Here is a 144,179-nt window from a genome sequence, read left to right as displayed (position 1 = left end):
TTTGATGAAAATAAAGGCATAAATATCAAGGAAAAATTATCTTTACAGATAGACCATGATGCAACAATATCAGTGTCTTTTCAAACTGGCCAAAACACTGCTGCAAAACAATTCATCATAGTTACTAACCGTTGATGGACCTCTCCTGCTCTGGGTCCTTAGCCTCTCTTTACTCAGTTTCAGAGTAAAGCAAAATAATTTTAGGATGCACATGAAAATGGGCCTTTTAAAGGTTTATCTAAAGCATTGTCTCCAGCCTCTCAAAAAAGTAGTTTAAATCTTTGGTCAAAAATTTTCCATGTTTTTTCCTCCTCATATCAGGATATATATTTAAAATAACTTTTAGTTACTAAACTGTATCTTAGCAACAGTGACACAGCACAAGAGTGTGTTATCTAAAGCAAACCAATTCTGGCCATAAACTATTGAAGCAAAGCAACCAAATGTGATTGGTTTGGCTCTCCTGTGATACCCAAGAGGCTGAGGTGTTACATGAGATTAAAGGCATATTTTTCAGATCCGAAATGATCCATTATTCATGTTAAACCCAAGGGATGGGCAACACTCTTTATTTCTAATTACAGAATCATAAAATGTTTGTGCCAAAAGGGGTATTGGAGGCTACCTAGTCCAGTCCTGTGACATTATAATGGGAGGAAAAAAAAAATGAAGGAAAAGAAAGATAACTCGATTTCTTCAAAGCACACAGCTGCTTGGTAGCAGAGCTGGTTTAAGAAATTAGGTTTCCTGACTTTTAGTCCAGTAACTCCAGTACCTTTGTATGAGAAGAGCTATCTGGTCTTTATTTCACATGGATCCATTTAAGTTTTCACTTCTAAAATAGGCTTCAGAATGAATTCATTCAAATATATGAATATAGATTTTTTGTGCAAAAAATAAAGAGATGGTAATTTCATTTTACATAATTCACAGCCCACAATTATTACCTTGGCAGAGAACATCACATATTAGTAAAAATCTAAGTGATTACTTGTGATCAACAGCAAAGTCTATTTGCACCTGCACATCCAAATTAAGAGAGACTTACCCATTTAGTGAAATGTTACAAGTGTGTATAGAGTTGGACTCCTTCAGTACGAATCCCAGCTCTGCTTTCTAACAACTAAATTTACCTTGGGAAAGTTGCTTGATGTCTCTGTGCATCAGTGTCCAACTAAAAAATTGGAGATAAATTCATATTTATAGGGGTTTTAAGATCAATCAGGTAGTTTATTCAAAGTGCTTATAATAGTTCCTGGCAAATAGCACATAAATATCTGTTAGCTATTTTAATTAGTAATGGTAAGGAAGTTATTAGGAGGACAAAACTTTAAGTTCTGACCACAACTTTCTGCTTTGGTCTGAGAACCTATATTCAAATTTAAGATCACCTTCCTCCCCACAAATACATCAAAACTACATCTACACGTGGAACAACTCCTACAGAACACCTACTGAACCCTGGCAGAAGACCTCAGACTTCCCAAAAGGCAAGAAACTCCCCACGTACCAGGCCTTGTGGTTGACAGGGTCTTGGTGCTCTGACCATGTGTGAGGCCTGAGCCTCTGCAGTGGGAGAGCCAAGTTCAGGACATTTTCCACCAGAGACCTCCCAGCTCCATGTAATATCAAACAGTGAAAGTTCTCCCAGAGATCTCCATCTCAACGCTAAGACCCAGCTCCACTCAACGACCAGCAAGCTACAGTGCTGGACACCCTATGCCAAACAACTAGCAAGACAGGAACACAACCCCACACATTAGCAGAGAGGCTGCCTAAAATCATAATAAGTTCACAGACACCCCAAAACACACAGAGGACATGGTCCTTCCCACCAGAAAGGCAAGATCCAGCCTCATCCACCAGAACAAAGGCACAAGTCCCCTCCACCAGGAAGTCTACACAACCCACTGAACAAATGTTACCCACAGAGAGCAGACACCAAAAACAACTAGAACTATAAACCTGCAGTCTGCGACAAGGAGACCCCAAACACCATAAATTAAGCAAAATGAGAAGACAGAGAAATACACAGCAGATGAAGGAGCAATGTATCAACCCATCAGATGAAACAAATGAAGAGGAAATAGGCAGTCTACCTGAAAAAGAATTCATAGTAATGATAGTAAAGATGATCCTAAATCTTGGAAATAGAATGGAGAAAATACAAGGAAAGTTTAACAAGGACCTAGAAGAACTAAAGAGCAAACAATGATGAACAGCACAATAAATGAAATTAAAAATTCTCTAGAAGGAATCAATAGCAGAATAACTGAGACAGAAGAACGGATAAGTGACCTGGAAGATAAAATAGTGGAAATAACTAATGCACAGCAGAACAAAGAAAACAGAATGAAAAGAATTGAGGACAATCTCAGAGACTTCTGGAACAACATTAATGCACCAACATTAGAATAATAGGGGTCCCAGAAAAAGAAGAGAAAAAAAAAAGACAGAGAAAATATTTGAAGAGACTATAGTTGAAAAATTCCCTAATATAGGTAAGGAAATAGACAATCAAGCCCAGGAAGCACAGAGAGTCCCATACAGGGTAAATCCAAGGAGGAACACGCCAAGACACATATTAATCAAACTATCAAAAATTAAATAAAAAGATAACATATTAAAAGCAGCAAAGGAAAAGCAACAAATAACATACAAGGGAATCCCCATACGGTTAACAGCTGATCTTTCAGCAGAAACTCTGCAAGCCAAAAGGCAGTGACAAGACATATTTAAAGAGATGAAAGGGAAAAACCTACAACCAAGATTACATTACCCAGCAAAGATCTCAGTCCGATTCAACGGAGAAATTAAATTCTTTACAGACAAGCAACAGCTAAGAGAATTCAGCACCACAAAACCAGCTCTACAACAAATGCTAAAGGAACTTCTCTAGGCAGGAAACACAAAAGAAGGAAAAGAGCTACAATAACAAACCTGAAACAATTAAGAAAATAGTAATAGGAACATACATACCAATAACTACCTTAAATGTAAATGGATTAAATGCTCCAACCAAAAGACATAGACTGGCTGAATGGATACAACATCAAGACCCGTACACATGCTGTCTACAAGAGACCCACTTCAGACTTAGGGAAATATACAGACTGAAAATGAGGGGATGGAAAATGATATTCCATGCAAATGGAAATCAAAAGAAAGCTGGAGGAGCAATTCTCACATCAGACAAAATAGATATTAAAATAAAGACTATTACAAGAGACAAAGAAGGACACTATATAATGATCAAGGGATAATTCCAAGAAGAAGATATAACAATTATAAATATATATGCACCCAACATAGGAGCACCTCAATACATAAGGCAAACGCTAAGAGCCATAAAGGGGAAATCGACAGTAAAAGAATAATATTAGGGGACTTTAACCCCCCACTTTCAGCAATGGACAGATCATCCAAAAGGAAAATAAATAAGGAAACACAAGCATTAAATGAAACATTTAAAAAGATGGATTTAATTGATATTTATAGGACATTCTATAAAAAAGCAGCAGATTATACTTTCTTCTCAAGTGCTTATGGAACATTCTCCAGGATAGATTATATCTTGGGTCACAAATCAATCCTTGGTGAATTTAAGAAAATTGAAATCATATCAAGTATCTTTTCTGAGCACAACGTTGTGAGACTAGATATCAATTACAGGAAAAAATCTGTAAAAAATGCAAACACATGGAGACTACACCATACACTACGAAATAACCAAGAGATCACGGAAGAAATCAAAGAGAAATGAAAAAATACCTAGAAACAAAAGACAATGAAAACATGACGACCCAAAACCTATGGGGTTCAGGAAAAGCAGTCTAAGAGGGAAGTTTATAGCAATACAATCCTACCTCAAGAAACAAGAAACATCTCAAATAAACAATCTAAACTTACACTTAATGCAAATAGAGAAAGAAGAACAAAAAACCCTAAAGTTAGCAGAGGGAAAGAAATCATAAGGATCAGATTAGAAATAAATGAAAACAAAATGAAAGAAATGATAGCAAAGATCAATAAAACTAAAAGCTGGTTCTTTGAGAAGATAAACAAAATTGATAAACCATTAGCCAGACTCATCAAGAAAAAAAGGAAGAAGACTCAATCAATAGAATTAGAAATGAAAAAGGAGAAGTAACAACTGACACTGCAGAAATACAAAGGATCATGAGAGATTACTATAAGCAACTATATGCCAATAAAATGGACAACCTAGAAGAAATGGACAAATTCATAGAAAAGCACAACCTTCCGAGACTGAACCAGGAAGAAATAGAAAATATAAACAGGCCAATCACAAGCACTGAAATTGAGACTGTGATTAAAAATCTTCCAACAAACAAAAGCCTAGGACCCGATGGCTATCTTCTATCAAACATTTGCAGAAGAGCTAACACCTATCCTTCTCAAACTCTTCCAAAATATAGCAGAGGGAGGAACACTCCCAAACTCATTTTACGAGACCACGATCAGCCTGATATCAAAACCAAAGATGTCACAAAAAAAGAAAACTACAAGCCAATATCAGTGATGAACATAGATGCAAAAATCCTCAACAAAATACTAGCAAACAGAATCCAACAGCACATTAAAAGGATCATACACCATGATCAACTGGGATTTATCGCAGGAATGCAAGGATTCTTCAGTATATACAAATCAATCAATGTGATAAACCATATTAACAAATTGAAGGAGAAAAACCGTATGACCATCTCAATAGATGCAGTAAAAGCTTACAACAAAATTCAACACCAATTTATGATAACCCCCCCCTCCAGAAAGTAGGCATAGAAGGAAGTTACCTCAACATAATAAAAGCCATATATGACAAAGTCACAGCCAACATCGTTCTCAATGGTGAAAAACTGAAACCATTTCCAGTAAGATCAGGAACAAGACAAGGTCGCTCACTCTCACCACTTTCGTTCAACAAAATTTTGGAAGTTTTAGCCACAGCAATCAGAGAAGAAAAAGAAATGAAAGGAATCTAAATTGGAAAAGAAGTAAAACTCACTATTTGCGGATGACATGGTACTATATATAGAGAATCCTAAAGATGCTACCAGAAAACTACTAGAGCTAAACAGTGAATTTGGTAAAGTAGCAGGATACAAAATTAATGCACAGAAATCTCTTGCATTCCTATACACTAATGATGAAATATCTGAAATAGATATTAAGGAAACACACCCATTTACCATTGAAACAAAAAGAATAATATAACTAGGAATAAACCTACCGAAGGAGATGAAAGACCTGTATGCAGAAAACTATAAGACACTGATGAAAGAAATTAAAGATGATACAAACAGATGGAGAGATATACCATGTTCTTGGATTGGAAGAATCAACATTGTAAAAAATGACTCTACTACCCAAAGCAATCTACAGATTAAATGCAATCCATATCAAACTACCAATGGCATTTTTCACAGAATTAGAACAAAAAATTTCACAATTTGTATGGAAACACAAAAGACCCCGAATAGCCAAAGCAATCTTGAGAAAGAAAAAAGGAGTTGGAAGAATCAGGCTCCTTGACTTCAGATTATACTACAAAGCTACAGTAATCTAGACAGTATGGTACTGGCACAAAAACAGAAATATAGATCAATGGAACAGATAGAAAGCCCAGAGAAAAACCCACGCACATCTGGTCACCTTATCTTTGATAAAGGAGGCAAGAATATACAATGGAGTAAAGACAGCACCTTCAATAAGTGGTGCTGGAAAAACTGGACAGCTACATGTAGAAGAATGAAATTCAAACACTCCCTAACACCATACCCCAAAATAAACTCAAAATGGATTAAAGACCTACATGTATGGCCAGACACTTTAAATCTCTTAGAGGAAAACATAGGCAGAACGTTCCATGACATAAATCACAGCAAGATCCTTTTTGACCCACGTCGTAGAGAAATGGATAAAAACAAAAATAAACAAATAGCAACTAATGAAACTTAAAAGCTTTTGCACAGCAAAGGAAACCATAAACAAGATGAAAAGGCAACCCTCAGAATGGGAGAAAGTATTTGCAAACCAATCAGCTGACAAAGGATTAATCTCCAAAATGTATAAACAGCTCATGCAGCTCAATATCAAAAAAGCAAACAAATCAATCCAAAAATGGGCAGAAGACCTAAACAGACATTTCTCCAAAGAAGATATACAGATTGCCAACAAACGCATGAAAGGATGCTCAACATCACTAATCATTAGAGAAATGCAGATCAAAACTACAATGAGGTATCACCTCATACCAGTCAGAATGGCCATCATCAAAAAATCTACAAGCAATAAATGCTGCAGAGGGTGTGGAGAAAAAGGATCCCTCTTGCACTCTTGGTGGGAACTACCATACAACCCAGCAATCCCACTATTGGGCATATACCCTGAGAAATCCATAATTCAAAAAGAGTCATGTACCACAATATTCATTGCAGCACCATTTACAATAGCCAGGACATGGAAGCAACCCAAGTGTCTATCGACAGATGAATGGATAGAGAAGATATGGCACATATATACAATGGAATATTACTCAGCCATAAAAAGAAATGAAATTGAGTTATTTGTAGTGAGATGGATGGACCTAGAGATTGTCATACAGAGTGAAGTAAGTCAGAAAGGGAAAAACAAATACCAATATGTTAACACATATATATGGAATCTAAAAAAAAAAAAAAGATTCTGAAGAACCTAGGGGCAGGACAGGAATAAAGTCGTAGACGTAGAGAATGGCCTTGAGGACACAGGGAGGGGGAAGGGTAAGCTGGGACGTAGTCAGAAAGGGCATGGGCATATATACACTACCAAATGTAAAATAGATAGCTAGTGGGAAGGAGTCTCATAGCGCAGGGAGATCCGCTCAGTGCTTTGTGTCCACCTAGAGAGGTGGGATAGGGAAGTTGGGAGGGAGATTCAAGAGGGAGGAGATATGGGGATATATGTATATGTATAGCTGATTCACTGTGTTATATAGTAGAAACTAACACAACATTGTAAAGCAATGTTAAAAAAATAAATAAAATTTTTTTAAAAGGGTAAAAAGAAATGATATTATTTTTTAAAAAAACAAATTTATGTGTTAGCTGGTATCCATTATTACTGCATATTCTCTAATCAGGGTCAGATTCTTGATTTTATCAGTCTGTAACGTGTGCATAGTTTACAATCATAAAACTTACATTCAAGCACAGGGAACTGTATTCAATATCTTGTGATAAATCATAATGGAAAATAATATGAAAAAGAATGCATATATATATGTATAGCTGAATCACTTAGCTGTACAGCAGAAATTAATACAACATTGTAAATCAAATATACTTCAATTAAAAAAAATATTTCCACTCCAGTTGCATGGAGTGTAAGCATTTAAAAAGTAATTTTAGCTTAATTACTTATGTACTTAGAAGGAGGGTTCATAATATTACACTCTTTAATGAAAAATGCAAGTGAAAGACAAATTAGAAAACTGCCTGGAAGAAGCACATCTAGTCAGTGATGGAGCTAAAGTAGGATTCCAGGTCTCCTCAATCCCAGACCAAGTGTTTTACAAACAATTGTGATGTCAGTCTTACCAAGTGTGCCCAGTTTCCTCCTCGTCACCCCAAATTACCCTTCAGAACGCCATGCTTCTGGTTAGAATACCTCAAATTCCTGCAATCACTGTTGCTATTTTTTCAAGGTACAAACAAAAACTACCTTCAAAAGCGTCACTGAGGATTTTTGCTAAAAATGGTTTTCTGGACCACACCCTGGACCTGCTGAATGAGAAGTGTTAGGGGTTGGACATTTTAACAAAATCCCCAGGTGACTCTGACACACTGAAGAGAACCACTAGCCAGCGGGTTGAAGACCAACTCCTTAGCTTCAAACGAAAGCCCCTCTATGTTTGGCCTACATCTCAAACTTCCCTGAATTGCAATTCTTTCCATTGGACTTTGTGCTCCAGCAAAATCTTTCTAGTCAGAGCTCTCTGACCACACCTGTCCTTTCACCTCTCTGGGCCTTTGTATTCATCCCCTCTGTCTGGAAAATCTCTTTCCCCACCCATCTCTACATCTCCACCTACATGGCAAACTAATCATTCTTGAAACTAGGTCAGGCTGCTCCTATTTTCCCAGACTTTCCTCTATACTTAGAAGCAAAATCAATCACTTCTGCTACGATGTCTTCTAAGAGCATGTGGATATATGTGTTTGTTTGCATTGTGTGCAACTTGGTGCCCTCAGTTCTAGATACAAAGGAAACAATAAACGTTTGACGAAAGAATAACAAAGTTTGCAGGATGTGTTAGCTGTCACAACACTTCTGCAAATCACTTGTGTTGTAATCACATGTGGACTGTTCAGTTATAGAGCACCATTATTTCCAGATGATACTGTTGGCATCAAAATATAAAACCATTACCTATGATATTCATGAAGATAGAATAAAAACATCTTCCAAAACTCCCTTTAGTCAATATCTATGCCAATTGGAAAAATATAAGAAGTCTTCCTTCCTTCCTTCCTCCCTCCCTCTTCCTTCCTTCCTTCCTTCCTTCCTTCCTTCCTTCCTTCCTTCCTTCTTTCTTTCTTTCTTTCTTTCTTTCTTTCTTTCTTTCTTTCTTTCTTTCTTTCTTTCTTTCTTTCTTTCTTTCTTTCTTTCTTTTCTTTCTTTCTTTCTTTCTTTCTTTCTTTCCTTTCTTTCTGTCTCAGCACAGCCTCTCAGGGTTATAGACTGTTGCCTGTAATATGAAAAAGCAGCTTCTATGGTTTCACTAACATTATACAGGGATGAGACTATGTGGAAATATTGACTTCCCTTAAAGTATTCATTTTTCTTTCTTTCTTTTGCTCTTACAGATCAGATAATTATTTGCTGGGTAGGACTGTTTGAGTTTCCAATTTTGTTCTTTTAGAATCTGATATTAGTTTTACAGTTGCTGCACTTCTAGGAGACTGTCTATGAAATTCCAGTAGACATTCAATGCTTTATTTTGTATATTCTTCTTTAGCCAAGGGAAATTTTACACCTCAGGACTCCTAATTTTGAATTTTGAATGTAATATATGTGCAAAGAATTATCACATAATGGCCCCCAGAATCATTTATTCCAAATGCATATTTGTTGGGTACTATAGCCAGGTAAGTTAAATGGAGAACAAAGAAAATGACAATGAAAATCAAGTCCTGAGAAATATCCTTAGCTCGATGAGCATGAAGATGTCCAAGGGTATCATCACAGAGAAGACATTGGTTACTTTTGTAAGAGTAGATTTCTTATAATATGGTAGAGTTAAGACAGAATGAAATAAACATCATAATAGAAACATATGCAAAGTGTTGTAGGAACACTGTGGAGAACGGGATAATCCTGATTGGGGAAATTTGGGAAGACTACAAGGAGGAAGTATTTAGGTTGAGTATTTATTGATTTATTTATTAATTAGAATATAGTTGATTTACAGTGTTTCAGGTGTACAGCAAAGTGATTCAGTTATACATATATTGATATATATTAATAAATGTATTCTTTTTCAGATTCTTCTCCATTATAGATTATTACAAGATATTGAATATAGTTCTCTGTGCTATACAGTGAATCCTTATTGTTTATCTATTTTATATACAGTAATGTGTATCTGTTAATCCCAAACTCCTAATGTATCCCTCCCTCCTTTCCCCTTTGGTAACTATAAGTTTGTTTTCTATATCTGTGAGTCTATTTATGTTTAGTGAATAATTTCATTTGTAACAGTATAATTTTTTGAGATTCCATGTATAAGCAATACCATATGATGTTTGTCTTTCTCTATCTGGCTTACTTCACTTAGTATGATAATCTCTAGGTCCATCCAAGTTGTTGCAAATGGCATTTTTCATTTTTTTATGGATGAGTAATAATCCACTGTGTATATAAATACATCTTCTTTATCCATTCATTTGTCAATGGACATTTAGGTGGCTTCCTCATTTCGACTATTGTAAATAGTACTGCTATTGGGGTGCATGTATCTTTTAGAATTAGAGGTTTTGTCTTTTCCAGAGATATGCCCAGGAGTGGGATTGCTGGATGGGTTGAGTATTTAAATAGGAACACGAATATAGGGAAGAATGGAGACGAGGGGAAGAGTCAAAGTTTAGGAATTTTATTTGGGGGCCATATTTTGCCAGTATTGTTTCATTTTGTTAAAAGCTGGAGATTTAGTTTGTAGGATAAACTGCCTTAGAGTGGCCTGGGATATTTGTAAAGCAAATTGACTACTCCATCTCTAACTTTCCACAGAGTGGCAGACGTTACGATGAGCCTAAGTTGATAAATATCATAAAATGTGAATCTAAGAATGGTCAGGGTAGAAGGTTATTGTTCCATTCAGCAATCCAACTAAATTACACACTGCTCACTTCCCCTACTTTCTTCAAAGACAAATAAGAGGAAGAAAAACCTTGGCTTTGATTTTTCTCAGGAAAATAAACTATTATTGACTAGGCAGAAATAAAAATGAATATGTATATAATTTATCCATTTCTTTATCCATTGCTTATCCATTGCTTTATCCATTGCTTTTTTTTTTTTAATCTAGAAATAACCCTGCTGATTGAAATTGCTGCCCTGTGGGAACAAAGATGTCCTGGATGGGCCAGCATATTTCCCCCTCATAGTGCAGACGCTGAGGCCCTATTTTGTGCATGTTCTTGCTCTTTGCAGCTGTGACCCTTCTCCCTGTAGAGAGCATCTGCTCTTTTCTGCACTAAGCACGTCCCAGACTGCTGCATGTTCTGACTGGTTCTTCCACACCAGTCATCAGTACTGTTGCTTCAGGTTGGTTTTTTCCTCCATGGGTGAAATTAAACTCCATCAATCACCCAAGTATTTCCAGTGTTTGTGAATTAGCTTTAGGAATGAGAACCTGGAGGAATTCTTTGTAAGCAAAAAAGAACAAAATTTTAGGAAAAAGTGTAAGGGAAATTTAGGAAGCATGGATTGCAACAAAACTCACGTCATCCTACTCCTCTTAAGTGACTGTTTGCAGTTTAGTAACATCCTGTAGACTGAAAAAGCATGGGTGATATTTATAAGCAAAACAATTCAATTAAAAAGATATAAGGTCTGCTAGTCTATAAATAAAATATGTTGAGGAAATGCCATTAAACAGTAAACTCAAAATAAATTTATAAAGGAAGATGACACAGCACATTCAGAAGCATTCTGTTTCTGAGCTACAACAAACAAGCCATTATTAGGTTTAGCCCTAGCACCAGAGGGCACGTGACTTCTGGAGCCAAGGTCATCTAACGTGAGTAGGAATCTGGGCACTGTCTTGGCTGAAGTTTCAGTGAAACTTCAATTTTTTTTTTTTTTTTTTTTTTTCGGTACGCGGGCCTCTCACTGTTGTGGCCTCTCCCGCTGCGGAGCACAGGCTCCAGACGCGCAGGCTCAGCAGCCATGGCTCACGGGCCCAGCCGCTCCGCGACACGAGGGATCTTCCCAGACCAGGGCACAAACCCGTGTCCCCTGCATCGGCAGGCGGACTCTCAACCACTGTGCCACGAGGGAAGCCCGAAACTTCAACTTTTAATAAGTACAATATTTTCTTTTGAAGGCTCTCTTTATTAATTCATTCATGGTTTTCTGCCAGTTTTTCATGATCTGAGACTGAAATAGTCATTCACTAGAAAATATCACTGCAACTGATTAACAGATACTTCAGAAGCTGTGATTTATCTCTTTGCTAATTCCCAAGGGATTTACTTTTAATAAGATAGAACTGAGTTAAATTTTGTGTATCATAATTTTCATATTCAATTTTATATTTAAAAAATAAAACTTTCAATCCAAGAACATGGTATATCTTTCCATCAGTTTGTGTTGTCTTCAACTTCTTTCATCAGTTTCTTATAGTTTTCAGAGTACAGGTCTTTCACCTCCTTAGGTAGGTTTATTCCTAGGTATTTTGTTCTTTTTGATTCAATGGTTAATAGGATTGTTTCCTTAATTTCTCTTTATGATCTTTCATTGTTGGTAAATAGAAATGCAAACCAGGGGGTTGAGGGAGCAAAGAACTGGGAATTTGGGGTTAGTAGATGCAAACTATTACATATAGAATGGATAACCAACAAGGTCCTACTGTATAGCACAAGGAACTATATTTAATATCCTGGCATAAACCATAATGGAAAAGAACATAAAAAAGAATGTATATATGTGTATAACTGAGTTACTTTGCTGTTCAGCAGAAATTAACACAACATTGTAAATCAGCTATACATCAATAAAACTAAATTTTACAGAAAGGAATGCAAAAGACTTCTGTATATTAATTTTGTACCCTGAAACTTTAACAAATTCATTTATGAGTCCTAGTAGTTTTCTGGGAGAGTCTTTAGGATTTTCTGTGTATAGTATCATGTCATCTGAAAACAGTGACAGTTTTACTTCTTCCTTTCCAATTTGGATTCCTTTTATTTATTTTCCTTCTCTGTTTGTTATGGCTAGGACTTCCAAAACTATGTTGAATAAAAGTGGCAAGAGTGGGCATCTTTGTTCTTGGACTGGAAGAATGAATATTTTAAAAATAACCATACTACCCAAGGCAATCTACAGATTTAATGCAATCCCTATCGAAATACCAATGACATTTTTCACAGAACTGGAGCAAATAATTTTAAAATTTGCATGGAAACACAAAAGAACCCAAATAGCCAAAACAACCTTGAGAAAGAAGAATGAATCTGGAAGATCATGCTAACTGACTTCAGACTATACTACAAAGCTAAAGTCATCAAAACAGTATGGTACTGGCACAAAAACAGACACATAGATTAGTGGAACAGGATAGAAAGCCCAGAAATAAACCGATGCACTTATGGTCAGTTAATCTACAAGAATATACAATGGAGAAAAAACAGTCTCTTCAATAAGTGGTGCTGGGAAAATTGGACAGCTACTTATAAAAGAATGAAATTAGAACATTCTCTAACACCATATACAAAAATAAACTCAAAATGGATGAAACACCTAAATGTAATACCAGATACTATAAAATTCTAGAGGAAAACATAGGCAGAACACTCTTTGATGTAAATCACAGCAATATTTTTTTTGGATCTGTCTCCTAGAGTAATGGAAATGAAAGCAAAAATAAATGAGTGGAACCTAATTAAGCTTAAAAGCTTTTGCACAGCAAAGGAAACCATAAACAAAATAAAAAGACAACCTATGGACTGGGTGAAAATATTTGTGAATGATGCAACCATCAGGCAACTAATTTCCAAAATATACAAATAGTTCATACAGCTCATATCATAAAAACAAACTCAATCAAAAAATGGGCAGAGGACCTAAATACACATTTCTTCAAAGAAAACATACTGATAGCCAATAGGTACATGAAAAGATGTTCAACGTTGCTAATTATTAGAGAAATGCAAATCAAGACTACAATGAGGTATCACCTCACACCAGTCAAAATAACAATCAAAAAATCTACAAACAATAAATCCTGGAGAGGGTGTGGAGAAAAGGGAACCTTCCTACATTGTTGGTGGGAATATAAATTGGTGCAGCCACTATGGAGGTTCCTTAAAAAACTAAAAATAAAGCTACCATATGATCCAGCCATCCCACTCCTGGGCATATATCTGGAAAAGATGAAAACTCTAATTCAAAAAGATGCATGCACCCCAATGTTCATTGCCACACTATTTACAATAGTGAGGACATGGAAGCAACCTAAATGTCTATGAAGAGATGACTGGATAAAGAATATGTGGCATATATATATATATATATATATATATATATATATATATAAAATGGAATATTACTCATCCATAAAAAAAAACAAAATAATTCCATTTGCAGCAACATGGATGGACCTAGAGATTGTCATACTAAATGAAGTAAGTCAGACAGAGAAAGACAAATATCATATGATATCCCTTAGAGTGGAATCTAGAAAAATGATACAAATGAACTTATTTACAAAAGAGAAGTAGACTCACAGACATAGAAAACAAACTTATGGTTACCAAAGGGGATAGTGGGGTGGTGAGGGAATAAATTAGGAGTTTGGGATTAACAAATACACACTACTATATATAAAAGTGATGAACAACAGGAACCTACTCTATAGCACAGGAAATTATATTCAAAATCTTGTAATAACCTATAACGGAAAAGAATCTGAAAAAGTGTATATATATATATATATATATATATATATATATATATATATATATATATGTATTTATATTTAGCTGAATCGTTTTGCTGTACACCTGAAACATTGTAAATCAACTATACTGTAAATCTCCTACAAATGAACCTTCAAGTTGTGAACTTTCAAAGATGCGAGTGTGCGTTCACATGTCAAATCATGCAACTTAGTTCACATGTCTGGCGTACATTGTCACATGCATGTATCCTCCACAAGTGGTTGTGCTTCTGTGTACTTTACTGTACAGTACTGTCTAGAGTACAGATTCTTTATTTCAAGCCCAGGATGTCTGGAAGCAAGCATAAAAGCAGCGGTATATAGCTGGTTGTGTTAGTTGGGTACCTAGGCTAAATTTGTTGGACTTATGAACAAAGTGGACTTACAAACATGCTCTCAGAATGGAGCTTGTTCATATGCAGGGGACTTACTGTACTTCAATAAAAAATTGGGGGAAAAAATAAAATTTTTAAATGGTTTCAAAAACTTGTAATATGGAAGTTGATGGATGTGTTAATTTTATTATGGTAATCATTTCACAATATATATCAAATCATCATATTGTAAACCTTAAACTTATATGTCAATTATATTTCAATAAAGCTGGGGGGAAAGAAATGGTCTCAGAAGTAAGGTACATTCCATTGAACAAAAATTCTCAATCATTTCACAGCTGCAATTTAAATTTTATTTAAGAATGCATAATTGAAAGAATACAAAGTTTGACATAGCATGCTCCAAGTTTTTCCTTTATAATACACTTAAGTTTTTTTTTCCATTCAGAAGATGGACTGCAATATGTGTGATGTAGAAGGATTTAAGAGAAAATACAGAAGATGTAATGAACCATAACTTAAAAAAAATTCCTTAAATAATGAAAAGTTACAGACCCTGGAATTTACTCTAAAAACAGATGCTGGGGGTTGGAAAGGAAGATGGGGAGGCTTTAATAACCTTCCAAATAAAATAAGACAACCATTCTGTACCAGCTGGAATTGGAGGAGATAAAAACCACAAAAACCACCATCCCTACAGTGGTCCTTAATGTGGAAATAATAAAATATGAAAACATTTTTTTCACAGTGTTCAGTACAGCTGGTCACATATTACGTGTCTTTGAATAGCTTTGATGGTGTCAAAGTCATGGGGATAGGGGAAAGAAAGGTGACTTAGAGGATACTTTACAGCTTTTTTTCCTTCCTTTTCTTTTCTTTTCTTTCCTCCATCCCTCCCTCCTTTCCTTCCTTCTTCCTTCCTTTCCCAATGAGTTTCACCTAGTGCTGTGGGTCTTCTGAGCAGAGTTAGATCTTCAGACACATAGGAGCACGTCTTATGCCTTAGAAGGAGCTCTCCCAGTAAAGAGATATGACTGGCTGTCAGTTGAACTCTGAAAATTTTAAATCACGTTATTAGCTATGAACACATTTGACAAAATTAGTTTTCCTTTTGTTTAACCAAACATGTTTAGAAATGGATTTGATACAATGTTATGACGTTTAAATATATTGTCAACTATTGTTTGTTAAATGCTATGTAATTAGTGATACAGCTTGATTTTTTAAAACATCTTAAGAAATTTATACTTTCTGATTTTATGTCTCTCAGATTAAATGCCTTGTTAGAGCCTGTGTGACATAATAAGATAAGCATTTAGAAAGTTTTTAATCCCTAATAAGTAATACTTTAAAGGCTTCCTTGCTATTTCACTGTTATTCTTGGGCTGGTCACTGATTTCCAAATGTAATGTTTCATTGCTATTTATTTCTTGTTTCTACCAAGACTTTCTAATACTATTTGTGCCTGCTGGAAAAATGCTCTGAAATACTGTTCAGTTCTTCACTAAGAAAAAACATTTTTTTCTTTACTTATGGCTCCATAAACTCAGCTTATTTTAGTGAAGTTCTGTGACTCAAGTTTCAATATTTAGCAGATTTTTGTTATATTTTATCATCGTATCTAGTATGGTACTTTTAACGACGTCTGGCTTTTTGCAAGGTGTCTGATTTTTCCCTTTTGCTGGTATTTCAAAAATTATTTATTATCAAGCAAGACTTCCATAAGAGATTAAAAATATCATCTGGTATTAAATAACTTAGATTACTAAAATCCATTTAATAACATTGCCTGACAAAATATACATTCCATGAGGGCAGGGATCTTTGCTTTGTTCATCTATATAACTTAAATGCCTAGAATAGTGTTTGGCACAGAGGAGAGGCGCAATAAATATTGGTTGAATAAATTGTACGCATTCTTTTAAAAATAGTACAAGAAGTCCTCTACATACATATGAGTTCCATTGTGAGAGCACATTTATAAGTCCAGTTTGTTTGTAAGTCCAACAAATTTAGCCTAGGTACCCAACTAACACAATTGGCTATGTAATACTGTACTCTAATAGGTTTATAATACTTTTCACACAAATAACACATAAGAAACAAACACAAAAAATAAAGAAAACATTTTTAATCTTAAAGTACAGTACCTTGAAAAGTACAGTAGTACAGTACAACAGCTGGCATACAGGGGCTGGCATCAAGTGAACAGGCAAGAAGAGTTACTGACTGGAGGGGGGAGTGGAGGTGGGAGTGATGGAGCAATCCAGTGATGTCTGTGTAGTAGCTCTGTTTTTCTTGTCACAGATGACACGGTAGCACTGGATTGCATTCTGAACGGCAGCTACAACCTTCGTGTACCGTTCTACGTTTGGGTCCTGTGCCTCAAAAACAATGTTTCCATCATTATAACTTGGCGCTTCTTAGCAGTACCAGCTACATCACCACTGCTTTTATGTTTGCTTCCAGACATCCTGGGCTTGAAATAAAGATACTATACTACTGTACTCTCAGTACTGTAGAATAAAGTACACAAAAGCACGACCACTTGTAGCAAGTGCATGCACGTGATAATGTACGCCAGACACGTGAACTAACTTACGTGATTGGACATGTGAACGCATGATTGTATCTTTGAAAGTTCGCAACTTGAAGGTTTTTATGTAGGGGACTTACTGTGTGTTCAGAAATTGTTTTCTCTTTGCTGTGGTCTGAATTGTGTCCCCACAAAATTCATATTTTGGAGACCTAGTCTCTAATGTAATTGTATTTGGAAGTAGTGTTTTTAGGATATAATTAAGGTTAAACGAGGTTCATAAAGGTTGGATCCAAATCCAATAGGATTGGTGGCCTTACAAGGATAGGAAGGGAGATCTCTCTCTCTCTCCAGGTGTGTGTACTGAGGAAAGGTCACGTGAAGACACGAGAGGGGCCATCTGCAGCCCATAGAGAGTCCTCACCAGACCCTGACTCTGCTGGCACTATGACTTTGTACTTTCTTAATTTCTGTTATTTAAGCCACCCAGTCTATGGCATTTTGTTATGGCAGCCTGAGCTAACATACTTAGGAAGTAGAAGGGACACAATAAACTGAATAATAATTGTGAATTATAATGGTGAGGGAGAAACTTCAAAATTTTAAATTCTGAATTTTTTATAGGTATTTTAACTCTTCAAAAGAATGAAACAATTATTCAAAAATAAAATCTGAGAATTTCATTGTCAGAAGGTTTGATTTGTCTGTTTGAGAATGTGAGCTGCTTAAGCTTAATCTGGACACCATCCCAACACCAGGAGTCTGTCTAAGATATGTTAGGACACCAGGTGTCATACTGGGCCATTGTTAGGGGACAACGTTCAAAATGGAAGTTCTCTGATGACAAGTTCCATGACATTTAAGAATGTGTAAAGGGCCTAGAAAAAAATCAGCATTCCATTAGAAGCCTGCAAATTATAAAATGATGTGAATTTCAAGACATTCAGTTTAGTGGCTAGAGCCAGGAAATGGAGATAACAAGTTTCCATAGATAAAAGAGGTTCTTGCCTACTCTGACTGTAATATGTAAACCAATCCAACACTCTCTCCATCTTTTGATGTATATTTTTCTCTCTCCATCTTTTGATGTATATTTTTCTTTAGCTCTTATGACCAACTACCATTTTAAATGTTGTCTTATTTATTTCTGCTTCTTGTCACTAGACTATAAATTCAATGAGCTTTTTCACTTATGTATCTCCAGCACTTAGAATAGTCTGACATGTAAAAGGTACACAATATCTTTTGACTGATTGAATGGATGATTGCTGAATTGGATGTTAAGGGGTGTGTGGTCTTTTATGGGTGTCAGAGACCTGCCAAAAATGATTAAACCCATTTATTCATTTGTTCAACAAATATTTACTAACTGCATGTTATGTCTCAGACATTGTAGTCAGTTTGGATGTGCAATGTTGAACCAGATATGTCCCCTGCTCTCAATAGACAGATTTTGAAATGACCCTAAAATAAGAATGTCTTCAGTCCTGCATAGTCACTGTCTCACCCCTGGGATTTTGGGCTACAAGTGGCAGGCCTGTAACCTGCCCATACCTGAGGCACAGGTGTTTCAACTCATGCAGTTCGTAAGGAAATATTTTGCTACCATGTTTCATGAACTGCACGACAGGCTCATACAATGTACAGTGTGGGTACCTGTTTCTGGACAGTCAATTAAAATGCAAACAAAATCTTTGATGCTTTAAAAACAAGGGTTATCCAAAAGTAGAATGATAAAGACTTTAACTGGCTCTGGATCATTACATTTAGTTCTAAGATGTTTTCAAAACTGTCAGTGAAGCTGTTGGTGATTTAATCAGACCCTCGGGTTTCTCCTAGAATGTCCAAGCTTTTTGAATCCAATGAAGAAAACACACATATGTAAATCAGTGTGGAGTAAAATAGCTGTGGTCCTGGAATCAGAAGATTTCATGTCAGATGTGTGCTATTCCTATTATTCGCTATGTGACCTCACATCTAATTCCTGGTTATGCACTTATAAAATAGCCATAATGCCTTGCTGTATCTACATCATGGGGTTCTTTTGAGAACCAAGTAAAATAATATTTTTAACGACACTTGTTAGACTTCAAAATCTATGTGAAATATAAGGAGTAAATAAAGTGGCCTGTGCAATGATGATCTACTTTATGCTCAAGGGAAGATAAGATGCAATTTTCTCTTTTCTCATCCTGTGTAAATTCACAGAATTCTGGAATTAGACTCTTTACACAATTAAAACAATTTCTACTCTCTTCTATGCAATTACCAGTTAAAATTTATCACTGGACTTTCTTTTTTTTCCATTCCAGGATTGTAGTACATAAAACAAGCTCCCCAAGCCCTATGTGACTTTCTTTTTTTCTAAAATATTCATATCAATGATCCATGCAATTAACCAAATGTGTTTGTTGAAGTAGAGACAGAACATTTTGCCAGAGACAATGCTCCCACATATCTTTCCTCTTTTATCAAAAAAACATGCTCTAAATAAACAACTGGACAAAAACAAAGATTCTTAGCAATTTGTGCTAAGAAATTTCAGGCTGGTTTCTATAGCCCTTAACATAATAATTTTGGATAATTGTGCCTCAAATATATCTTTCTTTCATGTCTCTATGAAACGTTAAATTTTCTTCCAAGCACCCAGGTGAAATACAATTTTATTATTTTTTAATAATAATAATATACATTAATATTATATAAAAACAATATTATTTTTTTTTAATTTACTCTGTTACAATCCTGATCCTGCACAGTGGAAGGTAGTTATATATCTGAAGGAAAGGGGAAATTAACACTTGTTTTAAATAAGGGTAAGTTCATTATTAACATGGAGACTTTGTCTTTAGCATTCATGGAATTTTGGTTATATTGTTGGTAGAATTTCTTTCGTTTGTTTCATCATGTAAAATAGTAAGAGTTAAGGTCACAAAGTGATAAAAGGTAATTGAATTAACATTAGCTCATTGCTGGGAAGAAGGGAAATCAAGCCTACAGCATCTTATTTGTTTCAGTGCAAGGATGAGTAGGCAATGTTTACTGGAAGTTCCTGGTTTATAGCAAAGCAATTTGTTTAGTACAAGACCTCACTTTTTTTTAGAATATAGTCAGGATGTGCTTTTTTTTTTTTTTTTTTTTTTTTTTTTCTGCGGTACGCGGACCTCCCACTGCTGTGGCCTCTCCCGCCGCGAAGCACAGGCTCCGGACGCGCAGGCTCAGCGGCCATGGCTCACGGGCCCAGCCGCTCCGCGGCACGTGGGATCCTCCCAGACCGGGGCACGAACCCGCGTCCCCTGCATCGGCAGGCGGACTCTCAACCACTGCGCCACAAGGGAAGCCCAGGATGTGCTTTTTAAAAGTGACCTCATTTCTCCGGTCATCTTACCTGCCTGCTCAGGTGTTTTGAGAAGTTCAAGTTCCACGTTGGAACTTCATCTCTCTAGCGTTTCTGCAATGAAACACTTGTGGGCCTATGACCCTATCCACTCCTCCAACCTCCTAGAAACAAAACCAGAAGATTCTCAGCCCCATTCTTCAGCTCAGTGAGTGCATGATCGTCCACCAGCTACACATCAGAAAAGCCAGAACCCTTGTACACAACCTGTGTCTTTGTATTTACTTGACTGAGTTAAGAAGATTTATACAGCATCTACCATGTGCCAGGCACTCCTAAGCACTTCACAAAAATTTCATTTCATGGTCATAAGAGCAGGTCAAAAACTAAGCCATAGAGGTATTAAATATAAGTTGTTCGAGGTTGCCAACCTAGTACCGGGCAAGGTTGGCTGCTTCTCACTAGTTATCTATTTTACACTTGGTAGTATATATATGTCCATGCCACTCTCTCACTTCGTCCAAGCTTACCATTCCCCATCTCCGAGTCCTCAAGTCCATTCTCTATGTCTGCGTATTTATTCCTGTCCTGCCCTATGTTCTTTAGAACCTTTTTTTTTTTTTTAGATTCCATATATATATATATGTATTAGCATACGGTATTTGTTTTTCTCTTTCTGACTTATTTCACTCTGTATGACAGACTCTAGGTCCATCCACCTCACTACACATAACTCAATTTCATTTCATTTTATGGCTGAGCAATATTCCATTGTATATATGTGCCACATCTTCTTTATCCATTCATCTGTTGATGGACACCTTGGTTTCTTCCATGTCCTCGATATTGTAAATAGAGCTGCAATGAACATTGTGGTGCATGACTCTTTGAGAATTATGGTTTTCTCAGGGTATATACCCAGTAGTGGGATTGCTGGGTCATACGGTAGTTCTATTTTTAGTTTTTTAAGGAACCTCCATACTGTCCTCCATAGTAGCTGTATCAATTTACATTCCCACGAACAGTGCAAGAGGGTTCCCTTTTATCCACACCCTCCCCAGCATTTACTGTTTGTAGATATTTTGATGATGGCCATTCTGGCCAGTGTGGGGTGGTACATCACTGTAGTTTTGATTTGCATTTCTCCAATGATTAGTGATGTTGAGCATTCTTTCATGTGTTTGTTGGGAATCTATATATCTTCTTTGGAGAAATGTCTCTTTAGGTCTTCTGCCCATTTTTGGATTGAGTTGCTTTGTTATTTTCATACTGAGCTGCATGAGCTGCTTGTAAATTTTAGAGATTAATCCTTTGTCAGTTGCTTCATTTGCAAATATTTTCTCCCATTCTGAGTGTTGTCTTTCGTCTTGTTTATGGTTTCCTTTGCTGTGCAAAAGCTTTTAAGTTTCATTCTGTCCCAGTTGTTTATTTTTGTTTTTATTTCCATTTCTCTAGGAGGTGGGTCAGAAATGATCTTGCTGTGATTTATGTCATAGAGTGTTCTGCCTACGTTTTCCTCTAAGAGTTTTATAGTGTCTGGTCTTACATTTAGGTCTTTAATACATTTTGAGTTTATTTTTGTGAATGGTGTTAGGGAGTGTTCTAATTTCATTCTTTGACATGTAGCTGTCCAGTTTTCCCAGCACCATTTCTTGAAGATGCTGTCTTTTCTACATTGTATATTCTTGCCTCCTTTATCAAAGATAAGGTGACCATATGTGCATGGGTTTATCTCTGGGCTTTCTATCTGTTCCATTGATCTATATTTCTGTTTTTGTGCTAGTACCATATTGTCTTGATTACTGTAGCTTTGTAGTATAGTCTGAAGTCAGGGAGCATGATTCCTCCAGCTCCTTTTACCCCTCTCAAGATTGCTTTGGCTTTCTGGGGTCTTTTGTGTTTCCATACAAATTGTGCATGTTTTGTTCTAGTCCTGTGAAAAATGCCATTGGTAGATTGATAGGGATTGCATTGAATCTGTAGATTGCTTTGGGTAGTATAGTCATTTTCGCAGTGTTGATTCTTCCAATCCAAGAACATGGTATATCTCTCCATCTGTTTGTATCATCTTTAATTTCTTTCACCAGTGTCTTATAGTTTTCTGCATACAGGTCTTTTGTCCTTAGGTAGGTTTATCTCTAGGTATTTTTTTCTTTTTTCTGCAATGGTAAATGGGAGTGTTTCCTTAATTTCTCTTGCAGATTATTCGTGTTAGTGTATAGGAATGCAAGAGATTTCATGCATTAACTTTGTATCCTGCTACTTTATCAAATTCATTGATTACCTCTAGTAGTTTTTTGGTAGCGTCTTTAGGATTCTCTATGTATAGTATCATGTCATCTGCAAACTGTGACAGTTTTACTTCTTCTTTTCTGATTTGGATTCTTTTTATTCCTTTTTTTTTCCCTCTGATTGCCTTGGCTAAAACTTCCAAAACTATGTTGAATAATAGTGGTGAGAGTGGGCAACCTTGTCTTGTTCCTGATCTTAGTGGAAATGGTTTTAGTTTTTCACCATTGAGAATGATGTTGGCTGTGGGTTTTTCATATATGGCTTTTATTATGTTTGAGTAACTTTCCTCTATGCCTACTTTCTGGAGGGTTTTTTAAATAAATGGGTGTTGAATCTTGTTGTAAGCTTTTTCTGCATCTATTGAGATGATCATATGGTTTTTCTCCTTCAATTTGTTAATATGATGTGTCACATTGATTGATTTGCGTATATTAAAGAATCCTTGCACTCCTGGGATACACCCCACTGATCATGTTGTGTGATCATTTTAATGTGCTCCTGGATTCTGTTTGCTGGTATTTCATTGAGGATTTTTGCCTCTGTGTTCATCAGTGATATTGACTTGTAATTTTCTTTTTTTGTAACATCTTTGTCTGGTTTTGGTGTCAGGGTGATGGTGGCCTCATAGAATGAGTTTGGGAGTGTTCCTCCCTCTGCTATATTTTGGAAGAGTTTGAGAAAGATAAGTGTTAGCTCTTCTGTAAATGTTTGATAGAATTCGCCTGTGAAGCCATCTGCTCCTGGGCTTTTGTTTGTTGGAAGATTTTTAATCACAGTTTCAATTTCAGTGCTTGTGATTGGTCTGTTTATATTTTCTATTTCTTCCTGTTTCAGTCTCAGAAGGTTGTGCTTTTCTAAGAATTTGTCTGTTTCTTCCAGGTTGTCCATTTTATTGGCATATAGTTGCTTGTAGTAATCTCTCATGATCCTTTGCATTTCTGCAGTGTCAGTTGTTACTTCTCCTTTTTCATTTCTAATTCTGTTGATTTGAGTCTTCTCCCTATTTTTCTTGGTGAGACTGGCTAATGGTTTATCAATTCTGTTTACCTTCTCAAAGAACCAGCTTTTAGTTTTATTGATCTTTGCTGTCATTTCCTTCATTTCATTTTCATTTATTTCTGATCTGATTTTTATGATTTCTTTCCTTCTGCTAACTTGGGGTTTTTTGTTCTTTTTTCTCTAATTGCGTTATGTGTAATGTTACGTTGTTTATTTGAGATATTTCTTGTTTCTTGAGGTAGGATTATATTGCTATAAACTTCCCTCTTTGAACCGCTTTTGCTGTGTCCCATAGATTTTGGGTCATCGTGTTTTCATTGTCATTTGTTTCTAGGTATCTTTGATTTCCCCCTTGATTTCTTCAGTGAACTCTTCATTATTTAGTAGTGTATTGTTTAGCCTCCATGAGTTTGTATTTTTTACAGAATCCTTCCTGTAATTGATATTTAGTTTCATAGCGTTCTGGTCGGAAAAGATACTTGATATGATTTCAATTTCCTTAAATTTACCAAGGCTTGTTTTGTGACCCAAGATATGATCTATCCTGGAGAATGTTTCATGAGCACTTGAGAAGAAAGTGTATTCTCTTGGTTTTGGATGGAATGTCCTATGAATATCAATTAAGTTATCTTGTTTAATATATCATTTGAAGCGTGTGTTTCCTTATTTACTTTCTTTTTGGATGAGCTGACAATTGCGGAAACCAGGGTGTTAAAGTCCCCTACTATGATTGTGTTACTGTCGATTTCCCGTCTTATGGCTGTTAGCATTTGCATTATGTATTGAGGTGCTCCTATGTTGGGTGCATAAATATTTACATTTCTTATATCTTCTTCTTGGATTGATCCCTTGATCATTATGTAGTGTCCTTATTTGTCTCTCGTAATAGTTTTTATTTTAAAGTCTATTTGTCTTATATAAGAATTAGTACTCCAGCTTTCTTTTGATTTCCATTTGCATGGAATATCTTTTTCCATCCCCTTGCTTTCATTCTGTTTGTGTCCGTAGGTCTGAAGTGGATCTCTTGTAGACAGCATATATACAGGTCTTGTTTTTGTGTCCATTCACCCAGTCTATGTCTTTTGGTTGGAGCACTTTTTAATCCATTTACATTTAAGGTGATTATCGATATGCATGTTCCTGTTACCACTTTCTTAATTGTTTGGGTTTGTAATTGTAGGTCTTTTCCTTCTCCTGTGTTTCCTGCCTAGAGAAGTTCCTTTAGCATTTGTTGTATAGCTGGTATGGTGGTACTGAATTCTCTTATGTTTTGCTTGTCTATAAAGGTTTTAGTTTCTCCATTGAATCTGAATGATATTCCTGCTGGGTAGAGTAATCTTGGTTGTAGGTTTTTCCCTTTCATCACTTTAAATATGTCCTGCCACTCCCCTCTGGCTTGCAGAGTTTCTGCTGTACAATTAGCTGTTAATATTATGGGGTGTCCCTTATATGTTATTTGTTGCTTTACCCTTGTTGCTTTTAATATTTTTTCTTTGTTTTTAATTTTTGATAGCTTAATATGTGTCTTGGCGTGTTTCTCCTTAGGTTTATCCTGAATGGAACTCTCTGAACTCCTGGACTTGATTGACTATTTCCTTACCCATATTAGGGAAGTTTTCAACTATAATCTCTTCTAATATTTTCTCAGTCCTTTCTTTTCCTCTTCTTCTCTGGGACCCCTATAATTCGAATGTTGTTGCGTTATTGTGTCCCAGAGTTCTCTGAGATTGTCCTGAATTCTTTTCATTCTTTTTTCTTTATTCTGCTGTGCATTAGTTATTTCCACTATTTTATCTTCCAGGTCACTTCTCCATTCTTCTGCCTCAGTTATTCTGCTATTGGTTCCTTCTTGAGAATTTTAAATTTCATTTATTGTGTTGTTTATCATTGTTTGTTTGCTCTTTAGTTCTTCTAGGTCCTTGTTAAACATTTCTTGTATTTTCTCCATTCTATTTCCAAGATTTTACTATCATTCTGAATTATTTTTCTGTTAGACTATTTCCTCTTCATTTTTTTGGTCTGGTGGGTTGTTACCTTGCTCCTTCATCTGCTGTGTATTTCTGTGTCTTCTCATTTTGCTTAACTTACTGTGTTTGGGGTCTCCTTTTCACAGACTGCATGTTTGTAGTTCCCATTGATTTTGGTGTCTGACCCCAGTGAGTAAGGTTGGTTCAGTGGGTTGTGTAGGCTTCGTGGTGCAGGGGACTGGTGCCTGTGGTCTGGTGGATGAGGCTGGATCTTGTCTTTCTGCTGGGCAGGACCACTTCCAGTGGTGTGTTTTGGGTGTCTGTGAACTTATTATGATTTTAGGCAGCCTCTCTGCTAATGGGTGGGGTTGTGTTCCTGTCTTGCTAGTTGTTTGGCATAGTGTGTCCAGCACTGGAGCTTGCTGGTCATTGAGTGGAGCTGGGTCTTAACGTTGAGATGGAGATCTCTGTGAGAGCTGTTGCCTTTTGATATTGAGTGGGGCAGGGAGGTCTCTGGTGGACCAATGTCCTGAACTCAGCTCTCCCACTTCAGAGGCTCAGGCTTGACACACAGCCAGAGCACCAAGACAATGTCAGCCACACTTCTCAGAAGAAAAGGGAGCAAAAAAAAGAAAGAAAGAAAAATAAAATAAAATAAAGTTACTAAAATAAAAGTAAATAATTTTTATTAAAAATAAATTAATAATCATTAAATTATTAAATTTTTAAAATAAAAATATTAAAATAAATATTTAAAATTGTTAAAAACAAATTTAATAAATTATTAAAAATGCAAAGAAGCATACACAAACACTCACAAAAAGAGAAAAAGGAAAAAAAATTATAAAGGAAGAGAGCAACCAAATCAATAAACAAATCTACCAATGATAATAAGCTCTGAATACTAAACTAAGATAAACATAAAACAAGATACAAATTAGATGCAGAAAGCAAACCCCAAGTGTACAGTTGCCCCCAAAGCCCACGGCCTCAATTTTGGGCTGATTCGTTGCCTATTCAGGTATTCCACAGATGCAGCGTACGTCAAGTTGATTGTGGGGATTTAATCCGCTGCTCCTGAGGCTGCTGGGAGCGATTTCCCTTTCTCTTCTTTGTTTGCACAGCTCCCGGGGCTCAGCTTTGGATTTGGCCCCGCTTCTGCGTGTAGGTCGCCTGAGGGTGTCTTTTCTTCACTCAGACAGGACGAGGTTAAAGGAGCAGCGGATTCGGGGGCTCTGGCTCACTCAGGCTGGGGGGAAGGAGGGGCACGGATGCGGGGCGGGCCTGCGGCGGTAGAGGCCGGCGTGACGTTGCACCAGCCTGAGGCGCTCCATGCGTTCTCCCGAGGGAGTTGTCCCTGGATCCCGGGAACTTGGCAGTGGCGGGAGGCACAGGCTCCCAGGAAGTGGGGTGTGGATAGTGACCTGTGCTCGCACACAGGCTTCTTGGTGGCAGCAGCAGCAGCCTTAGCGTCTCATGCCCGTCTCTGAGGTCTGTGCTGATAGCCGTGGCTCACGCATTTCTCTGGAGCTCATTTAGGTGGTGCTCTTAATCCCTCTCTTCACACACCCTGAAACAATAGTCTCTTGCCTCTTAGGCAGGTCCGAATTTTCCCAGACTCCCTCCTGGCTAGCCGTGGCGCACTAACCCCCTTCAGGCAGTGTTCACGCCGCCAACCCCAGTCCTCTCGCTGGGATCCGACCATAGCCCCGAGCCTCAGCTCCCAGCCCCGCCCACCCCGGCGGGTGAGAAGACGAGCCTCTCGGGCTGAGTGCCGGTCGGCACCGATCCTCTGTGCAGGAACCTCTCCGCTTTGCCCTCCGCACCCCTGTGGCTGCGCTCTCCTCCGCGACCCTGAAGCTCCCCCTCTCCGCCATCCGCAGTCTCCGCCCACGAAGGGGCTCCTAGCGTGTGGAAACCTTTCCTCCTTCACAGCTCCCTGCCAGAGGTGCAGGTCCCGTCCCTATTCTTTTGTCTCTGTTGTTTCTGTTTTCTTTTGCCCTACCCAGGTACTTGGGGAGTTTCTTGCCTTTTGGGGGATCTGAGGTCTTCTGCCAGCGTTCAGTAGGTGTTCTGTAGGGTTTGTTCCATGTATTTCTGATGTATTTGCGGGGAGGAAGGTGATCTCCACGTCTTACTCCTCCACCATCTTGAAGGCATCATCCTTTGATTTGAACCTGCCTGGTGGCTGCCAAAATGCTAGGCCCGATTGCCCACACAACGGCAACCAAGCAAAGACTGGTTTCTCTTCATATATCTCTTTATGTCCTAGCCTTCGAACCACAGCTGTCAGGGTACTTGGAAAAGTGAGTATCTGGCAATTTTCATGTCTGTCGTAGGGGTGGGCTGTGACAGTGGGGAAAGAGGGGGCTGGTTTTGAGTGGGAAAACCAATACATGCTGTCACCATATGCGGGATACCTGATACAGAGGAGAAGTTCAATGCATTTTCATTTACAAATTTCCCCTTACGTGTCTTGTTTCCTCTCAATTGTTTTCCTATTTCTATTTTTCTAATTCTCTTTTTCTTTTGTCTTTATTTTCCTCATTCTTCGTTTTATTCCTGCTTATTTTTCTGCCCATAATACAGAAGTGAAACATAATAATTTCTAACATCATCAAATTTTATTTTATACAAAAACCAACAAACTGAATGTTATGTTTCTCCATAGTGAAAAGAAAGCAAAATTGTCTGACCTTGACCTCCCTCTTCAGTCTCACCCCCACCATCCACTGATCCCCACCATCCACTGATCACACTTCACATTCTGGGAGTTTGTTAACATTATTTTATTCTCCTCAAATTTACTTCCTCCAGTATAGACCTGGGAAATGCTCTACATAGTCCAGAATCTGGCTCAATTGCCCTTTACATTGCCAAGCACAGATAATTATTTCCTTTTCAGTTCCCTTAAGGTGACTCCTTAGAACTTTTTAGCACATAACATCTGATTAAGTTTAGAGATGTTCATTCGCTTCTCTCCATTAGCTTGTAAATACCTTAAGACAGCCACTATATTTTGTTCACATAACCTACAGTTCACACTATTTAAAATTTTTTTATAGCTTCTATGGTAAAAATGTAAATGCTGTGGAATGGAATAATCTTTAAATGTTAAAATTTGCATGCAGTTTTGTTCATGTATTCGATTCAGTTGGGTCACCGAGATTTTCTGTATCCTAAAAATTTGATTTTATGTGTCTTCTGGTGTTTTTCCTTTCAAAGATTTTATTACTATGTGTATATTTTTGTCCAATTAAAATGTAGTCATTTTTGAAATTTATAACAGAGGAAAATAACATCACTTACTCTCATTTAGCAGATAATAAATTTGTAATACATTTTGAGCTCTGTGAACTAAAATCTGTAGAGATGCTGAGTATTGTTATCTCATATCATTAGCATTTTGGCTGGAAACCACTCCCTCTAGGCACATATGGGATTTATATTTTTATGCATAAATTTGCATAACTGCTTCACTATCTTTCACAGACTACAGTCTTTAGACATTAACTTGATAAATATCATGATCAAGTCATCAGTTTCAGTCTGGTTCAGTGGGTTGGAAACTTCTTAATGGAGATATTTCCTTATCTACTCAACCTTCCGAAGTCTCTCTCTGTCTCTGTCTCTGTCTCTCTCTCTCTCTTCAGCAAACAGGCACTTAATCAGTAGTGACTGGAGACTGACGTAAAAAACTTTCATTTTCAAAGATAATTTACATGGTTTTGTTTAGTCCTTTCAGATAACTCCAAGTCAGCATAAAATATTCAGGAACAACTTTCTTCAGAAAATGATCAACAATTGTACACAGGCACCATCATGCACAGGCAAGTGAGTCATTGTTCTGTGGCATTCGATAGGTTAATTTTCTCCCAGCTTCATCAGCCTACACAGAAAATGTCCTTACAACTATATTAAACTTGAATTCCTTAAACTCTCATCTGCTTGACTGCCAAGTTTCCCATCACCACCTCCACTCAAATATTTATGGGTACTGTTTGCTGGTCTTTGCCAAAAGTCACTGGGATGGGGTCCCCTGCCTCGGGCACAGGCAGCCCACAGACATTGCACCACAAGTGGGACCACTGAGCGGGACCGGTGCTCAGTGAAGATGCCACTGGGGGAAGAATTATCTGAGCCTCGGCTCTGTGGAGCTGCAACTCTCTTGACACACTTGTCAAGTGAGAAAAATCCTATCCTCTGTCTTACGGTCAGTTGGGTCCCACAGTAAGTTTGCATAAGTGCCAGCGCTTTGTGGAGTCAAGGGAAGCAGCTCTTTCAACTCCCACAGGGTCCTCTTCTTCACAAAGCACATAGATGCCATTAGAACCTGCCTCCGAGTGGTGGGCGATTGTTCTAGATGCTATCCTGTCTTATAGCTAGTTCAGTATCAGAAACCCCATCACCTCCCATGCGCAATGACAGCTGCTGGAGCCTCTGTTAAACTCGCGTTTATCTGAATACTAGTTATGGGTGAAGTCCAAGTCTTCCCCCAACCCAGGAAAACCTTCAAAATCTCTATTCATCAATGGATGTAAATAGATATCCAGTACCTCCACCAGAGAGAGTCATCTGACTCCTAGATCTAACCCCTTAATTTAGGCTTTTGTAATGAGACATTTTATAAGTATAACTAGTATTAGAGAAATGACCACTGAAATATAGGAAAAAAATCCTAATGTAAAAAGCTCTAAAATTACAGCAGTCAGCATAAACTTCCCAAATCAGAGCTTGACTACCAAGTTTTATATCCTTACTCACCAATTTACTACATGTATGACCTTGGGCAAGTGTTACTTATTTATTGCTGTATGACAAATAACCACAAAATTAGCACCTTAAAAAGTCATGTACTTATTATCCCATAGTTTCTCTGGGTTGGAAATCTGGGCAGGACTTGACTGGGTTCCCTGCTCCAGGGTATTTCACAAGGCTGAAATTCAAGGTGTCAGCCAAGACTGGGGTCTCATATCAGGCTAGACTGGGGAAAGACACACTTCCAAGTTCACATGATTGTTAGTAGGATTCAGTTCCTTACAGGTTATTGGACTTAGGACACCAGCATCTAGCTGTTAGCTGGAGGCCACCTTTAGTTCCTTGTGACATGGGCCTCTTTATATGGCAGCTTTACTTCACCAAAGCCAGGACAAGAAAGAATCAATAGGGAGAGTTTGGTAATAAGATGAGATTTACAATCTCATGTATCCTAACACAGAAGTGATATACCAACACCAGGCCATACTCTATTGGTAAGAAACAAATCACAGGTCCCACCATGCTCATAACAGGAGGTAGGGTTTTATAGAAGACCATCTAAGAGCCTAGCTACCAATATAAATCACTTATTTGTGTATATTTCTTTTTAACTATGTAAAATGGAGAGACAAATGAAGATAATAAGAGTACCTACTTCATAGATTGTGAAGACTGAAAACAGGTCCACACAAAAACCTGCACATAGGTATTTATAACAGCTTTTTTCATAATATACCAAACTTGGAAGCAACTAAGATGTCCTTCAGTAGGTAAATGAATAAATGACTGTGTTACATCCAGAAAATAGAATATTGTTCAGTGCTAAAAATAAATGAGCTATCAAGCCATGAAAAGACATGGGACAACCTTAAATGCACATCACTAAGTGAAAGAAGCCAATCTGAAAAGGCTATATATACTGTGTGATTCCAATTATATGACATTTTGGAAAAGGCAAAACTATGGAGACAGTAAAAAGATAAGCAGTTGCCAGGGGTTGGGTTGTGGTGTTGGTGGGAGATGAATAGGTGGAGCACAGACAATTTTCAGAGTGAGTTTTCAGAGAGTGAAAATATTCTGTATGATACCATGATGATGAACACATGTCATTATTGTCCAGACCCACAGAATATATAACACCAAGACTGAACTAAAATGTAAACTATGGACTTTGGGTGATTATGATGTGTCAATGTAGGTTCATCAGTTTTAACAAATGTACCACTCTGATGGGGGTGTTGATAATGGGGGAGGTGATGCCTGTGTCAGGGCATAGATCTATAGCATACCTCTGTGTCATCGCCTCAATTTTGCTATGAAACATAAAAAAGTTTTTTAAAAATCAATTTAAAAAAGACAAACCAATTTAAAAATTGGCAAAGGAATTGAATAGGCATTAAAAAAAAGATACACAAATGTCCAATAAGTACACAAAAAGATACTCAGCATTATTAATTACAAAGGAAGTGCAAATCAAAACCACAATGAGATACCACACCACACCCCAGGGTGGTTCAAATTAAAAAGACAATAATAGGTGTTGATAAGAATGTGGAAAATGGAATCCTCATACATTGCTGGTAGAAGTGTGAAATAGCGGGACCATATTGAAAAATACTTTACAGGTTCCTCAAAATGTTAAACATCGATTTACCACAAGATCCAACAAGACCCACTTGTAGGTATATGTTGAGAAAACAGAAACACATGCCACACAAAAACTTGGGCATCATGTTCATAGCAGCACTGTTCACAATAGCCCAATGGTGGAAACAAACCAAATGTCCATCAACTGATGAATGAATAAACAAAATGTGGTCTGTACCTACATGGCAGTATTTTTGTCAACAAAGGAATCATTTGGTGATAAAAAAAGAATGAAGTACTGACATAATACATGCTGCAATAAAGCTGTTATTTAAAAAAAGCAATTGAATTGTAGAATGTAGAATGGACCTAAAGAGGAAGGGCAACTTTTATATCTATGTAAAAAATTTTTGTTCCACGGGGCTTCCCTGGTGGTGTGGTGGTTAAGAATCCGCCTGCCAATGCAGGGAACATGGGACCAAGCCCTGGTCCAGGAAGATCCCACATGCCGCGGAGCAACTAAGCCCACACACCACAACTACTGAGCCTGCGTTCTAGAGCCTGCGAGCCACAACTACTGAGCCCATGTGCCACAGCTACTGAAGCCCATGTGCCTAGAGCCCATGCTCCACAACAAGAGAAGCCACCACAATGAGAAGCCTGTGCGCCACAACGAAGAGTAGCCCCTGCTCACAGTAACTAGAGAAAAGTCCGCACACAGTAATGAAGACTCAACACAGCCACCCCCTCAAAAAAAAATTTTTGTTCCTTAATACCATATACTTTTAAACTTTTAAGTTGCCAAACATTTAGCCATTACAGATTATTCCAACCATTGCTTGCCCATATAATTATGCCTAGGTGACTTTAAAATAATTTAATTCATTCTCTTAATTCTGTTGTATCAAAACCAGTCGTGCCTCTTGAACTATGACATCTGTTACATGTGTAAACAGATTGAAATATATTAACTTTAGCAAAAGTGCAACAAATTCCTATTAATTCCTGGAGCCACAATTCTGTTAAGGTTAGAGGTATATTAATCAAATTATATAACTTATGTAAAATAGAATACAAACACTCTAAATTTCCAAATAAGTCATTTGCTTTGCCTGGAGTAAGAGAAAAACTGTAGCAGCACAAAGCAATAGAAATTATTTTATCCTCACCTCACATTAGATTACTTTCTTCCTTTGAAAATAATGAAGGCTTTTCTTTATATGTCAAAGAATGAATTCCTAGTTGTTTCTAAACTTGAAAAATAGTCATGGACAGTTTGTTGCAAATATCATGGAGCTCTGCTGCTCAGTAATGATCCGCTGATTTGTTAGCCACCTGGGAACTGTGGGTGGTGTGGGCTGTCCAACTATCTTTCGATTATGTCCTTGGAAAGGAGTTGTGGGTGCCATGCCAATGTTCCTTTGGTATTCTTTTAATGCCAGACAGATCACGTTTTGAATTTCTGTCAGTCTCATCTCTTAATACTGATGAATTCAGCCCATGGCCATTAAATAATACTGTGACATGTACGAGCAGTTACTGCAGTGTTCACAGACCAGAGCAGCAACAGTGAACCAAATGGCAACAAGCTCGAGTCTCCTTGCTTCCCTTCTAAATTGCACAGCACATCTATAAAATCCAGCCACAGGCAGCAACAGGGCTACTCATCCCTCTCCTAGGGCCACTAAGAATCCCCTGTCGGAATCAGACTGATGAGATATTTCAGCCATAAAATTACAAGGTAGGACTCACAATACTGTCTCATTTATTTTCTTTTAAAATCTGCCTGGTTAATCACAAGTCTGCATAGCCCACATCGATTCATTTAATTAGTACTTTTTAAATGTCATATATCCACCCAGAAGCGTTTGAATTGTGATTTTGGCCTTAAAAATCTAAGTTAAATGGAATAATATAATCAACAACCCATCAGAATTTTAAAATAGGCCTTTGACATTTTTAAAAACATGTCTTTTGATTTTTATTTATGCAATCTTAGAATAAGGTTGATAGTAATTATACTGAAACATCTGTATAATTTAATTCTGAGTAAAAATAAAGCAGATTAATAACGGGAAAATGTCTTTCTTCCTATTCTAGGTACATTAAAAAAATCAAAAGAAAATTTATTTTCAAATTTTTAGTAGATTAACTTCCAGAACAAAACTTAGAAGAGCTGAGACTTCAAATTAAAAATAATAATAACTAAATCAATATTTATTTGCCAAGTGCCTATATGTCAGATACTATTCATGGGTAACTTTGAATATTAACTGTATGATCCATTTAATAACATTGATAAAATTAACATTTGAGAGCTTTCTCACTCAGTGATAAAATGAACCTTTGCGCACTCTTTAGCACTATTCCCATTTTACAGATATGAAACACAGAGAGGCTAAGTCACTTGCCCAAGGTCACACAGCTAGAAATGCAGAGCTGTGATTCTAACAGAGGCAGCCTGTCTCTGAAGACTTCATGCTTCACCACAAGGCCATCTGGCCATTCTTCCCTTAAACTAAACCTTCTGCTGCATTTTCTGTTTTCTTCTTCCTTTTCTTCCTCTTCATCTCCTCCCCCTCCCCCTCCCCCTCCCCCTCCCCTCCCCCTCCCCCTCCTCCTCCCCCTCCCCCTCCTCCTCCTCCCCTCCCCCTCCTTCTTCTTCTTCTTCTTCCTCTTCTCCTTCTCCTCCTTCCTCTCCCTCACCCTCTCTCTTCAGTTATAGCAGTACATAGCACTTTGTCTTTACAATTTACTTTCATTTCTCTGTAGTTTTAGACTTTTCCTTTCTAATTTTCCTCTCCACCCTTTATTGTTAGCTGCAGCATCCCTATTTTCAGATCATGTTGATATCAGGTACATCACAGAACCCTGATCCTGGATGGTGCCTTCATTTTCTGATCCTGTTTCTTCATTTTCCACCTGGCTCCTGAGGTTCCAAAATGGTGAGAAGCTTGTGCAACTGGCCAATGAGTCTACTGACTCATCAGTGACTTGACCAGTTTGAGCAACTAGCTAAATATATTCCTTTTAGTATTTGTTCATGCTGACAGTTTGTAGCCTTGGTGTGCTACAATCCATATGTCAGACAGGAATAGTTCCAGTCAGTATTCCTTACTGATGTCTCCAGAAAACAATTTAATTTCCCTAGGGTTGTGATCATATTAGTCACACATGTCAAAATAAGTCATGCTTCTTTTCTGAAATAAAAAGCAAAAGATATTATAATCCCCAATGCATACATGCTTCAACAACAAAAAAAGATTTTCAGGAACTTGTGGAAATGCAATTGTATCAAAAAGTAGACAATGCTTTATACAGTGAAACTTGTCTATTTTTAATCAGCGGAAGCAAATGTGCTTTTTGATTCCATGTGAAAAAGTAACACAAGTAACAGCTATTAAATTACGAATAATAATAATTAGGGAAAATTTTATTTAATACTGTCATAAATGTACAAATAGTTAAAAATATTTCTTCCTTGGTTTTTATTCTTTTCTTTTTTGTTGGAAATAGAAATGTATATATTTTTAAAACATATTATTCTTTAACCTATTCTGAGAAGATTAACACTATGAATATCACACATTTTTATGGCAGGAGAGAAAGAGCCTGCACATATGTTATTTTAACCGCCCCCCCATCACCCCAAGGAACAGGAGGACTCTGGGGGGGTCATAGATGTTCAGTGACCCATGCAAGGTTAGTCTGCTAGGAAGTTTCAGAGTCGTGTATAGAACACACTTCTCCAGACTCTTGGGTTGGTGCACTTTCTACCCATTGACTTGTCTCTAAATGTGTGAGGAGAAGTCATAGGCAATCCCTTCATATCTCTCAATGCAGTGGTTCTGTTGTTGAACCCAAGTTCGTGTGCCTGATGCAGAGTGAGGCCAAACAAGACGAAATGTCAGAGTTTGGAGCAGAGAAAGGTTTATTGCAAGGGCCATGCAAGGAGAACAGTGTGGCTCATGCTCAAAACTCCCTGATGGATTTTAGGGAAGAAGTTTTAAAGGCAAGGTGAGGGAGGGGAGCCACAGGGTGTGTGATCAGCTCACACACAATTCTCTGATTGGTTGATGGTGAGGTAACAGGACAGGGTCACAGAGCTTGACGTCAGTCTCCAGTAGGTCTGGGGACTACATGCTCACAGTCATCAAGTAGTTAACTCCTTCCATTTGGTGGGGGTTTTAGCAACTGTAAAACAGCTCAGGAAATGTACATCAGATACCATTACCTAGGTACTTCAGGGAGGAACTAAAGATTCTGTGGCTGCCATATGGCCAATTTACTGTTTAAACTGTTACCAGTTCTCCTGGCCCAACTGCTACTTTTGTCACTACATGTTCACATCCTTTCAATCCCTAATTCTTAAGCCAGGCTTTTGTGACTCAAGGATGCGTGAGAGACTGCAGCATTCCTACAAACAAGAGGCAGACAGAGGACATGGGAGGAGGGGTCTGTCCCAGGAAGACCCCATAGGGTCCTGCTCAGTTACATTTGGAAAACTTGAGTGCACAAGAATGATCAAAATGCAGATTCCAGGATACCTTGTCCTAAAAGTCACGATTGGGGCAAAGGAATCTGCATTTTGATAGTCATATCTGCTGTTTCAACTGATGGTTCAAAGGCCAAAATTAAAATTTTTCCTATGTTCTAATTCTACCTTATTTTTAAAATTTCATTTAGGCAAATTACAGGAATCATTAGATAAGAAATATGACAGCCAAGCATTGATATCTTAGGGTAAATTCAAGGGCAGCTGCAGAACTAGAGTGAGAAGAATAATTTAATTGCTAAAACCACATTTCAGATGTAAATGTTTCTCTACAAACTATGATTTTTGCTCTTACTACAACTGTTTTTTTTCCTTTTTAACCTTCCAAACTGAGCTGGAAATTTGAAAGCAGTTTTCTTCATAACACTTTCCATCCCCACACAAACCCCAACATTTGGAAGGAATGTCTGTGATATGTCATTTTTGATATTTCTACTCTTTGTACATGAAGGAAATCGGCAGTGAAAAAAAAATGACATGGAAATTTCCAAAATCTGATAATCAAATGAAGCTTAACTTCTGTCCTAGAAACAGACAAGCCATGTTCAGAATTCTTCCCAAGCCATTTATTTTCTTAATATTTGTTTAAACTTCTCCTCTGTTGGACAGTTTATTTCTAGCAGTAATTAATGATTTAGAGCTGTTTCCTAGGTCACTTGAGAATATGATTTTAAACTGTAATTTTGGTATACACAGAATATCTTTCCTACTGACCAATCACTTTTACTGAAATCAGCTATTATTAATTGATTTACTCTTACGCTGAAATGATCAGGCTGTTTTTTAACACTTACAGACAATAAACACCTCAGACTGTGGGTCTGTGTCTGATTCATCTGCATGATTTCCCTAGCAGGTTGCATACACAGAGGATATCAAGTAAACACATAATTATTTTCTGTTATCAGATATTTGGAGACACACAGACTAGCAATCCAATGCTGAATTTTCCACTTACTCATTTTCTCACTTTAGACAAATTAGTCAACCTCTTATTTTTGTCATCTCTGAAGAAGTAATGAAAACAATGCTGCCCTCAGAGAGTTAGCATGAGAATTGAAAGAGGTCATGTCTGTCAAACACTTCGCATGGTACCAAAATCATTCTAAGTACTCACCTGCTGTTAGCTGTTAATAAATAAAGGAAAGACAATAAAATGTTTTTTGATGACCACAGGTATATTATGATGGTAAACAATAGGGACAAACCTAAGTATGCATCTAGAGGAGATTGGTAGAAAAAAATACACAGAATGTTATACCATCAGCCAAAGGGATAAGAAAGTGCTTTAGATACTGATATAGAATTCACTACAAGAAATGATGTTATATAGAAGCCAAAAACAAATTATAGTGCAGAGTGGGTCTATATGCTACTATGTGTGAAAAAGAAGTGGGGGAAATTTATATGCACCTTCACCAGGCTGGAGAGATCATGCAGATGAATCAGACACAGACTCTTATTTTGAGGAGCTTATTGAATTTAAGTGTTAAAAGCAGCCTGGTCATTACTGAGTAACAGGATGTAACTATATCAAGATAAATGATAGATAGGTGATGGACAGATGATAGATAGATAGATAGATAGATAAATACATGATAGATATACATATATATATATATTTTTTTTTTCGAGAGAAAGAAACCTTCCTCTACCTTTTAGGTTCTTCTGGCTGGTCTAAGAAATCAATTGACATGAGACAGATTGACAGGAGAAGGCGAAACAAAGTTTAACAATATGTATGCATGGGAGATACCTAGAAAAACTGAGTAGCTCCCCCAAATACATGAAATCCTCACCTTAAGGACCATCTTCAGCTAAAGATAAAAGAGGATGTTGGGGATAGTGGTTTGGGATTTCAAAGGGGAGGAAGGCAATTCACCTGGAGATGGGAAAGCAAAAGTTTGGTAGACAAATGTTTGCTGGGCCATGCAGTTCACAATGGGACGCAGAGTGGACTCTGATGTCTAGGCCCTGCTTCCCCGCCACACCTGCCTAGCCAAGTTCTCTGCAGTTATCTCTGGTGATAATTCTTTTTTAGACAGAAAAAGGGGAAGATGACAAGAAAAACGTCCTGAGTCTTCTGTTTCTTGAAAATAACAGCCTAGATTAATCCTCTTGCCAAAGAGACACAATTAGGGGTGGCAAACTGTGCTGCCCTGAAGTCTCATGTTTGAAACTTCTCCAAGAAGTCTCAGAGTCCAGAAGCTGAGTCGGTAGATTGTTCCATCCCACTGAACCAGTCTCTTAGTCCTGACAGTAGGTCTTTCCAGTTAAATTCATTTCAGGAAGTGGTGGTGGAGATGGGCTCTGAAAGCTAGGCCTTTAAGTTGTGAGAAATCAGGTCTTTATTAAATATTCTTCTTAAGAAGAATTTCTCTAGAGACAAGATAAAAACAAAGGTTAACGGTTGAAGCATATTATAAACTCAGTATGTGAGTCCTGAGAGCTGCCAGTTGAGAAGATTTCTAGATGTCAGTGTCCAAGTACCTTTTGCAGTTTGAATGTCTCTGATGATGTCATCAGGTGTTCAGGTAAACTTCTGAGTGACCCACACAGCAACAGGCACAAGGATTGTCTAAACATGGACTACGGTGGTGATCTCTCTTAAGCTGAAATCAAGTTCAGCTTCAGTTTGCAGGGTTTCGGGAAAAGAATAATTTTACTTCAAAAGTGGGATAAAATGGATACATTAGTTTGGAGAGTTGTAGTCAAATATTTGAGGAAACTAGAAGAATTCAGGATCCAGTCCAGCTTACAGGTGGAAAAACAAAACTTCAAAGATGATTAACAGAACTAGAATCTAATATCTACAACTGTGTAGTATAGTGCTATTGAAACATTTTTTTTTCTCTAAAAGCACCCAAATTTCTACAAAGATAAATTGAGACTAACGTTTTTTGCAAAATAAGCTTAGTTTCCTTAAACTTGAATTGATTATTTATGTAAGTCCAGCAAGAATAGTAAGTGACCCTACAGATTCTTTTAATATGCTTTGCTGGAATTTTTCATAAGGAATCTCCAGATTGAACTTTGAATAGCATTTCAAGGCGAGGAATTACCATCAGACTCACCTGTAATACCTATAGATTTGGGTTAATTCCTCTCTTCCTGAGGTCCCCCAAATATCCTGAGTTTCCTTCCTTACTCACCTGGTAAGGCTGCTAGGAACCCTGTAAACAAGGTGCCAGGCTATTTTTCCAAGGGGCTTCATGGCTCCATAAAGTCAATCTTAGTTCCTTAAAGCTGTCTGGTCATATCTGAGGCCATGCTTGCCTCTGTTAAAATATGATATGCTGGTCAAAGCCTTAGTAATATAACCAATGTTTCCAACTGTGTCCAGTTCCAAGGAGAACATATTCTTAGCAAAATTACATAAATAATTATATTGCCATGAAAATAAGAATATGCACTAAGAGTTTCCACATTCTGGAGGGACCAGGCAGGGAGAAAAATATAAATATTTCAATTCTGCTTATAAGGTTATAATTCAGAAAATTGCTGTAAATCTTAGCTTAAGAGAAGATGTTTCCTTATATCTGAAAAAAATGATTGAAAAGGCAGTAATATTTCAGACAAAAGTCTTAAAATTTATAATCATATTCATCAGTTCATTCAGTCCTATGTAACTAATTCTTGTTGATCTTGATCTTTTATTAGAAGTTTTATGAAACCACCCATTTTTCTATTAGGGTTCTGTAATTTCTTACTTAGTTTAGTGGTATGATCTGAAAGTTATCAAAAGCCCACATTTGTCAAAAAGTACTTTCTATGAATCTTTTCTGAAGATGAACCATTTTTTGTAAAAGCATCAGAGTAAAACAATAGTTGTCTGTAAATGACAAAAGACACGGTTATAGATCTGATTATAATGCAATTGACAAGAAAATCTGGTTATTTTGTGACATACAACAATTTAAAATGATAACTAGAATTATGGTTGATAACATTTTACCAGGACATATCAGATTTGGGGGAATTTCATATAATTTTTATAACACATATTACAAATACTCATCCATTCAATATAACCTAAGAAGGCTTGTCATCACTAATTTGATAATGCTTCCATGTAATTATTTTAAATGTTTATTTTATATTGGAGTAGAGTTAATTAACAATGTTGTGTTGGTTTCAGGTGTACAGCACAGTGATTCAGTTATACATATACATGTATCTATTCTTTTTCAAATTCTTTTCCCAGTTAGGTTATTACAGAGTACTGAGCAGAGTTCCCTGTGTTATACAGTAGGTCCTCGTTGGTTATCTATTTTAAATATAGCAGTGTGTACATGTCAATCCCAAACTCCCTACTATCCCTTCCCCCGATCTTTCCCCACTGATAACCATAAGTTTGTTCTCTAAGTCTGTGGGTCTGTTTCTGTTTTGTAAGTAATTTCTTTGTATCATTTTTTTTAGATTCTGCATATAAGTGATATCATATGATATTTGTCTTTGTCTGACTTACTTCATTTAGTATGATAATCTCCAGGTCCATCCATGTTACTGCAAATGGCATTATTTCATTCTTCTTAATGGCTGAGTAATATTCCATTGTATATCTGTACCACATCTTCTTTATCCATTTCTCTGTCAGTGGACACTTAGGTTGATTCCATGTCTTGGCTATTGTAAACAGTGCTGCAATGAACATTGGGGTGCATGTTTCCTTTCGAACCATGTTTTTTTCCTGCATATATGCCCAGGAGTGGAATTGCTGGATCCTATGGTAGCTCTATTTCTAGTTTCTTAAGGATCCTCCATACTGTTCTCCATAGTGGCTGCACCAATTTACATTCCCACCAACAGTGTAGGAGGGTTCCCTTTCCTCCACACCCTTTCCAGCGTTTATTGTTTGTAGACATTTTGATGATGGCCATTCTGGCTGGTGTGAAGTGACATCTCACTGTAGTTTTGATGTGCATTTCTCTAATAATTAGCAATGTTGAGCACATTTTCCTGTGCCTCTTGGCCATCTGCATGTCTTCTTTGGAGAAATGTTAATTTAGGTCTTCTGCCTATGTTTTGATTGGGTTGTTTGTGTTTTTGGAATTGAGCTGCATGAGGTTTGAAAATATTGGAGATTAATCCCATGTCAGTCACATTGTTTGCAGACATCTTCTCCCATTCTGTGGGTTGTCTTTTCGTTTTGTTTATGTTTCCTTTGTTGTGCAAAAGCTTTTGAGTCTGATTAGGTCCCATTTGTTTATTTTGTTTTTATTTCCCTTACTCTGGGAGATGCATTGAGAAAGATAGTGCTGTGATTTATATCAGAGAGTGTTCTGCCTATATTTTCCTCTAAGAGTTTTATAGTGTCCAGTCTGACATTTTGGTCTTTGATCCATTTTGAGTTTATTTTTGTATATGGTATTAAAGAATGTTCTAATTTCATTTTTTTACATGTAGCTGTTCACTTTTCCCACCACCATTTATTGAAGAGAGTATCTTTTCTCCATTGTGTAGTCTTGCCTCCTTTGTTGTAGATTAATTGACCATAGGTGTGTGGGTTTATCTCTGGGCTTTCTATCCTGTTCCATTGAGCTCTATGTTTTTGTGCCAGTACCATACTGTTTTGATGTCCATAGCTTTGTGATATACTCTGAAGTCAGGAAGTCTGATTCCTCCAGCTCCGATTTTTTTTTGTTTGTTTTGCTTTGTTTCTTGTTTTTTCCTCAAGATTGCTTTGGCTATTCAGGGCCTTCTGTTTATCCATACAAACTTTAAGATTTTATGTTCTAGTTCCGTGAAAAAGGCTGGCAGTAATTTGACAGGGATTGCATTGAATCTGCAGATTGCCTTGGGTAGTATAGTCATTTTGGCAATATTGATTCTTCCAATCTAAGAAAATGTTATATTTGTCCATCTGTTTGTGTCATCTGTGATTTCTTTCAACAGCATCTTATAGTTTTTGGAGTACAGATATTTTGCCTCCTTCGGTATGTTTATTCCTAGGTATTTTATTCTTTTTGATGTGATGGTAAATGGGAGTGTCTCTTTAATTTCTATTTCTGATCTTTCATTATTAGTGTATAGAAATGCAAGAGATTTCTGTGTATTAATTTTGTATCCTTCAACTTTACCAAATTCATTGATGAGCTCCAGTAGTTTTCTGGTAGCATCTTTACAATTTTCTATGTATAGTATCATGTCATCTGCAAATAGTGACAATTTTACTTCTTCTTTTCCAATTTGTATTCCTTTTAAGTGTTTTTCTTCTCTGATTGCTGTGGCTAGGACTTCCAAAAGTATTAAAGTGGCACGAGTGGACATCCTTGTCTTGTTCCTGATCTTAGAGGAAATGCTTTCAGCTTTTCACCATTGAGTATGATGTTAGCTGTAGGCTTGTCATATATGGCCTTTACTGTGTTGAGGTATGTTCCCTTCATGCCTGCTTTCTAGAGAGTTTTTATCATCAATTGATGTTGAATTTTAGCAAAAGTTTTTCTGCATTTATTGAGATGATCATATGGTTTTTATTCTTCAATTTGTTTATGTGGTGTATCACACTGATTGATTTGTGGATATTGAAAAATCCTTGCATCCCTGAGGTAAATCCCACTTGATCATGGTGTATGATCCTTTTAGAGTATTGTTGGATTCAGTTTGATAGTATTTACTTGAGGATTTTTGCATCTATGTTCATTAGTGGTATTGGCCTGTAATTTTCTTTTTTGTGTGGTGTCTTTGTCTGGTTTTGGTATCAGGGTGATGGGGGCCTCATAGAATGAGTTTTGAAGTGTTCCTTTCTCTGAGATATTTTTGGAATAGTTTCAGAAGTATAGGTGTTACCTCTTCTGTAAATGTTTGATAGAATTTGCCTGTAAAGCCATGTGTTCCTGGACTTCGGTTTGTTGAAAGTTTTTTAATCACAGTTTCAATTTCATTACTTGTAATTGGTCTGTTGATATTTTCTATTTCTTCCTGGTTCATTCTTCAGAGATTGTACCTTTCTAATAATTTGTCCATTTCTTCTAGGCTGTTCATTTTATTGGCACATAGTTCACATAGTTCCTTGAAGTAGTCTCTTATAATCCTTTGTATTTCTGTGGTGTCCATTGTAACTTCTCCTCTTTTTTTCCAATTTTATTGATTTGAGCCCTTTCCCTCTTTTTCTTGATGAGTCTGGATAAAGGTTTATCACTCTTGTTTATCTTTTCAAAGAACTAGCTTTTAGTTTCATTGATCTTTTCTATTGTTTTCTTCATCTCTATTTCATCTCTGATCTTTGTGATTTCTTTCCTTCTTCTAACTTTGGGGTTTTTTTAAACATCTTTATTGGAGTATAATTGCTTTACATTGTTTTGATAGTTTCTGCTGTATAACAAAGAGAATCAGCTATACATATACTTATATCTCCATATCCTCTCCCTCTTGCATCGCTCTCCCACCCTCCCTATCCAATCCCTCTGGTGCTCAAAGCACTGAGCTGATCTCCCTGTGCTATGTGGCTGTTTCCCACTAGCTATCTATTTTGCATTTGGTAGTGTATATACGTCAATGCCACTCGCTCACTTTGTCCCAGCTTACCCTTCCCACTCCCCCTGTCCTTAAGTCCATTCTCTACATCTACATCTTTATTCCAGTCCTGCCCCTAGGTTAATTAGAAGCTTTTCTTTTCTTTTTTTTTAGCTTCCATGTATATGTGTTAGCATAAGGTATTTGTTTTTCTCTTTATGACATACTTCACTCTGTATGACAGATTCTAGGTCCATCCACCTCACTACAAATGACCCAATTTCATTCCTTTTTATGGCTGAGTAATATTCCATTGTATATATATGCCACATCTTCTTTATCCATTCATCTGTCAAAGAACAGGGAGTGTTCTAATTTCATTCTTTTACATGTAGCTGTTCAGTTTTCCTAGCACCACTTATTGAAGAGGCTGTCTTTTCTCCATTGTATATTTTTATTTTCTTTGCCATAGATTAGGTGGCCATAGGTGCATTGGTTTATCTCTGGGCTTTCTATCCTGTACCATGGACTTACATTTCTGTTTTCATGCCAGTACCATACTGGCTTGATTATTGTAGCTTTGTAATATAGTGTGAAGTTGGGGAGCCTGATTCCTCCAGCTCCATTTTTCTTTGTCCAGATTGCTTTTGCTATTCGGGATCTTTTGTGTTTCCATACAAATTGTAAAATTTTTGTTCTAATTCTGTGAAGAATGCCATCAGTAATTTGAAAGGGATTGCACTGAATCTGTAGATTGCTTTGGGTAGTATAGTCATTTTCACAATATCAGTTCTTCCAATCCAAGAACATCATATATTGGTATATTTCTCCATCTGTTTGTGTCATCTCTGATTTCTTTCATAGTGTTTTACACTTTTCAGAGTACAGATATTTTACCTCCTTATGTAGGTTTATTCCTAGGTATTTAAATCTTTTTCTTGTGATGTTAAATGGGATTTTTTCCTTAATTTCTCTTTCTGATCTTTCTTTGTTAGTGTATAGGAATGCAAGAGATTTCTGTGCATTAATTTTGTATCCTGCAACATTACCTGATTCATTGATTAGCTCTAGTAGTTTTCTGGTGGCATCTTTAGGATTTTCTATGTATAGTAGCATGTCATCTGCAAACAGTGACAGTTTTACTTCTTCTTTTCCAATTTGTATTCCTTTTATTTCCTTTTTTTCCCTCTGATTGCCTTGGCTAGGACTTCTAATACTATGTTTAATAATAGTGGCGACAGTGGACATCCTTGTCTTGTTCCTGATCTTAGAGGAATTGCTTTCAGTTTTTCACCATTGAGAATGATGTTTGTTGAGGGTTTGTCATATATGGCTTTTATTATGTTGAGGTAAGTTCCCTCTGTGCCCACTTTCTGGAGAGTTTTTATCATAAGTCAGTGTTGAATTCTGTCAAAAGCTTTTTCTGCATCTATTGAGATGATCATATGGTTTTTATTCTTCAGTTTGTTAATATGGTGTATCACATTGATTGATTTGCGTATATTGAATATTCCTTGCATTCCTGAGATCAATCCCACTTGATCACGATGTATGATCCTTTTAATGTGCTGTTGGATTCTGTTTGCTAATATTTTGTTGAGGATTTTTGCATCTATGTTCATCAGTGATATTGGTCTGTAATTTTCTTTTTTGTGATATCTTTGTCTAGTTTTGGTATCAGGGTGATGGTGGCCTTGGAGCATGAATTTGGGAGTGTTCCTCCCTCTGTAATTTTTTGGAAGCGTTTGAGAAGGATGAGTGTTAGCTCTTCTCTAAATGTTTGATAGAATTCACCTGTGAATCCATCTGGTCCTGGACTTTTGTTTGTTGGGAGATTTTTAATTACAGTTTCAATTTCACTACTTGTGATCTGTCTGTTTATATTTTCTAATTCTTCCTAGTTCAGTCTTGGAAAGTTGTACCTTTCCAAGAATTTGTCCATTTCTTCCAGGTTGTCCATTTTATTGGCATATAGTTGCTTGCAGTAGTCTCTTATGACCCTTTGTATTTATGCAGTGTCAGTTGTAACATCTCCTTTTTCATTTCTAATTTTGTTAAGTTCTCTCCCTTTTTTTCTTGATGAGTCTGGCTAAAAGTTTATCGGTTTTGTTTATCTCCTCAAAGAACCAACTTTTCTTTGTTCTTCTTTCCCTAGTTACTTTAGGTGTAAAGTTAGATTGTTTATCTGAGATTTTTCTTGTTTCTTGAGGTGAGATTGTATTGTTATAAACTTCACTCTTAGAACTGCTTTTGCTGCATCCGATAGGTTTTGGGTCATCATGTTTTTATTGTCATTTTTTTCTATGTATTTTTTTATTTCCTCTTTGATTTCTTCAGTGATCTCTTGATTATTTAGGAGCACACTGTTTAGCCTCTATGTGTTTGTGTTTTTTTCCAGTTTTTTTCCTGCAATTGATTTCCAATCTCATAGTGTTGTGGTCAGAAAAGATGCTTGATACGATTTCAATTTTCTTCATTTTTCCAAGACTTGATTTGTGACCCAAGATGTGATCTATCCTGGAGAATGTTCCATGTACACTTGAGAAGAAAGTGTATTCTGCCCCTTTTGGGTGGAATGTCCTATAAATATCAATTAAATCTCTTTGGTCTATTGTGTCATTTAAAGCTTGTGTTTCCTTATTAATTTTCTGTCTGGATGATTTGTCCTTTGGTGTAATGGGGTGTTAAAGTCCCCTACTATTATTGTGTTCCTGTCATGGTTGTTAGCATTTGCCTTATGTTGTCATGGTTGTTAGCATTTGCCTTATGTATTGAGGTGCTCCTATGTTGGGCACATATATATTTATAATTGTTATATCTTCTTCTTGGATTGATCCCTTGATCATTATGTAGGGCCTTTCCTTATCTCTTGTAACAGTCTTTATTTTAAAGTCTCCTTTATCCGAGATGAGTATTGGTACTCCAGCTTTCTTGTGATTCCCATATGTGTGGAATATCTTTTTCCATCCCCTCACTTTCAGTCTGTATGTGTGCCTAGGTCTAAAGTGCATCTCTTGTAGGCAGCATATATATGGGTCTTGTTTTTGTATCCATTCAGCCAGTCTGTGTCTTTTGGTTGGGGCATTTAATCCATTTACATTCAAGGCAGTTATTGATATGTATGTTCCTATTGCCATTTTCTTAATTATTTGGGTTTGTTCTTGTAGGTCTTTTTCTTTTCTTGTGTTTCCCACCTAGAGAAGTTCTTTTAGCATTTGTTGTAAGGCTTGTTTGGTGAAACAAAACAAGCCTGCTGAAAGGGCAAGTGCTACAACCAAGTTTACCCTACCTAGCAAGGATCTCATTCAGATTCAACGGAGAAATCAAAAGCTTTACAGTTAAACAAGATCTAAGAGAATTCAGCCTATATCTTTTTGATTTAATGTTTCCGTGTTTCTGGATAAATACCTACAAGTGATATAGGTGTTTTATTCTTAATTTTTTGAGAAATCTCCATACTGTTTGGTACAGTATCTGTACCAATTTAAAACCCCACCAATAGTGTACAAGTGTTCCCATTTGAGAACAACATAGATGGATCTTGAGGGTATTATGTTATGTAAAATAATCCAGAAGTAAAAAAAGCAATACTGTATGATTTCACTCAGAGTGGAAACCAAAGCAAAACAAAACCAATGAACAAGCAAAATAAAACAAAACAAAACTCAGATAAAGAGAACAGATTAGTGGTTACCAGAGAGAAAGGGGTTTGGGGGTGAGTGAAATGGATGAAAGTGTTCAATGTTATGGTGATAGATGGCAACTATGCTTGTGGTGATGATCACTGTGTAATGTATACAGATGTTGTACACCTGAAACTTATATAATAATAATTTTAAAAGCTGCAATCTTATGTAACCTCAGTTGTCTGCCATTCTATTTAAAATTGCTTCAGTCCCCTTTCCAAGTTTATTTTTATCTGTTGGCTGTATCACCTCCCTCCCCCTCCCCCATTTTTTTATTGTGCCAAAATACACAAAACATAAAAATTACTACTTAACCATTTTGAAGTTTATAGTTTAGTGATAGCAAGTACAGTCATATCATTTTGCAGTCAACACCACCATCCATCCTAATGGGTGTTTTTAACTACCATAAATTATGTGATGAATTTACCTGTTTGTTATTTTTTCTCTCTCTTAAAAGTTAAACTATGTGAGTGTAGGCTTGCTTTTCCCACCGTGTCTAGACTGTGCCTGGCAGGTGTTAAGGAAATAATGGTTGAATGAATGAATGAGTTAATGAATGAGTGAGTGAGTGAATTGGGTTAGATTTTATTTTCTTATAGGTATCTATGTTAACCACAGGAATATGATGGATTAACAAGTTAAAGATTTAGGAAAAGCAGAATACTATGCATAATTAATAGTTTGGTGTTTGGAAGAGAAGTAAACATTGAAACCTCTTACACTAGCAATTTTTTTTTTTTTTGCGGTACGTGGGCCTCTCACTGTTGTGGCCTCTCCCGTTGCGGAGCACAGGCTCCGGACGCACAGGCTCAGCGGCCATGGCTCACGGGCCCAGCCGCTCCGTGGCATGTGGGATCTTCCCGGACTGGGGCACGAACCCGTGTCCCCTGCATCGGCAGGCGGACTCCCAACCACTGCGCCACCAGGGAAGCCCTACACTAGTAATTTTTAACAAGAATTTGGTTATTAGAATGAAAGTTTTGTTACTTCAATTTACTATGTGAAGTTAAATAATTCACTTAATTATTTAATCAAATTTATTAGATTTGTAAGAGCTGTTTATGTAATCATGCAGGATCTATTTGAAGACAACTGATGTACTTAAGGAGATAAACTACATTAAACTTGTAAATGCAGCTTGAAATGTTGAAGGTGTTTGTCTAAGCAGTTCCAAATATTATTCAAAGATCTCTTAAAAATGATTATTAAAATTTACTAGTCTTACAAGTGAATAATAAGATTATGAGGTGAAATTAATTGCTTAAGAAAGTATCAGGGTTTTAAAATTGTAAAGTTGACAGATTGAGTATACACAAGGTAAACTTCTGAAGTTTCTTTCCTATGTATAAAACTATCTGAGAGGACACCAAAAGAACTCACATCAACTGTACACATATAGTACTTTGAATGATGCTTTTCAAGCAAAAGTGTAACTTTTCACATTAAACTCTGTATGTTCAGGTAATATCTATTTGGAAGATTGCTTTTTTTTGGATAGGACCACGATCTGTTGTCATAAAAAGAGGACTCTTTATAATACTTAAATTTATCTGGTCTAGTTCAACAGTTCATCATATTGCTATTGAATACAATAAATCAAGGAAACCTGCTTTAAAATAAAAACTACCAAAATGTAAATAAACAGAAACCGTCAGCCACTCTAAATATCATTTAGCAAAATGCACATTCTTCTTTAATTATCCATTATTATTTTCATCACTTTTAAGAAAGTTTTGAAGAGTAGGTAGAATGCAATGAATAAAAGAAAACATATTGCAATAGAAATAGTACCATGTTAATTAATGAATATTTTACCATGTTGAAAATATAGTTAGAATTTATTAAATGCTTCCCAAACTTCTACTTTTCCCAATTTACTCATATTTAGTGCATCTTTGCATTTTTCAATATGTAAACTACATGAAGGTAATAACTGCAATAGCTTATCATAATTCCAGAGAAAGAATAAATTATTGTGGAAATACAATAAACTGAGTCTGGCTCTGATTTAAGATATACAAATCTTTGGAAACTATTTTAAGGACTGAAGGCAAATAATTGCCTGAACAACAGGCAATCTAATTCTTTGCTAACCTGAGTTACTTGTATTACTTGTTTTCTTAATATTGTTCTTTTTACTATTTTTCTCCAATTAAAAATTTCCAGAATTTCAGAGGTGATTGCTTTGCCCTACTTGATGTTGGTAAGAACACATGTACAATATTGTGCTAAGTTTGAGGAGAACATTGAAAATCTAGAGAATGCCCCCTGTTTTGATGCATTCATTCACTCATGTGTATATCAAGCACTTATTGAACATTTACATGGTCCAGGAAGCATAAAAGGCACTAGTTAAGGTGGGGAACGTCCTTTTTAGGAGTTTGAAATCTATTTAAGGCAACTTCGGAAAGCTTGCTCATTTTCCCCTGGGATAACCTCTAGAAGATATACCATCAACAAGGGTATTATCAAAGTTTGCATAATCGTGAAATGGAACAAACTACCTGCAGAACCTTCAAGAGAAAACTGTCACCTACAGAGCATGCTTAACCACACAATTCCCAGAGAGTTGTATTTAATGCCACAGACTAGCTTGCAGTTGCTATATGTCATAAAAAAAAAAAAAAAAAAAAGGACATATACTATTTCTGGACCAGACGTTATTTGATACTTTGCTATGAGACCAAATTTTTAGATCACTAAGATACAGATGCAAAAAATAAATGTTTTGACTCTTTATGGTCCTACTTGGAAAAAAAAAGTATTTTCAGTAATTCTAATCCTAAGAACAAGACATTCTGGACGAAAATAAAATGAAACGAAATAAAATCTATTTGAAGGCATAGGAAAGCTGCCAAATAGCAAATATTCGTGAGACCAAGATCCTGGAGAGAATTGAAGTTCAGAGAGGTGAGTCCAGTATTGTCAATTCCAAACGTAATTATGTGGGCTGCAAACTGAGACTTTGGTAGACCCATGAAGTTCTGGTAACAAAAAACTGGGTTTTAGAGACTACAAAGTAGGAAGAAGCCTAGCAAATATTACAGATTTTATGCTACTACCTTGGAGAGCTCCACCCTAGGAATCAAGGGTGAATCAGAAATAAGGCTCAAATTAGAATCATTTCAACCCCTGATTAGATTAAGATGACCTGGGATTCCTAGCACTTTAGTAGAAGAAAATTAAATTCTCTCTCTGGGAAAATATCATCCAGAGATTCAAGTTATCTATACTTTTTCATAAAAATGTCTGACATTTAAAGAAAAATCACCCAGTATAACAGAATCAAAAGAGAACAAATGAATCAAAATATAGGTCAGAGAAAACATCCAAACTGAAGTATGAAAGACATAATGATAGAAAATACATGAGCACAAGAAACATGTAACGTGGTTAAAGGGTCTATCACATGTGAAATTGGAGTCCCAGAAAGAGAAGACAGAGGGCATTTAGACAGTAGTAATATTTCAAAAGATAATGCCTGAGATTTTTTCCAAAACTGGTTCTCATGATGAAGAGCTGAGAAAAATCCCCTGTGGCTCAGACAGGGGCAAGGAAAGAGTAATCCTTGTGAAAAACACTGAGTGTGTTCTCCATAATAAAGACCTACTCTCTAGAGAAAAAAAATCTCAGCAGGGCTTTATCCCAAGTGGGGGAAGGGCACTTATTTCACTGTAGTCCCCTCTAGAATTTCTGTCTCACATACAGAGGGAAGTTCTTGGGAAGGTAACCCTCCAAGAACACAGACCCACCTAAAGACTGAGATTTAATTTTAGGGTCATAGAATGCTTACCCTCCCTCACACCTTAGTACATACCATCAGGGGCTCCAATATAACAACAGTGGATTAGGCTGGAAGAGCTGTGAGACATAGACTCTCTCTAAGGAGGACCACTACTTAGGAAAGCCTGAAGTCAACAGGGGAGAAAGAAGAAGAAAAAAAAAAAGAGGATTTTAGAGAAATTTGAAGCCTCTGGTACTTACAGCACTGACATAGACATTAAACACAAGTGAGTTCCTAGCCCGACTAATATAAAACCTCACCCTGAAGACTGTTTACCTGTCTTATTACCTGATACATCATGTCTGGCTTTTAATAAAAATATTACAAGGCATGCTAAGAAGCCGGAAAGACCAGTGTGAAGAGGCAATGCAAGCATCAGAACCAGGCTTAGATATGACACATATGTTGAAATTATGGGACAGGGAATTTAAAATACTATGCTGAATATGTTAAATGCTCTAATGGAAAAGGTAGACAACATGCAAGAACAGATGGGTAATATAGAGATGGAAAATCTAAGAAAGAATCAAAAGGAAACTTTAGAAATAAAATACACTTAGAAATGAAGAATGCCTTTGATAAGCTCATCAGGAGACTGGATGTGAGATCAGTGAGCTTGAGATAGGTTCACAGAAAATTTCCCAACAAAATGCAAAGAAAAGGGTAAAAGGACGGAATAAAATATCAAAGAACTGTGGGACAATTTCAAAAGGTGTAACATATGTGTAATTGGCACACCAAACAGAGAAGAAAGAAAAAATGGAGCAGAAGAAATATTTAAAGTCATAATGACTAAGAACTTTCCAAAAGTACTGACAGATAGCAAATCACAGATCTAGAAAGCTCAGAGAGTACTGACTGGGTATATTCACCCAAAGGGGGACGTCTGACAATCCACTGAGTAGGAATAAATAAATCTTTAGAGCTTCCCTTTATATTTATTTTTTAATTGCAAGAATTTTGGGAAAAAATAAGCTTTATAAATATTGCCTATGGATTGACCCTGTTGTCCTCATTCTGTCTTTAGATTAGTACTGATTTCCCTGTAATAAGAGAGGTATGATTTTTTCAATTAATTAATTTTTATTGGCATATAGTTGCTTTACAATGTTGAGTTAGTTTCTGTTGTGCAGCAAAGTGAATCTGCTATATGTACACATATATCCCCTCTTTTTTGGATTTCCTTCCCATTTAGGTCACCACAGAGCATTGAGTAGTGTTCCCTGTGCTATACAGTAGAGTCTCATTAGTTATCTATTTTATACATAGTTGTGTATATACATCAATCCCAATCTCCCATTCACCCCCACCCCTTCCCCCTTGGTATCCATACATTTGTTCTCTGCGTCTGTGTCTCTATTTCTGCCTTGCATCCTAAGGGGAGGATGACGGTCCCCCAGGACAGGGGGCTTCATAGCAGAGTGCACCCTGTCCTTTACTTGAAGTATACAGTAACACATTGAATTTTAAGTGTGACTTAAGTGGATTTATGGCTTACATATGGTTTTACGATATGTGATATATGATAGATGGTTTTAACTAAAGTAGCTCTCGTAACATGTACAAGCAGCTTTAAAATATTATTCTAAGAAACCAGTGATACTAGTAAAGCAATTGTGATGCTAGTAAAGCAAGCAAGAAATAAGCAAGGATACTGGTAAAGCAGCAACGGCAGAGCTGAACCTCCTGTTTCTTAGTAAGAGCTCTTTTTATAGTTAACAGTACAGTGTTATATAATTCAAAGCAGTTAAGAGACAAGATCTTAAATGTTTTCATCATAAAAAAGAAATGATAACTTTGTAAGATGATGGAGGTGTTAGCTAACCCATCATATTGCAATGTATAAAGGTACCAAATTGTTACCGAATCAGGTCCAGCTGCTCATCACTCAAAACATTAATACTTGGGCTTCCCTGGTGGCGCAGTGGTTAAGAGTCCGCCTGCCAATGCAGGGGACACGGGTTCGTGCTCTGGTCTGGGAAAATCCCACATGCCGCGGAGCGGCTGGGCCCGTGAGCCATGGCCGCTGAGCCTGCGCGTCCGGAGCCTGTGCTCCGCAGCGGGAGAGGCCACAACAGTGAGAGGCCCACGTACCGCAAAAAAAAAAAAAAAAAAAAAAAAAAAAAAAAAAAAATTAAGCCTCCCGAGGATCCAGAGGCTAAACCCTTGATTTCTTTTACTCCCTGGACTAAAGCTGAACTGTGAGCCATAGTCAAAAATTTTCCCAAAATAACCCAAGATCCTGCCAGAAATAGTGAGGAATTTAATATAGTCATTCAGACGTATCAACCTGGTTTCTCTTTCATCAGCTAGTTTATATGCTTGTTGGTGAAGGCCAGACCCGCATTGGATGAAAACCAGTAATTGGGAAAGTCCTGACAGGTCTCTAGAATTACACCTAGGAGACCATCCACTAACTTATTATATGATCGGGCTCAAGCAATTGCTAGGTGTGTTCATCAGGACATTTTTTCAAAGCTTGTTAACTGGAACAAAATTCAGGCTCGCACATAAAATCTGATGAACCTGTTCATGACTATTCTATGGACTTCAGATTATTTATTTATTTATTTGCGGTACGCGGGCCTCTCACTGTTGTGGCCTCTCCCGTTGCGGAGCACAGGCTCCGGACGCACAGGCTCAGTGACCATGGCTCACGGGCCCAGCCGCTCCGCGGCATGTGGGATCTTCCCGGACCGGGGCACGAACCCGTGTCCCCTGCATCGGCAGGTGGACTCTCAACCACTGCTCCACCAGGGAAGCCCGACTTCAGATTATTCTTTTTTTCTTTTTTTCTTTTTTTTTTTTTTGCAGTTTGGGGATGAATCTCTTCCAGTCCTAAGTGACACCAGAGCCACACACTTGGTGTTCAACCCCATTATTATAAAGCAGCCCCTGCCTCAGAATACTAAAACAGTTCAGATAGTGGGGATCTCTAATGAACCTCAAGAGGTTCCTGTCTCTGAACCTGTTCCCTTTTGTTTAGGCCCTTTGAGAGATACACACCATTTTCCCCTTTGTTACTCTGACCCTATCTATTTATTAGGCTTCTTGGAAAACTATCATACTGGAATGTCTTTCTTCCAAAAGGGGAAAATAATTCTAGAATTTGACAGTAGTCATCAAAGTAACCAGCCAAGTGAATTAAATGACCCTTTGACACCTTTTATTTGCTCCATCTCTGATGGTCCTAGAGCTGATTCTGGAAACACTTATCATTTGTTCCTATTGAATCAGCTACTAACCTCCTTCTGGGGAAAATCTCCAACTGATGTTAGCAAAATTCACCGCACACCTCCCATCATGATTCAGATAGATACCTCAAAATCTCTACCCAGAATTAATCAATATCCTATAGGATATAGAGTCCTTTACCATAAGGACGTAAGGCATAAAGCCCACAATAGAAGATTACAGGGCTCAAGGCCTCTTATCCCTGTACTAGCCCCTGTCACACTCTCATTTCACTATTAAGAAAACTTAAGGACTAAGGATGGAGCTTTGTCTGGGACCTCTGAGCAATAAACGACATTGTTATCCCTTGACACCCTGTTGTTCCTAATCTCATACTAACATCCATTCCCACCAGAAGTAAATTCTTCACTGTAACTGATTTGTGCAGTGCATTCTTTCATATTCCAGTTGATGAAGCTACCCGATATCTTTTTGCCTTCACTTGGGAAGAGAAATATTCACCTGTACACCTGATACTAATATAATACTGTAAATCATTTATACATTGTCGACTGAAACAAAAATGCACAACCTAAAAGTTGAGAATTATGTTTTATTTGGTGGACATACTGAAGACGTAAGCCCAGAAGACACCCTCTCAGATAGCTCTGAGGGACTGTTCTGAAGGGGTAAGGCAGGAGCCAGGTATATAGGGATTTTTGCAAAAACAACAGCAACATCAAAAAAGCAAAACAACAACAAAACACAAAACAAACAAAAAAAAAAAACCAAAACAGGTAGCTAGAAATCAAAAGATGACTGTTAATTAAAGAAAACCAGACATCTCAAAGTAAGAGTTTAGTGCTTTTCTGTGTATGGGAAGAAGCAAGAGTCTGGGCTCATTGAAATCATTCCTATGATGTGTACCTTAACGATCTAGGGCCAGTGTCCTGCTTCTCTCCATCCTGAATGTCCTCAGGGTGCACAGTCTGGGGTTCCTGCTGTGGCCGATGGCTTGATGGCCACAACATCCCTTTGTTTACCAATATGGCAAGCAACATTCCTTGTCCACAACATCAATTTCAATAAAAGAAAAGAAAAAGAAAAAAGAGTCCAAATGTAGAATCAGGCCTACCTGGGGTGACATGCCAGCTCCCATCCAACCAGCGCTGTGATCTTGGGTATGTTTATTAACCTACCTAAGCCTGTTTCTTTGTGTGTGAAAAGAGGATAATAATACTTTGCAAAGATTAAATATGATGTTTATAAATAGATTAGCATAGTGTTTGGTACCTGAGAAGCAACAGGTTGCAAGGTACCTGGAGATGTATCTTCCTGTTCAAAATCAAATAGGGGAAAAAAGCAAGAACAAGGAAATAACTTTTTTACGATTTTATGATTCACATTTGCTTCATCTTAATTTGTGCTTAATACTTAATCCACAACACTTGGAATAATTGTGTTTTTATTATTTTTTTCCTAAAGTAAGAATGATGTTAAGATGTCGTGATCCTTTTATATAACCCGATAAGTTTTTTTGGCATTGTGAATAACTTCACTCCCTAATTTATCTGTGTGCAGTCAACATATTTAGGTATTAATCTTAATTATGTTTAATAATATAAAAAGCTAATCCATGTGTTGAGTGATACAGCTCTACAGAAAAACAAAGACAAACAAACCAAAAAAGAACAAAAATATTTCATCTGGACAGTAATGTCTTAAGGTTATACTGACAGTCCTTCTTATTTCTTAGAAATCCTGAAGTCTGATCTGGATGATATAAAGTCCCTAGAGGTTCTCTTTGTTGCAGTATGTGGATGATTTGCTTCTTTGCTCTCCTTCTTAAGCTTCTTCACAGGGAGACAGCATCCACTTCCTAGAGCTTTCAGGCTTAAAGATACAAAAAGTCTCCAAAGAAAGATTGCAGTTTTCCCAAACTCAGATTTGGTACTTAGGGGATCTGATATCAGAACAAGATCCACATGACATCATGGTGTCCTCAGTTTCCAAAAACCCAAAACTAAACACCAACTGTAAGGTTTTCTCAGGATAGTTGGTTATTGCCAAAACTGGATTCCAAATTTCTTCCTTATGGCCAAGCCTTTACATGTTTTACTCAACAATAACAACGTTGACCCAATTTTATGGGAAGAACTTGACAACATAGCCTTCAAGACTTCAAATGAGAGTTGGATGAACCCACCTGCCCTTGGGCATCCCAATCATCAGATTTCCTTTCTCCATTTTGTGTATGAAAAGATTGGAACACCCTTGGGGTACTCACCCGAAAACATGGGGACCACCATCGACCCATAGGGTATTATAGCCTACAACTGGACCCTGTGGCATGGGGATACCCCCCTTGTCATAAAGCCATTATGAAAACTGCCCTTTTGCTTAATATCTCCAAGAAAATCATGGGATTCCCTTTAACCATTTTTGTACCTCATGCAATAGAATCTCCCCTGAATTCTCATCGCACTCAACATTTCTCAGTCAGCAGCCTCAACTCCCATGAAGTTCTCTTTAACTGCCCCTCACAGAACCGTTTTACATCGTAATAATCTTAACCTGGATACTCTTCTTCCCTCCATCACTGACAAAATCCCTCTCAACTGCTTAATGCTGACAGACCACTACTGGCTCTTGGTAATGATCTACAGAAAACTCCTGTGGGTAACTCTGACCTCAAATGGTTCACTGATGGTTCTTATTTAAAAGGTGACAATAACAAATATTGTGCTATGTATGGTATTACAACTCCTTTTAACGTTATTGAGGCAATACATTTACCTCTGGATACTTTGGCCTTATCACCTAAATTATACACTCTTACAGGGGCTTGTACTTTAGCCAAGGACAAACCTGCCAATATTTATATTGATGGCAGATATACTCTTGGAGTAGCTCATGATTTTGGAATGTTATGGAAGCAATGTGGCTTCCTTGCTTCCAGTGGAAATAAAATTTAAAATGGCCCCTATGTTCAGGAATTATTGGATGCAATAATTTTACGTGCCACTTTAGCTATTATTAAGATCTAAGAACATTCTAAACTTCACTGTCTGGTGGCTACGGGAAATTACTTTGCTGACATTTCCTCAAGGAATGCTGTCCTTAAAGGGACCAACCAGCAGCCAAGCCTCTGTCATGATTCAAAGGGATATTTCCCCAAATGAGAATTTTAAAAAACTGGCTAAAGAAGCCCAGCAATTGGCCTCAGAAAAGGAAAAACAGGACTGGAAATTCAACAATTGTCGGTTTGATAAAAGAGAAAGCCCAAGTTTGGACCAAATAACAACCCGGTTCTAGCAGACACTCTAAAATTTCTCCCTACTGTACGTGCCTTAACCCATCAGTCTACTGACAAAATGAGAGCCTTCATGAATCAGTGTTGGTGGGGAAACATTAACAAGGCTTCAAAGAGTGTCTACCTCCTTGTCTCACTATCCAAAGTACAACTCGGGGAAGCATGTTCATCCTGCTCTGGGGGCATTTTAAACCACCTAATGGACAATCTGAGGTCTGGAAAATGGATTTCATATAACTTCCTCGTCTCATGGATATAAATATGTTTTAGTCATGGTGTGTGTGTTTTCACACTGCACTGAAGCCTTCCCTTGCAGACAGGCTACTGCCTCTTCCGCAGCTAAAATCCTTTTTAGCCCTACCTGAGGAACTCCTCTCAAACTTTATAGTGATGGAGGAACCCATTGTACCAGCCAGGTACTTTGACAAGTCTGTGCTCTTTGGCCAGCTGTGCAGCTCTTTCTTTAACTGCATTATCGGAAGACTCAACTGGCAAAATCTGTAGAGGTGCTAGAAATACCTTGGCCAAAAGCATTGCCCTTGGTCCTTTTTAATCTCAGATCCACCCTTTTTGGAACTCATAAACTCTCAGCTTTGAGGTTTGTCACAGATGCTCGATGCACTTGACTCCTGCTTCTTTTGACCCACAACGGATAAAAGGAGAGACACTCCGATATTACAAAGACCTAATTGCTTCTCTTAAAAATAACCATGTTTTGGTAGAGCAACCTTTTCACAGTGTGCCCTTGAGAGACACAGACCCTAAGCATCATGTTTTGTAAACTGGAGATTTTGTTTATTGGAAAAGACACCTCCCATAGAACTCTCTCCACCCTCACTGGAGACACCCCTATCTGGTACTGCTAACCAACTCTTGTGTCGCCAAACTCCAAGGGATAGACTCTTGGATTCACATGACACCTAAAGAAAGCGCTGAACCTTGACTGGACCTGTGCATCATCTGGTGACCTGAAAGTAAAGATTTCCTGCAACTGAAGCAGATGACATCTGATGAGACAGCTTTCTCAAGATAGCCAGACCAAGGCTGTTGGAAGTTTGTCACCAGACCTTTGATGATGACTTAGCACTTCAGATGATCTCCAGTGCCTATGCTCTTGATAACATATGGACTTCCCCCTCCTACCCCTCCTTGTTACTTGAATGTGACCTTAACAGGTTTCCAATCTGCGCACTTTCCCTCCAATGTGAGACACTACACCCAGGAAAGGTCCTTTCTGACACTGAGGGACAAAAAGTCAGTGAACCTAGAAAAACTAACTCTTGATCAATGATGCTTAGAGAGAGATCTTGATCAAGAGGGGGAAATGTAAAAAATGTAATAAACAGAAAACTCAATTAAATAGTGTTGGGAGACCAGAAGGGGGATCTCTCACACCCTGTGACAACAGCAGAGCCCAGCAGGAAGAAGAAAGACTCCTCTTCTTTCTTGGCCAAGCCATGGATTCTTTGTTTATTACATCCCTCCCAACTTCCTTTTCCTCTCTATAAAAGCAGTCTCCTTCCCTTGCCATGCGTATGGTTTGCCATGATTACAGACCCAGAACTGCAATTCTCTGCTGATCCTGAATAAACCCATCTTTGCTGGAGAAATATCAGTTCATTTGTTTCAGATCAACGTCAATATGAAGTTCTTCTACTTTCTTAGATTCTTAGATTCCTGGTTCTCTTTAAAAGTCCAGCTCAAATGTCATACTTGTTGAAAAGTCTTCCTTCACTCTCCCATTGCTTTCTCTCTCTTTCGTATTCCTTTGGTACATCCCTCTTCTGTAGTACATGCTTGTACTATAATACATTTCTCTACTAAAGTACTTATGGCTTGCTTCCAACTTGTCTTTTTTACTAAACTGTTAGTTACTTAAGGGCAGGGACTGTGTTTTTCACCTTCCTGTATGCCCAGTTCATGATGCAGTGCATAGGCATGCTAGTAAGTAAATGATCACGGAGTGAACAACTAGGTATTTGAATTGTTCCCAAACCTATGCTTCTGGTCTTAGCCTTTCTATTCAACTCCATTCTCATATTTTCAAAGGGCTGCTGGCATTTTTCAATTGACTGTGTAGTTTTTCCTCAAACTCAACATCACAAACTCATTATGTTGTTCCAACTTCTCCATCTTTATCAGTAATACCAACTTCCTTCCAGTTTCCTTGTTAGACATTTTAGAGTACTTTGAGTCTTCTTCTGATGCTGAGGATTTCCTTTACTCTATTTCACTGACTCTAGCCTCTGTTCAGACTTTCATCACTCAATTCCTGGAAAAATACAAAACCTTTTTGGCTGGCTGGAGGGTATTCTGACTCAAATTTCTTTTCTTCTTAAATTAATATGCATATCTCTGCAAGATCATCACTGAAGTATCATTTTATTCATGTCCATGTGTTGTTCTATTTATCAAATAGTTTTGTGAATGTGTATGACACATGCCATTCTCTTGCATAAAAACTTAATTAATGTTCACATGAACTAAATGAGATAGTATTTTTATCTCTATTTTATAGATAAGGAAAATGAAATTTAGGTATGTTAGACTCTCTGCCCAAAGTCAGTTACACCAACAAGGAAATGGTAGAGCTGAGATTTGAACACAGGTCTATTCAGCTGGGAACACTGAGCTCTGCTTAATCACTGCATTAGAGAATAGTTATCTCGAGTTTAAATTCCTGCCTCTTTTTGGAAGGTCTCCATGATACAGCCAATCAATCTTATTTAACTTCCTTTCACATTTCAAATATCTTTCTCGTTATCTCCTGTGCGTTGACCTTTTAACTTCAATTAAATTGTAAGCTCCGGAGACTATGCATTATTCTTGTCTTAATTTCTATGAAGGTCTAGTACTGTGGAGGGCACACAGTAAAACTCCGTGAATAAATGATAACGTCTTTGGTACAGTTCTCGGCACATATGCATGCTTAATCAGTGGTCACGACGATTATTATTTATTATTACTCGAGGGGTGGATGCATCAAGTTGAAGTCCTAACAGAAAACCAGAAAATTCTGATCTCTATCTCAATCCTAAGAACTTCTTCCTTGCCTTCCTTATGACCCAGAATTATGGTTTCTCAGGCCAAGTTAGTCATTTTAATTACATCCCACCCTTTCTGCGAAGCGGTATCAACTATAACATCAACCAGCAGCAACACTTTTTCCACGATTAGTGCTCTCTTTAAATTGGGAGCGCTTTGGAGGAAAAAAAAAATGGAAGAGTTGTAATCGTTTTGAGATGGATGGTCATCGTGCTTGCTGTCTATCCACGGCTGGAACTCCATTTAACTTTAAGGAAGTCTACTAGAAGTGCCTGCTCAAGGATTCCTGGCTCAAGTTTCTGATGTGTACGGTCTCGGCCCATCAGGCATCTCCCTGTCCTATCATCCCTCCTACCAGTCTCCGCCTCCGCGGAATTGTCCCAGATCCTGCAGCAGCTGCAGGAAAGTCTCTCCATCCCTCTTTGCGGAGTGAGACGCACTTCCCAAGACGCAGGAAATTCGGCGGCTTTCGGACCCCGCGGTCCAGGCTGCAAGGGCCTGCGGCCCGGCCCCGCCCGCCCCGGCCCCGGCCCCGCCCGCCCCGGCCCCGGCCCCGCCCGCCCCGGCCCCGGCCCCGCCCGCCCCGGCCCCGGCCCCGCCCGCCCCGGCCCCGGCCCCGGCCCCGCCCCGCCCCGCCCCGCCCCAGAGAACGCCGTCGCGTCTCTCTACGTCACGCGCTGCCGGAAGTGCAGCTGCGTGCACGGCGGGGGCACGTCTCCGGACGGTTCCGCGCGCTGTTCAGCGTGCGGCTCACCGAGCAGCGCGAGAAGTGGCCCAGCGCTTCGTTGTCGCCTCCGCCGCCGAGGTGGTGTATCTCCCCGCGCGGGCGCTCCGAGCGCGGCGCCATGGAGGTGGTGGAGGCCGCCGCCGCTCAGCTGCAAACTCTGAAATTCGGTGGCGCCGGCGTCGGGGTTGACCAAGGTCTGGCCGTGCCGGCTCCGGACCCCGCTCCGGTCGCAGCACCGGGGGCGGACGAGGGAGCCCCGGACCTTGCGGGGGAGCAGCCGCCTCAGCTCGCCCCGCCGTCGCTCCCGGAGCCGCATCCCGGAGGGAGCAGCCTGGAGACGTCGGACTCCGACTCGGACTCCGACTCGGACAGGTCGGGCGCCCGGCGGTCCGGGGCGCGGGGCCTGGGGCGGGCTCGGGGAGCGGGAGGGCCCGGGGAGCCGGGGCGCGTTCCTTGCCGCCCCCTGTGGATCGCGCTCGGGGCCTGAGCATCGCCGTCAGGGCCCCTCGTCCCCGAAGTCTGGGGGTCTTGTGTACACCATATCGTTTTCAGCTAGAGTATAGGAAATCTGTGGATATAGGGTTGTTCCGTGACCAGTCGTGTGGCGTGTCCTTGGTGGTTATAGCTTATAGTTTGGGGCAGAGCCGACTTTTCCCCTTCCAGTTTAGTGTGTGCGCTTGTTTGTGGAGCCAGATAAATGGAGCATCAGGTGAAGGATTTTATGTGTTTACAAGTTAGGTCCCGGCAGTTTTGTTCGTAGAAGCTTTCTGGTGAGGAATTATTAATGAAATTAGCGAAATATTGTTATTTTAGTGTTAGTGCAGGCTTCCTTAGGTTTTATGAGCCACCTCCCCCCTCTCTCGCGGTGTCTTTTAAATATGAAAGTTTTGTGGAGGGAGGGGACTTCGGCGTGACGTTACTACACCACGCTGCACATCGTCTACAAGTGTTTGACTGTGTCTTGTGCGACGCGGTTAACAAAATAGATACTACCCCTGCCCTGCATTCTGCTGAGAGGGACGAAAAATAAAAGTAAACATACCAATCAGCCAATGAGTTGGTGACAATTACCACGAAGGAACAAGCTAGGCACTGAGAAAGTAATAGGAGAACCCAACCCGGTCGGACCCTCTGGCCATGATAAAGTTTTAATTCTAATGGGTGGAGAAACTATTGAAGAATTTTTGAGCAGATAATTGACATGCTCAGGTTAACGTTCTGATGTTTTGCTCTGTGGATAAGGAATTGAACTGGGCTCAAGAGTGAAAGCAGAATGGGCAGGGTTAGTGTGGAAGCAGTTGGAAAGATGTTCCGTTAGTCCACGATGTGACCATGTTTGGATTGAATATTTTGACATCTCCCTGATCAGGGTCGCTAGTAGATGTTGTAGTGGCCGAGTCAGAGAGGCATCAGTTGGGTGGATGGTGGTGCTGTTTACTGGGATGGGGGCTGTAGACCAATAGGAGTATTAACTTCGGACAGTTAATTTGAGGTTTCCCTCACAACAAATTGGAGATGTCATGTAAGCAGTAGGATGATGAGTTTAGAGTTCAGAGGACAATTCTGGTATGGACATGTAAATTTGAACATCGGATTACAGATAAAACTTACTTGAACTTTTTAATATGGATGTTTTCAAACTCATACAAAGTACAGAGAGTAATACAATGAATGAACATATACTCATCACCAAACTTGACACTTTCCAATATTTTGCTCACTTTGTTTTATCTAACATTTCTAACATTTTTTTTAACCTGGTAGTGTTAAAACAAATTTCAGACAGCATGCCACCTTACCTGTAAATTCTTTACTATTCATCTCTGATAAAATACTTTTTACATAACCACCATGTCATTATAAATCATAGTAAAATGAACCCTAATTCCTTAATATCACCTAATACACACTCTGTATTCAGATTTTTCTAGCGGAATAGGAGTCACGTTTACCAGTTTTATCATTGACTGAGAATGCAATAGCTTGAAATGATTCCAAGGTTTCTACCTCTGGTGACTGGATTGAGGACTAAACAATGAAATAAAAGTAGAAGCTCGAAGACAGAAGCAGATTTAGTAAGGAGAATGCACTTTTTTCTTTTAACTTGTGAGTGTGAGACATGTATAGGTCATTCATACCACAGTTGCTGGTAAGCAGCTAGAGATCAGGAGAGGAGCCTGGGGATATCAAGGCTGAAGATTTGGGAGTTATCTGCACATTGGTAATGATTGAGCTCATTGGAGTGGATGAGGTTATCCATGGAAAGAGTACCAGAGAAAGAAGAGAACATGAGGATGGGACTCTTAGAAACAGTACATACAAGGAGCTGAAGTGGCTACCAGCAAACAATTTAAGAGGAGAGTTGCTGGCACTGAGAATTGCTGTGGAAGTCAAGGGCTAAAGGAGATTTCAGAGAGTAGTGTTCAGCATGGTTGGTAACTTTGAGGAGTTGCCAAATTGAAGACTGAGAAGAAACTCTCTTGGCTTAGTTGTGATTTGGTCCTTGGTGACTAATAAGAGAGGTGCCTTTCCCAGAATTCTCGTCTGTCAGTGATTTGTCACATGCTTAATTATATTCAGACTGTGGCATGACACGTGAGGCAGTTGTAATAAGAGGGTTTGGGTTATAGCAGGGATTTTGTGATCAATGGATTAAAGACTGCTTTCCAAATACCATAGTCAGTTTTGAAATGCTAAGCTTTTGAACAGCAGCCATAAACACCTAGTAAGGTAGATATTTCCTAGTTGAATAATCGTATTTTGGTACCCTCATAATAATGCTTTTGTACTGTTTTCAATTTTTTTCTTCTCTACAGTGAAACAGATTCCGATAGTTCAAGCTCCTCTTCTTCCTCATCATCATCCTCATCGTCTTCATCCCGTATATCCCTCCCTGCAGTGCTGTCAGATGGAGAAGATGATTTACAAGTTGAGAAGGAAAATAAGAATTTTCCTCTTAAAACAAAAGATGAGTTACTTCTGAGTGTAAGTACTTAGATTTGTTACTGAACTTAATTTGCATGTTCTAAAATATTTTATGGTACCAGTATTGATCTCATTTGGCCTATATCTGCTCCATAAATTTGAATACCTTTCTCAGCTTTTATTGGTCATACCTTTGCCATGCCTTGGCTTTCTTAAGTAAAAGAAAGTATTGATCTGAATAATTTCTCAGGTTGCTTCCAACGCTAACATTTGACAGTTGTGCTGGGCATCAAGTTTGGCTTGCTGCTTTTCATTTTTTATCTTCCCTAAAGAATGTAAAGATTTTTTTTTTTTTTTTTTTGCTCTACAACTCAGGAAATTTTGCTAAGTAGCAATTGAAATTATTTTTTTAATCGACTGCATTTAGAGAAATAGTGAAATTAGGTCGGTTGCACTTTTGAGGATTTATATTTACGTGAAGTTTTTGCAGTGTTTTCATTATTACAGTTGGAAAAAACTTGTTTATTGTGGATTGGTATTGACATTTGATAGGTTTGGTCTATAAATTTAACTCTTGTGTGCTTATTTCCTTCTAAGCTGTTACTAGGAGGTTGATGGTAGTCTGGTTGAATGAAACCTTATGATCCAAGAGGAAAGTCTTCTCAGAATTTCACAGGATATTGCCACATGTTTATTCTCCCCACTCCCACGTGTACTTTAGTTATTATTAAAGCTTTTAAAAACCTTAATGATCACTGACTGTAATGATATAATACTTAAATCAATGAAGTAGTAAAGCAAGATTTGAAAAAAAATTTTAAAGCCTAGAGTCATTCAGGCACCTTTTCATGACTGTATTCACTCGATATTATTTCCTTTTTCTCGTTGTAAGAAATTTCCTATCTCACTTAACACCTCATGTATTGAGAACCCTTGGATTTGTATGCAACTTCATCATTAATTTATATTTCCCTAGTATAGACATTGATCTCTGTCAGTGGTCTTTTTACACAAAGCCTCTCCCAACTTATGACTATTTTCTGAAAGTATTGGGAAACTTGATCTTTTCCCTGTATCTTGATCACCTTTTTATTTAAGTTCTCTCTTAGAGTATAAGAGTCAACAAATAAAGGACCACAGTACTTTGATTTATGTATGTGTTTCATTTTCTTATTTATCTTACTAGACCTGGAATTTTTCCCTTGGAATTTAATGCAAAATATTAGTCAATATACTTAGGTATTTTTCTGGATAGAGTGCTCGTATTTTCATCAGAAAGTCAAAAAGGGTCTGTGTCCATAGAGGCCAGGAACCACGTTCTTGAGGACTGAGTTCAGACCTGGTCTTCGCGGTTCCCTTAGAGCCCAGCAGAGTGCTTTTCGGTTGTGGGGTTCTCAGTCAGCGGTAATATGTGATTGTAGAATGGGTGAGTGAACAGGCATCTTACATTCACCCACTTTTAAACTATTACAGCACACCTGCCATATGCCAAGTGCTGTAAACAAGACCCATCCCCTTTCTGCTGTCATAGTACCTACTGGAGAGAGAGAGAGAGAGAGTAAATGAAGCAGAGACAAATACAGTCACTTGCTGGAAGTGCTGTTGAATTGTGAGTGTATGCTTGGCTCATATCAGAAAATTGCATTTTTGCTGGGAAGGAAAGTATGTTAGCTTTTAAAACTTGGAATAGTGTGCTGCTCTGTTCCTTTTTGTGCCAGTTCTGAAGGATCTTTGGGAAGGATGGAAGGGGCAATTATAGTCTTTATTTTTAAATTTTGGGTTCTTAACTAGCTGTTTACTTTATATTTTCATGATTAGGAAATAAATGTACTAGAAGTTCCTAGTCTTTTAAGCCACCCTGGTGCCAGAGCTAGGTGCAGGAATGAGTTCTCTGGTCTGCCCTAAATCTTTTTGACTTAGGGTCTGAAAGAGTATCTGAGGACTCCTTCAGGACTTTAGCTCTGAAGTTCAAGGGAAGAGAATGACTTGGCCCTGAACACCAAGGATGGTGTGGCTACAAGTACTCAGTATCTTTAGGACTCTGCTCTTTTTCTGTTGCTCTGTAGGTGTTTCTGCGCAGGGCTGGTGGCTTGGCCACTGATACTCCTGTATGAAAGCCATGGAGAGAACTTGTGCTGGTTTACCGGGGGCTCGGTACTCAGGCCTGAACAAATAATTGAGTCTAGTGAGATGAGTATTCGGATTGCCTGGACATGAGTTACCTAGTCACTGCTCTTCTTGTGGAGAGTGTGTAGGAAAGTGTGTGCTTGAGAGAAAGCACAGGGTGAGTGTGAGAGCCAGGTGACAGAAAGGAAGTGTGAGAGCGTGTGGAATTTGAGGAGGGCGGGAGCTGGGTGGGTGTTTTCAACCCCATGCAAACCACAAGGAATGGGTTCTCGGTCACAGGAAAGGGAGGCTTAGAACACTTCAGATGGGGTTGCTGTTCTGTCAGTAATAGTATTTATCTTCTGTGGAGGGGAAGAGGGAAATAATAATACTTGGGAGCAGTTAATCACATGACTTACATTGGACTCTTGTGGCGGCAACAGAGACCCTCAAATTGCATCAAGAGAAGGGGGATTTGTTGGAAACTTACTTGGATAGGAAAGCCATCGGGAACCAAGCTAGCTCTTGTGGATGGCCGTGCTGTTTCTTTTGTACGCTTCTTGGGACTCTCATCGATCCAATTGTCATATTCTTGTTTCCTGACTCACTTCTTCTGTTTGCCTGCAGAGTCATCTTTTTAATTCTCGCTTACACCTGCATTTCTCTTCTTGCTCCTGGCTGTACGTCTGGTCTCTCCTACTTTAAACTTCTCCACGAGCTGGCTATTAGCGCCATATTCTTTCCTGACTATGACAGCTTAGATTTGTCTTTTTTCAGAAGACGGCAGTCCGCGCTTCCTGGGAAGCATCCCCTCCTTTGTTACAACTAGCTCTGGCTGGTATTGAATGTGCCATTTGTTCAGGTCTACTGGTGTGTGTCTTCTTAGGCAGCAGGGGTTGTACAGCGGAACTGTTTGCTCTGTGTAGTCTATTAATTTAATTTCCTAATGAAATTCTGAAGAAGATGAGAGAAATATTCTGCGTTGTCTTTGCCAAAAGGCATACATAAATTAAAATGGGCCAAACAGTTAATACCAGTTTCAGAGTTTGTGCTGGATCATTGAGATCTTTAGAACATAGACAGGCCCAGTTTAGCCCGGTTTTATGTCCTACCTCTTTATGAAGTATCTCATATGCTAGGCTGTTTGCTATTGTTGTTCAGGCATGCCGAGCTTAATTTTTACCTCCATTTAGCCTGTTTGTCAAACAGGAATGTTGCCTTCCTGGGTCGAGCTTTTTAAATCTTTTCCATTGTTGCAAAGTTAGGTCCTGGTGATCTACCTACTAGCTATTGCGGATCTCTCATTGTAAGAATGTGGGAGCTACAGTGAGGTAACCTCGAGATTGTTCTTTTAGAATTAAACAGTTGCTTTTTAAAAAAATTTTAGTTAATTTATTTATTTTGGGCTGTGTTGGGTCTTTGTTGCTGCGTGTGGGCTTTCTCTAGTTGCGGCGAGTGGGGGCTACTCTTCGTTGCGGTGCGCGGGCTTCTCATTGCGGTGGCTTCTCTTGTTGCGGAGCACAGGCTCTAGGCACGCAGGCTCCAGTAGTGGCTCGCGGGCTCTAGAGTGCAGGCTTAGTAGTTGTGGCACTAGATTTAAACAGTTGCAACAATCTCTTGGGATGACAAGATGTGGTTATAACTTGTTTTAAAAAAAGATGAGAGGAAGAGGAAAAACGAGGGATTGGTCAGCCATAGAGGCATTGGAAAGGAGAATAGACTTAATTGGCTTTTTTCTTAATGTCACAATTACATAATATATGACAAAGTTAACCAAGTGGAATCATTCTTTTAGAACATAAACCCTTTAATGCTGAGAAGGTTTATATTAATATGTAATCTATACAGTAAATGTAAAGCAGTATGCATATTACAGTTTTGGAACTACCTTAAACCACATAGGGTTTATTCAGTGTTTCAGTGAATTGGAAAATTAGGTTCTATTTGAAGAAGTTTCTCATCAATTTATGTTCTTAACTGTTCTTTCAAATAAATCTGATGTAATTAAAATTTAGAATCATAAGGACATTCATGGGATTGTGACATTGCAAAGTCTTAATCAGAAATGAATTGTATAAATTAGTACCTATTGAAAACCTGAAGTTTTTACATAATATTTTAAAATTATGATCACAGTGCTTTTGGGGATAAAACATAGATAATACTGCAATATAGATAATGTGTATTTATACATGTAATACAACATGACCAAGAAAAAAACTTAATGCTTGTAGGCAATTCTTGGTAAATTTACCTTCATAATTTAGAGACTGCCTATATTATGTTGTATATATACCATATATATACACAATATATGGTATGTAATTTACAATATACAGTATATAGGCAATATACAAATGCAATGTATGTATATATACAATATACAGTATAATATAGGTAACATACAAATGCAGTATAATTAGGTTGACCCTTATAGTTGTAGTTAGGGTGAGTACACTTTTTCTGATTCTGGCAGTGCAGACCCTTATCCTAACGTGAGGATATGGAAATACGTGGGCCACCTCAAGTGGTCAGAAGTTACAGTGGATTATTTCACATTTTTGACTTCCCACCATTTTGAAATTGTATTGCACCTTGTTCTACAGTTAATAATCGTTGATTGAATGTGGTGTTTTCAGGGCCCAACTTGGTTGATGAGTTTTGTCCTAAATGCAGGCCTTGTTCAACTTCAGCTTTTTATGACTTTAGTATATCTGGAATTATTATATCATATCTTAGAATACCAATGGCACTTACTAGCATTCTCAAAATACCTGATATTTAAGAAATGGCTTATATACTGGAGAGGAGGTAGGTTTTCATTAATACTTGGTGCTTTTTAAAAACAGTGCTCAGATTTTTAAAAAAATTAAGATTTTGTGCTTCATTGCACAAAGTTTTTTCAGTAAGGCTTGTATGAAGCACAAATAATCCTGAATAAATACTGATTTATTCAGTAGAGTATCCATATATACCCTGTGTATATACATGTATATGATCATTATTACACAGAAACATTCCATTTATTAGCTTTCTCCATCCCCAGTAGATTTAATAAGTGAGTTGTGATTGTTTTTAGAGAATAAAGACAAATGTCTGTAGAGAAGACTCCAGCTAGAGAGTGAGCATACACACTTGGCTGAAAGCAGAGTAACAACAGAGTTAATGACTGAATGCCCAGTGAATTGTACCAGGTACGGGAAGCTGAAGGATTGACAGAGTTGATGACTGAATGCCCAGTGAATTGTACCAGGTACAGGAAGCAGAAGGAGTGAGTGGAAGGGGAGATGAGTTGCAGTGCAGTGGTCAGGGAACACATCGTGGCTTGACCTTAGATTGAAAGATGGATAGGATCTCCATAGAAACGGACAGGTGAGCAGAATAGGAAATTTCCCAGTGAAAGAACCAAGTCTGTCGCAGCGGAGTTGTGTCCCCGGTGTTGGTTAACGCTGTAGGGGCTTAGGAAATGTTTCTTTGTTCACTCATCATCCATGGGAGTGTTTTCAATTCTAAAATGGATACTTTTTAACCTTTTCACACTTCTGAAAAGTTGGGACTAATAATTGATGGCAGTGATTAGCTTCACAGTTTTTTGGCAGTGCTTTTAATTCTGTGGTATATAAAGTCAGTGTCTTAGATTCCGTGAGGTATGGACTCCTCAGTTAACATAAAAGATAATGCTTAGGGTTATATTCATCATTGAAGGTTTTTTCTTATGGAGATGGATTATGATTTTATTTTACTTTTATATTTATGCCAGTTAACTTTCGAGAGTATTCTTATGAGCTTTGTTTTTGTGACAATAATTTTAGAGAAAGATGGGATGAGAACATTGTAGTTTACTACAAAAGGAGAATATAAAGAAGATAAGAGAATATAAAGACATTTCAAAGAAGTGTTCACTTTCAACTTTTAGGTGAAAATATTTAATGGGCTAATGTGAATCTAGTGTCATATATGATAGGGTAATTGATGAGGGCAAATTAATGCTTGTTGGTGATGGCTAAAGGAGTAGATGAGTTCCATGGAATGTTGTAAAAGTACTTTCCGTGGAGAAGTTGATGAATCCAACTAAATGTTATATGAAGTCCTAGTTGACTCACAGTGTAGAGACCTAATCCATTCTTTTTTCCAATATGTTTTACCAGTTATAGGAAAAAAAAGTTAACAATCATGGCTCTCAGTACTCCAGAGATTGGATGCTACTTTCCAACCATATCTGAAAAGTGAAGGCTCACCTAATAGCATCAGGTAATTGGCCTCCATGTGCATGTCCTCTGTTCTTGGGAAACATGAGAAAGTGGTCAGATAACTTCATTCCACTTTCCTCACTTTTTAAAGTTCTCCCCAAACTGGCACCGAAAGAATTTGTTGCCATTTGGAATGTTTGATTCCTTTTCCACTATCTGCTGCCCTTTTTCTGTATTTGTGAGTGAAAACCCAAATCAAGGTTCTTTAGGTAATTTTACCTCAAAAGATCATAAGTTACTGATTTTTTTCCCCCTACCCCAGTGATAAGTCTTCATAGAGCTAGGGAAGTCAAGGCCATTGTAAGGTATGACTGTCTTCTCAGCGGGCCATTTTTGACCCATTAGCTCCTTCCGTTTTTGTGCTGGAAGTTTTAGGCACTGTTTTTTGACTGGTGTGTCTACAGTTTAATTTTTAATAGGGTGGATTTTTAATGTTCAGTGCTTCTCATTTGAATTTTCGTTTAACTGAGCAAACATGTAGGCCATAAAGATGTCTGAGAATCAGAATATAATCATATTCTTCTGATAGACAGTGGTTGATCTTTCACGACTGCTTGAGAAGTGTGGTTAGGACCTTGCATTTCTTTAATGCCATAGCTGTGAGCATCTGTTCTCCAGAATCAGAGTAACTTTGTTCAAGTCTGGTATGTAATTTCTGTATTAATGTTCTGTCTTTTTGATTGCATGCTGTTAAACATTTTTTAAAATTGTATTGTTAACCACTTGTGTGAATTATTCAGAACTTTTTTTGCTTAGTTTCTCACTATTTATAGCTAAGAAGCCTGAAATAGTGAGTGGAGAGGAGCAGATTCAGAACTAGCATCAGGTGGATTCCAGGCAGCTCTGTTTTTAGTTACTGTTGTGGAGGCCTGGTTAGCAGCATTGGAATTTGATCATTTGAACTTCCTGATTATTTCCTTTCTGAATAATATAGGATAATTTGTCATGGTAGAGGCTGATTCTGTCATCTAATTTACGCTTTCCTACATTACTGTAAGAAACCCTACATTGCCTTTTAGTAAAGCCTTTGACTTGGAGGTATAGAGTGTGTCAGAGTAGAGGATTGGATTTCTTTAGTATGTTGAATTTCAGGAGTTCATTTGCCAAATGCTGTGACTTTTTTCTTTGCCTGATGATGTGAGTGAAATACTTTTCTTCCTTTCCTTGTCTACTCTTTGTTGTTAAATTTGTCATTACATGTAAACATTTTGAATAAATATGTCCATAAAAACTGTTTTTACTTTTCTTTGATTTTTGGATCAATAAAGATAATATTAATTTTATTTAAATGAGTGCATAGATATTTATATCTAGTTGCAGATACTGTACATCCAAAACAGTTGTTAGTTTGTTTTTAATTTTGGAAAATAACAATGATGACAACAGGGATTTATCACACACCTTCATTTCTGCCAGTGGAGTATTCAGGTTAGTGTTCACACCTAATATGGTGCGTGATGTCAATAATATGGCCTTAAAATTATACTTGTATTAATGGCCGAAAATAGATTGGTCCTCCTTTACCTGGGTATATATTTAGTAATGGAGGGCTCTTTGGTTGTGTGAGGGTGTAAAGCAGTGCTGTCCAGTAGATCTTCCTGCAGTGATGGAAATGTCCTATAGTGACCCTGTCTTCATACCATAGCTACAGAGCACTTGCATGTGGCCAGTATGACTGAAGACTGCAGTGCAAATTTTATTTACTTTTAATTAATTAAATTTAAATAATCAAATGTAATTAGTGTCTTGTATTGGATAAGCAGAATAGAAGGAGTCTTTTCTACTCCCTCATTAATCTTTCCATGGGGGTTGTAGGTAAACTAGGCTCATATGTTAATCTTCCTAAGCGGCTGTAAATAGCCTTCTAATCTTTTGTTTTCATTGCACTTGATTTTGTTTATATGATGAAGGGTCCGGATTTCCCTCATCAGCTCTTCCTTCAGTTTTTTAGTTTATCGTTATGCCTCTTATTTCTGATTCTTTATCTCCGCTGCACTGTCAAGGCTGTAGTGTACTTTAATATGTGTTCTGGCCCCTTGTTTTTGGTTATTGGAGTGTGTCTGTTTCTCCTCGTTTCTGTCACACACACACATCCTCTCTCCACTCCTGGAAAAGCAAAGTGCTTGATTTTTGTTTGAAGGAGATTATGAGACAGAGCAGATTCATTCATTATCTTACCAGGGCAGCTTCTGTGTTATTAGCGGGCCAGGTGTTAATCTAATGGCTGTAGTAATGTTTGACACTGCAAAGCTGAGGTATCTGTGCATCAGTCCTGGGCAGTGAAGCTTAATTGGAAGCCTGCCTTTTTTACTTTGTTATTGAGAAGGTTGGGTTGAGGTCCTTTTCATTCCTTGAGGATTCTCTTTTGAATTTTAAGAATTGTATTTTCATTATCTAATTTCTGCTCTGACTGAAAAAGTCTGCGACCTCTTCTGAGATTTTTTTTAGCTTGGACTGATGAGCTAAGCCAGTTCATTTTACTGAGCACCTACTATGTGCTCGCCATTGTTCCTCCTATAGCAACAAGCAAGGCAGACCTGGTGCCTATAGTTGTTGATGGATTTATTGTCTGGTTAGGGAAAGACTTTAAGCAGGTAAACAAATAGTATGTTAGACAGTAATGTATTTACAAGAGAGCAAAGCCACAGGATAATTTGATGAAGAGTGACTAGGCTTGGTGGTGGTGCAGTTCTTTAGATTAGTAGTTCTTTAAATTAGTAGATAAGGTAACTTGTGACATCTACATATCAAGATCAGATCTTGTATTAATGGTCTGACATTGTAGTCCAGAAACTTTCCCTTTGAACCTTCTGAAGTTCTGCCTTCAAACCTGCCAAAAATCTTCGTGGAAAGCACATCCCTTGGATGAATTGTTGAGGGAGTTTGGGAGATTTTTTTCTCCCCCTTTTTCCTTCTCCTCTCCTAGTATCCTCGTTTAAGAGGAGCTAATATCTCTTTTCTCCCTTGATTCAGTCCCCAAAATGCTATTTCCAAAGCAAATATATTGTTTGACTTAACTGGACTTTCAGAGGCTCCAGAACAGGCTCTTAACCTGGAATTATACAAGGCTGGTTTTACTTCTTGATCTCGACCTGGAATTGCACTAGGCTGATTTCACTTTTCTCTTAACAAGTTATATGTATAATATTTGGTTCTTTATATACCTTTTGTGTTCTGCAGAACATTTGGTATAGAGACTTCATGCATATCGCTTTTATAGGTAGGGTCTTTTACCATCAAGAAGCAGTGTGATGCCTTCATTGGCCTTTTTTAGGAATCTCAGAACTATGCATGCATTCCCCCATTACAGAGTACTGGGGTAGCTGAATTGGAATTAGAAGTGTGGTGTCTGTGTTCTAAGTTTTGGTTCTACATGAGATCAGAGATCCTCCCCATTTGAAGGCAAAACTTTTTGTTCTGTTAGTACATAGGTTTGAAACAGGGTAGTAACAGGAGTTAAGGGAGTCTCCCAGACTGTGTTTTGACCACAGGTGTGAGTCCCTGCCTCACTACAGATATTCTGGCTTTGTTTACCTTCCCTTGTCTCCCTCATGCTGGATGTCTCATAGATGTCCTTAGAGCAGGACATCTGGACTCCATTAGACCCTGTAGTCTGACCTGCTCAACTTACAGTAAATTATGTGGTGATGATATCAAAAGATGATGAAAGGGCATTTGGTAAAGTTCAACAGTCATTTCTGATTTTAAAAAACCAAACACACACAAATAGGAATAGGTGAATACTTTTCTTAACCTTATAAAAAGTTCCAATCAAAATGCATTATTATGCTTACCATTTGAAACATTCCTAATAGTCAGACATCATGCTCACTATCATCACAATTTTATTGTGGTCATACCAACCAGTGTCATTTGAAAAGTGAAAAATGCGATATACTAATATTGAAAAGGAGGAGGAGGACTTACTTTTTTTTGAAAATATGGTAATACAGTGAATACACAAGAAAATCACTAGACATAAATCTCAGCATGGTGTTTTCTTGTGTTCAGACAATTTTAAAATTTGAAACTAGAGAAGCAATGAAAGTGTCAGTGAATTTTAAGTCATCTTAGTATAGGGAAGGTCTTTCTAAATGTGACACGAGTTTTAAAATCGAAAAAAATGAAAAGATTGATGTATTTGGTGTAGTCAAATGCCAGTTTAGTAAACAACTTAAATGCCAGAAAACATGGTGAGAAGTAAGGGAGTGGATATTTGCTACGTAGTTGATAAAGAGCAAATGTTCTTAAAACCCCAAAGTTTTCTTATAAATTGATAAAAAGATAAACCTTCCAAAAGAAATGTGTATAAAGTATACAAGCAATTCATAAACACACTCAGGTAGCCAGGAAACATGTCGTCCTGATTAATGAAGAAAATCAAATTAAGGCAAGATACTGTTTTAGACCTATCAGATGGGCAAAGATTTAAAGTTTGCTTCTCAGTGATGGCAAGGATGTAGGAAAATCTCTGATACATTTTTCGTGGAAGTGTGAATTGATGTAACCTTTTTGAAAAGAAATTTAGCAGTATCTGTCAAAATTAAAAATGTTTATACCTTTGGATATAGCAGCTCCACTTAGAAGAATTTATCATAGGAGTTACACAAAGATATGTTTTAAAGAACGTTCATTGTATCGTTTTGTGTAATGATAAAAATTAAAACTGCAGATAAATGTTGTATCAGGTGATTGGTATACTAATTTTAGGACATCTATACAGTGGAACTGTAAGAGTGTTTAAATAAAATAGATACTTATGTTTTGGTGTAGAAAGATGTGGAAGATAGATAAAAAGGATAGCTTATATTATTACAATGTGGGTACTTTAATTAAGTGAAACATATCAAAGTTAAATGTTAAGTTTGTGTCCGTCTAGTAAGTGTATTTGAAAGACTGTTAACAGCTATCTATGGAGAGGAACTGGAAGGTTGAAAGGAATAGGGTGGGGGAAATTTTTGCTTTTTACTTCGTATCCTTCTATACTACTTCAGTTTTTATTTTTTTTAAAAAAGGGACATGTATAACTTCTGTACTTTAAAGTTAAATAAGATCAAAATAGTACCAGAGTTTAGGTTTGTACCAAAACATAATTATATTGCATGGGCCTTAAATTCCTCCTAATAGAACACACAAAACAAGGAGCCTTCCATTTTGTGGTCAAATAGCATTTATTTATTTGAGAATAGTGCTGATTTTGTGTCCTAAGTGTTAACGGCATACAATCTGCCCTTCTACCCAGTTCAGAGGTTTTCATAAAAGATCTAACAGCATTTCCTCTTTTCTTCCTTTCCTCTACCTACACAGTCCTGGCTTTATTTAACCAGCGGGCTTTATCACAGTCCAGAAGGAATGAAAGTTTTTGCTCTAGACCTTAACTATAATTTGGTGAGGCAGCGGGGCAGATTTCATCACTGTGCTGCTGCATTAGAAGCTGCCATTCGCCTCTTGTAGGAGGCGCTACTCTCAGAGCCAGAGTCCTTGTGAGATGCCTGTCACATTGCCCTCTATCACTAAAGCCTCCTGCCTGCAGCTCCCAGCATTATAGTCCTCCAGTCTCATATTTCATAGGGTACGGGGTTTCTTCAGCTAAGAACTTCTTAAACAAGGCTGTTCCATGCCACATTTACCAGTTTGTTCTAACAACTGAACCCCCTTCTCTATTCTGATACACACATGGAGCATTTTCAAACCATGGTCTTTGCCAAGAAAAGGCTTTTCATATTTAATATGATAAAATGACAAGCGGTCGTCCTCTCCTTAAAAGTACTCAGGGAAATTCCGACATATAAAACACAATCATTTCCTTCAACACAGGCCAGGCTAACCATACAGAGATACGTCTTCTGCAATGAGTTGGCTGAGACCCTTAATGTGGCTTTTCATAACTACTCCTTGATCGGAAGGTAGCATCCGCAGAAGAAAGTTATGCTTTCGCTCTGGTTAAGTGATTTTGTTAAAAACCTCGATTTGAGTTCCCATAGAGGAAAATGATTACCCAGGATATGCTCATCTGCAATGTACTGTATAATTTAGGTTTTCCTGTCTTTTCTAACATTTCTCCCAAAGTTACCTTTTTTCTCTCAAACTAACCCCAACATGCCATTAATAAGATCTTTGCACTTTCAAGCCCTTCTTAAGGAAAAACTTCCTTCGAAGAATCAGTTGTGATCATTTAGCAAAGGTGAAGAATAGAAAGCTCTGTTTATTTAATTTAATGCCTAAGGTCTGCTTTATTCTTAGATTTCTCTTCAACTTCATCTCTACTTCAATATCTAGTTTCTGTAGCAGCTGACATTCAGTTAACAGCTGGGTCAGAAAAGAGAAATCTTTAGATGTAAAAAAAATTTGGATTTTAACCTAGACAGGGAAGATAATCAGGCAACACCTTCACAACTTTTTGGACTGAAGCTTACATTCTGTTTCCAGGAATTCTGTACTTTTTCTTGAAGAGGCCAGAAATTCATCTCTTTCACACAGCCCCAGAAAAGTTAGCTGTTGCTCTGCTTAGCTGTTTAACCACAGTCAAATTAATTAACCAACCACATTAAGGCAGCTCAGAGAACTCTCCTTGTGTGGAGAAACTGGAAATATTTCTCTTCGAATGGAATGTCTCTGGGAGTTACTATGTGAGTTGTCTCTTTTCTTTACCTTGGATTCCTTAACAGCAGTTTTTGGGGGTAGGGGGAAGGTGGTTTCTTGTTCAAGTATGATTAGGAAAATCTAGAATGGTCTTCAGGCCTGTGTTCTTATGGGTTAGGCTGTAGACACTAGATCGCTCGAGTCACTTAGGTGGGGAGATGTTGAAGCGGGGAGAAATGCTCAGACACTGAAAAGGACAACATCCAAGAGATGACAAGTACTTAATGTTATGTCTCAGAAACGGGTGTAGCACTCTACATGGAAACCGTCCTTTTTTTAAAAGTTAACTTGTTGAAGCTGGAGGAAGGTTAATACTTTCTTATATTTCAGGAACTACCTACTGTTGAAGAACTCACTATTGTTCTGCCTGAAGGTATTGAATTAAAGCCTCTTGGGATGGTTTCAAGTATTATTGAACAATTAGGTATGTAAATATTTTTATTAATAAGAATTATCATTTATATCCAAGCATGTACTAATAATGAAATCAAAGACTTAATGACTGGTAAATTTTCTCTGAAAGATGTAATAACACTTCATTTTACAATCATTCGGTTTGAACAGATAAATTTAGTTTTTGCTTATACAAGTAATACATAAATACAGTGTCTTTATAAAAAATTTAAAGTGTGCTTTTACTGACATACTTCTCCAGAATTTCTTTGATTTGGTATATTTTCTATTGCTGTTAAATTACTACAAATTTAGTGGCTTAAAACAACACATTTATTAGTTTACAGTTCTGTGGGCCAGAAGTGTGATATGGGTCCCACTGGCTAAAATCAAGGGGTCCATCAGGCTGAGTTCCTCTCTGGAGGCTCTGAGGGAGAATCCTCATATTCCTGACCTTGTCAACATCTAGAGGCTGCCGCCTTCCTTGGCTCATGGCCCCCTCCCTTCATTCTCAAAGCCCATAATGTAGCTTCTCTCTGACCTTCTTTCCTCATCACGTGTCCCTCTGACTGCAGCCTGGAAAACGTTCCCTGCTTTTAAGGACTCCTTAGGTGGGGTCTACCCACATAATCCAGGATCATCTCCCGTTTCAAGCTCCTTAACCTTAATCACGTCGGCAAGGTCTCCTTTTTAACATAAAGTAACATCCACAGGTTCAGGGATTAGGGTGTGGATGTCTTTTTTTGTTTGTGGGGTGGTGGGTAGAGGACCGGTAATCTGCCTATTGCCTTTGATTTTATCTTATAAACATGTAAATTAGAAAGTTCTGTGATTTAACACCGATATTAATATCATGAAATATGAACCCACTGGAATACATGGGAACTAGACTCTACAGATTTCTTTTAGCCCCAGGATGTGAAGTACATATAGGAGAGACTTTGAAATTAATGTCACTACCATTACCTCTCTAGTAATAGACTCCTAAAAATAGGACTCAGAGTTGACAAAGTCATAGGATTTCTTTAAAAATATTTTATTTATTTATTTATGGCTGTGTTGGGTGTTAGTTGCGGCGCGCAGGATCTTTCGTTGTGGTGCACGGGCTCTTCGTTGCAGCATGCTGGCTTCTCTCTAGTGTGGCATGCAGGCTCCAGAGCATGTGGGCTTTGTAATTTGCAGCACATGGGCCCAGTTACCCCATGGCATGTGGGATCTTAGTTCCCCGACCAGGGATCGAACCCTCGTCCCCTGCATTGGAAGGTGGATTCTCTACCACTGGACCACCAGGGAAGTCCCAAAGTTTTAGGATTTTTGAACTGGGAAAAAGACCTAAATTGTCCACCAGTCCTTAGTTTATGACTTAAGAGGCATAGAAAAATTCAGGTCGGGGCTTCCCTGGTGGTGCAGTGGTTGAGAATCTGCCTGCTAATGCAGGGGACACGGGTTCGAACCCTGGTCTGGGAGAATCCCACATGCCACGGAGCAACTAGGCCCGTGAGCCACAAGTACTGAGCCTGCGCGTCTAGAGCCTGTGCTCCCCAACAAGAGAGGCCGTGATAATGAGAGGCCCGTGCACCGCGATGAAGAGTAGCCCCCACTTGCCACAACTAGAGAAAGCCCTTGCACAGAAACGAAGACCCAACACAGTAAAAATAAATAAATAAATTAAAAAAAAAAGAATAAGGTCTTAAAAAAAAAATTCAGGTCACTTGCTCTTGTGATCAGTCAATGGTAGAAATGGAAATCTGTCTTTTTGATCTTTTTATGTGTCCATATCACTATTTTAAAAATTAATTTTTATCTAATTTTGCCATTTATTAATGAAAATTCCAATTAAAATGAAACTTTTTTACAAAAATCATAATTAAAACTCTTTACATCACTGTTGAGTCATTACATTTACTAGTTTTTGAATTATCTTATGGTATTTAATATGCACAAATAAGTCAGGAATTTATTGGAGTTGATGTAGATAGAAGAAATTTAGGTCATAATGTTTATTCTCAAGGGAAAGAAATGTAAACTATATGATACGCATGGACTAATGCTTTTCGAAGATACTGTTTTGAATAACACATCTTAATAGACTAACAAAATTTTCAACCTGGTGGGAATAAAGAGTAATGAATCAAACAGCACATGTTACTGTTGTATCAATAAATGCTTGTTGCACACTCTGTTTGGAAAGCTTAAAACATCTAACACTATTTGGACCTTTTACAGAAAGGAGTGTACAATAAGTATTAGTCCACTAGGTTGTGGTGATAGCTCTGTCTGGATTTGACCATGTAATCATGTTAATCTCTTGAGTACTGTTTTCTTACCTTTCTATAAAATGAGGGTTTTGGATTAGGTGATTTTTAATTTTCATGTAATTTTTGACTCCTTAGAGGGGTATTGGGAGGGAGAGAAGACTGAGAATAAATTCTGCTCACTGTTATTACCTATCCTTGTCATCTTTATTCCAGGAGCAGATCTAACTCAAAAATTGTTGACCTGTGATCTGTTCCTTATGTGCATGTTCAGAACTTAGAAGCACTAGCTCTTGAAATTAATTGGGATACAATTGAAAATCTTTGAGTGGATTTTAATAATCTGAACTAATATTTCAAGTGGATATTCAAGTGGAAATACTTCAATATTTCCACTAATTTTCCAAGTGGAGATGGCATTATCTATTTAATGTGACAGAGTATTCTTGTTTGTTGCTTTAATTTTCTAAGAACCTGTTGTGTGTGTGTGTGTCTGTTTGAGGTGTGTATGTTTGTTTTCCTCTTTGCTGTGGTAGATTGGTTGTTTGACATTTGTGGCACTTACACGAATTGGAGATTCTGCTAGACCAGTGGAATAATGCTTTTTGCCTTTTGAGAAGGGAAATGATAAAAATTACTGGGAGTTCTATCATTCTTACTTCAGCTGTTCAGAGGAAAATATATTTGTGAAATCTAACTTTTTCATATATCAGTAAGTAATCAGTGCTTTGCAGAAAAGAATTTCTAGGGTGAGAAAGAAGACTAATTTCTTCTAAAACAGGAGTTAGTGACTAAATGTGAGATTATTCTTTTTAGGGTAAAAATTGCTTGAGAAAATGATCAGCTTGAATTTGTTGTCTTAATGGATGATTCCAATTTTCTGTGAGATTTTGTACTTTAATTTTTTTTCTTGGAACTGTAGCTTTCATATAAAATAAAATAATGTAGAATTTATTTCCCTGTGCTACTTGGTAATAAATAGACTTTGTTTTTTTATCCAAGAGAAATAGTTACTGAGGTATATTATCCCACCTTAAATTTCATTTTAAATTATGTTGGAATTAAAGCCTAAATTCTCATTTAAATTCTACATTATCTTCTGATTAAATCTTGAAATAATCTTTTTGTTTCATTTTTCAGTAATAATTGAATCTATGACTAACGTACCTCCAGTTAATGAGGAGACTGTAGTTTTTAAAAGTGATCGACAGGCAGCAGGAAAGGTTTGTAAAAAATATTCACATCCTACTAATTATCCTGTTTCTTTGTTGATTGGTTTTTCTGACTTTCACTGTCTTAAAAAGTTTATTAATTTTAGTACATGAGCAATCTAGAGCTCTCAAATTTTAGTACATTCCCGATTTTCTTCAGTACTTCGTGTCTGCCTTTACATTGGTTTAATACTGCTTATTATCCTTTGCTGTTTGTGTCATTAAATACACACGTATACAGATTTTTCCTGATGTTTGTCAGGTTGTTTGCCAGGCAGTGGGTCTGTGTATTGAATAAGATACAGTTCCTCCAGGTACTCAGTTAGGTGCAGGAGACTTTCCACTGCATAGTTGTTCATACACTTCTTTGGTTTGTGAGGGAGGCCCTTTGAATAGTGACTCTCAAAACTTTTTAGACTTTGCCTTCCTCAGGTGGAAGCTGAGAGTGGAATATTTCAAGTGGAAAAAGATTTCAGTGATAGCAGTAAAGTGTCACCGTAGGCACTTTCTGGGGAATTATGAATATGTGTATCATCGAAAGGTTGGGTCCCTTTTAACGTCTTACTAATGGAACAACCCCACATGCTGCATGTCCAACCTTAAGAGGGAGGAAAGACCCCACATTTTACCCTGCAAATAACAATTCAGAGCGGTCAGCAGAGGACGTAAAACCGTCCAAGATGAAGAATGTAAATACCAACCAGGTGTTCTTTTTCTGGCAGCAGGGACAGAGTTATATTCACCTCGGGACTCCCCACTGTGTGTAGTACAGTCCTTTGTAAATTATATGTGCTGAGTAAATATGTATTGAGTTGAAAACAAACAGGTAAGAAACCAGCTGCTATCTTTGGAGAAGCAACTTTCTGGGTTTATCTTTTCCTAGATAAGCAACAGTTGGTGTCTTTTTTTGTTCGGAGAGATATAGTTTGTGTTTAATCAGAAAAAAGCATGTATTTTGAACTATATTATTAGATCAACTCACATAACTTTCCCTTTTCTATGCCTTTTCCTGCTGTTCTATTCTAACACAAATTAGAAAGGGATCAGGCTTTTATCTGGGTCCTGCCACCCTGCACTACCTACTTTTTAGGTCACCAGACTAATTTACCAAAGAGAAATGAGGCTCTTACGATTGCAAAGCAGTCAGCAACAGAATTAATTGGGGTCTAGAGTTAATACTTTTTGGCAATTCTTGAGAAAGTTTGCAAAGAGAAGAAAGACTTTTTAATACTGAAGGATGGTGCTGTGCTTTTCTCCCTTTCAAATACTTAGGCTTAGTACTTTTGTTTCAAGTATGAATCTCAGTGCTTTTGATTCAGAGGAAGAAGTACTGCAATACAGAACAAACCCTATTTACTGCTGGTGCCTTTGTAAGGGGTTAGAGAGATTCTAGGGGCTTAACCCTGGAGGCCGTTGAGAGAGAGAGGAGTGGAAGTGGGTGGACACTGCTGGGGAGGGAACTCTCCATGTACAGGCAGGCTGGTGTGCCTCCTCAGGGGAGGCCAGGTAGCAGAGGCAAGGGAAATGCACTTCCTCCTCTTCTTGACTGAATTGAAACTGATCATTTCCATGATTCCTTTTATTTATGATTTTCATGACAGTTCCTTTTTCTTTAATAGCTAACTTAGACAATTTCAATTTCAGTATACTCAACACTTCACTAATTTTGAAAACCTCTAAACTCACATTTCTTATATCCCCCAGTACATTTGAATTTTCAATCCTGAATAATATTAATACTCAGCCCTTCTGTCATTTGACCTTGGAACAAGTCGGATAAAAATATAATATTTACGTCTTTAACTTTAGCTATGTGGTATAAGTCTAGAAAGAAAAATTAAATCTCTCTCCAAATTTTACATAGAAAGCTTTGTAAATTCAAGAAGTGACAAGTCTTTGAAAAATATTTGATTATAAATCTAAGCACCTTGAAATAATCCCTAAGATAATGGTGGAGGTGTGGAGGGTTGAGAGTATCAGTTAAACAAACCAGTGATCAGAAAATGAAATTGAATCTCTTAGATATTTAGCATATATTATCCAGACACTAGATTGGTTTTACGTTTAATGTTAAACCTTTGCACGTCCTTCCTTTTCCCTCTCCTCTTCAATAACAATAATGATCAGCTACAGTGTCGAATGTTTTGTGTATATTTTAAAATTCACTGAAACTCTGTAAGGAAGTGGAATTATCCCCATTTACTCAAAATTCACAATAGCTAAAAAGGAACAAAGTGGAGTTTACAACCCAGGTGGTCTGATTTTTTTTTTCCCCTTCCACCTCCCTCCCTCCCCCTTTTTCACTGATTTAAGGAGGGCAACCTCAGATTTGAATTTCTACTTTTGCACTTTAATCCTAATAATGATTAGTTCCTCTTGATAATTAGTGAATGGAATTCCATTTTTAATGTGAGTTCTTTAATATTAGGGGCTTTTTAAAAAGTGACCAACCTATATCGCCTGTTATATCTATATAACTTGAATTTCTTTGCATTTAGTTTTGAGCATTTGTTCAAGCAGGTTTTGTTTTTGTTATTTTTTGTTTTACTTTTTAACAAATGAGAACTTTAATAATCAAAAATCAGCAACTGAGGATGTAATAAGATAGGTACTTTTAATGCAGTTGGTTTAAATTGGTCTAAGGTATTTGGAAAGTTGTTTAGTAGCTTAAATCAAGAGTTTTAATAATAATCATGCTTTTGGCTCCAATAATTCCATTCCTTACAAATCAATTTTCAGGAAATCTGAAGTACAGAGATTTACAGATAAAGGTATTTATTACGGGGCATCAGTTCTTACACTGAACAAATTGGAAGCTGTCTCAGTGTTCTACAATATAAGACAAATTAAATAAATTCTGCTAAATGTATAAAAGAGTGTTAAGTAGCCACAGAAATTATGCTTATGAAGAATACATTTAACATGAAAAAACTTAAAGAAACTTTAGGTTTTAAAAGAGAGCAATAGATCAGTGGAACAGGATAGAAAACCCTGAAATAAACTCATGCACCTTACGGTCAATTAATTTACAACAAAAGAGGCAAGCATATTACAATGGAGAAAAGACAATCTCTTCATTAAGTGGCGTTGGGAAAACTGGACAGCTACAAGTAAAAGAGTGAAGTTAGAACATTCTGTAACACCGTATTACAAAAATAAACTCAAAATGGATTAAAGAGTTAAATGTAAGACAGGATACTGTAAAACTCCTAAAGGAAAACATAGGCAGAACACTCTGGCATAAATCGCAGCAATATTTTTTTAGATCCGTCTCCGAGAGTAATGGAAATAAGGGCAGAAATAAGCACATGAGACCTAATTAAACTTAAAAGCTTTTGCTCAGCAGAGGAAACTATAAACAAAAGAAAAGACAACCTACAGACTGGGCGAAAATATTTGCAGATGATTCTACCGATGGGATTAATTTCCAGAATAAACAAATAGCTCATACAGGTTAATGTTAAAAAAACAAATAAAAAACCCAATCAAAAAATGGGCAGAAGACCTAAATAGACATTTTTCCAAAGAAGACATACAGACGGCTAATAGGCAGGCACATGAAAAGATGCTCAATATCTCTAATTATCAGAGAAATGCAAGTCAAAACTACAATGGGGTATCATCTCACACCAGTCAGAATGGCCATCACTAGAAAGTCTACAGATAATAAATGCTGGAGAGGGTGTGGAGTAAAGGGAACCCTCCTACACTGCTGGTGGGAATGTAAACTGGTGCAGCCACTACGGAGAACAGTATGGAGGTTCCTCAATAATCTGAAAGTAGAGTTAGCATATGATCCAGCAATCCCATTTCTGGGCACATATCTAGAGAATACTGTAAAAGATACATGCTTCCCAGTGTTCATAGCAGCACTATATTTACAGTAGCCAGGACATGGAAGCAACTTACATGTCCATTGACAGATGACTGGATAAACATGTGGTATTTACATAGAATGGAATATTACTCAGCCATGAAAAAGAATGAAATAATGCCATTTGCAGCAACATCGATGGACCTAGAGATTGTCATAGTGAGTGCAGTAAGTCAGAGAAAGATAACTATTGTATGATATTACTTATATGTGGAATCTAAAACAATGATACAAATGAGCTTATTTACAAAACAGAAATAGACTTGCAGACATAGAAAACAAATTTATGGTTACCAAAGGGGATAATGGGGTGTGGGGAGATAAATTAGGAGTTTGGGATTAGCAGATACACACTACTACTATATTAAAAATATACAACCAGGACCTACTGTATAGCACAGGGAACTGTACTCAACATCTTGTAATAATCTAATGGAAAAGAATCTGAAAAAGAGTACACACACACACATGTGCATTACTGAATAACTTTAATGTACACCTGAAACGAACACATTGTAAATTAACTATGCTTCAATTTAAAAAAATAGTTAAAATAAAACGGAGCAATATACAAAAGTATGATATAGTCTCAAAAGAAAAAAAATTGTTAATAGGAAAAAGACTGGAAAAATCTACACTGCTACTGATCATGGTCTAGTTTCTATAATGTACATTTATTATCAGAAACATATTTAAAAACTCAGGCATTTATATTGGGAAGAGTTTGAAATCAAGAGGTTCCCTTTCATCATTTATAAAACATTTTCAAAAATAAAATAATAGATATACTAAAAGCAGTTCCTTTACCTAAAAGTTAAAGGCTGTATGGTATCTTTGGTTTTTGAGAAATAAACAATTTCAAGTTCAAATCTACTTTACTACTTTTTGAATTAAAAAATGTTGTCATTTAATATTATAAAAATGTTAACAACTCTGGAAACGGCAGAAGTGACTGAATCTAAAAGAATCGAAAAGTTCCATTTCATAAGATTTTAAATGACAGCATTTTATTTCTCAAACATTACCAACTGTAATTCTTTTGTTTGTATCTTATAACTTAAATGAGCAATAAAAAAACAATTTATTTGCGTCTAGTTGGTAATTGGTACCACCAAAATGATTTAAATTTAGCAAGGAACAAACTTGTCACAGTTATTTTAGATTCATAGAAAGGAAATCTGGAATAAGCTAATGCATTTTATGATCAAAATGTGAAGGCTTTATGAGTACGCAGAAATGACTTAAGCTTTTATTGGTTTTATATTGACAGCGATTACCTTTGAAAACATTTATCGGGTTTCTTTATTTTGCAGTTAAAGGAGAACTTTATGTGTCTTCTTTTTCATAGATATTTGAGATATTTGGCCCTGTTGCGCATCCATTTTATGTGTTACGGTTTAATTCTTCAGAGCACGTTGAGAATAACAGTATTAAAATAAAGGACACTATGTATTTTGCTCCATCAATGAAAGACTTCACCCAGTATATATTCACAGAAAAACTTAAACAGTAAGTACGTTATTGGCATGCTATTTCTTTGCTTATCTAATATTTATGTTTTAGGAGTAATTCTCAGTGATGTAGTTTCTTGTAGTTAAAGTGGTATCTATCTAACAAAGAGTTCATTTGTCTTCCTGGTAGCATCTCTGAAAGCTACAGTTGTTATCAGATTTTATAGGTCGAGATCATTTGTATCTTTTGCCCAAAATGACATGATCAACTAGTAAGAGCATGTTTGGGCCATATACTTTTGTCAATTTTAATTCATTATTTTTTCCATTATATACCTCCTTTCATATATATGCTACTTTACCATTAGTATTATAATTTTTTAAAAAAAACCTTTTCCATTTTAAATAAAAATTTCTTTGGATTACATTCATAGGCTTCACTATTTAATGAAACTATAATTCTCAAGAAGAAAAAAGCAAATGAGTAAATTTCAGGTTGCTTATAAATTGTTAACTTAATAGAAGAGAGAACTAAAATGTGTGTTGTGTATCAAGCCATGGTTAACAGGGTTGACTTCACCAGCAAACCAGTGGTCTCCCTTCTGTCTGGATGCTATATGAAATATGCTATATGATGCCTGTGGCATGTGTCTGATAATATTTCTGTTCCCACCGATGAGCTGTATATTTGCCAGGTGTAAATTGTGTTGCCAGGTGTTAGCTGTAGAGCTGTTTATATCAGTTAGGTTTTTTTATTATAATTACATAATTAATTTTTGCACAAACCAGTGACATATGAATTCAAGTAGAATAGCTTTTTCTATAAACATAAGTTAAATGCTTTGGAAAGATGTAATGAATATGAGCCAATAAAAATATTGCCCAGTTAGGGGCAGAAGAAAAGACCTCAAGGGATTGGCAGAGAGTAGATCTTAAATCTGAAAAGACTTTGCACTCAGTTTGTCACAGAAGTCCCTTTGAAATCTACCTGTCTTTCAGTTGGAAACTTGAAATACAGGTGAAGCATTAGGGGTGTGGTTTTTGCAGGAGCTAACAGTGAGTAGTAACCCTGGTGCTTGTCAAACCCTGGTGCCAGTCCCAGCTGCAGGCCACGAGAAGGCCTCTCTACCACCTACATATTAAATCCAGTCTGAGTTTCAGTTATGGGAAATAATCTCTGAAATGAGATGAACATTTTATTCCTGATAATTGATTAAACTCATGTTTAAGAAGCCACACGATTATCTGAAGGAACTTAAGGTGTTCTTCAGGTTGCATAAGGTTAGTTTTTCTAAATGTTGACAAGAAAGGTGAATTAAATAGACAAAGTCATAGAGGTTTTAGTATGTTTTAAAATCATGCCTTAAATAATTAACATTTCATTCTGTTTGAATATTAGGCTGTTGCTCTGGATGTGCCATATATTTAGCTTTTAACAGATAAAATATTTTAGCTAAAAATAGATAGGTTGAAAATATTTTCTGAAGATGTTTTTAGATAGATTTAGAAGCAGTCTTTGTACTGATTTGCAAGAACAAGAATTTTGTCCTAGAAAGAAAGAACAAGAAACTAAAGAATTGGGAAATTGAGCCCACCCTGCAGAAACCCAGCCTGACAAAGACTTCTGTTCTAGGCTGCGTTTTTTGTGTCAGTCGTGGGGACTCCTTTGCCTTTGAGGTGGAGAAGTTCAGCTTCTCTCCAGCTTACCTTCTTCTAGTAAGGCTATTTTAATCTTAGCTTCCCATGAACTTAGTCTTTTGTTAAAGATGCTGTTTGAAATGTTGCTTGATCTTTTCTATAGTAGATTTTGATTTTCTGTGGTGATACCCTACTTGGGGAGCGTTTACCATTTACATCTTTAAGATTCCACACTAAGGGCACCGCAGGCCATCAGATGGTATCCATACAAAAAGGAGTCCTGGAGCTATGATAAATGCATGGGTGTAAGATGATAATTAAAAGCAGAAAAATCATTGGTATACATCGTATATAATGTCAAAATTCTGAATTAAAATTTTAGAGCAAACTTAATGATTTCATGTCGTGCCAGCCCACAGACATCTGTAAATTGATTTTAATGGATTGTGGATTAATGGATTAATGATTTTAATGAATTAATTCCTGAGAATCTTCCATTTATTTTTGAGATTTGGTTTCAAGCAGGGAGGACAAAATCTACTCCTAATACCTTGTAATATTTTAATGTAATTGAATAACAAATATTGTCAAACTCTGAACTCAAGAAGATTAACCAGATAAGATTTAAAATGAGGTTTCAGAAATTATAATTGTACTTATAATAGATGTTCGCGCTTTTGTTGGTCATAGAGTGTAAAACTTTCCACCAAAAGTAGTTAATGCTTGTGATGATACTGTCCTTTGGGGTCTCCGAAGCTCCTCGTCCTTCCCAGACTAGATGCCCTTTGTCTCATCCTCTCGTCCTTGAGAGTCAGTCTTAGAGCAAGCCTTGGTTACTCAGGGAGGATCGCTGATATTCCTCAGGTAAATCGAGGAAGAAGAATTTCATGTTGTGATCTCTGTTGCTGAACCTGTGAAGTCTTAGACAAGGGAATGCCTCGTATTCATTTTTGTGTCCTTGGCACCTGGAACAGCATTTTGACCTTGTGGTATTGGTTAAGCATCTATTGAAGGAAGTTTATGAGCTGAGCTCAGGTATCATGAAACTGTCAGTCAAAGTCAGAGCATCTGGAGCTACTTAGGAACTGCAGAACCACTTTGCCCTGCACAACACAGCCTCGGCTTCTCATTCTGATTCCCCGCTCCTAATAATTACGTGTGCCTTTCCCACGTCTTCTTAAATGAGGTAAAGAACACAAAAATGAGCCTTTATTCTTTGTTCTTATTTTCATATATATTGCAAATTAAGATTGAGCTTAGGTCTTCTACTTTATTATTTTCCATACTATTAGGTTATAAGCACTTAAATCTTAGTAAGTACCTTGACCCTTTGACCTTTGTTTTTCCCCCCTAGGGATAGGGGATCAGATGCATCATGGAAGAATGATCAAGAACCACCACCAGAGGTACACGTATAAGTCTTTTTACACAGTATTTGAGAGAGGAAGGTAGGACTCAATCTTATAAATCCATCATTTTACACAGTATTTGAGAGAGGAAGGTAGGACTCAATCTTATAAATCCATCAGTCTTGTAAATCCAATCTTATAAATCCTGAAGGAGGTCCTCAAGGCTGCTCACCAGTTACGCTGCCTTTTGCCAGCCTATGTGCTCTCCCCTGTCCCAGATGGCTTTTATACCGCCCAGCGTTTGCGATCACTTCAGGAAAAAAAATTTTCAGTCACATTTTAATAATTATCACCTTATCATTTTCCTTAAAATGTCCTATTTTTATCAATTCTGTTGAGGCCTGGCAAAGGCAGAATTGTCACTATTAAAAAAAATTGTTTTTCTTTAGTAAGTTCACCATGTGGGACGTGATTATACACCATCACATTTATTGATGGTGCTTTTAATAAGCTGCCTTTCTTTTGGAGGTACAGAATCATTACAGTCTTACCTACTTCTCCATTTTTTACAGTATAATTACCTCCCTAAAAAGAGTGTTCTTGTATTTCTTTCTTAAATCCATGCCAGCAAGACTATTTTTATGTCTCAAAGTAGCTTGATATATATAGTCTTCAAGTTATTAAAATATGAAAATTACAGCAGTGAATGTATACATTTATTAAAATAGTGTGAATTTATACAATATAAAAGAAAAATTGTAATTATTATAAGTGGGAGTTTTTAAATGTGCTCAGTAGTTCTGATGAAGTTTCTCAGTTTTGTAAATTCTTGGTATTGCAGATTTAATTTTGGTCATTTTAGATGTTCTCAAACGGTGCTGAAGGTTCATGGTCTATGTTAATTTCTGATTTTGCTGAAGCATCGGTCAGGGAGTGCCCACTTACATAGTCACTTAACCAGTGAGCAGTCCTAGTTTAGTATCCACACTGCCATGGGATTATGTTTTCTGATTTGTGTCATGTGTACATGTGATTTCCACTAAGACCCTGAAGATTCACTTAATTTTCTTAGTTATGTTCAGGACATCTTAAAAGTATTTGGGGATTCACAAAGGTCTTGAAACATATTTCTTGTGAAATCCATATATTCTAATACATCCCTGTTGTTTTAGACCTAAGCATTAAAGTTGTTAATTATGGAATTGTTAATAGTTTATAAAATTGATTTGATTGGGTTAATTTTAAAATTAAATCACAACATAGTTCGTGGGAATTGTTTTTTCCAAGTAGTCAACTGGATGTCTCTATTTCCGTAATATGAGAAACTCTGAGATTCTAATTTTATAATGATCAGATTTTGTCATATAGGGTTATTGCCTGGTCTTAATCGTAGACTAGAATTTGGAATTTGTGGGGTTTAAACTTAAAAAAAAAATCATGCCCTGAAAATAGGAAATACTGAACTGGGATAAAGGAGCATAATAGTGAATACATCTTATTCATCTCCACATCCATTTCTAACATGAATACATAATTTGAGTTGAATAAATGTGTTCACTGAATGCAAATTTAAATTAATTTTAAATTAATAAGAAAAATGTGAATTTTTCTCTGATTTTGTGAGGTGGTAGCAAAATATTGCCAAAGTAGTCGCTCTAAAATAAACTATTGCCAGTTAAGATCCTTTAATACAGCCCTCCTGCTTTTTTTTTTTTCTTAACATCTTTATTAGCATATCATTGCTTTACAATGGTGTCCTCCTGCTTTTTAGGATAATGTCCAGTTGTTTAAACTGGCCCCATAAGGGTCTTTATTAACTTCTCCAATTTCATCGTCTCAAAGTTTGCTGTGTAAGAAGCTTTCGCTTTGCCTTAGAGAACCATTTGTACTTCTCTAATATACGGTGCCTTTGCACGTATCCCCCACCCACCAAAAGTTTCCTTCTCCTTGTTCATTGCTGACTCATCATCAGAGATTCATCCTGGGTCTTCCGTATCAAGTCTTCCTTGCCCTCTTTCCTCTTTCTTTTGCCCCATAATCCCAGAGCACTGTCATAGCACTTGTTTATTGGCTTATTTATCTGTTTTCTCATTTGAACCGTTTCAGAGAAAGCAGTGTCTTCCATCTGATCTCAGTACTTTCGAGTGCCTGGCTCAATACCAAATTTAACATGAGCTTAAAACTTTTAGCACATTAAAGATCAGTAATAGAAGATCATGTGTTTCAGGGTACTAAAATTAGTTGATGTTTTTGAATTTGATTATAGATTCTGAGGCATATCAACTCTTGGTTCATGGAAGATTCAATCTAGAATATATTTCAGCAAGACCATACTGAAAATCCCATACAGAAACTTACATATGTATTTTATTTCTTCCTTTTAATTAGGGAACACATATATACACAGTGACCCTGCTTTTGTATTTTTTTTAACGAAACATAGTAATTTTCTGAAATTAATAGAATAGTAAATTACCTGAATTCCAAGAAATCATAGAAGTTATACATAGCTAATAGGTCTTGGTTTTTGGTAGGTTGTAACAGTGGATCCCAATTCTTAGTAACATCTGAATTTTCCCTCTTGTAATTTAAAACGATTTCTTCTTGGAAGTTGGGTCATTCACGTATCTGCTTATCAAAGCCTTTTCCTACGGTCCTATCCAAAGGGCATCCTAGTGATTTTCCCCACCCTTACTTTGCCTTATTATTTATTTATATCCCTTACTATACCTCACATTGTATTATTAAAATAATCCCTATAAAGTGTTTAAAACAGTGCCTGGCATATAATGGGTGTGTGTAAATTTTTGAATAAATGATGGGTATAACATTCACTTCCATTTTTATATTAGATCTGATAATTTATGTATTTGCTTATTCCTAACTACTCCTGTCTTTCGAATTGTTTGGCAGCTGGCACTATGATGAATCGTGACTCTAAACTGGAAGTCAGATTTCTAGCGAGGGAATGCCCATATCTGAAGGGTGTTTAAGATCAGCATTTTAAAGTTACCTATCTGAAACTTTCTAGGCATTCAAAACAAAACAATATAAAAAAAATCTTCAGTACTCATCTTCTGTGTTAGAGTCATTAGGCATTTATCAAAAAATATTTTATTTTTCTATCATATCTGATTTGAATATTACTGGTAAATATTAAGTATTGAAAAGGGTAACTTTTCTGTCAGGGTCACTGTTAAATATATACCATTGAATTGGTAAATGCATGTGACGTAAATCTATTTTTCTGTGGAAGGCCTTAGATTTCAGTGATGATGAAAAGGAAAAAGAAGCCAAACAGAGAAAAAAATCTCAGATTCAAGGCCGGAAAAAATTCAGATCTGAATTTAATGAACCAGGTGAGTTAAATGTAATATATAGTCATTTTTTCATCTTCATTTACATCTATGTAAGTTCCTCAGTAATAAAACTGAGGGAGACATCTGGGGGTCTTCTCTTTACGCTCTGGCATCTGGCTAGCATTGGAGGCATTACGCACAGCATGCGATGTGGTGGGAGAGTCACAGGGGATATTCATTGGTGGTTTTTCAGGCTCATGGATGTAAAAATGGCTCCTAGGGGTAAAAGGCAAACTAAGCCTTGGTAGAATCATTTGTACTCATCAGTACTTTTTTTTTTTTTTTACAAAGCTGTTTGCTTCCATTTTTAGAATTAAATGATATGGTGCTTAAGCTAAAGTCAAGGTGTTTTATTTCCTATTGACATAATGCAATCACAGAAGAAAGTCTTCATGTTGCCTTCTTATATCCACATCCACTTCCCTCCTCCTGCCTCTTCCTCAGCTCCTGACAGCCACTGATCTTTGTGCCATTTCTGTGATATATTTTGTCCTGTCAAGGATGGTTATATAAATTAATGATTGGGTTTTGTCACTGAGCACCGTTTTCTGGAAATCATCTAGATTGTTGTATGTATCAAGTTTCTTTTCATTCCAGCGTAGTATTCTGTGGTGTGAATATACCACAGGTAGTTTAACCATGCATCCATTGAAAGACATTTGGATTGTTAACAGTTCGGGGTTTTATGAAGAAAGCTGCTTTATATGTTCGTGCACAGATTTTTATGTGAACACAAATTTTCACATATCTCTGGGATAAATGTCCAAGAGTACAGTCGGGTTATATGATACAGTTGCAAGTGGACAACTTTGGGGTCAGGGGCACTGACACACACACAGCCCAATGTAGTTGAAAATCTGTGTATAACTTACAGTTGGTCCTCTGTATCTGCAGTTATGCATCTGTGGATTCAGCCAACCCTGGATAGTATAGTATGTATTTATTGAGAAAAATCTGCTTATAAGTGGACCTGTGCAGCTCAAACACATGTTATTTGAAGGGTCCACTGTAGTTGCATGTTTAGTTTCTTGCGAAACTGCCATACTGTTTTTCGTGTGGCTCTACCACTTTACGTTCCTGTCACCAGTGTATGAGTGGCCCAGTTTGTCTGCATTCTCACTAGCATTTGGTATTGTCATTATTTTTTATTTTAGCCATTCTGATAGGTATGTAATGATATGTAATTGTGATTTTTAACTTGCATTTTCCTAATGACTAATGATATTGAACAGCTTTCCATGAGCTCATTTGCTATCTGTGTATCTCTTCAATGATGTATTTGTTCATGTCTTTTGCCCATTTTCTAATTGTATTTCTGTGTTTTACTCTTGAGTTATGAAAGTTTGTACATAATTTCTTCCAGTCTATAGCTTGTGTTTTTATCCTCATGAAAGGATCTTTTGCAGAACAAAAATTTTTTATTTTGATGAAGCCCAGTTTATCTGCTTTGCTTGTATAGAGTCTGAGAATTTCTTTCCTAGACCTACCTCCCAAAGATTTTCTCTCTCTCTTTTTTTTCTGAAAGTTTTCAAGATTATTTTAGCTATTTTAGTTCCTTTGCCTTTCCATATGAATTTTAGAATAAACTTCCCTATATTGACAGAAAGTCTTGCCAGGATTTTGATAGGAATTGGGTTAAACCTGTATGTTGGTTTGGAGAGAATTGACATCTTAACTGTATTGAGTCTTCCATTCCACAAACATGGTATATATACATCACCATTAATTTAGATCTTTAATTTCTTTCACCAGCATTATGTAGTTTTCAGAATGCGAGTCCTGTACATTTTTTTGTCAGATATACACCTGAGTATTTCATTTTTGGGGAATCATTGTAAATGGTGTTGCATTTTTAATTCATGTTCATGTGTTCATTTTTAGAATACAGAAATACAATTACTGTTTCTGTGTTTAGCTTGTATATTGTGAGCTTGCTGAACTCACTAGTTCTAGGAGTTTCTCCCTTGAGATTTTCAATGTAGACAATTATGTCAATGGAAGTTAAGAACAATGCCCCCCCCCACAGTCTGTATGCATATTTAGCTCTCTTTCTCACCATTACTAGCTATAATTTCTGGCACTATATTGAGTAAATATGTTTTGTTCCTGGTCATAGAAGAAAACATTCAGCCTTCCACCATTAAGTAAAATGTTAGGTGTAGGGGTACTGTAGATGTCCTTTATCAAGTTGAGGAAGTTTCTGTGTAGTTCTGTTTTCCCTGAGGTTTTTTTCAGGAATCATGAATTTTGTCAGAATTTTAAATTCTGACAATTGTTTTTCTGCATTGATTGATAAGATCACATGACTTTTTCATTACCTTGTTAGTAAAGTAGATTACATTGGTTTTAGAATATTGAATGAGCATCATGGGAATAAACTGTGGTGTATAATTGTTTGTATATGTTGTTGAATTTTGCTCATATTTTGATAAGGATTTTTATGTTTATATTCATGAGGAATATTGGTCTTTCTCTTCCTTCCTTCCTTCCTTCCTTCCTTCCTTCCTTCCTTCCTTCCTTCCTTCCTTCCTTTTTCTTTTTCTTTCTCTTTCTCTCTCTCTCCCCCTCTCTCTCTCTTTCTTTCTCTCTTTCTTTCTCTCTCTCTCTCTCTCTCTCTCTCTCTCTCTCTGTCCCTCTCATTTTTTTTATGTGGTTTTGATGTCGGCAGAAGCTTCCAACTAGCTTCATAAAATGACTTGGGAATTTTTTTTAAATTATTTTCTTGAAAACATTTTGTAGATTTGGTATTAATTGTTTAAATGTTTGGTAAAAAGTCTCCAGTGAATCACCTCAGCCTGGAGTTATCTTTTTTTGGGAGACTTTTAATTACAAGTTCAATTTCCTTAATAGTGATATCTTTTTCACATTCGATAGATTATAGTAGGTTGTGTTTTTCAAGGAATTGGTCCATTTCATCTAATTTGTCAAGTAATTTGTGTAGAGTTGTTTACAATATTGCCTTAACATCCTTTTGATGTCTTTCCTGATATCGATCATTTGTGTCTTCTATTTCTTTGTCAGTTTTGCTTGGAGGATAGCCAATTATGTTGCTTTTTCACAGAGCCAGTTCTTTATGTCATTTAATTTTCTTTATTGTTTTTCTGTTTGCAGTTTCATTCTTTCAGCTCTTTATCATTAACTTTCTGTTGCTTGCTTTGGGTTTATTTTGTTCTGGTTTTTCTAGGTTCTTGAGGTGGGAGCTTATATTATTTACTTAAGACTTTACTGCTTAAACTTGTTCCACAGATAGTGGTGTGTTTTATTTATTGTGATTTAGCTTAATGTTCCTTTGTTTGTTTTTATTTACCTTGAGACATCCTCTTTGACCAATGGATTATTTAGAAGAGTATTATTTAGTTTCCAACTGTTTGGAGATTTTTCTGTTATTGATTTCTATTTTTGATTCCATTGTGGGTTGAGAACGCAATCTGTATGATTTCAATTCTACATTTTAAAAAAAGTTTTGTGGAATATGGTCTATCTAGGAATATGATTTGGGGCAGTTGAAAGTAATGTGTATTTTGCTGTTGTGTGGTGGAGTGTTCTATAAATGTCAATTAGATCTTGTTAGTTGATGGTGGTATTGAAATTTTCTCTAGCCTTAGTGATTTTATGTATAAGTGTTTTGTCCGTTGTTGAGAGAGAGCATGTGGTTGGGGCATGCACATTTAGGATTACTATATTTTCTTGGTAGATAACCCCTTTATCATTATAAAATGTCCCAGTCTTTGCTCTGAAGCCTGTTTTATCTGATATTAATGTAGCTAATCCTTCTTTCTTTTGATTAATGTTTGCATATTATAGCTTGTTCCATCCTTTTACTTTCAACATGACTGGATCATCTGAAATGTTTCTTGTAGATTGTAGTTATGTTTTTTAATCCACTCTGCCAACTTCTGTGTTTTAATTGGTATATTTAGACCATTTATATTTAATGTAATTATTGATATGTTTGGGCTTTAAATCTGTGTTTTTCTGTATTCTCTCTAGTTTTTATTTCTCTGTTGTTTTTCTGCCTGCTTGTGGTTACTGTAACATTTTTTAGAATTCCATTTGCATTTATCTGCGGTGTGGATTGTATCAGTTAGTGTGGTTTTCTTTCAATGGTTGCTTTAGGTCTTAAATTTTATATACATAAGTTATCACAATCTGCTGTTGTCGTTTTACCAGTTTGAGTGCAGTGTAGAAACCTTGCCTCTCTAGACGTCCCTTTATTTTCCCTTGTTAATAATATAAATTGCTTTAATGTTTCCTATGTATACAATAAGAATCACATTAGCGGTTATAATTTTTGTTCCAGCCATCAAACATAATTTAGAAGACTCAGTCACAGAAGGAAATTCTACTGTATTTACTCCTGTTTTTGCTTACTGTGTTCTTCTTTCCTTCCGGATGTCTTAACAGTCTTTCCTTTTATTGTTTCGGTTTAGAGAACTTGCTTTAGTCATTCTATTAGGGTAAGTCTGCTGGAGATAAATTTGTAGCTTTTCTTCGTCTGAGAAAGTCTTTGATTTCCCTTTTTCCTTAGGATATTTTCACTGAATATAGAATTCTAGATTGCCAGTTTTCTTTCAGCACTTGAAAAATGTTGTGCCACTTCTTTCTGGCCTCCGTGGTTTCTGAAGAGACATCTACTGTCGTTCAAATTGTTTTTTTCATGTGGGTAAGGTATCATTTCTCTCTTCCTCTGCTTTCATGTTTTTTCTTTGTTTTTAGTTTTTAAAAGTTTGTGATGTTTCTTGGTGTAGACTTCTTTGGGTTTATCCTGACTGAAATCTATTTCGCTTTTTGAATCTGTGGGTTTATGTCTTATGCCATATTTGAGAAGTGTTCAGTCATTATTTCTTGAAATATACCTTCTCCCTCATTTTTCTTCTCCTTTCCTTCTAGAATTCTGAAGATGTAAATATTAGTTATTTTGTTACAGTCCCACAGATCCCTGAAGCTCTCTGTTTATTGTTTCCCCAGTTTATTTCCTTTCTTCTTTTCAGACTAGATACTTTTCGTTGTTCTATCTTCTCTCTTCTGTCCCTTCGTTCTACTGTTGAGCCCTCCCTTCAGTTTTTAATTTTGGTTATTAAATTTTCAGTTCTGAAATTTATTTTTCTTCTTTGTTTTTTTTTTTTTTTTGCTGAGGCTTTCTATTTTTTACTTGTTTCAGTGTGTTCCTAATTTTTTATTGAAGTGTTTTTATGATGACTACTTAAAAACATTTCTTGATAATTCTAACATCTTTGTCTTCTTGATGTTGGCCTCACTTAGTTTTCCTTTTTCATTGAGTTTCAAATCTTTGTGGTTCTAGGTATGACGAGTGGTTTTTAATTGAAACGTGGACATATTAGTTATTATGCTGTTTTTGTTTTTAAAACTGTTCTGGCGGGGAAAGGAGGGAGGTTGCGTTATTACTGTTACTACCAGGTGGGGATAGGAGTTAAGCTTTTCTTTATAACTTCTGTTGACATCTGAAGCCGGGGGTGAATCATTACTGCTGCACACGGGCATGCCTCCTCTTGTGTCTGGTGGGGGTAAGAGTGCTTCTGGGCAGGCCTCCTTTTGTGTCTGGTGGGGGTAAGAGTGCCTCGTTACTGCTCCTGACACCATGGGGGATGGCCTTGTTATGCTGGGCACTGATGAAAGTCCTGACTCTCCCAGGTTTTCTCTGACTCCACCCCAAGTACAGGAAGTGGAGGAACACTGTGTTGCTGCTGGTGGAGATGCAAGTCCAGGTTCCCCATGAGGTCTCCACTGTCTTTGAGGGGAGGCTGGAAACTGGCTCCCTGCTCAGCCTCTTCTGACCACCCTGGTTGGGAGAGCTAGCCAGGCCCCTTACTCAACCTTTGAGAATGTGAGTGAGGTTCCTGTCCAGTTTTCTCTGTGATGTTTGACTGAAATCAACTGGTTATTGTCTCAAAGTTTTGTCTTGCTTTCCCTTACCTGATCTCTGGCCTTTTGGATTCATTTAAAATTGATAATTTTAAGCCTTATAAAATTGTAATTACTGTAAGGTATACTGGAAGTTAAAGAAGACATTATTGAAATTTTAAGCAGTGGTTTTTTTTTTTACTAGGGGTTTTTTTTTTTTATAGAAGCCTCTAGCGTTATTCTTTTATTTATTTATCTGTTTAATTTATTTATTTTTATATTTTATTTTTGGCTGTGTTGGGTCTTCGTTTCTGTGCGAGGGCTTTCTCTAGTTGCGGCAAGTGGGGCTCACTCTTCATCGCAGTGCGCAGGCCTCTTCACTCTCGCGGCCTCTCTTGTTGTGGAGCACAGGCTCCAGATGCACAGGCTCAGTAGTTGTGGCTCACGGGTCCAGTTGTTCCGCGGCATGTGGGATCTTCCCAGACCAGGGCTTGAACCCATGTCCCCTGCATTAGCAGGCAGCTTCTCAACCACTGCGCCACCAGGGAAGCCCCTAAACAGTGTTTTTTGATGTATTAAAGTTAATTTTAATTTTGTTTTTATGCTTTTTTCCCCAAAGGTGAAGATTTTGCAGAAGTACATCAGAATTGGAATGTTCATAGCTCTGCTTCAGAGCCTTCAAAAGGATATCACAGCAGAGAATTTACACGAGGGTTTTCCCGGGGCAGATATCCTCGGTCTTGTCCTGGCAGGCCCCCACCTCTGCAGTTTTATAACTCAGAGCACATGGTACCTCAGGAGACTTCAGGATTTCCACCCCAGAGACAGGATGGCCCTATGATGCCACAGTATCCCTTCCCTCCTCCCGGGTTTGACATGCATAACTTCTCACTCCCTCCCCCTCCACCACCCCCACCACCTGCATCTGCAAACATGGGCTGGGCTGCCCCTGCTGTGGCACCTCACCCGTTAATTCCCCTACCGTACTCCCTCCCCCCACCTCCGCCCCCCCCACCTCTGCCTCCCCCCTCCTCTTCTGGAGATAGTAATGCTTCTCATTTTGGTCCTTACTATTAGGTGGATGTATGCATTTCCTGAGAAATGTGGAATATATATATATATATATATATATATACACACATGGGTGCACACGCGTGTGCGCGCGCACACACACACACACACATATATATATAGGAAGGATTTTTTTAAAAGAGATTATGTAGCTAGATTTTTAAAACATTATAAATTACTAAATGGTTCCTTCAGTTGTAAGTTGATATATATTGTAATCTTTGTGAAATTGTATTCATGAAAATTTAACATTAAACTTCGTGGGGGGATCCAAATGTGGTATTAAAACTTTGAACACCACCCAGTTAAACAGTATGTGTAGATCTAATAATAATAGATCTGGAGCAACTTTCATCATGTATTAAAACGTACTGAGCATATTGATTATGTTTTTGGTATATCTGAAAATAAGATGTTAAGTCCTATTGAGAGTCTTTAAAATAAACTATTTTTATAAACTTATACTTTGAAAATTGATTTTCATTGTAAATGCCGTTTACTAATAAACATAAATGTCCTAACTTTTTTTTTTTTTTTTTAAAGCAAGTGAAGGGTACAAAGAAGAAAAGCCTTAGGTCTTGGCAGCAGTCATGTCTATAATTAAAGTTAATATTTATTTATTTTGCACAGGCAGGCTTTCCATTATCTATGCAAATTTCCATTATTTGGGCATGATCCAGTAGGCTTTACTGTTTAACCACGTAAGGAGACACAAGGATTATTCACAGTAGCATGTATTTACCGCCACACTAGGAGACTGTGTCTCCATATCTGTTTCCCAGATGCTCGGATGCCTGGCACAGAATAAGTACTTAATAAATATCTATTGAACGACAGACTGAATTTAGAGTTTTTAATTAAATGACCAGTGAATATTATTTTACATGATTCATGTACTCATGAAACATAAACGTAAGGAAGTTAGAGAATTTGAGAGATAGAAGAGGCCTTGGGAATAGCCGGAACTAGTCCTAATTTAATAAGTACGGAGCAGCCTGACTAGGGGCTCCAGGGAAGTTAGGTCACCAGGGTCGCCAGTGGGGTGGCAAGGAGTTAAACCTAGTTCTGATTCTCAGACCAGCACTTTCTACTAAATTGGTGTTTTTCAATCTTTCGTTCCTTGACGCTCTTACAAAATAGTACTTGTATGCACATTGGGGTAATCTGCTAATTTATCACAAGCCCCTGGACTCTGGTTGCACCGAGACCCCACTTCGCCTCCCTGTGGGCTGAGGAGACTCTTTTCAGGGTTACCGGGTAATAAGGTGAGAGGTTCTTGCTCTGGTAATACCTTGGCTTTATCATGTTGTGCTTTATGATTCTTTCTTGAAACATTACTGCAGCTTCTCTTTAGGAGTTGTCTTCATAGATTATGGCGCTGTCTTCTGGTTGATGGAATATTGTAAGAGTTAAATGAGATTATATCTAAGAACACTAAGAAAACCCCAAAACTTTTTTATAAAAATGGGAAGAGTGAGATGTTGCCATCCAGTTACAGCAAATCAGTAAGCTGTTATAATCACCATGGCATTTAGAAAATCTTTAGACCTCTGTCCAAAAGTAGTCGGTAGATATTTGACAGTAGTTATTTAATATCTGAAGAAACTTAGAGCTGAACCATACCATTTGATTTCTGGTTTCAATTAAGCTGCTACCTTAAACACTTAGATCCAACTTGCCTTCCTCTCTGTACTTAATTCAAGGCTTTTGAAACTTCAAAAATCACTTGAGTTTTGGATGGTTTGTTAACAGTGCACATTCTTGGACTTTATCCCCAGATTCAAATTCAGTATACCTGAGATGAGACCTAGGAAACCACTTTTAACAGGTACCTGCAGGTGATGAATCTCAGGATTTACTCTGTGTAGATTTCAGGGTAGATGTACCTACTCCAGCTTCTCGGCCCTTCACTCAGGGACTGAAGGGAGTTCTGTTTGGGGTAGTGGTGAGGGTGTGGGGAGTTGATAGGGAAGAAGAGGGAAATAAAACTGGCTACTTAAATTGTATCCTTGCCATCTCACTTGGTTCTCAGAGTTGTATTTTTTCAGCTGTATGCATCTTTGGAGTTTAAGAGGAGGAACCAAGTTGTCTCTTTCATTTGGAAGAGAGAAATATTACAGTCTTCATCATCCCAAGGTTAATCTTGCAGTGCTGCTTTTAAAATCATGTGGCCCTAGATCAACTACTAGCTGATCTAAAGGTAAAACTTAATGTTCTTCTCACACCGTTTCTCACCTCAAATAGAGAATTCTTTATGTAAGTCTTTTCGTATAATAAAGTAGATTGACATTCACATGATTGACTATAGATAATGTTTTTGCACGTCTACAGTTGTAAATATGGCAAAATGAAATTAAAATTATGGCCTAGGCTAGTATATTTATTTTATTAAGGTCAGTATCTCTTCTCTTTTTTTTCTTTAATGGAAAAGATAGTGAGGTCCATGGTCACTGGATGACTTGTCCAATATTAGAAATAAATATTGAAAGAACTGGGTTGAGGTTGCCTAGACCTAGAAGAGGAGGTACAGTTTCAAAACTTAGCAAAACACATTTCTCAAAAGCCTTGTGGTCAAGTCATAAAGTTAAATCCTAAAATGTACCCATCTCTGCTGTGTAGCTGATTAGTAGACCCTATTATCAGTACTAGTTGGATACATTGGCAGGGACCCATGTGCCGGGGTCTCCACTCTTGTGGGCGTTGAGGACTGCAGGGTGCAGCCTTTTCCCTCTTTCTCTTCCCCCCCATTCTGATTTGTTACTGCCTGCCCTCCACCTCACTCCCTTTGTGCTATCTTTCCTTGCTTGGAGTTGGTGAAACTAAGTACATTAAAATTTCAAGACATGTGATGAATAAGAAATGAGTAGAATCTGAGTTCCAATCTACTATAATTTTAAACTATTTGATAAAAAAAGAAGTGGTATTTAAAATCCCCAGGTGTGAAAAATCTTGGTATATTTTTTACGGACAAGTTTTCTTAATGATTTGGGGAGAAAATCTCAGACATACTGTGTCATTCATATATATTCTGTTTCAACAGTAATTGGCATTTGCGTTCAGTATTATGAATTTAAACATTTTAAGGCAATATGATTAACTGGCTTAATGCTTTCTACCAGTTACTTTGCACAACGTCCGTTGTTGATTTCTTTTCTATTGTGGAAAAAGGCAGTCCTTCCCCACTCCAGATGATGACCCAGGTCAGGGAACATAGCAGAGGAAGAGAAAGAATTTGTTACATGTTTACCTCTCGCCCTTCCCCACTGCTTGGCTGGGGTACCTGAGAAAACACTTAGCACACTATCTTCACAAGCTCATCAGAATAGTCTTGTACTTATGTATTTGTGTGCTAGGGAAAATAAGTATGCTAAATACTAGGTCTTTTTAAGAAAAGAATTAAAAACTAACGTTTCGTAGAGTGAATTACTTTGTATGTTCCCACAATTTGCGTTCATAAAATCTTCGTTCTGACATTGCATATTTGATTCCAATAATAATAAGCTCTCAGGTGTAACTATTTAAAACTAGATACTTTTAATAGAATACAAGCTGGAAAATAAAAAAAATAATTATGAGAAGTCATTGTCAGGTTATGTTGCAGATACACTATGATTTAATACAGTCTGCACTATATTTATGATTTAATACATTCAGGGTAAAACAGTACACATTTGTGTCCTTCACTGCAGATAAATTGCCAGTATTCCAAAAGCCATTCTCTCCTTGACATTCTGACCTAGTCAGTTCCTACATTTATGTAGCAATTATGTTCCATCCCCAAAAAATCCCATGGAAACAATTACTATACTGTGCCTGAAATTAAAGTTGGGAAATATCTTCTTAATACCACCTGTCAGGCCCAAGTACTTGTTTTGAGCTACTAGCAGCAATGAAATGACATCTCGTCTTTGACTGTGTACTCTGTACCTAACTTGTTATCATTGGTGGATTAGACTCGATCAATTACTGAGTGTCCTGGAAATGAGGTACACAGTTGTGTATCAAATGGTAAAATAATGAAAATAGCCAATGAGGAAAAATTTTCTTCCCCATATTCAATAAAAAAATATGAATAATTATATATATATTATATGTATACTTTCATATATATATTTGAAGGCTAGTACAAAAAGCCTGATTGATATGCATAGTTTAGTTGTTCAGTACCTTTTATTTCTATTCATAAGGTTGATGAAATGGGAATAAATATTACATTGGCTTATTTCGTAGTTACTGCATTACACCAGCCCCCAAAGAGAACAAACTGACCTTACGTGGTAAAAGCTTTTTATTTAAATTGAGCATAAACATTATCTCTAACAAGAGATATGACCCAAACAGTAATAAATACAAAGGAATAAAATCTGTTAGCGTAGAATCCTTATTAAAATGTGATATATAGATGGTGGTGGTCTGTAATGTTTGGATGGTAGAGATGAACTTCTAACATGCTCTCAGTATCCGTAGCCACTGCGATGTGCACAACCGTTGCGGCAGCTCTTGCAAACTTTCACGTGTTGTCCCGTGACACACAGGAGGGATGCTCTCCAAATGCCTGCCTGACCTTGAGTCACACGCGGTACTCCATCTCAGCACGTGGCACTGTCAGCCCCAGGTATGCCAGCTGTCTTAGTGGCCAATTCATTCAAAGCAAATGATTAATTTTCTTTAACACCAGCTTGCTTTTTGACCAACTGTAATTCCTGGTATATTTATTGGCAGCACCGTGAGTTTTCTGTTTAGCAAAATTATGGGTGGAAAAATACTTAAGGGCAGAAAAAAATAACTGTAGGCATTAACTTTATTAATACGTTCAGATACCGTTTGACCCCTATGAAATTGCCTACAAAATGGCAATGTCATACGGTTCAATCTTAAATATGGACTCCATAATGCATTACTTCCTACACATATTTTTCTTCAGTGAACATCTCCCTGTCCCATTATTCTATAGGTCACATTTTGGAAACAGTGTCATAGATAATAGCTGGAAGAAATTCATGGTGGGGCACATTTCTCAGAGGTACCTGGTCTTGCTAAGAAGACAATTTATTAGAAGATCCTGGGGCCTGGAAGTAATGTTAAATATGTTGTATTAGGTTAGGAAACCACTGTTCTTTAGTATAGACTCTGTAGTTCTTAACCTGGTTTCCCTCCCTCCCCAAACCGCCCCTGCCCCCTGCAGTGTTCTAGAGCCTACTAAAAACCTGTGAGATGTACATTTTTCTAGGAAGGAGGAGAACTGAGGGTCCGTGGCTTTGCTCCTGTTTTTAAAGAGAGAAAAAGAAAGGGGCTGGAAAGAGAGTCTCTCTCAAGGTTTTCCCTTTTTTGGAGCACGTATAACACAAATCTTTTTCAAATTTGATAATGCACAAACCCTTAAAAAAAAAATAGTTGTGAATCCCCAAGACTACTCAGAGACCACGTTGGGAGACACTGAATTATGAAACTAAAATTTCATTCTATAGAAATGCCTCTTTGATGTCTTACAGAATTTTTATACCTGCAAGAATATATCTGTGGATACATTCAATTTAAAAAAATTTGGCCTGAACAATGTTGGATTTCAAATGGCTTTATAGGCAAAACTTCCAAATAATTACAGCCAGGAGGAGAAGAAATATTTAATGGTCTTAGACATTTAGAAAATGTCTTCCAATTGTTTCTGCCCAATATGGAGTTTTGTTTGTTTTTTTTTTAATATATTTATTTATTTATTTGGCTGTGCCAGGTCTTTTTTTTATAACAACACCTTTTATTAATTAATTTATTTTTGCTGTGTTGGGTCTTGGTTTCTGTGCGAGGGCTTTCTCCAGTTGTGGCGAGCGGGGGCCCCTCTTCATCGCGGTGCGCGGGCCTCTCACTGTCGCGGCCTCTCTTGTTACAGAGCACAAGCTCCAGACGCGCAGGCTCAGTAGTTGTGGCTCACGGGCCTAGTTGCTCCGCGGCATGTGGGATCCTCCCAGACCACGGCCCGAACCCGTGTCCCCTGCATTAGCAGGCAGATTCTCAACCACCGCGCCACCAGGGAAGCCCCCAATATGGAGTTTATTTATAATTTAGACCGTGAACAGGAAATCACTCTTACACTAAAAGAAAGGAATTATCTTCACCTTAACAAATTTAGTTGTCAGTCTCCGTTTTACAAAGCTCTCTCCAGGCATACTGTGACAAGGAGTGAAATCTGGGTAAGTTTGAAAAGTCTAAAAACATTCTACAAAGACAAAAATGCCCGTACACAAGAGCAACAGACAATAGCCCATGATATGTGGTAACTAAACAGCTGGTGTCTAGGGAAGACAAAGTTTTAACTGATCAAGTAGCTGCTGATAGAAAACATTACTGTGGAAATAAAGAATAAGGACTTTGCATTAGGTGATTCTTCTACGTTGATTGGAGAGATTGGAGAAGAAAAGAGTTGAGCCCAAGGCTTTAAATTCTAATCCTGCAACCTGGGTAAGGACCAAGAAAACGTCTATATGATCCTGAAATAAACAGACAGTGCCAACTCCTTCACAAAACTATCTCCTGTTAGCTGCAGGGTTGGAATTTCCAAAAACCAAACCTATGTCTGATCCTGTGGTTGCCTGAACACTGAATGACCCTCAGATGAACACTGTGAATGAACCTCAAAAACAATGTAGAGCAAAACCACCAGACACAAAAAGGTATGTTGTTTGTTTCCATTTATGAAAAGATGAAAAAAGAAATGGAAAAACCAGTTAACCTGACCTTTAGTTTTTAGGGATACACACTTTGATAGCACAAATATTAAAAATGGAAAAAAAAAAGCAAGAAAGGAATTAACTATAAATGTCAAGAGAGTGAATGCATTAACAGTGAGGAAGAATAATAATTGGGAAAGGGCAAAAGGGGGCCCTTCTACAGTTCTGGCCACACCCCAGATACAGTTATATGGGTGATTGCTTTGTGATAATTTATTAGGCTGTACATTTATGTTCTAAGCAAATCCATATGTGTATATTATTCTTCAAAGTCAAAAGGATTAAGATAAACAACCCTTGTATGTCTTCCCATCCCACTCAGAGAAAAAAGACAAGGTCCTTAAGTGGCCTGCAAGTCCCTCAGTGATCTGGCCCCTATTAACTGATTTCTCAATTCCCCTTCCTTTAAAGACCTAAACAGGCATTTCTCCAAAGAAGACATACAGATGGCCAACAAACACATGAAAAGATGCTCAACATCACTAATCATTAGAGAGATGCAAATCAAAACCATAATGAGGTATCACCTCACACCAGTCAGAATGGCCATCATCAAAAAATCTACAAACAATAAATGCTGGAGAGGGTGTGGAGAAAAGGAAACCCTCTTGCACTTTGGTGGGAATGTAAATTGATACAGCCACTTTAGAGAACAGTATGGAGGTTCCTTAAAAAACTAAAAATAGAGCTACCGTATGACCCAGCAATCCCACTACTGGGCATGAATCCTGAGAAAACCATAATTCAAAAAGAATCATGTACCACAATGTTCATTGCAGCACTATTTACAATAGCCAGGACATGGAAGCAACGTAAGGGTCCATCAACAGATGAATGGATAAAGAAGATGTGGTACATATATACAATGGAATATTACTCAGCCATAAAAAGGAGTGAAATTGGGTCACTTGTAGTGATATGGATGGACCTAGAGTCTGTCATACAGAGTGAAGTAAGTCAGAAAGAGAAAAACAAATATTGTATATTGGCACATATATATGGAATCTAGAAAAATGGTACAAATGAACCTACTTCCAGGGCAGGAGTAGAAATGCAGACGTAGAGAACAGACATGTGGACGTGGCGGAGGTGGGGTGGGAAGGAGAGGGTGGGACGAACTGAGAGAGTAGCATTGACATATATACATTACCATGTGTAAAATAGGTAGCTAGTGGGAACATGCTGTAAAGCACAGGGAGCTCAGTTTGGTGCTGTGATGACCTAGAGGGGTGGGATGGGCGGTGGGAAGGAGACGCAAGAGGGAGGGAATATGGGGATATATGTATACGTATAGCTGATTCATTTTGTTCTACAGCAGAAACTAACACAACATTGTAAAGCAATTATACTCTGATTAAAAAGAAAAATTCTCCTTCCTCTTTCTCATTCTGTTCCTGCAGTTGCACATTTATACTTGAACATGAGTGGAGAAAACCAAACCACCATGCTGTCTGGATCACTTGAAATTCCTCAGCACTTCCCCAAAAAATGCACCCTTAGGGCTGCCTGGAAATGCACCATATTTCGCTAGACTGTTCACCAGTCTCCACCTAGGTGACAATTTCATGCCTCTCCTCTATCTCCAAGCCCTCCACTTCCCCCACCTGCTATTTCACTATTCTTCCTCTCCTGGGTATTTTGCCTGCCTCTTTGCTCTGAGAAAATGGAAAGGATTCTATTTGTTGGACATAGAGGTGTATCACCCTTTCAAGAAAAACGCCATTACCCCAGCTGTTGGGAGAGCTGTCAGATATATGCCTGAAATCAGCTCCTAGCAAGAGCCCAAGCATAGACCCTTCAGAGGAACCCAAATCCAATGTCAGTTTAGAGGGAAGAGGGTGGCAGCAGCATAAAGACACCAGGGACAAATCCAAATCTGTCTTTGGAGTTGGTTTAAGGCTTTGCCAGGCATGAACTGTACTTTGAAATTTTCTTCCAAACAATCCTGTTTCCTCCCTGTCCCTTCGTAAGTGTTGATCCCTAGTATTCAGCATTCCAAACTCCAGCTTAATTTTGCTTCCAGAACTCATTCTGTGACACCTCATAAAGGATCCAGATTCATATCGCCATGTCCGTATACCAATCTGCTTCTGTTCCAAAGTCCTATGACTGCCTCCTCTAGGTAGAGCTCTTATTTAAAGCAATCACTTCATTCGTGTACTGTTTTTGCTTACTCAAAGACATCACTCTAGCAATTCTCTCCTCTCCCCTGACATCACCAATCTTTCCTTGTTGGAAAAATTTCCATTATTTGTCCCATCCTATAATTAGAAAAAAAGTAATTCTTTTGGCCCATTCACCAGTTACTGCCCTGTTTCTCTGCTCTCTTTTGCAAAAAAATGACTTTAAAAGTGATCTATTATCCCAGTCCCCAATTCCTCTTCTCCCAACTCTCTTTAGTTTATTCTAATCAGGATTTTGCTCCCACTGATGGATGAGAACCACTCTTGTCACAGTCATTCCGTGCGTCCTACAATGCCAGCTACGATGGTCTGGTCTCAGCCTTCGTCATACTTCACTATTTTCATGAAGGCTGATACTTTTCTACTCTTTGAAACTTTTTCCACTTGGCTTCTAGGATGTCAAGCTCTCTTGTTTTTCTACCTCACTGGTCACACTTTCTCAGACCAGCCACAGGTCTAAGCGGCACTATTTACTTAAACAAAAATATGCCCAGGTCCCTGGAGATGTGCCGTGAGGGGCATTGCTGTCAGTCTCCTTTCCTGGTTTGCTCTTTGCTCTGCCTCTTAGGGAGCACGGTCACAGGGCTCTGTGGTTGGTGCACTTCTGTTTTCCAATTACACTCATCTCTACCCCAGACTTTGCTCAGAGTTGGAACTCCACAGACCACCTGATGTTTCACTCCGATGACTAATCCACACCTCAACATGTCCACCACTCAGTTCTAAGCTCTCACTCCACAGTTGCTCCACCAGAAGTGTCTGCTCTGTCAGTGGTGACAACTCCCTCCTTGCAGTTGCTTAAGCCTCAGATACCTGCTTCAAAACAAAGCAAATGGAAAATCAATAAGGACTGTATATTTTACTTTATGATCAGGGATGGGGATGGGAGGGTGGTGGTTAAAGTAGAGAAGTAACCTACTTCCCAGTTTGCTAGGAGTAGTTCTCTGGATTTAAATACTCCACGTGGGTTGATGACAAGACCAAAGGGATTAACTCGTCTCCCTCCCTTTCCACCAATAATCATTCCTGCCTCCATTGAGTAGGATGTTACCAAACTCAGGTCCAGCTGCTGGCCTCTCGAAAATCAATACGAGAGAGAGAAATGTTGGTAGAAAGGAAAGTTGCTTTTAATCAGAATACTGGCCATCTGGGGAGAAGGTGGACTCAGTGTCTGCAGTAACCATCTCTGAAGGTTCTGCTTGGCCATGAAAGCTTTTAAGGGGGAACAGGGAAGTCATTTCAGTTAATCATTGAGATGGGGGTCAGCGTCCTCACCATCCCTCACTGTGTGCAGGCTTGTCGACTCCTTGCGATATTTCTTTAGATGATCTCTTGTTCACACAGCTTGTTCATGAGATTACTGAAGGGGAAGCTAGGGAAGAGATCTGTTAATTACTTATTCTTCATTTCTACTTCTTTGATCCATGGAAAGAACCAACAGTTTAGGCAATGTATTGGGTGATCAAAAGATTTGAAAGGTGTGCTAGGGCTGGAATGAGTAGAGCATGGGGTGCCTGGTTTAAGGTTAGTGACAAGACCAAGGGGCCTCCTGCATAGAGCTGCTGACAAGGATACTCATCTATTTGTTTAACATCAGATCAGTCTTTTGGGCTTCCCTGGTGGCGCAGTGGTTGAGAGTCCGCCTGCCGATGCAGGGGACACAGGTTCGTGCCCCGGTCCGGGAAGATCCCACATGCCGCGGAGCGGCTGGGCCCGTGAGCCGTGGCCGCTGAACCTGCGCGTCCGGAGCCTGTCAGTCTTTCAGCTGTTTATCTAGAAGAATATATCCTACCCCTGTCACTGGGAAAAGCAGCAAAGGGTAGATATGCAATGGCTAGAGTCACATCCAGAAAGGAGAGATTTTTGCCAGAGCCACTTAGATAAAGTATTTTCTGAGGAGCCTTTGAAGAGTAATTCCTGGGCTTAATTAGTTATTATAGTTATTGTAAAAGGGAGAAGCAAACTCAGGCAGCTCTATCAGTTTTCATCCAGGCCTTTAATCCATTTTCTAAATACAACTAAATCAGAGATTATGGTTCCTGATCCCTGGGACCACAAATATAAATATCTGTGTTATAAAGTGGTTAGAGCTCATCAGTGGTGGGTTCAAAAATACCCATACTAGAGTTTAACTTGATGGAAACAAAAAGAGAAAAAAACACATATATGTGATATCATATGGTATGTGTTTTTCTGTTTCTGACTTACTTCACTTAGTATGGTCATCTCCAGAATATGACACAAAGGAACTTGTCTATTAAACAGAAACAGACTCACAGGCAGAGAGAACAGACTGGTGGTTGCCAAGGCAGAGGTGGGGAGGGTAAGTGAGAGATGAATGAGGAGTTTGGGATTTGCAGGTGCAAACTATTATATATAGAATGGATGAACAACAGGGTCCTACTGTATAGCACACGGAACTATATTCAGTATCCTGTGATAAACCATAATGGAAAAGAATATGAAAAAGAATGTGTGTGTATATATATATAACTGAGTCACTGTGCTGTGCAGCAGAAATTAATGCAATGTTGTAAATCAACTATACTTCAATAAAATAATTTTTTTAAAAAAGAGAAAAAACTAAAACTCAGCTTGAAATCTGCAGGAGTGTGTTGAGACACATCTACACCACTTTTCCTTGACCTTAGGTTTCCAGAGGAGGGAAAGAAGAGTCCAAACTTGCACTCACCGTGCAAGTTCCTGTTACAGTTAAGAGCCTGCCACTCACTCACGGAGGCTGGCAGTGACTTCTAAACAGATCACGTGTGTGAGTGATCCCAGCCAACAGCTTTCTGTGTCAACTGATGTCAGGTTTCCACTCCCCATGGAGAAGCTGTCTCCTTCTAACAGTGGATCTCGCTGTTGTCACAGAGCAAGCTGTGGCAGGTTTTTCTCGGCTCTGTGAGGTCGGTCATTATGTCATCGTCCCCTCGTTACACCTGTGTTCTTTCTCTGGGTCCCTAAATGTTACTTCCCTTCTTCACTCACTCATAGGAAAATACTGTAAACAAACATTAGCCTCACAATAAGAGGATTTTTTTCTTCCTAGACAAATTGAAATGTTTTAGACGGCAGAAATAAAGGAATTTTAATGAATACAGAGTGAATACTTTCAACTTCTTTTTCTCCTTTCCCAGAATGAATAAGTAACAATTGTAGGCCAACATTTTAGAGTAATCTAGCCAGGGCGTATAAGCTTTTTAAGTATGAAATTATTTTAAGCGCTTCATTTATGGCATAAATTGTGACTTTTATATTGGGATGGGGCATATGAGGGTAGGAGGTAATGGAGGGAGAAGAAGGACATGTTCTTGAATTGTATTTGAAAGAAGTGATTTCCTCTAGCTGTCTTCTCTCAGCCCTTGCAAGGTCAAGTCTCTACATGGGCAAAAAGAAGATGAAAGGACAACACCGAAACCTTGTCCCATGGAGCTGTTTTAATGAAGAGCTTGTTTCTGCCCCAAGCAGAAATACCTTGGAATGTGAGAGGTACAGATGGAGAGTTCTAAAGAAGTTATTGTCAACATGTAGTGATGATTTGGGGAGAAAAAGGAGGAAATGGGGAACTATTTCCTCTGCATGAGCCTAATTTCATTAAGGAGCTGTAACCCAAGGGAAAGACACAAAGCCCTCCACTTGCGAGGCTCTCTCCTGAGAAGGAAGGAGCTCCAAACACGAGCAGGTTGGTCACTGGGCCCCAGCTCCTTTAGATGCACGTGTTTCCTCAAGCATGTGGTATCCACAGGGAATGTTTGTTGAATGAATGAATGAAGGAATAATTCAAAGAGTATATTTTTGCCTATTATTAAATACATTTTAAGAACACTTATTACACTTTAAAATCTCATATTCCTTCTTATTATTACTAGTGTGAAGCATAACAAAGGAAAATATAAACAAAATGCCTTATCTGTTGCCTTAATTATAGATTCGTTGATTCATCAACTAATATGAAGGAGGAAAGCTTTGACTAAATGAAAAAAAATGCAGATTAGTGTAACTTTTAACAATTATTATATTAAAGTATGACTGACTTTCTCATATTGAATTCAGTGCTCAACATTTGAATATTATTTTCTCTTTTAGGAAATTGTAAAAGATTTTATTAACTGAGAATGGGGAAATAAGAGATGCTTTCCAAGTGCTAAGTTAGGAAGTTTCAAAAGAGACAGAGTAAGCTATTCGATAATGAGTTTGAATAAACAGCTACTGGGAAATAAACAATGTGCTATTATCTAAGTATCTTCATCTATTTCTTCCCCTCCTTCAATACCCTTACCCAATCTTCCCCTTCCTGTAAGCAGTTACAGGAAAATGGAGTAGAATGACCTAAGATCTCCAAGGTCAAGGTCTAGTGACTTCAGAAACTGTGACCTCTCAGAAAGCCCAGAGAGGTCATCTCCTCATTAACCTACTGATGAAAGCAAAGAGAATGTATGCAGGAAGAAAGGAATATTTTCTGAATCCTGACACTCAAGTGAGCTATAATCTTTGAAATATACGCACAGCTCACTGCAACATAGATAAAGAATCTAGGAAATAGTACCTATTTCCGATATTTCAATTCCTGTTTATCAGGCATTATCAAGGGAGCTATATCGTCTCCAAGGAGATAAGACTTAATTCTTAGAAAGTGAAAAATTCTTAGTCTTCTTCTTTTTCTGTACACAGCAGATACACATACAGTAATTATGTATTAGATATATATAATTATAATTAGATATACAGTATATCTGAGGTATTAGAATTTCATGCTGGGAAGATTAGTTAAAAATGCCTAAAAAGCAAGAATTCCCTGGTGGTCCAGTGCTTAGGACTCGCGCTTTCACTGCTGTGGCCCGGGTTCAGTCCCTGCTTGGGGAACTAAGATCCCACAAGCTGCCGGGTGCATCCCAAAAAAAAGCAAAAACCGAAAAACAGTATTGTGCATCGGGCTTTTTGTTTACTAAAGGTTTTTATTCTCTGCCCAGTTCTGGCTAATGGAGCAAATGGTAGAGAAGTATGGAAACCAATTTTTTAAATACTTGAGCCAATACAGAACTTTCAGGTAAAAGATTGTTTTTAGAATATGCCTAGATCTGAGACTGGACTGAGGTCACTCTTGTCTGAATTGAAGTCATTTCATTCCTGCAAGATGGTCTAAACTTTGTTGTTGTTGTTGTTGCGGTACGCGAGCCTCTCGCTGTTGCGGCCTCTCCCGTTGCGGAGCACAGGCTCCGGACGCGCAGGCTCAGCGGCCATGGCTCACGGGCCCAGCCGCTCCGCGGCATGTGGGATCTTCCCAGACCGGGGCACGAACCCGTGTCCCCTGCATCGACAGGCGGACTCTCAGCCACTGTGCCACCAGGGAAGCACTGTTGTTTTGTTTGTAAACTTAAAACGTCCTAATGCCCGAAGAGGCACTGAACAAATCATTGAGCCGTCGCTATAATTAAGTTGGATTTATCTTATGCACAAATAGTAGCTTTCCTGATTGTTTATACTAAATCGCTAGGAATTTCACCAGATGTCACTACTGAGGTTGGAAAAATACTCTACTGGCATTCTCATGGAACCACTGCCCTGATGTTTTTCAGAAAGTGAAGCTTATCATTTCCAATGCATTGTAAGTTGTTTCTCAGTGAGCATTCATTATGACTCTGGTTAATAAATAAATGAGCTTAGAGACTGGGATAGGTGTGTCTCAAATATAAATGTTCCTTCTTGCTACTTTAATACAGATGAGTAATTTCAGACATTAAAAAATCACTCTTTGTATGTCCGTGTTTTGTTATATTCAGTAAAACTAGGAACAAAAAGAAATCGCATGTATGAAATATAACAGAAAGAGTCCAAAATTAACTATATTTTTATGAACATCTCTATAATAGCATCTGTTTTTTTCACTAAGTAGGTATATTCAATTTTATTAAAAGCCCATTTTTATAAAATGCTTGGTGCACCAAATATGGCACAATCTGTAGTCTTAGCCACATGTTCATTTACACAGGTGTCCAAGGAGCTAATGACATCACCCAGTCAGTGTACTGTCGAAGCAGAGTAGCTGGGCCAAGCAGCTACCTAGGAGATATTTTCCAAATCTGCAAACAAGCTGACAATCTGTTTCTAACCAAAAGAAACAAATGTCTAAGAAACGATCAGAAAAATTCCAAGTCAATGTATTAACAATTCAAACTTTGACAATCATAACTTGGGTGGCTCAATTGAAATGCAGCAGTGCTGCAGCCGTTGTTTTAATAATACAACACTTGACCAAGACTCAAGTGAACTGCAATATTGAATAAGAAAAAAAACACATGAGCTTCCGGGGAGCCGCAAGTCCCAAACGTAAGGTAGATAGCTAGTGGGAAGCAGCCGCATAGCACAGGGAGATCAGCTCAGTGCTTTGTGACCACCTAGAGGGGTGGGAATAGGGAGGGTGGGAGGGAGGGAGACGCAAGAGGGAAGAGATATGGGAACATATGTATATGTATAACTGATTCACTTTGTTATAAAGCAGAAACTAACACACCATTGTAAAGCAATTATACTCCAATAAAGATGTTTAAAAAAAATAAAAAAAAGGTGGGAGAACAGGCCGGGCAGCTTTGGCCTTTCGTGCCCAAACAGAACCTGAGATGATTCCCTTTCTCTCCCTCCCCTTCTCCCTGCCTCACACTGAAGGGGACACATGGGGAGGGGCAGTCGGGAAGGAGATTTCTCTTCTTCATAGTCTGTCCTCTGCCAGATGAAAGGGGAGGAGCCCGACTTTGAAGTCACAGCCGCAGGAAACAGAGACTGGAGGAGTTTCCTCCAAAAGAAGTTGCAGGGTTCAGTGCTGCTGCAGTCTGGATGTCTCAGAACTGAAACATGCCGATGGACAGTGTCTCTCTGAAGCCAGAAAGAAGTGTTGGATAAATAATGAGAACCACAAAACAAAGCTTCATGAGAATGGCACCAATGTTCACTTAGGTTTTTCATGAGCTTAGGCTTCTCCTATAAGATGATGCACTTGCCTGTTGAATGTTTATGCTGACTTGGTTTAGTAAAGGTTTAGTTTTGAAAACTGGAGAAGGTCTCCTTATCCTTTATGGAGATCAACCATTACAGCAGCAAGATAGCTGAGGTGCACGTCAAAGGAATGATTTCAGTGAGCCCAGACTCTTGCATCCTCCCATACTTAGAAAAGCGCTAAATTCCTTAACTTGAGATGTCTGATTTTCTTTAATTGACAATAATATTTTGACGTTCAGACCACCTGCCCTTTGCTGCAAAGGTCCTACATAACCTGGCTCCCCAGCTCGCCTCCTTGGAGCAGTTTTCTCAGGGTTACTGAAGATGCTGTCTTCCGGGCTTGAAGTCCTAAAAATTCCCACCGCATAAAACATAACTCTCAACTTTTAGGTTGTGAATAATTTTTTAGTTGACAAGCAAAATGTCTTGAAAGCTGGTACTGAATGATTCAGGAAAACTCAACTTCAGTGCATCTGTATGAATCTGCTCAGGCTGCCTTAACCAAATACCACCTGCGCGGATTAAACAGCATTTATGTTCTCATAGTTCTGGAGGCTGGAAGGTCAAGGCCAGGGTGCTGGCAGATTTGGTGTTTGGTGAGACCTCTCCTCCTGGCTTGCAGCCAGCTGCCACCTTGCTGTGTCCTCACACGGCCTTTCCTCTGTGCACACTGGGGAGACAGCGGGGTCTCTGCTGTCTCCCCCTCTTCTTAAAGGACACCAGCCCTGCTGGATTAAGGCCCACAGGGCCTCATTTAACCTTAATTCCCTCCTTAAACGTCCTGTGTCCCCATGCAGCCACACTGGGGGTTAGGGCTTCAACATTTGAATTTTAGGGGAAATAGAAATTTGGGGGGATCAAACTCCTCTAGTTGATGACACTGTGCTGTTGGTAACTTAAAAAAAAAAAAAGCATAACCTAAAAGCTGAGAATTTTGTTTTATTCAGCAGAGTTGCTGAGGACTTCAAGGCTGGGGGGCAGCATCTCAGACAGCTCCGAGGGACTGCTCCAAAGAGGTAAGGGAGCATAGGTGTTTTTGCAACAAAGACCAGGTAGTCGGAACATCAAAAGATTACTGTTAAAGAAAACCAGACATCTCAAATTAAGAACTTTTCTTTTTATGGGAAGATGCAAGAGTCTAGGCTCACTAAAGTCATTCCTTTGATATACACCTCTGCTCTCTGGCACCAGTATCCTGTTCTCTCTCGTCCTGAGTCCCCTCAGGTGCACCACTGGGGACAACTGCAGTGGCTGAGAGCTTGGCAGTGGGCAGCCCATTTGTCTCCATCCTGAATCCCCTCAGGGCTCACTGTTAGGGGAGCTGTAGTGGCTTGAGAGCTGCAGCAATCCTGTGTTTATCAATATGGCAGTTGGCAGTTTTCATCACACTGCCAAGTTTATTTTGACATGGCTTTTGCCCAGGTAGATATGGGCAGATGGGCAGCCTGCGGACACAGCTGCTTCCTCCTAGTGCCCTCTCTTTCCTTGGTCTCTCTCTCTCTGTCTCTCCCTAGAGAACCTAAAATTGGACACACATATGAGCACCTCACTATTCTTCTGTCTCTCTGTCCTCCCCACAATCCTGGTAAAAAGATTTTCTTTACAGCATCTCTTCTGATTTTGTCTTCTCCTCCTCTTTCTGACTCTAGCTAAAATTAAATATAGATAGCAGTTCCTTCTCTACACTATAAAAATGTCTGTGAGCTACGTTCTTCAAAATTGTTTGTTGATCTGCGACTGGGAGGAAAAATAATTAATTTTTAAAATTGTCAGGCTTCCCTGGTGGCACAGTGGTTAACAATCCGCCTGCCAATGCAGGGAACACGGGTTCGAGCCCTGGTCGGGGAAGATCCCACATGCCACGGAGCAACGAAGCCCGTGCGCCACAACTACTGAGCCCATGTGCCTAGAGCCCGTGCTCCGCAACAAGAGAAGCCACCGCAATAAGAAGCCCGCGCACCGCAACAAAGAGTAGCCCCTGCTCGCAGCAACTAGAGAAAGCCCGCGTGCAGCAAGGAAGACGAACGCAGCCAAAAGTTAATTAATTAATTAATTAATTAATTAATTTAAAATTGTCTTTCTAGTCTGCCAGTGGAGTTATTATCTTGCTGCGTATTTTGCAATAATAACTTTAAGATTACTTCGGTAATATACATTTATGTGATTCATTTTATATGTGTGACTAGAAAAAAAGCAATCACAAGAAGAAATAGAACTTTTTGTATGTGTACAAAGTAAAGTAGAACTTGCAATGCAAGTCATTCTATTTACTGTAACAAGAAGAGAAATGTTTTTCATTTAGGTTCTTAAGCTCCCTATGTTAGGTAAGTGAGAGCGTTTATCAGTGTGCATTAATCCAGGGAATTGTTAAACCAAAGGAGCAAGTTGAATGAGCTACAGAGAAACTCTTAAGCAGAAGTGCTGAATTTCTTCTTATATAATTATCTTTGATTGCCAGGAAAGCTTAGAGATGATTAAAATAAAAAGGAGGTAAGTATCGTTAGAACACTTATGTATCTTGTCAGCAAATTGCTGAAACTCACGAAAAGGCACTGACTTTAGTGCTCAGCTGGATCCAGAAGATGGAAATCATTTCTTTCCTCCTAAGTTCTTAACAGGAGTCCAGAAGCTACTAATATTCCTGAATTTTTTTTTTTTTTTTTTTTTTTTTTTTTGCGGGCCTCTCACTGCTGTGGCCTCTCCCGTTGCGGAGCACAGGCTCCGGACGCGCAGGCTCAGCGGCCATGGCTCACGGGCCCAGCCGCTCCGTGGCATATGGGATCTTCCCGGACCGGGGCACGAACCCGTGTCCCCTGCATTGGCAGGTGGACTCTCAACCACTGCGCCACCAGGGAAGCCCAATATTCCTGAATTTTTATTCAGGCGTAAACTTTCACATTTTGTGAGCTCTATGCTATGGGACCTCTAGTTAATGGAATTCTTTCCCCAGATGACCCTTTAATAGAAAAGATATTCCTTAAGTTTCCTTATCATTTGCAATTAACAAGCCAGAAGCATAATAAGTGGCCATGAATTTTCCTTTATTTATTTTATAAATATTTAATGAGTATCTATGTGCCAGGTAGTGCTTTCAGTACTGGAAACACAATGACTAAATCACAAACTATACTCTTAAGGATCTCACTGTCTAGCAGGGATGGCGGGGAAAGGAAAGAATGGTTTCCATTCAGTGAGATGGGTGCCTTGGTAGAAATAATTATAAGCTAGAGTGAAGGAATAAAGGAGAGAGCAGGGAAGGCAGCACAGAGGAGGTGACATGTGTGCTGTGTCTTGACGGATGAGTAGGAGATTTCCAGGTTGATAAAGAGAGGGAAGAGCTCTCAAAATAGCTTACAACATGTGCTAAGACAGAGAATATGGAAAACCATGACTCTGAGATCACATCTTTCTTTTAGTCATGTACTACTTGACTCTAGGCAAAATCAGAATCAGTATATCTTTGATAAGTTATAAAGTAATTTCTTAAAAAATTGGAACCAGTAGCACATTTATGTATTTTCATACATTGGTCTTCAGGAGTGAAGTTCATCCTTAAATTCAGGATGAAGTTCAGTTTCATCTAAATTTTTTACAACATGTTTTCCTTCTATCTCTGTCAAAAAGATAAAAGCAGTTAAATGACAGCAATGCACCGAGAAGGAGAGGTGTTTATAGAGTTTCCTTTGTCGCAGCACTCACTTTGCCCAGAAAGATGCAGTTTCGGGAAGCGTGTCCTGGTGTGATGCAGGACAGATTTTCTTCCAGGTTCCACTTTGACAGCTGGGGGTGGAGCAACTTTCTGCTCTGTTCTTCCCTTCCCCTTCCTGCATCTACCTGAGGAAGAGGAGCTGCTGCTTTCAGATATAAGTAAATCCAAGACATTCTACTTCCTTCACCAGTGGTGAGATGGCTTTAAGTTAAAAATACATGTTAATCCAGAAATACTCTCCTCTGTTTTTTTTTATCTTATGGGGCTGGGTTAGGCAATTCACCGACAAACTCAGCAGCTCTATGCCCGTTTTTCTCACCTAATAAAATAGACTTACATGATGGTCGGGTCCTCCCAAGATACAGATTTGGGAGGGGCCGGGGTAGTGTGGGAAAAGGTCATGCTTAGCCAAAGCCACTAAGTCTCTGCCAGAAATCTGCCTTTGTGGTCACTGGGCACTCACTGCACCAAACTATCCTCTTGCCCTCAAACAGTCCTCTCCTTCTCCAGTATTTCTCTTCTCAGTGAATGCCAGCAGTCAAAGATCCCCAGGAGACATGAGACAAATTTAGGTGCTCAAACAGGGCATGTGGCGTCTCAGCAGGGGTGGTCTGGGAGGGTAGACAGGGGAGATGGGCTTGGGTGAGATGACTGTGGAGACGGTTCACAAAAGCTGGCGTGGCTCTGGATTGGGTATCTAGGGCTGTGTTTGTGCTGGTGTGTATGTACAGCTGTCACGTGACATCATCCAGCCTCTCCCAGCTAGCTGAATGAATTAATAAATATGTTCATTAATTTATTAATTCCCAAGCTATTCTGCCGTGATCTTTGAGAACAGATTTGGGGGAATTTTTGCTTTAAGAGAGCCTTAAAATTTGAGATCTTTAAATGGTCTTAAAAGATTCTCATGACTTAACAAAATTTCAGATTATAGGTAGTTAACCTCTCAATAAAAAGCTGATGGAAGTATTTATTGAATAAAAAAGACAGAACCTCAGGTTTGGTATTTTAAATTTACTGAGTCCTTAAGGATAAAGTGGAAAGATGATTTCTTTGGAGTAGTGAAAATAAAGTAAGAAGTAGTTCTGTCCTCTGGGCATAGAAAGTGCTGATTCACTTTTCTCTTTCATTTTTCTGGAAGAAATGGAGATTGAATCCTGGGGGGGATTCTTCAGCCTTAAACTGTGGAGTTGGGCTGTCAGAGGACTAATACCCTCACCCTCCTCAAACCTTACATATTGACTTTGTATATTTTTGTATTTTGTAAAATTTTAAGTTATTAATTTTTATAATTTAGTGGTGGATTCCTTTCAATTTTATGTATATAATAATAAAATTTTCAAATAATGACAAATTAAATTTTTTCTATTCTTCTAATTAATTGATTACCTATCAATCTATCTACCTATCATTGAATTATTTAGGATCTTCAGTGCCATGTAGGATATATTTGTTGATAAGCGATATATCAGTCTGCTGTGGCTGCCATAACAAAATACCAGACTAGGCAGCTTAAACTACAGAAATGTATTTTCTCACAATTTTGGAGGTTAAAAGTCTTCATCAAGGTGTCAGCAGTGTTGGTTTCTTCTAAGGCTTCTCTCCTTGGCTTGTAGAAGGCTGTCTTCTTCTGGTGTCTTCATACGGTTTTCCCTCTGTGTGTGCCTGTGTCCTAATCTCCTCTTCTTATAAGGACACCTGTCATAGTTGATTAAGAGACACCCTAATGACCTCATTTTAACGTAATTACCTCTCTAAAGATCATATCTTCAAATACCTTCTGAGGGACTGAGGGACTTCAACATATGAATTTTGTGGAGACACAATTCAGTCTAGAACAACAGGTATTCTTGTCTTGTTCCTGATTTTAAAACACATTTTTTCATGTTTTACAATTACATATAATATGTCAATTTCAGTGGCATTAACTGAATGACAGTTGTCTCTGGACCCTTCATTCCCCCCCACCCCAAACACACCAATTCAGCAATAATTAATGGACAGATTCCTTTTGTGACGAATCAGGAACTAATTGAAAAAGACTTCTGCATCCCGGGAGAATGCAAAACCAGATTCACCAAAGCTGGTAGGAAGATTTGGGATGTCTTCCTGCCAGACAGTCTGCACCCAGCACAGTTCCATATGGTCAAGAAGAGGCCGCCTAGCTCCCAGCTTCACCCCGGGGAGAGGAGGAGTTGGTCCAGTGCCCCAAGTTTTCTGAAGGGGCTCCTCACTCAGAGGACTGGCTTTTGTCTTGTCTGTCTTGAACCCTGATGGGTCTGGGACAGTCTAGCTGGCCCAGGGGAATGGAAACAGCAGCTTGGGCTGGTAGATGCCTTAGCTCCCCACCCTTTCTTAGTACAGAAGAGCCGACAAAAGCCACATCTGCCTGCTTCTCCCTGGGGAGGGTTGGTAGAGGCCCCCGAAATCTCTGGCCAGGCTTTCTGGTGAGGGTCTTCTGTACAAATGGAGACTGAAATCAGAGCTGCTTTGTCCAGCACACAGACACCAACAGAGAGTCAAGGAAAATGAAGAATCAGGCAAAGGCATTCCAAACAAAAAAACAAGATGAGTCTCCAGAAACCAAATCTAATTAAAGTGGAGTTACATGATTTACCTAACAGAGAATTAAAAATAACTCTCACAAAAACCTACCGCAAAACACATGAACAAAGTGAGAATTTCAACAGAGATAGAAAATATTTTAAAAGTACTAAACAGAAAGCGTGGTGCTGAAGGACAAATAATTGAACTGAAAAATTCACTGAGTTATTCTACAATAACTGTTAGAACTAATAAATGAATTCGAAAAAGTTGCAGGATACATGATCAACATACAAAATCAGTTGTGTTTCTATATACTAACAATGAGCTGTCTGAAAAGGAACTCAGGAAAGCAATCCCATGTACAATAGCATCAAAAAGAATAAAATACCTGGGAATAAACTTACTGAGGAAATGAAAGACCTGTATATGGAGAACTATAATACAGTGTTGAAAAATTAAATAAGGCACAAACAGATGGAAAGATATCCTGTGTTAATGGATTGGAAGAATTAATATTGTTAAAATGTCCATACAACCCAAAGCAGTCTACAGATTCAATTCAATCTCTACCAAAATTCCAATGACATTTTTAAATAGAAATAGAAAAAAAAAACCACAATTCTATAATTCACATGGAAGCACAAAAGACTATAAATAGCCAAAGCAATTTTGAGATAAAGAACAAAGCTGGAGGCATCACACTTTCTGTTTTTAAAATATTCTGCAGGCGCACTGGAGATATTGCAGGCTCAGTGCCAAAACACTGCCATAAAGCAAGTATCACAATGAAGAGAGTCACAAGAATTTTTTGGTTTTCCAGTGTGTATAAAGGTTATGTTTACACTATACTGTAGTCTACTAAATGTGCAATAGCAGTTATGTCTAAAAGAACCATGTACATACCTTAATTAAAAAGTACCTTATTGCTAAAAAAAATGCTAACCACCAGCTGAGCCTTCAGTGAGTCATACTCTTTTTACTGGTGGAGGGTTTGAAAAATTGTGAGAATTACCAAAATGTGAGCACACAAAGTGAGCAAATACTATTGGAAAAATGGCACCGAGATACTTGCTCGAAGCAGGGTTGTAATTTGTAAAAAAACACAGTACCTGTGAAATACAATAAAGCGAAGCACAATAAAATGAGGTCTGCCTGTACAAAGCTAGAGTCATCGTACCAGTACGGTACTAGCATAAAGACAGACATATAGATCAATGGAACAAAATAGAAAGCCCAGAAATAAATCCTCATATGTACAATGAACTGATTTTCAGTAGGAGTACCAAGAATACACAATGGGGAAAAGACAGTCTCTTCAACAAATGGTTCTGGATCACTATCCTCCTTTCCAAAGGTAACAACTATCCTTACTTCTAACACTTTGTATTAGTTTTATTATAATGAATCTTGTGCTATGTATTCTTTGCTGTCTACATTCTTTTACTCACCATTTATATATATATATATATATATATATATATATATATATATATATATATTTTTTTTTTTTTTTTTTTTTTTTTTTTTTTTTTGTGGTCCGCGGGCCTCTCACTGTTGTGGCCTCTCCCATTGCGGAGCACAGGCTCCAGACGCGCAGGCTCAGCGGCCATGGCTCACGGGCCCAGCCGCTCCGCGGCATGTGGGATCTTCCCGGACCGGGGCACGAACCCGTGTCCCCTGCATCGGCAGGCGGACTCTCAACCACTGCGCCACCAGGGAAGCCCTCACCATTTATATTTTTGAGTATCATCATCCATTTTGTCGCATGGAGCAGGATTTCTTTCACTTTCATTTCTGTACTGTATTTCATTGTATAAATATATGACCATTTATTTCTTCTTCTGCAGATAGACTACTACAGATAACAGTGTCATAAACATTCTCGTGCACACTTTGATGCATATGGGAAGGCATTTCTGTTGGTCATAGTGTATTAATATGTGCAAATGTATTAGCTAATGTCAAAGTTTCCAAAGGATTTATCCTGGTTTATGGAACCCTGACCACTGATATATGAAATTTCTACTTTCTCTATATCTTTGCCAAAATTTTCATATTTATTTTAAAAATTAGCTATTCTGGTTGATGTGCAGTGGCATCTCATTGAGATTTGAAGTTTACTTCCCTTGATCGCTAATGAGTTTGCTCTCTTTTTATATACTTACTGGCCACCTAGATGTCCTCTTTGATCAGTGGCTGTTCAAGGCTCTTGCCAAAGTTTTTTAAAAAATATGCATTGGCAGTCTTTTCCTAACTGTTGATAGTTCTTAAGATATTCTGGATATGATTCCTTTATTGGTGACATGTGTCACAAATATCTTTCCCGCTCTGTGACTTGCATTTTAATTTGATTAATGGTGCCTTTTAATGAATGGAAATGACTAATTTTACTATAGTATAGTCTGTCCATCTTTTTTTTTATGGTTAATGATTTTCTGTTTTAAGCCGATGTTGAGTTATCTCCTAAAAGCCTGTTTATTTCACTTTCCTTAATGCACAGTCGTCCTGGAAAACTGTTACAGGTTCCTTTAGGGGGGTCCAGTTGGAAGATTCATAGCATCAGTTGTAAGCAGGAAAGGAGGGTCATTCCTCAAGGAAACACTACCCACCCCCTCCTTTCATTTGCATGGGGTCTGTCTGTCCGCAGTCTAAGGTCCTGACTTGCCTGAGGGGCTGCAGTCTCTGTGTGGTGACTCTCATTAAGTCTTAACATTCACCAGATCTAGAGCTTCTCTGGCCTGCAAGTCAAGTGACACTTTTGCTGAAACCCGTCTGTTTCAGTTTTAGGGACTCCATGACCAATCAGCTCATGCCAAAAATTCCTCTGGATCAATCCCTTCTGACTATAGCTTGGACCCTGTTCCCATTATGGTAAAATACCCACTTTATCTCTGGCTGCTGCCCCTTAGGATCCTGTCATGACTATGAAATTCAGGGAGCCCCCCGCAAGGCAGCAGTTACGTGGCCAGTCACGGCCCATGGAGCGCTGGCCATGTCCTCTTGATCCTCCAGGAGATATGGACAATGTGTAAGTGACAAGTTATTCCAGCCTCTTTCAGTCTTCCTAAGGCTTTAAAATCTTTCTGTATAGCATCAGCTCTCAAAATATCTGCTCTCAGGTTCCCTTTATATTCTTAGAAGTTATTGAGGAATCAAAGAGCTTTACTTAATGTGGCTTATTGATTACCAAAATTAAAATTGTTAAATGTTAAGAATGTTTATCAATAATTTATTTAAAATAACAAAAATAAATTGATCACATTTTGACATAAATAATGGAAAAAACTGTATTTTCCCAAACAAAAATAATGAGAAAACTGACATTGTTTTATATTTTTGAAAATAATGAAGATAGCTAGATTCTCATATCTGCCTTTGTATTCAGTTTTTTGAGGTAGCTTATTTTGGGGGTGTGTATGAAGGAATTGATCCATGTAGATATTTAGTTGGAAGAGAGAGGAATATTTTAATAGCCTTTTCAGATAACTGTAGATACTCCTCTTTGATTTAGCACCAAACTGCCCCATAATAGTTTCTTAAAGGTTAATTTCACTGTGACAATGAAACCATATAAATAAAATTTTCTATTTTGCAACATTAAAATTCATTGCACTTTGAATGTATCATCTGCCTTGCAATTTGAATGTATCTTTTATCCATGCACGATTTTGTGGCATCATGCATTGATTCTATGAATTAGTCAGATTTTCTGAATTTTATTTTATTTTATTTTACATTTATTTTTATTTTATTTTATTTATCTTATTTTATTTTATTTTATTTTATTTGCCATGCCATGTGGCTTAAAGGATTTTAGTTCTCCAACCAGGGATGGAACCTGGGCCCCTGGCAGTGGAACCCTGGAGTCCTAACCACTGGACCGCCAGGGAATTCCCAAGATTTTTCAAATATTGACACATCCCACTATACAATATTAAAAATTAACTTTTCATAACATCACTACCAACCTCAAGTCTTTTATGCATGCTTGCCTTTTCATTATGCAAAATATTTAAAATGTATGTACTCAAAAATAGTGGAATTTTATAAAGTTAACAGTTTTTACTGCTTCATCAAAGACAGTCCTAAGTGAAACTGGCTTTTTTCTTTTCTTTTTTTTTTTTTTTTACGAGTTTATGATGGTAAGAATACAATAACTGATTATACAGTTTAGTGCCATTGCTTTGATTCATGGTAAGATGTCAGCAGTTCTATACACAATTTTTTTTACATCATCAGTATAAATGTCAAGATGGTGAAAAGTAAATAATATATTAAATTATTGGGGCTTCCCTGGTGGTGCAGTGGTTGAGAGTCTGCCTACTAATGCAGGGGACACGGGTTCGTGACCCAGTCCGGGAAGATCCCGCATGCCGCGGAGTGGCTGGGCCCGTGAGCCATGGCCGCTGAGCCTGCGCGTCCGGAGCCTGTGCTCCGCAACAAGAGAGGCCGCGATAGTGAGAGGCCTGCGTGCCGTGAAGAAGAGTGGCCCCCGCTTGCCGCAACTAGAGAAAGCCCTCGCACAGAAACGAAGACCCAACACAGCAAAAATAAATTAATAAACTCCTACCCCCAATATCTTCAAAAAAAAAACCAAACAACAACAACAACAAAAAAGTTTCTGAAGGTGCTGATGTACGTAACTTTCCACTGCATGCCGTGGACTACCAATTTCCTTTACCTCTGGTCTACCAGTTTCCTTTCTTTCACTAGGTTCTTTAAATTTGATCAGACCAGAGAACCAATTCCAGAAAACTGGTGACCAGTTCAGAGAACCCATCTCTAAGGCTGTTTCCCTGAAACCCCTTTTGTTACCACTGTTTTTGTATCGGTTAAGATTCATTCAGAGACACAGAACTACTGTGAGTGATGCAGAATAGGCATTTGACCTCACGTAATTGTGAGATCTTCTAATGAAGACCTGGGAGGTCATTGCCTCTGAGTCTGCATGGGGCCTGAAATTACTGTGAATCAGCGAGGCCAGCAATCAGGAAGATAAGCTGGATGTGAAGAGGGAGAGAGCAAGGATGCTCTGGAATTCATGAAGACCAGCTGGAAACCACTTGTCACCACCTCCAATCTCAATGTCGTAGCCATCTGTAGAAGGAGCTGGTGGCTTTTTGCACTAGAGCTGCACATGCATCTGGTCCTGGACTTGGAGAATCTGAAAGAGAAACTCCCATGGAGAAACTCCCATGGAGTCTGTTTGCAGCAGCCCCCCTGCAAACAGAACAAGCCAGAAGAGTTGGGCCAGTGTGAACTGCAGCCGTGCCTGGAGCCCTAGACCAGCTCCGGAGTGTAAGGGCTTGCCGCATCACCTCTGTCTTACCAAGCTCATGTGAATCCTTCTTGGGGCCAGTCTGCCTGGAACTCTACAGAGAAGGGTGTCTAGTTCCACTGGCTAAATGACACTGTACAAAGCTGATACAGACTTTGTTTATGCCTTCATAATTTAAAATCTTGCCCCTGAAAATAATTTATTAGTTTTTAAAAATATATGATACAATTTTTATTAAATTATATTTCTTGGTCAAAATTTAATCTTGCCAATATTTTCCATTCCCCTGATCTTATTACTGTTCCCCTCTTTATCATTCCACAGTTAGTCTTTATAGATGGAAATAAGCACATACTTATTTTCTTTATTTGACTTCCTGTGTTTATCCTTTTGATATTCTGGAAGTTTTGTAGTCTGATTTTAGTTCCTCAAGTAGTTACCTTTATTACTGTTACTTTTTGACATAATTTTAGTTCTTATATAGTCAGTAATGAATGATGATACAATTAGCATTATTTGACACCCCCATACCTCTGTTTCCTCCTCTGATTTTTGTTTTTGTTTTACCTGATTTTATAATATTAATATGATTTCTTTTTGTATTTAATCTTTATAACTTTGAGCATATCTCTGTTACTTGACTTATCAGCTTTAAACTATTTTTTTTTGGTTTCAAGGTATAAAAAGATGAAGCCAGCCGCATACTCATCCTTCTTTATGTGTAATATGTACTTTGCCATCTTAACTTTCATTAGCTACAGTAGTATTTCTACTGTGCCACGGTTTATGTCACTAAAATCCTCCTCTGTAACTGTAACTCCCCTAATCATTTAGCTTATGTCCTGTATTTAAATGGATTCAATGCTCCATGTCAGCAGTTTTTGCCATAGTGTTTCTGGTCCTTTGTTTTTCATTTTAAGTTTTTCCTCTAATGCATTTTTCAAGAGTTCACGTGAATCACAGTTCCTGAGTTTTATATATTAAAAATATTTTTCAGTGGCCTTTGACAACACAGCTTGACTCGGTAGATTTTTCTTGTAATCTACCAGGTAATGATTTTCCCTCTGAAGATGTGTATGTTCTGTGCTCTCTCCCAGAAATGAATGCTACTTTGAGAGTCGAGAGGTCCCTCTGAGTTTAGGGAAGGAAATGATGCCTTTTTCCCCCCGAATTTTCAAAAGTTTTTTATTTTCTTGTAAAGCCAGTAACTTTTCTAGTATCTGTAGTGGAGCTGAAAATTCTGTATTGATATTTTCTGACCCACTGTGTACCCTTTTAATCTATAATTTCTTACAATCTGTCATTTCAAGTGCATTTTTATTTCAAAAAATTTTCTTGAATTAAAATTTCTTGGGCTTCATTTCTGTCCTGGTACATTTTATTTTCTCCTCTACATCTTTCGTAAACTGCACACGCCATTTTTCGTTTCTTTTGTCTTCTCAATTCTTCATAAAATTTTGTCTCTGTCTCGATCTCCTGCTTTTTAGGTGAAATATTTTCATTACTATTTTTGAGGTTTTAGAAATGTTTTTACTCAACATTTTCATTTCTTTAAGGGCAACATTTTTCTGTTGATTTTTCAGCCCTCATTTAGGTTGCTTTTGTTTTTTCATATATATATATGAAAAAATATATGTGTGTATGTGTGTGTGTATTATAACTCTTATATCATTAAAAAGATCACATTCAAATTTCCAGAGATTTCTCCCTGGACCAGCAGTTTATTACAGGATGATCAGTAGAAAGCCAGCACTGTTGTCTGGGCTCAGAAACCTTTCCTGTCTCCCTGGGAAGCCGTCCAGCTGTTCGACTGAGGAAAATTAGAAGCTTCAGAGCTCCTTCCCATTCACACCTCTCTGCATCCCAGCACATTTACAGAGATGGTGTTTTCTGTACGTTTCCAAATTTAGCTGTTGCTTCTGACACATCGTAATGTCAGAGGAATATAGGAAAGCATCTAGGGGACATCTGTAGACAGTCCATATGTCCCATTCTTGTAGTTCTGGGTAAAGGGGTCACTCACTGACTGTGTCCCTCCGGCCATCCATGACTTTGGAGAACCCTGTGCCCTGTTTGACATGTTAGCTGCTGGAATCCTTTGCATGTGTCTCTCACTGTGGTCAAAGCTTTCCTGTCCTCAGTAACCCATCCTGGGTGGATTCTGGTTACAGGTGCCTCATCCCTTCAAAGATGGAGTTTCTTTTTCCATTTCATGCTCTCCCTCTTGTCTTGGGTTGCAATTGATAAAGGAAAGGAGGGTGGGAGATCTCATACTTCACTATCTTCTGGTTTAACATTTTCTAAAAAGTCTGTAGAAAATTTTGATGCTTCTTCACATCTTCACTATATTAAAAAAAAAAACAGAACCGACAAAGATTTACAGAAAAAGACAGGTCTACACAGAGTTGGCTTATCTACTTTGTGAGCTCAATCGAAAGAAACACTTGATTTTTCCTTATATAAGTTTGTGTTTGCCAGATGAAGAGAGAAAAGCAAATACAAGATTTCCATCAGGAGAGCAGGCAATTGGTACTGGTCCAGGATTTTCCCCAGATTCCACCGGACTCTCTCTGATGGAGTTCTATGTTATTCATAGTAATTTCCTGGTCTGAATACATTTTTGTGATAAGAAAATATTTCTAAGTTTTCTGAGAGTCATCTTTCTTTCTTCCTTTCATAAAAAAGGGAGTCCATCTTGCTGGTAAAGGGCCTGAGTCAATCAATATAAGAAAATACAGAAAGACCAAGTTGGTGAAAGGAAGGAAAACAAACTGTGTAATTCAGAGGCTGGAGAAAGATTTTGAAAAGAGCTTGAGGAAGGATATATTGGAATATCTGTGGAGCGTGAGGGAAATGCTTAGAATAAGAAAGGGTATTTTCGTAAATGACAGTGTGGACTCTTTCTTTGGATGCTCTTAATATTCTTTGCTTTAAATCACAGTTTAGTGTTCACTTGAGCTTATTGAATGCAGCACAACCTCCAGACAGAAATGTGTGTATAGTGATTGTAGCAGCATGTTCCTGAGTTCAAACAGCTATGAGAGCTTAGGACAGGAATTTTGCTCTCAGGTCCCCGTATTACATGTGAAATTTCCTCCTTTGTCTTCCTCCTCAGAATCCCAACACCAGCAGCAGTGACCATGGTGTCTGACCACCAAACCCAGAGTAATGGTAAAAGCAATCAAGTCTAGCAGAGGGGCCATCCATTTGGGTTCTGGCTTCGAGGGGAGAGCCTTTGTTCCTCCATTAAGGAAGTAAGTATCAGCAAATGATTCTTGAACATGTGTAAGCCCTCTGGAAGATCCTAGTATCTGGAAGGAAACCTGGAAAGTTGGAAATTATGCGAGTGATTTGAGAAGGATTTTCAAAGTTATTGTAAACTTGGTATAAACATGAATAAGACCTAAACTGTAGATATAAGCTAGTGCCAAGATCTATTAGTGATGTTTTCTATGAGTGTCAACATTTTTTCCAGGTATATTTCATTATAGCTATGGCCTACATCAAGAATATTTAGAATACCTAGGGCATGAAATTCCCTGTCTTGTGAGCTTTAAGCTAATAAAATGTTGGAGGTTTGCTACTAAAAATAATGATTTGAGATTTGGAATAGTTTATCTTGAGCCATTCTTTGTGGTGGTAATTCATTATATATCAGGGCAAGGAAAATGACAACCCTGTTGTATAATAATAAAATCATGTTTAACTTTCTGTTCATGACAGAAAATGGAAATAAGACATTAATCCAACTCATAACCAAAATGATATCAAAATATAAGGTTTAAAATGCTGGAGAGGGTGTGGGGAAAAGGAAACTCTCCTGCACTGTTGGTGAGAATGTAAATTGGTGCAGCCACTGTGGAAAATAGCACAGAGGTTCCTCATAAAATTAAAAATAGAGTTGCCATATGATCCAGCAATCCCACTTCTGGGCATAAATGCAGAGAAAACTATAATATGAATATATATATGCACACAGCACTATTTACAATAGACAAGACATGGAAGCAACCTAAATGTCCATTGACAGATGAATGGATAAAGAGGATATGGTTTATATACACAATGGAATACTACTCAGCCATAAAAAAGAATGAAATAATGCCATTTGCAGCAATATGGATGGACCTTGAGATTATCATACTAAGTGATTAAGTCAGACAGAGAAAGACAAATACTGTATGATATCGCTTACATGTGGAATCTAAAATGTGACACAAATGGAATTACTTATGAAATAGAAACAGATTCACAGACATAGAAAACAAACCTATGTTTACCAAAGGAGATAGTGGGGTAAGGGAGGGGGATAAATTAAGAGTTTGGGATTAACAGGTATACACCACTATGGTGTGTATAGTGTATACACCTATACACCATATATATCATAACAATAATGTCCTACTGTATAGCACAGGGAACTATATTCAATATTCTGTAATAAACCATAACAGAAAAGAATATGAAAAAGAATATGTATGTATATGTATAACTGAATCACTTTGCTGTACACCAGAAACTAACACAACATTGTAAATCAACTATACTTCAGTAAAAAATAAAGTTTAAAGAGAATGAAGTACAAATGTAGCCCTACTTCACTCCTGTGGAAACCACTCCTGACCTTAGCAAGTTCCAAACTTCTCTGGAGAGCCTACTGGACTGTTAACCTTTAATAGTGAAGGGCACTCCGTGGAGTTAGAAAATAGCTTCTTTGCTAAAGATTCTTGGAGTAAGTTGGGATGTTGAGGCAAGAAATTGAGGAGACGTCTGGTGTAAGGTCATGCTGATCCAAAGGAGAAAAGCTGTAGTCTTGACTGACTTTCTGAGGCTGGAGGAACATGCAAATGTAGTAATGGCAGCCTCCCTGAATAGGGTCTGGAGCTTGACTCATGATCAGCGATCAGGATATAACTATGTACTGCTTCCTCTAAAATAAGGTGGATCAAGTCGGAATTCCAGCTGTGTCTCTCCCAACCTCTTGCTCATATATCCAAGCCAAGTATCCCAGAAATCTGTCCCAACTTGTAATTACATGGTAACTTGACCATCAGTGGTGAGGCTTCTTCCTGTCTCAACTACACCCCATAGACATAGATATATAACATGAAAACTATGATTACTCTCACTGTGGGAAGAAATGTAGGGTGATATTTATGACTCTGAACCATGAGGAAGATTATTTAGGGACAAATTGTGCTTAGAATATAACATTCTTCCTCTAAATCTAGGACTTCCAAGAAGTGCAGGGAGTGAGTGGTTCACAGTGCTTTTAAGAAATTACAGACTCTTTCAGGAAGATGATGAAAGCACTAGATCCATCCCCATCTGTCCGAGAAACAATACTTTTTGCATTAAATTTTGGGGAGGTCATGGATTCACTGAAATGCAGTTAAATATATATTCAATGAGCATCCCAGATTTAGGGGTTGTTGAGAAAAAAATAGTTCATGAACGATTTCAAAGATTATAGAGAAAAACCTTTAAATGACCTTTCTTACATCAATATGTATTCTCTGTGTGTTGAGAGTATATCATATTTTAACTCATGGATTGAACTCTTGTAGAGAGTGAAGAGAATAGAATTGTTGTTGCTGAAATTTGGCCTCTGTTCGCTGGTGCTGAATAGAAACACAGAGACAGAGTTTTGGGTGAAGTAGAAAAGAATAGCTTTATTGCTTTGCCAGGCAAAGGGGGCCATGGCAGGCTAATGCCCTTAAGACTGTGTGTCCCCCCTGGAGGGGGTAGTGAGGAGTATTATAGTGTTCAAGGAGCAGGGTGTGGTCAGCTCATGGACATTCTTGTGATCGGTTGGTGGTGAGGAAATCAGGAGTCAGCAGCATCAACCTTCTGGTTCCAACAGGTCTGGGGTCTACGTGCTTGTGGGCAGCATACAGTTAACTTCTTCCACCTGGTGGGAGTTTCAGTATCTGCAAAACAGCTCAAAGGACATGGCTCAGAATATTATCTATAGTCCTGGAGGAAGAACTAAATGTTGTTTAATTTGTTTAATGGCTAAACTATTATTATTTTGTCTCACTTGACTGTTTTCCTTTCTGCATCTTCTCACTTCTCTGATCAAATGCATTCTTTGACTAAAGGTTTTCTACAAAAAGCAGGCAGAGGAGATGGGTGGGGTCTATTCTGGGAAGGCCTCATAGGGTCCTGCTCGGTTACAGAATTGAATGTTTACTGTCTGGTAATCTGTCTGGATGAACTTTTAGAATCTGGAAGAATGTGTACTTAAGAGACTGCTTAAATTTCCTCTCTGTTATCAAAGGTCTCAAGCCAGCCTTTGACAAGTTTTGGACAGCAATCAACTCACAGCCAGGTAATGCTCAGAGTGACTCATGAACTTTAGACAAAGGAGCAGTGGACCCTTGCGAGAGAGAGAAGCCAACAATTGCTTGTTCCCCTTTCCCAATTCGCCCCCCACCTTTGTCCTCGATCCCTTTTAACCATGATTGAAACGGAGCAGGGCCCTATGGTCTATGCCCCCATGTCTTCAGCCTGCCTTTTGTCTGTAGAAAAACTTTAGCTAAAGAATAAGTTTAATCAGAGAAGTGAGAAAATGCAGAACCAAAGAAAAGCAGTCAAACAGGACAAAACAATAATAGTTTAGTCAGTAAGCAAAGTCAAGGACTTTTAGTTCCTTCTCAAGGGCTATAGGTAATATTCTGAGCCATATCCTGTGAGCTGTCTTGTAGATACTGAAACCCCTGCCAGGTGGAAAAAGCTAACTACATTATGGCAGACCATAGCCATGATGTACGCTGCCACAATTCCGAGAATTGGCCTCAAGGAAACAGGAATGAACCGACCCTGGAACTGAAGATTAACTGTACTTAATCAGGATGATGCTGGAAAGACCACTGCACGACCAATTTCCAGATGACTGTCAGAGCTGACTGTGCTGTTTCTGCATGTAGTCCCCTCCCTATGCCTAAAAAAGCTCTTGCCCACTGATAATCAGTGGGGTGTGGGTGACAGCATTTGGACAAGAGTCCATTCTCCCCCACCCACGAGGGTTACTGGCATCCAAAATAAAGCAAACTTTCCTTTCCACTAATCTTGTCCCTTTAATGGCTTTTGAACAGTGAGCAGCTGGACCCCACTTTCAGTTACATGATGATTAGTCCAGGTTCATTAGTCAATGCTCATTCCACTTTCACTTCATTGCTGCTCTGTTACATATCTGCATGATGTTTACATGAAAGGTGGTATTTTACAGCATTTATGGTGAGGTACTTAGAACCTGGCCAACAATAAACCAATAGGGGGCTTCCCTGGTGGCGCAGTGGTTGAGAGCCCACCGGCTGATGCAGGGGATGTGGGTTCGTGCCCCTGTCCAGGAGGATCCCACATGCGGCAGAGTGGCTGGGCCCGTGAGCCATGGCCGCTGAGCCTTCGTGTCTGGAGCCTGTGCTCCGCAGTGGGAGAGGCCACAGCAGTGAGAGGCCCGCGTACCACAAAAATATATATATAAATAAATAAATAAACCAATAGGAAGAGGGAAGTTTATAGCAATACAATCCTACCTCAAGAAACAAGAAATATCTCAAATAAACAACCTGACCTTACACATAAAGCAATTAGAGAAGGAAGAACAAAAAACCCCCAAAGTTAGCAGAAAGAAAGAAATCATAAAGATCATATCAGAAACAAATGAAAGAGAAATGAAGGAAACTATAGCAAAGATCAATAAAACTGAAAGCTGGTTCTTGGAGAAGATAAACAAAATTGATAAACCATTGCCAGACTCATCCAAAAAAAGGGAGAAGACTCAAATCAATAGAATTAGAAATGAAAAAGAAGTAACAACTGACACTTCAGAAATACAAAAGATCATGAGAGATTATTACAAGCAACTATATGTCAATAAAATGGACAACCTGGAAGAAATGGTCACATTCTTAGAAAAGCACAATCTTCCGAGACTGAACCAGGAAGAAATAGAAAATATGAACAGACCAATCACAAGCACTGAAGTTGAAACTGTGATTAAAAATCTTCCAACAAACAAAAGCCCAGGACCAGATGGCTTCACAGGCGAATTCTATCAAACATTTAGAGAAGAGCTAACACCTATCCTTCTCTAACTCTTCCAAAATATAGCAGAGGGAGGAACACTCCCAAACTCATTCTATGAAGCCACCATCACCCTGATAACAAAACCAGACAAAGATATCACAAAGAAAGAAAACTACAGGCCGATATCACTGAAAACATAGATGCAAAAATTCTCAACAAAATACTAGCAAACAGAATCCAACAGCACATTAAAAGGCTCATACACCATGATCAAGTGGGGTTTATCCCAGGAATGAAAGGGTTCTCCAATATACGCAAATCAATCAATGTGATAAGCCATATTAACAAACTGAAGGAGAAAAACCATATGATCATCTCAATAGATGCAGAAAAAGCGTCTCACAAAATTCAACACCCATTTATGATAAAAAGCCTCCAGAAAGTAGGCATAGAGGGAACCTACCTCAACATAATAAAGGCCATATATGACAAACCCACAGCCAACATCATTCTCAATGGTGAAAAAATGAAACCATTTCCTCTAAGATCAGGAACAAAACAAGGTTGTCCACTGTCACCACTATTATTCAACATAGTTTTGGAAGTTTTAGCCACAACAATCAGAGAAGAAAAAGAAATAAAAGGAATCCAAATCGGAAAAGAAGTAAAGCTGTCACTGTTTGCAGATAACATGATACTATACATTGAGAATCCTAAAGAGGCTATCAGAAAACTACTAGAGCTAATCAATGAATTTGGTAAAGTAGCAGGATACAAAATTAATGTACAGAAGTCTCTTGCATTCCTATACACTAATGATGAAAAATCGGAAAGAGAAATTAAGGAAACACTCCCATTTACCACTGCAATAAAAAGAATAAAATACCTAGGAGTAAACCTACCTTAGGAGACAAAAGACCTGTATGCAGAAAACTATAAGACACTGATGAAAGAAATGAAAGATGATACATATAGATGGAGAGATATACCATGTTCTTGGATTGGAAGAATCAACATTGTGAAAATGACTATACTAACCAAAGCAATCTACTGATTTGATGCAATTCCTATCAATCCCTATGGCATTTTTCACAGAAGTAGAACCAAAAATTTCACAATTTGTATGGAAACCCAAAAGACCCCGAACAGCCAAGGCAATCTTCAGAAAGAAAAATGGAGCTGGAGGAATCAGGCTCTCTGACTTCACACTATACTACAAAGCTACAGTAATCAAGACAGTATGGTACTGGCACAAAAACAGAAATATAGATCAATGCAATAGGATAGAAAGCCCAGAGATTAAACCCATGCACATACGGTCACCTTATTTTTGATAAAGGAGGCAAGATTATACAATGGAATAAAGACAGGCTCTTCATTAAGTGGTGCTGGGAAAACTGGACAGCTACATGTAAAAGAATGAAATTAGAACACTCCCTAACACCATACACAAAAATAAACTCAAAATGGATTAAAGACCTAAATGTAAGGCCAGACACTATAAAACTCTTAGAGGAAAACATAGGCAGAACGCTCTATGACATAAATCACTGCAAGATCTTTTTTGACCCACGTCCTAGAGAAATGGAAATAAAAACAAAAATAAACAACTGGGACAGAATGAAACTTTAAAGCTTTGGCACAGCAAAGAAAACCATAAACAAGATGAAAAGACAACCCTGAGAATGGGAGAAAATATTTGCAAATGAAGCAACTGACAAAGAATTAATCTCCAGAATTTACAAGCAGATCATGCAGCTCAATATCAAAACTCAAACAACCCAAAACGGGCAGAAGACCTAAATAGACATTTCTCCAGAGAAGATATCTAGATTGCCAAGAAACACATGAAAGGATGCTCAGCATCACTAATCATTAGAGAAATGCAAATCGAAACTACAATGAGGTATCACCTCACACTGGCCAGAATGGCCATCATCAAAAACATCTACAAACAATAAATGCTGGAGAGCGTGTGGATAAAAGGGAACCCTCCTGCACTGTTCATGGAAATGTAAATTAATACAGCCACTGTGGAGAACAGTATGGAGGTTCATTAAAAAACTAAAAATAAAACTACCATACAACCCAGCAATCCCACTACTGGGCATATACCCTGAGAAAACCATAATTCAAAAAGAGTCATGTACCACAATGTTCATTGCAGCTCTATTTACAATAGCCAGGACATGGAAGCAACCTGAGTGTCCACTGACAGATGAATGGATAAAGAAGATGTGGCACGTATATACAACGGAATATTACTCAGCCATAAAAAGAAACAAAATTGAGTTATTTTTAGTGAGGTGGATGGACCTAGAGACTGTCATACAGAGTGGAGTAAGTCAGAAAGAGAAAAACAAATGCTGTATGCTAACACATATATATGGAATCTAAAAAAAAGAAATGGTTATGAAGAACCTAGGGGCACGATGGGAAAAAAGACACAGACATAGATAATGGACTTGAGGACACGGGGAGGGGGAAGGGTAAGCTGGGACAAAGTGAGAGAAGTGGCATGGATATATATACACTACCAAATGTAAAATAGCTAGTGGGAAGCAGCCGCATAGCACAGGGAGATCAGCTCTGTGCTTTGTGAGCCCCTAGAGGGGTGGGATAGGGAGGGTGGGAGGGAGATGCAAGAGGCAGGGGATATGGGGAATATATGTATATGTATAGCTGATTCACTTTTTTATACAGCAGAAACTAACACACCAATGTAAAGCAATTATACTCAAATAAACATGTTAAAAAAATAAAAAATAAACCAGTAGGAATGTTTGTGTTTGATTTGAAAAATTTAATAATCAATTACGTAAGTGACCCCCACTGCCGACCTTAGGGCACTTTCTCTTTTCTTTTTATACTTTTGTTTTGATACTTTCAGGATAATTATCTTTTGTTTTTTACATACATTTATTTATTTATTCCCTTTTTGGCTGTGTTGTGTCTTCATTGCTGTGCTCGGGCTTTCTCTAGTTACAGAGAGCAGGGGCTACTCTTCATTGTGGTGCGTGGGCCTCTCATTGCGGTGGCTTCTCTTGTTACAGAGCATGGGCTCTAGGTGCTTGGGCTTCAGTAGTTGTGGCAGGCGAGCACAGTAGTTGTGGCGCACAGGCTTAGCTGCTCCGCAGCGTGTGGGATCTAACCAGACCAAGGATTGAACACGTGTCCCCTGCATCGGCAGGCGGATTGGATTCTTAACCACTGTGCCATCAGGGAAGTCCTCCGGATGATTTTCTAATCAATACTTCACCTTGCAATGTTAAAATGACAAGTAGATTTCATCATAATTTGAGAGCAGGAAAGACATTGTATCTTCTTTCCTCTTATGTGTTAATGCACACTACCTAGTAGGAACTCAATAAATGTTTGTTAAATAATGTGTACTTCCACATATGAAGAAACTGGAAAGCAGAGAGATCATGGAAGTTTCTCAAGGTAGTTTATCTACAGAGTAATGGATTAATAATTAAAATTTTGCGTATTGATTTAAAAAAAATCCTCTTCCATTAGAGGTGACACTCTATCGTATTTTGCATGACCACCTAAAACCTACAGTATAAATAGGATCCAGGGAAGCCTTTCCATAGGGAATTTCAAGGTCTCTGATTTTGCTGAAGTTCCTTTAGCAATTTGAACCATTATAACAGAAGCAACACCAAAAAAAAAAAAAAATCCTTACTAATATTCATGGGCATACCTTTGACCAATATCCCATTCTCCATTTCAGTTGTCGTTAATATCCAGAGATTTATCAAACTGTACAACCAGAAGCTGGTATTATCTTAATTTTGTCTTCTTTATCTGGTTATATTGTCATTTGGTTTGTTGAAATAAAACTGCTTCATCTCTCCTTCCTGGTCACATTTTCCTTGTCAGTTTCATACAATCTACACACCAGGAACAGATTCTTCTGAATAAATCCGATGTGCTACACTCTGACACCCTGTTTAGCATGAAATAAGAGCTCATGAAGAACCTGTGAAGAAATTAACATTATTTATTGTTTGATTATTATTTTATTGTTTTTTTTCTCCAGAGAAGAAATGCAAGAACTCATTTTTCTATCTTATAAAAACTTCTTATATATAAGTAAAGAAGATTTCCCCACATCATGAAATATTTTATTACCTACCGTCATTAATTATTATTAAAAATAATACTGAGCATTGTGTGTAGTCACATTCTGCACATTTTTTGCTTGTGTTTCTCCTTTTGTTTTCCTTTCTGAAAATCTTATTGATATAAACATTGGGGAAATTTGCTGCTAATGAAACATATAATAGAAACCGATGACTCTGCTTATCTTTTTTGTTCAGCGATCAGAAGAAATATCTCTTCTTATTGGAAGAACAATATGTAGCTCTGTTTATTGAAAGGGCCTTATGAATGGCTTTTAGGAAGCTATGTAATGGTAGTGGCTCTGAGCTGTCACTTTATCAGAGAACACTTGGATTACAGAAATAGAGCAGATGTTCAGTCTACATTTGTGTACTTGAAACACACTGAAAGCATAAAGCCAGGCTGAGAGCACTCGGTGGTGAATGGAAGTTGCAAGGAGCGATGAACAGGTTGTAACCACAGGAAGAATTACAGTGCGGCAGATTCTAGGCACCACTGGGTTGGAATACATTTAAAAGATCCAAATGGTAATAATAACAATGTCTTGCACAATTTCAGCCGTGGGAGAGCAAAGGGCTTCAAAATGTGCTGTGTAGCTTCAACCGTGATAGCAGGAAGTTATTATGGAACTATTAAAGTAAGTCCTTGGAGTAAAAGAAACTAAAGCAAAATTCGCTGAGGTTTTAATTCCATATCGCTGTGTGGCATGATTTGCCTTGCCTGCAAAAAAAAGTTCCTAGACAAAATTTTAGGTGAAACTTTGTTATCATTGCCTCAAATCTGTTCTTGCCTTCAGGTACACATAATTAAGTAATTTTAAACTGAAGTAACAGTACATCTTCATCCCAGAGGAAGAATGCATTTCCTTTCATTTGGTGTGTGAGTAAAATAATAGAAAATCGCACTTTGCTCCAGATCAGGGTTTCTCTACTTCAGCACTAGGATATTTAGGCTGGAGAAGACTGCTGCAGAGACACTTAGCAACTATGAAATGTCAGTAGCATCTCATAAGTGTGTATAATTTAAAATAAGGTTTTCTAAGCTCCTTTGGTCCATTTTCTATTCCAGACTTGAAATCAGTCATTTTTCTAAAAAGACTTGTTTTATTTTACTAGGAAATGGCATTTCAATCTGGCTGACGGAGACAATAACTGACACCAGATATGTTATTTTTCCTAGGTCTTCTATGTGGACAGAGCTAGGAAAGGCTTTTCATTGGTATAAAATACATGATTTTGGAGACAAAATACATCATGAGTTCAAATTGCTATCCCCAATTTAAATGCTAGACTCCACAGTATGTACATAACTCGTCAGTTCACATCTTTTATTCCATTTCTCCCACAAGGAATCATGGTTCTCAAGGACCCAAAAGGAGATATTATAAGAATGCGATGTAATTATTTTTTGCTTTTTTCTACATTACACAAAACACATTCCCAGAATGGCAACACAAAACCCACCCATTTGATTATGGCAAATGTTAATTTTTTTATTTTATTAATTTTATTTCAAATTTATTTCAAATTTAAATATAGCTATAGCCATTATATAATCTCTACTCTTTTTTGTTCCTATTTTATTCTGTTCTACATATGAACATATATTTAACATTAACTGCTTTATGTCAATAATTCTTTAATCATTTTACTTATCAAGTACTCATTTTCTGGAAGATTTATGGGAAACATATTCCCTGAAAATTTTCATGTGGAAGACAGTTTATCTGCAGTGTTTATACTTGAAAAGCCATTTAGATGGAAAAAAAACCTTTAGAATATTGCCTTTTTTGTAAGTATCTTAAAAATGTTCATAATTTCTTCTACTGAGAAATTGATCAAATTTGAATTTTCTCACCCTTCCAACTCACTCCTTTGTTTACCTGTTCACGTGAAGGATTTTTCTTTTCTATTTCTTTCCTATGACAACCATAATTTACTAGACTATTTCTTAATTATATTATATGTAGATTGTTTCCAGATAAGTGTTGTTGTACTCCTTCAATATGGGGTTTCAAACCTTCTTTAATTCTAATTTCATGAACCTTTTGGAAATTTTAACCTTGATTTGATTATTTGCTTTTTATTTTTCCCTTGCTCTGGTCTTCCTAATATCTGTGAGATGGGTATATATTCTTTGCTTGTCTTCAATGTTTTCATTTTTTTCTAATTCCTTTCTTCATTTCTTTATTATACATTAAATGTTTCATCTCATTTTTCTTCTACTTTTTAATGCATACTGTATGTTAGTATTTGTTTTTATGTTGTCTCTAGTTTACACTTTTGTCTTATTTTTTTTTAACATCTTTATTGGAGTATAATTGCTTTAAAATGGTGTTAGTTTCTGCTTTACAACAAAATGAATCAGTTATATATATACATATGTTCCCATATCTCTTCCCTCTTGCGTCTCCCTCCCTCCCTCCCTCCCTATCACACCCCTCCAGGCGGTAACAAAGCATAGAGCTGATCTCCCTATGCTATGCGGCTGCTTCCCACTAGCTACCTTATGTTTGGTAGTGTATATATGTCCATGCCTCTCTCTCGCTTTGTCACAGCTTAACCTTCCCCCTCCCCATATCCTCAAGTCCATTCTCTAGTAGGTCTGGGTCTTTATTTCTGTCTTACCCCTAGGACTTCATGACATTTTTTTTTTCTTAAATTCCATATATATGTGTTAGCATACGGTATTTGTCTCTCTCTTTCTGACTTACTTCACTCTGTATGACAGACTCTAGATCTATCCACCTCATTACAAATAACTCAACTTCGTTTCTTTTTGTGGCTGGGTAATATTTCATTGTATATATGTGCCACATCTTCTTTATCCATTCATCCGATGATGGACACTTAGGTTGTTTCCATCTCCGGGCTATTGTAAATAGAGCTGCAATGAACATTGTGGTACATGACTCTTTTGGAATTATGGTTTTCTCAGGTATATGCCCAATAGTGGGATTGCTGGGTCATATGATAGTTCTATTCATAGTTTTTTAAGGAACCTCCATACTGTTCTCCACAGTGGCTGTATCAATTTATATTCCCACCAACACTGCAAGAGAGTTCCCTTTTCTCCACACCCTCTCCACCATTTATTGTTTCTACATTTTTTGATGATGGTCATTCTGACTGGTGTGAGAAGATATCTCATTGTAGTTTTGATTTGCATTTCTCTAATGATTAGTGATGTTGAGCATTCTTTCATGTGTTTGTTTGCAGTCCGCATATCTTCTTTAGAGAAATGTCTATTTAGGTCTTCTGCCCATTTTTGGACTGGGTTTTTTGTTTTTATGTTATTAAGCTGCATGAGCTGCTTATAAATTTTGGAGATTAATCCTTTGTCAGTTGCTTCATTTGCAAATATTTTCTCCCATTCTGAGGATTGTCTTTTGGTCTTGTTTATGGTTTCCTTTGCTGTGCAAAAGCTTTGAAGTTTCATTAGGTCCCATTTGTTTATTTTTGTTTTTATTTCCATTTCTCTAGGAGGTGGGTCAAAAAGGATCTTGCTGTGATTTATGTCATAGGGTGTTCTGCCTATGTTTTCCTCTAAGAGTTTGATAGTTTCTGGCTTTACATTTAGGTCTTTAATCCATTTTGAGTTTATTTTTGTGTATGGTTTTGGAAGTGATCTAATTTCATACTTTTACATGTACCTGTCCAGTTTTCCCAGGACCACTTATTAAAGATGCTGTCCTTTCTCCACTGAACATTCCTGTCTCCTTTATCAAAGATAAGGTGACCAGATGTGCGTGGGTTTATATCTGGGCTTTCTATCCAGTTCCATTGATCTATCTTTCTGTTTTTGTGCCAGTACCGTACTGTCTTGGTTACTGTAGCATTGTAGTATAGTCTGAAGTCAGGGGGCCTGACTCCTCCAGCTCTGTTTCTCATTCTCAAGATTGCTTTGGCTCTTCGGGATCTTTTGTGTTTCCATACACATTGTGAAATTTTTTGTTCTAGTTCTCTGAAAAATGCCACTGGTAGTTTGATAGGGATTGCATTGAATCTGTAGATTGCTTTGGGTAGTAGAGTCATTTTCACAATGTTGATTCTTCCAATCCAAGAACATAGTATATCTCTCCATCTATCTGTATCGTCTTTAATTTTTTTCATCAGTGTCTTATAATTTTCTGCATACAGGTCTTTTGTCTCCTTAGGTAGGTTTATTCCTAGGTATTTTATTCTTTTTATTGCAATAGTAAGTGGGAGTGTTTTCTTTATTTCACTTTCAGATTTTTCATCATTAGTGTATAGGAATGTAAGAGATTTCTGTGCATTAATTTTGTATCCTGCTACTTTATCAAATTCATTGATTAGCTCTAGCAGTTTTCTGGTAGCATCTTTAGGATCTTCTATGTATAGTATCATGTCATCTGCAAACAGCGACAGCTTTACTTCTTCCTTTCCAATTTGGATTCCT

The 144,179-nt window shown here is 37.9% G+C and overlaps 1 protein-coding gene across 1 annotated transcript; it reads left to right on the top strand.

The window, feature by feature from the left end:
- Positions 1-61,757: 61,757 nt before the first annotated feature.
- NAF1 (nuclear assembly factor 1 ribonucleoprotein) lies at positions 61,758-100,999 on the top strand. Its single transcript, XM_060011949.1, has 8 exons — positions 61,758-62,149; positions 64,594-64,762; positions 78,031-78,124; positions 81,489-81,571; positions 86,782-86,942; positions 89,877-89,928; positions 93,128-93,230; positions 99,712-100,999. Exons 1-8 carry the CDS (start codon positions 61,896-61,898, stop codon positions 100,167-100,169), a joined length of 1,374 nt encoding a protein of 457 aa, XP_059867932.1. The 5' UTR covers positions 61,758-61,895; the 3' UTR covers positions 100,170-100,999.
- Positions 101,000-144,179: the final 43,180 nt, after the last annotated feature.

This window comes from Delphinus delphis, chromosome 5 (genome assembly GCF_949987515.2).
Source record: "Delphinus delphis chromosome 5, mDelDel1.2, whole genome shotgun sequence".
In the NCBI taxonomy this organism is placed as follows: Eukaryota; Metazoa; Chordata; class Mammalia; order Artiodactyla; family Delphinidae; genus Delphinus; species Delphinus delphis.
This window is presented reverse-complemented; position numbering and strand designations above follow the sequence as displayed.

Bases quoted from the DNA above. Each gene is read 5' to 3' on its own strand.
- NAF1 (XM_060011949.1), top strand. From the start codon at position 61,896: ATGGAGGTGGTGGAGGCCGCCGCCGCTCAGCTGCAAACTCTGAAATTC. The intron at 64,763-78,030 runs GTAAGTACTTAG...CTTATATTTCAG, and splicing joins AAGATGAGTTACTTCTGAGT to GAACTACCTACTGTTGAAGA. The intron at 78,125-81,488 runs GTATGTAAATAT...TTCATTTTTCAG, and splicing joins AAGTATTATTGAACAATTAG to TAATAATTGAATCTATGACT.